The following is a 144,179-nucleotide window of genomic DNA, read 5'->3' on the forward strand; positions in this document are numbered from 1 at the left end:
TCATTGAACAGCCTTGTCCTCTTTGGCTGTCATCAGGCAGGATTAATGCTCCCTTTTGAGTGTCCTGTAATGTTTTCGTACTTCTGCGGCCCTTGGAGTTTCTCCTTCTGTGTGTCAGTGTCCCCACTTTGCCTTATTTTTGCCAGCAGGTAAGCACTGAGTTGCTGTTTAAAGCCACAGTGCATGATACAATGTTGGTACCAAAGAAAAAGATTAAAGGGTTATCATGGAATTTCAGAAGGCTATGCCACACCTCAAATTGTCTTACTGCTTGTAAGTCATCCTTTTTAGTGGATGTGCAGCTTATTCATCTGTTCTGTAATGGTTAAGTGAAACATTTAGTAATGTAACTACCTTTGGCAGAACCTGGGTGTGGCTGCTGGAAGATAGGGGGACAAGTAATATTTTGGAATAGGTTCCAAAATCAAGAAAAACAGCTGTTGTCACCTCCTGTGAATGAGTATTGTGTGCCAAACAGACACTTCTGGTTTGATGATCTTAGGTTAGATCTGACCACTGGAATTTAACTCTCAAATGGGCTTTAAGACATTTATTTGAAAGCATTTAAAGAGGCTTCACTGTAAGCTACTGCTGATTTATGCCCCCCAAATGGCTTTATTCTTGGGTTTTTTAAATGCACTTTATATGCCTTTATATGTCTTTATGTTGCTTAGTCACCAAATGTAAGAATTTTTGCATTAAGCTAGGTTGAATTCCAGCTGCTGTTATCCCCATCCAGCATGGCAAAACAGAAGAGCAGGGCTTCCTTCTTTCTGTGATTCTCCATGTGCACTAGTAACCTTTTTCTGTGTAGCCTTACCTAAGATTGCACTGCCAATTTTCAGCTGAAACCCTCTGAATTACCACCGTGCAAATTGCTGCTTGATTTTGTAAAGCATACTGTACAGAAAGAATAAAATACGTGTGTTGACTCCTAATACGTTTATATAATTCTCTAACTTCATGAAAAATACTGAAAATAAGAGTGGCCTTCAGCTGCAAACTCCTACCCAACTGTAGAAGAATTTGGAGGTGGCAGCAGATTCTATTCGTACAGCCAAAGTCTAAAGTTCAATTATGGCTCTAGATTTTTCAGGTTGCTGACTTTCACTCGAGGAAAGTTTGGTGATGTTAGAGAGTAGAACAAAAAGCTATGTTGGCCATTGCATTTAGTTTATAATGGAAGCTGGAGGGTGCTACACATTTAAACTTAATTGGAAATCTTCAAATAAGCAAAAAGAGTTCTCTGCTTTAAAATGCATCCAGTACAGTTAATAGAATAAAAAGGGACATCAAACTCAGTTGAACAAAATGAGGTATCTAAAGGAAGATAAAGAAGTAATAGAAAGTTAGTCAACAAAAAAAAACTTTGACTCTATTTTTTGTGTCTGTCCAATATCAGATGATAGAATCACTGGGGGGAGAGGGGGGTGGTTGGTAAAGAGTGGAATATTATCTGATTTACTATTACCTATCTGTGAAAATTTTAAGACAGATGGATCTATTAGACTTAATACATGAAAAAGAACAGGATGTCCCATATTTCTTTTGTGTGTGTGATATTATATCTGTACAGTGTGTTGCATAGACATGTTAGACTAGTTGTCCCAACTGCATATTATGCCTGATTTTACAACTGGACCTAAATTTTTATTTTTTTCCCCCTTAAAAAAAATACAGATATGGGGTGGAAGGTAACTTGCTTATTCCACAATTTAAATGTTCTTAATAGATTTTCAAAAATGGGAGACATCCTGTGCTTTTATTTCTTCATCAAGAGACCTTGTGAAGGTATTAGTGTTAGCTGAAATATAATAGGTTACATTATAGTTATTAGGCTAACCAACATTTTAGAAACTCATTGCAAGCATTCCAGTTTTAGGAGCTCTGAGCAGACCAGATGGTTAGAAAAATAAGGGGCAGGTCAGGGAGAGAAATAAAAAGTGAGCTACGTCTGTACCAGGTTACACCGTTAAAAGGTATGATTGAGAAACTTCTGTCATGTAAATTGATTCTTAGTATAGAGACAAGATAGATTGTAAGTTTTCATGGAAGATGAAACAAGCAGATTTTTGGAAATAAATTTTCTCTGTTAAAATCAAATGTCCTTGACCAGTGGAAAATAGAAATCAGAGATATTATTTTTTACATTAGCAAATGTGGATATAATTTGAGCTGATGAAGTAACAAAGGTCAATTCCAGCCAAATTGGGTAGGGTTACCTATTGGCAGGAAGGAATGCATCCCCAACTGATAGTCTCAGCAAGGTGATGTTACTTGATCTTAAAAAAAACAAAACTGCACTACCCTTTTGTGAGATGTTACCTAATAAAAGTGGATTGTGCTATTTTTCTTGTGCTTGATATGACAAACTTTGCTCTCTTTTTTTGCAGAATACCTCTGGTATTAAAGAAGAGCCAAGTACCTCCTTACTGCAGAATAATCATCCTGTGCTCTCGAATGGGGGACTGCTGGATTCTAAAATTTCAAACGTAATTTTTGATTTTGAAAAATACCAGTTGAGATTAGCCAGGTATTAAAATAGAAACAATGGTAGGTCCTCCAGATGGTTTATACTGATAATCCCTGAACGCTGATTTGGTAAACTGGAGCTTACACGGGCAGTATAATGTAAAGATCTGTAGGGCAATGCTGTTAATGGCAGTGTGATTTGCAGAACTGATGGACTAGGCTTTTACTAACATCAACATTAAAATCAGCTCAATATCCACCCGACTAGCTATTCTTAACAGACGATAAAAACTTGACAAGTATATGCAGGCTGTTTCTTGACATGAAGAAAAAGTGAATTAGAAAAGCTTCACTGACTTCCTTGTTTTATCATCACCAGCATGGCTGATTTTTAAAATGAGGACAATTTATTTTTCCATTATAATTCTTTGTTTTATTTCTGAGCTAATGTAAAGGAGAATTATGATACTGAGCGGCCCCCAGCAGTAGGTCAGTCAATTATCAAGTAGAATATTGAACAAGGTGGGGTGAAAGGTAGAAAAGCAAACAGTGTTTTTAAGGATATTTGTAAAATACTATCATATAATATTGTATCTCCTACTTCTTAATTATACTTGTAGCTTTTCCTTATTACATCTGGAAAGCACCCAGCATATGTTAAATTAGAAAATCAGCTTAAATGAAAACAAGCACTTTCCCCAAAACTACAGTAAATTAAGCAGTGATTTATAGAATTCAGAATGATGAAAGAAAAGGAAAAAATAACATATTGGCTTGCCCTAGCTATCTAGTTCCAAGACTTCTATGAATGAATGAAGTGTTAAGCAACAGCTTTTTACATTGTATTCTTTTATTGTCATTATCCACTTTTTCCCCTTTGGGGGAGGGCCAAAATCAGATTTTAAAAAATACATATTTTTCTAAATCAGCATGCCTAGTAATTATTACTATAACAATTCAGGCACATAGTGAACCGCCCAGAGTCTCCTGTATGAAGGAGATGGGCGGTGATAAAAATAGGATAAATAAATTAAATAAATAAATAATAGTGTTGTGCCGACAGAGAGCTTTTAGAGCTGCCATCACTTTGGTGCCCTGCAGATTCACCTGGTGGGCACATTTGGAATTTTGACTAAAGTATCAGTGCTCATGCAAAATACCTGCAAATACCTGTTGGCTCCCTTGCCCATTCACAAGAGAAATGTCGTGAGCACTGATGGTGAGCAGGAGGGGGCCCCTATCCAGGGGGGAAAACGCAGGCGTACTACTGAGGAGTTGAGCAGCCATTCAAAGAGACACAGATCAGACCCTCCTTAACCGTTGGGGTTTATCTGTCTGGGTTTTCCCCACGCTTCTTCAGTTTGTTAGGATTTTCTGTCTAATGTAGCAGTAATAAACACTAGAGACCTATTCCTTGTCTCAGCGTGGTTCCTGGCTGTTAGGACATAAGCTATGTTATCCAGCCAAATATGCCCACAATTAAATATTTCACTGTAGATGGGTTTTATCTATAGTTCACTTTCATCTAAAAACCGGGTAGCAGAACAAACAGTATAATAAACCTGCAGCTCTTCAACTATTCAGGATTAAGTCACTTAAGGCACAACTTCTTTATGGAGCCCAGTCTGGCCTCTTTTCCATCTCTGACTCTCTAGTTCAGTCTTCCAGGGACTCTGTTGTGCTCAAACAATAGATTAGAGATCGATATGAACGTGAAGGCCAGAGTATGGCTATCCATACTCAACTGGAGCAGCTTTTCCACAGAGGTATCCCTGAAAAGAAGGAAAAAAAGAACTGACGAGTATGGCCTAGATAGAAATGTCAAATAAAGCAATAAGGCCACCCAGTATTTTCAGTTGTCATCAGATGAAAAAATACTGTTCAACAGAATGAGATTGGACAAATTAGTAAACCAGAATCCTATGAACTCCCTAAAAATACTGGACTTGAAGGATTTGCTCTGAGTCTTCCACTTCCAAACAAATCAGCCAGGTAGGGAAATGAATGGTTTCTATGGTAGCTTACAGGTAATTGAAGGTAGATAGCTAAGTTGGTGTGATAAATAATAGAATGCTGTTGAGTTTTCTACTGCTGTCCATGTAGTACTAAACAATCATAATATGCAATTTTCATGATAATCCTCAAAACATTACCCATCTGGCCACTGATTAGACTGAAACTTGCTTAGCTTTAAGATGGCATCATAATGAGCTAAACTTGCTCACTGGTCTGCCGCCCTCCACTTTTATCTGTTAGTTTTATTGCCACTTTGCATGTATGTGCTACAAATACACAAAAAAAATCAGTATCCATCCTACCAAAGTAAAGAGCCAGTTTGGTGTAGTTAAGGCATCAGACTGTAAGCCAGGAGACCAGGAGTTCTAGTCCTGCCTTAGGCACAAAGCCAGCTGGGTGACCATGGGCCAGTCCCTCTCTCTCAGCCCTGGGAAGGAGGCAATGGCAAGCCAGTTCCAAAAAACCTTGCCAAGAAAACTGCAGGGACTTGTCCAGGCAGTCATCAGGAGTCAAAAACTGACTCAAAGGGACAAAAAAAAGTATAAATTTACCATATTTTTATACCATACTCCTCCCCCACAAAAATGCCTCTATATGCTATTTTAAAAACAAACTAAATTTACTGTGAATTAGAAAAGCATAACAGGGATTCTGCTGAACCTCTCACCTTTTGCTAGGGGACCCTGAGAGCTTGAATTTGGACACAAATCCATTGAGCAACGAAAGCAATTAAATTTTGTACTGTTCATTGATAAGAGATTGAAGTATTTTTGTAAGGAACATACCTTGCAAATGGAGTGGTTGGCACTCATTTCTCCAGGTGATCCTGAAGCAAGAACTGTAGAACTAGCCATGGCAGCCAAGAATGATCCATTGAGCAGAATTGTTATTTGTCTTTATTAATGCAGCAATTGAAAAAAAAAAAAGCTAAGTTTTGGAGAAGGATTTTTTTTTTTAAAAGTATTGCATGTCTGCTCTGTTGCAGAGATTTTCTGCAGTGCACAGCTCCTCATGCAGAGTGAACTAGAAGGGTTATTAGAACTCTACTGTTTCCCTCCAAAGTAAGAATGCACCCAGTGGTTGCACACTGCAGGAAAATACATGTTTTGACAGGCAAGCAAGATGCCATTCAGAAAACATTTTTGCCCACCCTGATTTTTTTCACTAAAGAACCCGTAATAAGCTGAAAACCCTCAAGCATTTTTAGGAATGAAAACACTTCTTACATAAGAGGAGTGTGTATTCTTTTCTAGCTCAGTAATTACTAATTGTCTGCTGGGTAACCCAGAGAACTCTAATGTAATAAAATAGAACTTGATTAACTCAACGTTCCCTCATACAGATCGAGAAAGTTTACTGTGTCTCTTCGTAATTTACTGTATTATGTACTTGAGGTAAATCACTGAGTCATGCAGAACCACAGGAAGTAGTTTCCTTTTTTCCTATCATTCTCTAAAACAGTATGGGAGAATGAATTTTAATTTTTAAAAGAAGAGTGTGTAACTTCAGAACACATCATAATATTTGGCGTAGGCCATTAAGGAATTCCACCTTGCAGCCAAATTGTTATCATGTAGATTGCTTTTTACAAAATTCTGGCAGGGCTATTTTAGTTTTACTTCTTTTTGACTTTTAATAGTACCCTGCTATATGAGAGCCATATTATCTTCAAAACACTGTATGTATCTTCCGTCTTCCACAACCTTTTTGAAAAAAATAAAGTTTGGGATTTTTACAAACTGCCATTTTTCATGCATTGTTGTTTATTCGTTTAGTCGCTTCCGACTCTTCGTGACTTCATGGACCAGCCCAGGCCAGAGCTTCCTGTCGGTCATCGACACCCCCAGCTCCCCCAGGGACAAGTCTGTCACATCTAGAATATCATCCATCCACCTTGCGCTTGGTCGGCCCCTCTTCCTTTTGCCTTCCACTCTCCCTAGCATCAGCATCTTCTCCAGGGTGTCCTGTCTTCTCATTATGTGGCCAAAGTATTTCAGTTTTGCCTTTAATATCATTCCCTCAAGTGAGCAGTCTGGCTTTATTTCCTGGAGGATGGACTGGTTGGATCTTCTTGCAGTCCAAGGCACTCTCAGAATTTTCCTCCAACACCACAGTTCAAAAGCATCGATCTTCCTTCGCTCAGCCTTCCTTATGGTCCAGCTCTCGCAGCCATATGTTACTACAGGGAACACCATTGCTTTAACTATGCGGACCTTTGTTGTCAGTGTGATGTCTCTGCTCTTAACTATTTTATCGAGATTTGTCATTGCTCTTCTCCCAAGGATTAAGCGTCTTCTGATTTCCTGACTGCAGTCAGCATCTGCAGTAATCTTTGCACCTAGGAATACAAAGTCTTTCACTGCTTCTACATTTTCTCCTTCTATTTGCCAGTTATCAATCAAGCTGGTTGCCATAATCTTGGTTTTTTTGAGGTTTAGCTGCAAGCCAGCTTTTGCACTTTCTTCTTTCACCTTCATCATAAGGCTCCTCAGTTCCTCTTCACTCTCAGCCATCAAAGTGGTATCATCTGCATATCTGAGATTGTTAATGTTTCTTTCAGCGATTTTAACTCCAGCCTTGGATTCCTCAAGCCCAGCTTGTCGCATGATGTGTTCTGCGTACAAGTTGAATAGCTGGGGTGAGAGTATACAGCCCTGCCGTACTCCTTTCCCAATCTTAAACCAGTCCGTTGTTCCGTGGTCTGTTCTGACTGTTGCTACTTGGTCGTTATACAGATTCTTCAGGAGGCATACAAGATGACTTGGTATCCCCATACCACTAAGAACTTGCCACAATTTGTTATGGTCCACACAGTCAAAGGCTTTAGAATAGTCAATAAAACAGCAATAGATGTTTTTCTGAAACTCCCTGGCTTTTTCCATTATCCAGCGGATATTGGCAATTTGGTCTCTAGTTCCTCTGCCTTTTCTAAACCCAGCTTGTACATCTGGCAATTCTCGCTCCATGAACTGCTGAAGTCTACCTTGTAGGATCTTGAGCATTACCTTACTGGCATGTGAAATGAGTGCCACTGTTCGATAGTTTGAACATTCTTTAGTGTTTCCCTTTTTTGGTATGGGGATATAAATTGATTTTTTCCAATCTGATGGCCATTCTTGTGTTTTCCAAATTTGCTGGCATATAGCATGCATTACCTTGACAGCATCATCTTGTAAGATTTTGAACAGTTCAGCTGGGATGCCATCATCTCCTGCTGCCTTGTTATTAGCAATGCTTCTTAAGGCCCACTGAACCTCACTCTTCAGGATGTCTGGCTCTAGCTCACTGACCACACCATCAAAGCTATCCCCGATATTGTTATCCTTCCTATACAGGTCTTCTGTATATTCTTGCCACCTTTTCTTGATCTCTTCTTCTTCTGTTAGGTCCTTGCCATCTTTGTTTTTGATCATACCCATTTTTGCCTGGAATTTACCTCCAATGTTTCTAATTTTCTGGAAGAGGTCTCTTGTCCTTCCTATTCTATTGTCTTCTTCCACTTCCGCGCATTGCTTGTTTAAAAATAATTCCTTATCTCTTCTGGCTAACCTCTGGAATTTTGCATTTAATTGGGCATATCTCCCCCTATCACTGTTGCCTTTTGCTTTCCTTCTTTCTTGGGCTACTTCTAGTGTCTCAGCAGACAGCCATTTTGCCTTCTTGGTTTTCTCTTTCTTTGGGATGTATTTTGTTGCCGCCTCCTGAACAATGCTGCGAACTTCTGTCCAGAGTTCTTCCGGGACCCTATCTACTAAGTCCAGTCCCTTAAATCGATTCTTCACCTCCACTGCATATTCCTTAGGAATATTAGTGAGCTCATATCTAGCTGATCTGTGGGTCTTCCCTAATCTCTTTAGTCTGATCCTAAATTGTGCAAGAAGAAGTTCGTGATCTGAACTACAGTCAGCTCCAGGTCTTGTTTTTACCGACTGTACAGATGTCCACCACCTTTGGCTGCAAAGGATGTAGTCAATCTGATTTCGGTGTTGTCCATCTGGTGAAGTCCATGTATAAAGCCGTCTCTTAGGTTGTTGGAAGAGAGTGTTTGTTATGCAGAGTGAGTTGTCTTGGCAAAATTCTATCAGCCTATGTCCTGCTTCGTTTTGTTCTCCCAGGCCATACTTACCTGTAATTCCAGGTGTCATTTGACTGCCCACCTTAGCATTCCAGTCTCCTGTGATGAAAATAACATCTCTTTTAGGTGTGTTGTCCAGTAGGTGCTGCAGATCCTCATAGAACTGCTCTACTTCAGCTTCTTCAGCATTTGTGGTTGGGGCGTATATTTGGATCACTGTGATGTTAGATGGCTTGCCCTGAATTCGAATTGAGATCATTCTGTCGTTTTTTGGATTGTATCCAAGCACTGCTTTAGCCACTTTACTATTAATTATGAAGGCTACTCCATTTCTTCTGTGGTCCTCTTGTCCACAGTAGTAGATCTGGTGGTCATCTGATGTGAAGTGGCCCATTCCAGTCCATTTCAGTTCACTGATGCCCAGAATGTCTATCTTTAATCTTGACATCTCACCAATAACCACATCCAATTTGCCCTGGCTCATAGATCTTACATTCCAGGTTCCAATGGTGTGTTGATCCTTAGAACATCGGATTCGCCGTTCACCACCAGCACCGTCGGCCGCTAGCCGTCCTTTCGGCTTTGAGCTAGCTGCGTCATCACGTCTGGGGCTAGTTGAACTCATCCTCTGTTCCTCCCCAGTAGCATTTTGACCATCTTCCGACCTGGGGGTCTCATCTTCCGATGGTATACCGACATATCTCTGGTTGTACTGATCCATTTAGTTTTCATGGCAAGAATACTGGGGTGGGTTGCCATTACCTTCCCCAGGGATCGCATTTAGTCTGACCTCTCTGTCATGACCTTCCCGTCTTGGGTAGCCCTTCACGGTTTAGCTCATGGCATCATTGAGGTGCTCAAGCTCCAGCACCACGACAAGGTAACGATCCTTTGCTGAAGTTTTTCATGCATAACCAGTTGAAAATATGCTTTGGGCTTCATACTTCCATTTTAAGGTTGCTGCTGCTGCTACTACTACTACTAGAATTGATTAAAAATGAAGAGATGAATACACATTTTAATCTTTAATTGAAAAAGGTTCTTTAAGCATTTTGTTCAAACTTCAGAACCGCTCAAATGGCTTCAGCGTTCATAACAATATTTGGGTGAGTGGAGAACGAGCCCAAGTGTTTTGACCACTGTTTTACAGTCACGTGTTTGGGCTGGCCCTCCAGAGTAGAAATGAAGTATGTTTTATTGTTTTCTGCCAGAGTGTACAGAACTGAAGACAATTTAGATAGTTGAAATACCGGATTAGATTTTTACATACAGGAGCTGAAGCTAATCCTAGGCCCCCAATCCTCTGATCTTGAGGGAGAATACCAACACAACCAATGAAGCGATTTCCCAAAGATGTGCTGGACAAAAACTGCACAGATGTACTTTGTATGTTATAATCAAGACGTCACACAGACTTTTCATCCTATCATTCTTTTGGGGATTTGTGCAATCTCAGTTGGAGTATTTCTTCCATTCTAGATGTTGAGGCACCAACATCTCACAAAAGACTGACAATAAGTTATAAATTATCAAGAATATCTCCTCCAGTAGTGCTATATCATAGCCAGACACCCCTCTATAACTTGCATTTCATGCACAATTACTTAAGCTTTATAGGGAACTTATATGTACAGGTAATGGCACTGACATAGTAATGTTCATAATTCACAAGATACCATTATGTTCATGATTGTAGAACATCAGTTCTATAACTCCTGTCACTGAAAATCTCTTTTGTACCTGGGATACATTGATGACATCCTTATGCCCAGTTGGACCTTGTACCTTGCACTCTCCCATCATTTGGAAGCTAGTTCAATACAAAGAACAAAATCACTTCCTTGATAAAACTGTGTTCTGTTTTCAGAACATAGACAAGAAAGCCCTGGTTTACATCAGTACAGACTGTTAATTAGGAGGTCACACTTCACTTGTTAGGATTATTTTTCCCCTACCTCTGAGGAATACAGTGAGGCATGGGGGTTGTGCTCTGATGTCACAAGGAGTGGGGCTTGAATATGCACCTGGTTTGGGGAGGAGAGTTCACTCAGAAAAAATAAAAAGCATTATACCTGCCAGAATTTAACTTACTTATTTGAGAATAAACAAATCACACAGACATGAAACCTTTACCACCAAAAACCAAAGATTGGCTGCTAAATGATAGTGACATGATCACTGTTTGTGTGCATGTGTTGATTTGCAAGCTGGAAAAATGCTGGGAGGTTGCTTGCACATCGCCACCCTTAATTTATCATACATCTACAATATGGCTGTTACATTTCAGAAACCTGTAACCTTAAGATTTATGTCTGGCAATATAATATAATATTATAACATCATATCATATCATATCATATCATATCATATCATATCATATCATATATCATTTAGAAGCAGAGTCCTACACAGAATGAACAGACAGCCTCTATACCAAAAATAGGTAACCTCTGCCTTTCCAGATGCTGTTGAACTAGAATTTCCAGCATCTCTCAGAATTGTCCAGGTCGGCTGGGGTTATCAGAATGTAAGTACTAGAAGGTTTCAGGTTGCCCAGCCTAGGTTTAACACACATGATTAAACGGGCATATTGCTAACTGGCACCATACATCTGGGAGAATGGTGAGAGGGCATAATGTTTTGGCTTATAGGTTAAAACTAACAACTAGATACTGCCATCTAACATGTGAAGCCAATCTGCATTCACAGTACTCCAGACCATCAGCTTCATGCCACACTGACTGCAGATATTCTGAATATGCATTCACTAATTTCAGACATGGAATCTACACCTTTATAAGGGATACTTGCATGCTCTGGATCACGTATAAAATCATATTAATTCTCTTTGCTTAATAGGAAATTGGAGCTTTTTTAAAATGACTAGCTGCTGGACGAAGGTGGGAAACAGAATTTAACATCTCCCCATAGTTTCAGAATTAATTCTTGGAAATTCCAGACAAAGGAGAAATCCAAGTAAAGGAGAAGCAGAAAAAACACCTGTGTCAAGAGTCTTGTATAGTTTTATGGAAATAGGCGGGAATCTGCACTTAGACCTTTGCTCTACTGTATTTCTGTCTGTGCGCTAGTTAGAACTCTGTAGTCCTGTCTCTATTTAAATTGGGGAATAGTATATAATTCCCAAAGTCATCATATATTTTGGGTTATGTTCATGAATTTAGCTTTACAGACTGGTAAGTCGTAATTTTTTTTCTTGAGAGGCTAGAATTCTATAAAATGTGGACTTAAACAGTAAAATGACCAATTGGTAGAAACAGCATGATAATCCTAGGTGAAGCACCCCCTTAAAAGGCAGGTGGTAGCATCAGTAACTACCAAGCTGCTACACCAAAACAGGAGGTGGAGCTAGGGTGGGTAGACTAGGTAGACTACATCCATAGCATTCTCTTGGTCCACTTAGGTAGCCACTTTGTTTGAAAAAAAAAAAGAAAAACTTAGTCTGGCATGACCTACTTTTAACAAACTCATGCTGGCTTCTAGTAATTACCTTGTTATCCCTATTGCATGTTATGGAGTTAAATTTTTCATCATCATCATCATCTCCATCTTGTGTTGTTTTTATGTTTTTTATTGTTCTGCTTTTAATGTTTTAAAAATTGTAAATTGCCCAGAGTCGCTGGGAGTCAGGCAGCATATAAATTTAAAACATTGTTTGTTTATTATTTTCACCATTATTATTTTGCCCAGTTTACGGGTTAGGTTGGTTAGACTGTGAGAACCCCATCTCTCCCAAAAGCCGTAGTTAAGGGGGAAGGGCCTGGTCAAGTAATTTCTTTTCTCCCGAACGGTAGGTGATAACAGTAGGAAGTATTGCATAACCCATGACCAGAAGCTATCCCATGTAAGTCTGAAGAGGCAAGGTCAAAGGCTTTAGGTGGGAGGGCTGAGACCTGCCCCTCCATGGCACACTCTGCATCAGCCATTCTCTACACAGTCATTATGGCTTCAAAAATTATGGTTTATGGCTTAGGATGGTACATTTGTGAAAATAGCTACTGGAAGAAGATTGAAACATATTTCTGTCACCAAACTGTTGCTGTGTGATGAATTTTATTGGCTGATCCCCAGATTCTAGTATTAGGTAAAATATATTTTATTTGCATGACTCATAAGATTTCTTCCTTGACGCTGAAGCATTGCCTTTCTTTCTCTTTTGGATCAGCTTTTGTTCTCTACACTGTGTTAATCAGACAGCCCTGCACAGCTTCTTGAATCCCTATAGGTTAAACTCAGAATGTTGTAGGAGGATAACCAGTCTTGTGGCTGAGTCACTCTCCAGATGTTCTTATTTTCTTACCAGAGCAGTGTAACATCTTAGCAAAAGGACAGTAATGGTGCTTTTGTCTGCATTAAATGGACAGAGAAACAACACTAAAGCAAGAAACATTATGCTTTGGGCATATGAGTACTTTTATAAGTGGAATATGAGTACTTTTATAAGTGCTACCACAAGCGTGTCTACCATCTGGCCAGGAAGAAAAAAGACATGGTTTACACATGTACATTTCATACTGTAGTAGAATACCCTATACACACGAAACTTAACTTTACAGCATGGAGAATTTTTTTTTTAATTTGCTTATGTCTCCAGACCATGCTGTTGTTAACAAGTGCAAAAGTAGAAGGTGGGGAAAGTTAGTTGCCCAAGTCCCAGATTTCAGTACAGGAATCAAGAATTAATCTCCTAGTGAACAACTGTATGCATGCCCATTGAAAAGCAAGCCTTAATGGAGCTTAGTTCCAGAATTAGGTTGCAGCCCTGGACTTCAACACTCACGATGCAATTGTTATAGGGGATACTCAAAACAGGACGAAGAGATGCAAATGAAAACAAATTTATTTTCTGATTAAAAGAAATAATTGTTCTATATAACAATTAAAATAATTTACCATTAAAATGGACTGGTCCATTGAGAATATTGTAATGAAAGCAGATGTTTCTAATTGCCCCCGTTTTGGGAAGTGGAATTCTTAAATTCAAGAGTCATTGAGAGTCAGGCAGCATACAAGTTTAATAAATTAGTAGTAGTAGTAAATAGTAAAAAAAATAATTTACTAACATTCACTTTTAGTAAATACATAAAAACACACATTCTGTGGATTAAAATCTGAAGTTTTTTATGGAAAAATATGTAAGGAAAAAAGACTCTGAAAGCATTGCTCATTTGTTGGCCTTAAGACTAATTGCTAGTACAACAGTGGAGTTCCAAGGCTGTGCAACCAATCTGGTTTAGAAAGAAGAATGAATTAAAAGGGGCAATAGCTGGGCGGGCTACAGACCACCAGCACTGATCGATGATTGAAACAAAAGAAATAGAAAAGCACAAAAACAAGTAAAGCAAATCCTATGGAGGGAAAGGTTATTGACATTATCGAAAGATTTTGGAGGCAAGTCAGAAGCTGTGTAATCTGGGAATGGACATTGGTCACCCTGCGGAGAGCACAGTCAGAGTTCTTAGGAAACAGTCTCTGCTTTAGCAGCTGTGAGACAGAGAATTTTTTGTGACTTGTGAAGAAATTAATCTGCTTTTTTTTATTGTATTGCATAGCAGTTCGATGTTCATGCTGCTTTTTCTTGCTGGGAAATCCTTGTGAGGTCCAGCAGCCAGATGTGTAGACTATTTAGCCATGACAAGTCACATTGCCCAGGGTGCACCATAAGGAGGCTAGTCTACATTGCACCAAGTTGGGCTGAGAGGAAGTGACTGGCCCAAGGTCACCCAGCCAGCTTTCATGCCTAAGGCAGGACTAGAACTGAAAGACTCCTGGTTTCTAGCCCAGAACCTTAACTACTAGACCAAACTGGCTCTCAATCTGCTGTACTAGACTAAGTGAAGTAAACACAAACTTTCTTGAGTCAGTCTGGTAGATATTGCAATAAATTGTTTACCGTTATCCTCTGGGATTTTAAAAAACTTCCCATTTTAGCCTACAGGCCTGGAATTCCCACTAGTCCCCTATCAAAGTACTTAACCAGGCCTCACCCTGCTCAGCTTCCAAGCCCAAACAACATTGGCCCAATGCTGTGACTTGCTGAGATGCTGTACTAGATGCCTGCTTGAATTTTACTTTTGCTGGCTTTCTGAATATATTCCAGAGTGCAAGGCAGAGTAGAAGAAAACAATTTGGCTCCTGTGCAGAAATTTCCTGGAAAAATCGACAGGGATTATAGGGATACACATACAATTTTGTAACGTTAAGCAAACATACACCAGCATCACCAGAACTTCTATACTTGGCGGTTTTGTTCCCAATAAAGTTCTCTTTCTGAATCTTTTAAATCTTTTATCTATCCTACCTATATTCCCACATGTAATACCATACTATTGAGGGTTAAAAATTTTAATTTTAATTGCTTTTCTCAAGAAAAGTTATGGCGGCTCAGCCTTAGTTTGAAAAAGGAAAATGGGAGTACCATTTGGGGGTAACCCAAAGCATGGAATCTTCCCTCCACAAAATTGGTTGATATTAAGGGCAGTGGGATCCATGTCACCCCTTACTTTCAAACCTGAAGATGGCCTACGTTTGATAATGGGCTGGATGAGGATGAACAAACTTGAAACCCAATCTAAGCAAGACAGACCTGTTATCGGTTAGAAGGGTTCAGTCTGTTCTGCATATGGTTGCAGTTCTCCTGGAGGGGTAAGTCTGAGTCTGGAAGTGCTCCTCAAGCCTCAGCTATCGATTTCTAGGTGCAGCAGGACTAGAAGAATGCTTGTACAATGACATCTAGAACACCAACTGCAACCATTTCAGATCTGGACACAGTTGTCTATGCCTTGATTAGATGATACCATGATTTGACTACTGCAATGTGCTTACACGTGTTTTTCCTTGAAGAGTGTTCAGAAATTTCAACTGATACAAAATGTTGCAACTAGGTGTTATCCAATGCACTTAACAGGATCACACTATGCCTATGTTGAAAATCTGCCCTGTTACCAGTTTTCCACAAATAGTTCAAAAGGTTGGTTCAAACTTTTTAAAGCCATAAATGGTTAAATTAATTGCAAATTGCAAATGAAAACGAATTTATATTTTATTTAAAAGTACCTGTTCTACATAACAGTTAAAATAATTTACCATTAAAATGGACTGATAGACTGAGAATATTGTAACGAAAGCAGATGTTTCTAATCATCAGATGCTAGCTACAATCACAGGACATAGTGAGGGGGCCTTCTACTGTATTGTTCCCGAGCACAAAACATGATCTTTGGGGGTTGCATTTGGCACTTCTGCAGCCAGATTCTTTGAATTGTTTGAATTATGTTTTCAATAATTATTTATTTTAACTATGTTTTGTTTCTTTTATTTCATTTCTCTTTCTGCCCTGTTTACCCTTTAGGGAAAGGAAACACAGATTAATTAAGCAGAGAAATTTCCATTCAAGATGGCTGGGAATTGTGATATTTGTGATCCAAACACCATACTGAGGAAGACTATTCTAGGTGACATAAACATCCCTACCCTCTGATTAGAGATACTGCTTTTCTTTTTGTAGGATAGCTGGAGATGTGCACTATTCAGATCTGAAGCAGGAAGGGCCTCTGAATCTGCAGTGAGTGTCCCTGCTGTACTTGTTGGCTCTTTAACTTAAACAACTATTTTTCTGGGACTGCACAGCTACAGTGAGAACAAAAAGGCCCAGCTTCTTTAGGGAGCCGCCAACAAATACAGTGAGTGCACCCACATTGGACCTGGACTACTGTTCCTATATTATCCAAATACTGCACACAATCTTTTACTAATCTTAAAAGGCTGTCTTCAGTACAGGTCACAGGTAATTGTGACCTGGCATCTACATCTACTGACATCACCCCACTGCACTCAAAGTGAAGTTTTCAAGCCAAGAGTACTCTAGACCTTTACCATCATCCTTAATTCCAGACAAGCTTGATCCAGCTCCAAATATGAGGATGCAGTTTACAGAAAAGAACCACAATAGTTTTATGATACAGGCCCTTAACAAACAAAGAAAGAACAAGGAATTTTGTGATGTGGCTCTCAGTGTGGACCAGACCGTCTTCTATGCCCACCTCAATGTCTTAGCAGCTATGTCTTCCCATATAAGGAGTCTGATATCCAGCAATGACATGAAAGCAGATGATGAACTCTTTATTATCATTGATGCAAAATTTCTGAGCTCTACCTTAATGGAGGAATTGCTTGATTACTTCTATACTGGGAAGATTGTGATTTCAGAGAAGAGTGTGGAAGAACTCCTGAAAGGAGCCAAGTACTTCGGTTCCCAAACTTTAAAAAGCCACTGCTCTGACTTCCTCATCCGGTCCCTCAAAAAGGAGAACTGCCTCCAGTACATTCTCCTAGCCACTACATATGACCTGAAGGAGGTAAGGAATGCTGCCTATGATGGGATACGAGACAACTTTCATTACTGGGTAGGGCCTCAGGGCATATCAGATTTTATGCACTGCCCTTACTACATCTTCAGCAGACTGCTTAAGGATGAGAATCTTCATGTGCAAAATGAAGACCAGATCTTTCTTGCTCTCCTTCAGTGGGTAAAATACAAAAAGAATGAAAGGGAGAAGCATTTTAAAAAGTGCTTTGCCTATATACGCTTAACGGCAGTTTCTACCAAGACGCTACTTGCAGGCTGTCGGGAAGTGTTGCTCTTTGCAGACCACACTGGACCTCTGTCCCGGATAGAGGGCGTGCTGAGTGAACGTAAACAAGGAAATCCTCAAAGTTTGATGCTTCAACAGAGGAAGGGGGCATTGATGGACTCAGTAGTAATCTTGGGGGGACAAAAAGAGCAGGGTAAATTCAACAATGGAGTTTTTGCATATATCATTGGAGAGAATATCTGGCTGAAACTCACAGAAATGCCTTACAGAGCAGCTGCACTCAGTGCAGCCTCGTTGGGGAAATACATTTATGTCTCTGGAGGAACTACTGAGCAGATCTCTGGGCTGAAGACTGCATGGAAGTATGATATGGATACCAATACATGGATCAAACTTCCAGATCTACCAATTGGTCTTGTTTTCCACACCATGGTGACTTGTGGAGGAGCAGTGTACTCTGTAGGGGGTAGTACAGCCCCAAGAAAGTATATTTCCAGTATCTACAAGTATGATGAAGGGAAAGAGAAGTGGACTCTTGCTGGGAAGATGAGTATACCTATGGATGCAACTGCGCTCATCACCAAGGGAGACAAGACTATTTACATTGTGACAGGGAGATGTCTGGTAAATGGGCGCTTTTCACGAGTAGGTGTGCTGGACTGCTTTGACACTGAGACCCGGAATGTGGTCCAGTACATCACTTTTCCCATTCAGTTCAACCATAAGCCCTTGCTGTCTTTTCCACAGGAGAACATTTTGAGTGTACAGAGCCACAGAGAGAGCATGGAAATAAATCTGCAGAAGATTAAAATTAGCAAATCCTCAAGCCTTGTGCCTCTGCTGCCAAATAACTATAGTCTGGATCTGTCACATGCAGTGTGTTCTATTGAGAATAACAAAGTGTTTGTATGCGGTGGACTCATTTGTCCAGGTGACAAACGTCCAGAGGAGTATTCTATCAATCGGCAAGCATATATGTTAGACCAAAACACTGGGGAATGGAGGACTTTAGCTGAGCCCCCAGAAGCTCTTGATTGTCCTGCTTGCTGCACAGCTAAGTTACCATGCAAGGTTCTCCAAAAAACTGTAGTCAATTAATTTGTGAAATCAAAATGAAACAGTTTGTAGCAATAAAGAATGACTGAAATGCAGTTCACAGGGAAATGGGTGGACACTTCCTTTTGTCCCTTTATCATGTATGTAACATAACTAGGATGAGAATATAGGAGCATTTATCCAGGGTTAGAAGCATAAAATAATCAGCTAGGGATCATATACAATACTAATAGTTAAAATGTTTCATTCTATGATGTTTTCTTTTATGTTAAAATACTTAAACCTGTATCAAAACAGAGGATAAAAACTAGATACCAGCTTGCTCAGAGAACAAGAGGCCAGGCAGAGGGCCATTACTGCACCTTCTCATTTGACCTACAGCTGCAGCCTAGCAAGCGAGGCAATGCACAGTTCATCTAAGACCATGACTATGTGAAATTAGCAGTAACCCAGGCACATTTTTGTGCCCTAGCTTTTGGGAAGAATCATTTATCTAAGCATTGAGACTTTGGAACTGTTGCACCGGCAATATCTAAAGCCCACAAATATTCTTAACTATTTTGTTACTGGTTCAAAGAGGGATAGCAGTAATAGTTACCTGCTAAAGGTGGTGTGATTCAGATTTACATGTTCTCAAGTATCAAGACATTCTATGCTCTGTATGGAAACAAAATATGACCATTGGCTCTTTTCTTGTCCTATTTAGAAAATATAGCATAATTTCTGGATATATTGGAAACACGGATTTAAAAGAATGTAGTATTATTTGCTCTTCTACCCAATTAGTAATTTGTTCACAAAAATCATAAAAATCAACAACAGTGGGAAGCCTTTAGCCATCCAGATGTTGTTGAACTATAGCTTCCAGCATCCCAGCCAGCACTGCCCATGGTTAAGAGGTACCGGGAGTTGAGTTCAGCAGCATTTAAAAAGTTATTTATTCTTCATCATGGGTTATGCCTTGCTTTCAATTCCATCTTTCTTACAAAATATACAGTTTTAAATACATGATAAAACCGGATGCCAGTTTTATTTATCTAGCAATCTCTTTTACTGCACACATTGCACACATTGCAACTAAAGAAAGGAAAACAATTGGTTAATAGTAATTCTCTTTCACAAACAGGATTTGGAGAACAGAGGAGCCAGGTTTTTAAGAAGAGGCACTTTGAGCTAAAGTTGTTGCTGCTGTTGTACTAAAATAATTGTTATTTGACAGTAACATTTAGTTTGGGCATCAAGTAATAGCAAAGTAGACAAAGAAGTTTGTAAATCTGTAGATATATGCAAAGAGGATAAATTGTCTAATCTTCACCAAATTCCTTGAGTAAAATTATATAAGACAAATTCTCTCTTTCTATTTCTTTCCATTCAAAAGCTGTCTCAGTGCAATTCTTTTTCCATCATTATTTTCTTACAGGTTTTCCCCTCTCAACCTCTTTTCTTGTACAAGAGGTATTAGGTAAAGGTAAAGGTTTCCCTTGACATTAAGTCCAGTCGTGTCCGACTCTAGGGGGCGGTGCTCATCTCCGTTTCAAAGCCGAAGAGCCGGCATTTGTCCGTAGACACTTCCGTGGTCATGTGGCTGGCGTGACTACATGGAATGCTGTTACCTGCCTGCCGAAGCGGTACCTATTAATCTACTCACATTTGCATGTTTTCGAACTGCTAGGTTGGCAGGAGCTGGGACTAGCAACGGGAGCTCACCCCATCACACAGATTCGAACCACCGACCTTCCGATCAGCAAGCTCAGCAGCTCAGCAGTTTAACCCGCAGCACCACCGCATCCCTCAGTACAAGAGGTATTATATACCCATATATTTTCTTGTGCTATGTTTTCTTTCTGGGAGTTCCTCACCTTGTTCTAGTTTCCTAACACTGGAAAATATCACTCCTTTGGAAGTATGCTTTCCAACTGGCTGCAACACTTAAGGATTAATCTGCCTTGGTTTTTGTCTTGACTGGGTCATTTCAAATTAATGCTTCACTTTTAGTCATCTCTTCAATTATTATGCCTTCCTCTCTCACAGTTCACATACATCCATTAAAGCAGAGTCTGGTCATAATGGTTGGGAGATTATGAGATCTGTAGTCCCATATCACGGTAAGAAAACTTGAGTTAAACTTTATTCTGCATAGCTTTAAAAATATTTTTTCTGATTCCTTGCAATCCTTGAATAGAATAAATGGAAAATTAAGGATTGTGAAAGATGTTGCAATATTTCAAAATTAAAGTCCCTAGCTAATTATTATTCTCAAATTCTTGAAGCATTTTATGTTACTAAATAGTGTACATAACAGAAATCCAGGACAGATCTTTCCGATGAATTTAAAATCTAAAATTTAAGCCAACTTTTTAACATCATTTAATTTATCCCATTATTTTAACTGGGCCTAAATCCAAAGACACTGGCTACAATTTTAAATGCTGAATCTAAAGAATGGTCTGGTTCACAAATTGCCTTAAACCGTATTTTCTTTAGTTTCTTGAATATATCATAATAGGTTGGGTTTATACAAATGAGTAAGCCACAAACTGGCATTTACAGTCACAATGGCTAAGGTCATAACACGCTAGGTTAAATCCAAATTAAGTTATAGCTAGGCATGATTTATGAATGCAGCCAGTAAATTGAACTGAATTTTTAAAAACTTGACTCAGCATAATGTGTTACAATCTATGGAATCAGTTTATGATTTAGTGTTATACAAAATTTGAAAAATTGTTAATTGCATAAGAAAGTAAGTTAACCAGTAATAAATGAGTTCGTTAAAGGAAACACTCAGAATTTAATTTAGCATTTATTTGAACAAACTCATAATGTTAGTGTCTAATTTAGTTTTTTGCAAACTCTGGCAACTGAGTTAATTCCCTAACTTCATTTAAATGTAAATAGGTATATTGTGCAAATATAGGGCTCTGTTATTCAGCAAGTATTCTCCTATGACCAAGAACCTTCTCCAATTTCCTGTTAAAAAATGTCCAATGCAACATTAATTAGGAGCTTTCTTTCTAACTACTTCTCAGTTTTCTTCCCTGCATTCTGGGGAGGGAATCTCCATAATGAATTTTTTTTTGGTGAAATGTGTGTTTGCTTGCCTGTCAAATTTATATACTAGCTTTTCAACAAATGGTGCACAAATATATAACAATACAAAGGCAATAAAATCTAATGGAATACAACAAAAAGTAAAACTGCAAAGAAAAAAACCTTCAATAGAAACAGAAAAAAAATCATACTTTTAAAAAACTCAGCTTAGTGTGAAAGAGCAAAGTGGAGAGAACTGCATTTTAGGGAAGGCCACAAGGAGGGTGAGTGATTATTTATTATTTATATCTGTAGCCTGCTAAGTCCGTTTTCACTATGGCTATGTTTAAATAACACTATTAATTGAATCATGGTTTATTCAACCTACTTTTCTTGGTTTACAACTCACACTGGACCATAAAACTAAACTGTTTGGCTAGTTTGTGGCTCAGTATGTTGAACAATTCAAGCCTCATGACCGTCCAAGAAATCTAGCTACTGACCTCTATGACCTTAAAAGAATAGCAAACCTCTGTAACTGATGATTGCTCAGTGATTTCTAGATAATATGTTGGAGAACTGAACTTTATTTTTTTGAAAAAAGAGGAACTGAAAATTTGTTACAAGAACTTAAGTTATTCTGAGCTCTGCTCTAAAAGGCTTTCTATTAGTCTTCTAGGACAACACTACACAAAGGATTGCCATTTTTAAATTGTTTCTGTGCTTTTAATAATTATTGGCTATGCAAAAATATAGGAAGTGACTGTTTTACAACAGATGTGGGATATATTATGACAACCTGGTAGCTGAGGGAAGATGCTAGGAAGATGACAGGAAGGGCTAGCTGGTGTGGTATTCTGTGTTGGCAGTGTTGGATAGAGTGGGGAGCAATACACATCAGCCTAGCTCAACTTGCCCATTACATTATTCCAGAATTTCTTTAGGTTTAGAAACAAAAATATTCCAGGTTTTGCTTCTGCCAAATTGCAGCCAATCTGGAATGTCTGAGACGAACATCTGAAACATGATGTGTTTGTTTCAGGTCCAAAATAAAACATTTTGTTTCATGCACACCCCCAGTGGATATTACAGTATTCACATCTTCAAATGGATATAGGTAGAGAAGGACGGTTCATGCCTTTCTGCTTTGTCTCTAATTTGAAGTAATATTAAAAGGTATAAAAACATTACAGAACAAAACTGGTAGCTCCCACCTATTAATGCATTTTTAATGGCAAGAATACAGAAGTGGCTTGCTATTGCCTTCTTCTGGGATGCTTTTAACTTTCCAGTCTAGCTTATAGCTCTAGAATTCCCTCATAGTTTCCCATCTAAGAACTAAACAGACCCAATCTTGTTTAGTTTCCAAGCCCAGACAAGGCCATCCACATGCTGTCACCTGCTTTGATACTCAACTTAAAAAGCAGATATACTTTCCTGTATATAATTTAAAATATTAATCTGCACTAAAAGGGAAGTTCTTCCCTCTCTAGGCAATTTTTGTTGATAGATTACAACTTTAAAAACCATACAAGTTCATTCCTACACTGTTACAACTGAATTCAGAACAAAGGGCTTTCTAAATCATGAGATCCAGACTAATAACCTTTCCCAAGCAATATAAAGCAAAACACCAATCGCATTCAGGCAATTTGAAAAGGCAATTTTATAATATTCTGACATTATCAAATTTTGAGCTGTATTCTGGAGAACTAGAAAAAAATTACCTCTCCATGGACCTTTTCACTAGGATAAGCCTTACAAGGAATATCTCTGCATTCTGCAGATTATGTAGTATTTGAAGTGCCAAAGTCCTGCTGCCAAAAAAGTTTTATCAGTGAAGTTTCTGCTTGTCATGAAAAACAGACCGGCCAGATAAACTGCCATTTATTACAGCGCATGTGACTAAGTTTTGTGTAGCAGCATGTAAGATCTGCCAGACCTTGATGGGCCAAGTTCTTAATACACATGTATTTTATGGAATTTTTGATTTTTTTGTGTGATTTTACATATTACCAGACTTTACATACATTTTAGATACCATCGTATTTTCGTAATTTTAGATGTTATCACATTTTATTTAATTTTAGATACTACCTTATCGCCTAGACATAGATTACTCCTTTTGGACTTCACTCACAGATTCTAGTCAGGTGGTTTTACAGATGCACTTTAATTTTGTCTTAAATTTTATTTACTCTCACTTAAGATAGATTTATAAGTACTCACAGAGCACTCAGGGACACATTGCTAGTACTGGTCTAAGACTATAACAAACTGACTGACTGGCCAGAGAGGATAAGAAACCTTCTCCTTGTAGTACTTGTCTTTCTGATGCATCTGGCAAAGTGGCCCCAAAGCCACAAGTGCTTAGTAACGTTAAATGCCAGTAAGTTGATGGGACTTGTTTTCAGAGAAGGGCGCGTGGACGAGCGCTCCCTTCCGAGCGAAATTTGGCGCTCGCCCCTTCAGTAAACGCACCACAGACCATTCACGTTATAAACCCCGCCTTTGCCCCAGTATCACCGGTGGGCTGACATGCCAAACGCGGGACCCACTCCGTGAGGCGAGAGACGGTAAAACGACCCTCCCGCTAGCCGCTGTCGCCGCCTCCTCAGAGCGCAAGGACGAATGGGGGGAGAGATCACGTGTGCGGAATGTCGTAGGAATCCCGCCTTCTGGACATACTGATTGGCTTACATCTTTCTCTCCTCTCAGTTGGTTGGTGGATTTGGGCCATCACTCTACGAGCTTTCCGGGGAAGGGGGGAGGGGGGAAAGGAGAAAAAGGGTGCTGACTGCTGGACGATTAGCTCCTGGAAGCCGGAAATAGTGCTTGCTATCCGTTAAACGGTTGCCTCGGGTGGTTTTTGTGCTGCTTACCCCTCGGAACCGTTGCTCCGGTTGGCTCCTCCCCTTCTTTTCGCTCATGGCCGAGTTCGATCTTTTCGGCGCCCCTCAGCCGGTGGCGGGAAACGGGGCACTGGGGGTTGGCGGCGAGGAAGACCCAGCCGCCGCCTTCCTGGCCCAGCAGGAAAATGAGATCGCGGGCATCGAGAACGACGAGGGCTACAACATCCTCGAAAACGGCGAGGTGCCCCTCGGGATGCAAGGCCAAGACGTGCTGTCCGAGGGTAGGAGGGCCGCTGAGGAGAGGGCGGGGGGGAAGCGGCACGTGCGGGTCCGTCACGTGACGGCCGCGGGGAGAGCGGCGCGGCCGAGCCCTCGCCCCCCCGCGGCCCGTCCGGGCGTTCGGTGGCGCTCTTCAAGGGGTGGCGTGGCCTAATGGTTAAAGCTCCTGCCTTCCCTCAGTGTTGCCGCGTTCTCGTTAGGCTGCCCCGAAGGGATTCGGTGCCGCAGAGCTCATATGAGGACCCTTGTAATACCGGGTAGCCCCAGACTTGGAAAGCGGTCCGGTGGGTTAATCTGAAATGTTTGGGAGGCTCTGAAAGATCGTACCTGTTTGAGAGACAGAAACCGAGCGCGCTTGTGTACGTCGGAGCCAATGCCGCCGTAGGCCGGCACGCTCCTTGCGTCTCCGGGCGCCTTATCTTTCCTCTTAATGATAGCCTTTATTTGAGACTCCTTTTTAAGTTTGCTGCCTGAGGCGGGTTGCCTCGCCCTGCCTAACAGTAGGGAGGATCCAGTGTCAATTGACAAATAAAATGAGCAAGGTTGAAAAAAACCGACAGTGAAACTAAACTCAAACTACCCCTTCCTTAGTCTTCTACTAATTCTTCTAGTCACGTAGCTACACCAAATCATTGTGCTTATTTTTCCTCCACCTCTTCCTGCCACATAACTCACGCTGGATGCTCCTCCTCCCAATAACTGGTTCATATCAATGCCCAATACTTGTATTTGTTTCCAGATAGCATTCAAGATGCTGGTCATTATTTATAATTCCTACTTAAGACCAAACTAGTGATGGGTCTGCCTCCTCCAGGGGCATCAACTCATCCTGTTTGATCAGTCCATGAAGGAATGCTCTGGATTCTTCCTCCTCAAGAGGAAATAGACCTGGCTCTTTAAGAGAGCATGTGGCAATTAAGATCAGCAGTGTGTAATTGTGTCTAATCCTCATATGCATGTCTAACGTTTGCTTATTTTTATATAATTATTGAGATATTTCTGTTATAATTCTCTCTTTTTGGTGCCTCTGTAAATAACATAATTAATCTGAAATTTCTGTTAAACGTCAAAGGGGCACCATCACAAAACCATTAACTTGGATGTTTTATCTTAGATTTGTTATAGACTATAGATTTTTGGATAAAAGAGGTACAAGATGGAGGCTTCTTAGGGTTTGAATAGGGCAAGTAGTCTGGTGCAGTGTATTTACCACATTATTTTTCTGAATATATTATATGAATATAACTACCAAGTTAGTTCCATGATAGTTCTTTGGCTTACAAAAATTGTCAGCTCCCAAAGTTTTGACCTTGTCCAGATTAGATTTATATATAAAACTAAGTCTTAACATGATGTGTGTAGTTTTGGCAATATCTTTTATACAAAACAAAGGTAAAAACATATGAAACAAAGTTAAAACATACCATCACTTAAAATGAATCTACCTTCAGAACTGTGTGCTTAGTTTCTACAGCTATTCTTCATGGCTTAGCCTTTAGTTTTACCTTGATTATATTTTTCTTTATGAATCACTCCAAAGCAATAGTTTAATTACTAGTTTCCATCTTTGGTCAAATGACGTAAGCTTGTTCACACAATCAAATTGTCATTGTAAGTATGCAACTGAGCAGGTGCAGGCTAAATTGTGCTTCAGGTGAAAGTGACCATGTGACTTCTCAGTGTGACAATCTTTGTTCTGTGCTCTTCTAAACTACTGTTCACAGCTTTGGAACTGTATGTTGAATTGTAAATTGATTATGTCAGACTAAATATTTTCATCTTTCAAAGCTTTTATCAAACCATTTATATATAACATTTCAACTCTTAAAAGATACATAAGTCAATCCAATAAGTAATTATAAAAATTATTCAGCTCCGGTGCTCATGCTGAGTTCTAGTTCTTCAGAGGAATAAATTGTGCAGGCAGGAGACAAGCTTGGGAAAAGATTTAGATGAACCAGGATAAGTCATATTCAGGAGTTTAAAAACGTATTATATTTATCATATGGTAGCAATAAATCATCCCTCTGATGTTTTACTGGGGCATCTGTACTGAGGAGATTTTTGCACATAAAATTGTGTGTGTTGGCTTCCATTGTGTGTTGGAGCCCAACTTCTGTGCTATGATTATTAGGCTGAGGTAGAAGCTATAACTGTGCCTTTGAATGCTTTAGTGTATATATCATCACTCTGCATGATAGTAACTGTTACAGGTAATGTTCCCGGTGTTGCTTATATATAACTAGTTTAGCATGGTTAAATAGGTTTCTCAGCTTTTGTTCTGCAAGAGTGATCCATTTCTGAGAAACTGAATCCCTTAAAAGAGGAAAGACAACCTACAGTCCTTGCCCAAATGTTACAAGCCATCAGCAAGCAATTAGTTTACATTTCTAATAACAGCAATCTCTCCCTTCTTTGAAACAGAAGGGGGATGAGAGATAGAGAGCTGTGACTGCAGCCGGAATTATCCTACCTACTGCTGATTTCGGCCATGCCTGCTTTCAGCACTTCAGCCTAACAGATTACTCTGGGGTAATGCGGGCAGCAAGTGGGGGGAAAAGTGTTTCCTGCCCCCTTCCTTTAAAAGGTTTAAGTCAAGATAAAGGCTATCTTGGATTGTTCGTTTCCTAGAAGTATAAACTGACAGTACTAGCCCAGTAATAACTATCTTTCTTCTGCATCCTTCCCCAAATGCTTTTACCTCAGCTAAGCACTTTTATATATAATTATATATAAAAATTATATATAATTATATATAATTTATATATATATAATATATCATTTTATTGAGAGTTTTTACATAATTAAAAGATAAACAAGAAAAATATAAAAGAAAGTAGAAAGAGTATGATTAAAAGAAAAAGTACTAGAAACAGTACAGATAAAGAAAGGGAAAAAGGAAAAAGAAAGTTAAAGAAGTGGCTTCTGATCTTCTTTACAGCAATTACAACCAAACTTTTACCATTACACCCCCTTTAGAATTACATTATAATTACATACATACATACATACATTTTTCCTATATTCAACCCTTTTTAATCAGTGAATCCAGAAATCACCAGTTCATTTTTGTCCATTTTCAGCAAGTTTCTAATCTTTTATAAAAGTACTTATTGTTTTGTCCCTAATCAAACAAGTCAATTTTGCCATTTCTGCAAACTCTGCTGTCTTCACAGTCCACTAGGTACACCTCAGCTAAGCACTTCTGATTCTGTAACTCAGAGAAAAGCAGATTCTTTCCCCTTTTTCTCCCTCTTAAACATGATTCTCATTCACCCTATTTTATAGTTGATTAGCGCAAAATGAACTATAGAAACAGATCTGTTCTGGATGTGTTTGATTCCAGCTTGAGAGTACAGACTGCAGTTTTGGCTATGGCCTGATCCCCTGTTGTATTTCATATCTCATTCCTACACTCTGGATAACCATTTGGTGGTTGTATTATCTTCTGCCAATGCAGAGAAGTGTTAAGTGTCTTTGGGACTGAAGTACATTCAGTGCTAGGAATTGAGAAGGAAAACGATGAAACAGCCAAATGAAACATCTGGTTTGGAAACTCATAGTTCCTTTTTATTTGAAAATGTCTGCATCATAAAACTAAGACAGATCTGGTGAAGTCTTTTAGACCTAATATCTGTAATCTTGTTGAAATTCCTTAGTGTGAAGTCACTAATGTCAATCTTCTCCAAAAGATGGCTTTGTTACCTTTGCAGTGGAAGATAGAATCTGTAACTACAAGAGACTTTTGATTATGTTAAGTTGTGCTGACCACTCTGTAAGCAAGAATGAGAACACAAAAGAATTAGCTAATGCCAGATTTGACCTGCCATCAGAAGGGGGTTGAGGAGCCATCTTGCCCTAAGGAATGGGAGAAAAAGCAGATACAACCCAGTAAGTGCTGCCTTACAACTCTTAAGGTTGGCTTTTATTCTCTCTGCTGCTCTCATGGATTGTCAGCTGTTTTGCCCATGAGCTAGAAACAGCAGATTAAACTTCACAAGAGACGTAAAGAGAAACAAGCCGACTTAGGCAGAAAATAGAAGAAATGCACCTTTAGCCCTCTTAACCACCTTATTTAAATTGCAGTTCTTAACATCTATACATTTTGCCAAGTTCTGCTTTGTTTGGAGTGCAGTAGAATATTCCAGTATTGTAGCATCCTAGATGTTCCCTTGATAAAAAATTCAGAGCAAATAAAATAATGGAATAACAAAGTAATAGAATAACAAAATTGGGAAACCATGTAGATGATGACTTCTGGCATTTTTCCAACCTTTAATCATATCTGTGCCCTGGGTCATGTGAGCAGGAGGAAGGAGAGCTCAGAATGGGGAGTTAGTAACATTCTAAGCCACTTCCCAAATGCTCCCCCCCCCCCCATAGGCATGCATTAGAGGACTTTTTCTAACTGGGCTCCTCATTTTTAAACTCAATCTTTCTTTTGCTGGATTCTTCTCCCTCACACCAAACTGATCCTGTTCTACTCAATTTTATGGAATGCTATCCCGCTTATGCAAGGGATGTGGTGGCGCTGCGGGTTAAACCGCTGAGCTGCTGAGCTTGCCAATCGGAAGGTCGGCGGTTTGAATCCGTGTGACGGGGTGAGCTCCTGTTGCTAGTCCCAGCTCCTGCCAACCTAGCAGTTCGAAAACATGCAAATGTGAGTAGATTAATAGGTACAGCTTCGGCGGGCAGGTAACGGCGTTCCGTGTAGTCATGCCGGCCACATGACCACGGAAGTGTCTACAGACAAACGCCGGCTCTTCGGCTTTGAAACGGAGATGAGCACTGCCCCCTAGAGTTGGACACGACTGGACTTAATGTCAAGGGAAACCTATCCCGCTTATAGTCAGTCTCAAACGCTTTCGTACAATTTCTTTCCAACATTCCATTGGTTTGGAAAGAACAGAAGAGCAATGTGAAAATGTTTGATGGAAGAGGTTGGAAAGATATCAACCCAGTTCATATTTTCTAAAACTTGAGTGTTCCAGCAGCCTAAACTCATAAATGTTATTACTATTTGCTAGAATGGCAGATGAGCATAGGCATTTTGGTTTTTAAAGACAATGATTGTATTTAGTAACATTGGTTAGACTTCTGTACCACTTGGAACTAACTAAGTTTCCCCCCAGGATGTGATTGTCCTTAAGAGATACTCATCCTTCATTTTCCCATGCACCTCAAGGGACAAGAGGGGGAAACTAAAAATAGAGTATATCAGGATTGCAGTCCTAAACACTATTAAAAAGTGAAAACTTTTTATTTTCTGCAAAAATGAAACACAATCTAAATTGTGCCAGATAAAGTTCTGTTGAGTGGAATTTATTTTATATAATGATATTTTAAATTATCCTTTCAGACAGTTGAGCTCAACTAAAGCATTCCCTTAAATAATTGCAATTAAATACATTCCCTTAACTGTACTTAACAGTTTCTGTTGACATTTAAATGTAAAATCTGTTTAGGTGTTGGGCACATGGAGATGTAAAAATGTGGTACAATTTCGATCTTTCACATCTTTGCTTAGTAAAGCAGATATATATGGAAACCTTTGTCTCTTATGTGTTGCTGATTTCAGCATACTACAGAACAATCCAGGATCTGAAACCATGGTTTTAAACTGGTTTCACGTCCTGATGTGCTCTGTTCCTGGTAACCACCATTTTCTGTTCAGACACAACAAGAGGAAGTGTGACCAGATATCTAATCTTCTGGCAAGGGGTGGAATATGCAAGAGCGAAGTTCCTGTTTCTAAAAAAAAATGCTAGTATATTGATTTTTTTTGTCCTTTTTTCTCATCCCTTTAAATATTTAGTCATTGGATTTATATGACTTCAATCTTCAAGGGTCCTCAAGTTATTAGTTAATTATTATCGATAAAGTTGAAGGAAGTTAAAAAAGAAACATACTAATAAAATTAATAAAATCTCAATAACACGGTAATTTGGATTCTGTGTGAATTTTAGAAGTAATATAGTGGAATTTAAAACCCTTTTGAGAAATTAAGTTGTGATCTGACAGTACATAATGAATCTAATTTTCCACTTGCCCTGGAAAAGTAATAATTAATGGAACTGTATAATATGTATGTATATCATTATAGAAAAAAGCCTCGTGTGGCACAGAGTGGTAGGCGGCAGTATTGCAACCGAAAACTCTCACCATGACCTGAGTTCAATCCCAGCAGAAGCTGGAGTCTCTATGGTAGCCAGCTCAGGTCCACTCAGCCTTCCATCCTTCTGAGGTCAGCAAAACGAGCACCCAGCTTGCTGGGGAAGGTGACGACTGGGGAAGGCAATGGCAAACCACCCCGCTAGAGTCTGTCAAGAAAACATCACGAAAGTGGCATCCCCCCAAAGGGTCAGACATGACTCAGTGCTTGCACAGGGGACCTTTCACCATGTCATTATAGAGAATACTATATAAAAGAAAATGACCTGTGGTTTCCATAAGGCATATCCTGCATGAACAGAGCTAGTCTTCATATTGGATTTTTGTACATTTCCCTTCCCGTATAGTTCTTGGGAACACATTAAAATGCACTAACGTCATAACTCTTCTATATTTCAGTATTTCAATTTGGCCTAACAATCTAGCAATGCTGAAGCTGATAGAGTGACTACCTAAGCAAATCCCTTTTTTGCAGATAAGATTGCACATCTTGCCCATTTTTATTTAGAATTCTGTGCCTTAGCAAAGGTTTCAAACACTTCTTAACAGAAATAGGTTTTGGATTTAGAGCTAAGTGTTCACAATTCTTGATTACTTGCATAGTTGCAAATTGATTTGCAGCTCTTTCCACGTAGTTTGTATCACATAAACAGTTACTCTTCTTGCCCTTTTATTTTCTTTGAGCTTGGTAAATTCTAACTCATTCAGCATCATGAGAGAATTTGATTACTGTATTTACCTGAAAGAAAGAATAGTGTATTTCCTCAAATAATTTAACATTAAAATGGGAGAAGCATCTTAGATCTGCAGAGAATATGGTAATGTGGGCATTTTTTCCCTGTCTAATCTTCTCTTTTGTGTTTGTGGATTATTTTAAATTCAGGGTTATTTTGTTTTTCAGTAAATAGAGTAATATTCAATGCATTTGGAAATAACAAGGGATAAATAGCTATAGTTTTGGCTAGGCTTGTACATTTGAGACCTCTGCACATCCTGAGCTAATGGATTACAAATTGTTTTATCTTCAGTTCCAGCCAGCAAAAACAAACCAGACTCAATGGCTTGTTACATTGAGGATGGACTGTGTTTGGTTTGTTGTCTGGGCATCATTTTGACTTTATTCTGGTAGCATTAACCATAAGAAGCAGATTCAATCAGGACAGAGCACACTTTAGATTTCTGGGATCTACCTTGGTTTTTTTTTTTCTCTAGGACCTCAAAAGATTCTTGTTTGGAACTGAGAGAGAGATAATCAGTCAACAGAATCACAGAATTGGTACTTCTGAACAACTGGCCCAGGCAGACCAATTTAGTCTGTTTGGAATTAAGATTCCACAAGAAACCATTTCTACTATGATCTGAGCTTACTTTATTTCAGCAGGCTGATCTTGGAGGAAGGGGAGTCTTTCATGATTTTTGAACCTTACAACTCTCCCAGAGATAAATCATTTATTAGTCTTCCACCTGTATGTAAACAAAAGTAACCATCAGAAGCAATAGTTTGTTTCTTCTGGCAACTCTGATTTTTGCTCTTAGAAGATGGAAATAGGTCTTCCAGTCAGATTATATTTAAGAACCTCCTTCCTGGAAATAAATGAAACATTTTTGAGATACTAGTGTCTCTTTTCTGTATCAACCAATGTAACTTAAAACTATAGCAGCTATTGTGACTCAGACTTCTAATACTAAATAATTTAGGCTATAAGCCTATGCCATTGAAATATATATGATGCTAGGCATTGTATGACTTGTACTTTGTTTTAGTTGTATAATTCAGAGTATAATATACACTTTTGTTTTGCCTAAACTATTTGAGATACGTTAATGAAACTAATGTTTTGAGATTGAGTTTTTAAGTAGCACTTTCATTCATTTATATTCACAGGCACACATGAGAGCCAGTGAGGTGTCATGTTAAGGTGTTAGACTAGCAGCGGGAAGACTAGGTTCCAGTCCTTGCTTATGCACAGAAACTAGCTGGGTGACTTTGGACTACTCACTTCCTCTCAGCCACATACTGAGAAGTAAAAGAATATCTATTTAGCAACCTTTACTGACCAGCATGGTAGATGAAGGTCCATAATCTTCAATGGAGCAGCCTTTATCCTGCAGTGGATTGATTCAGGCTGATTGTGTACACATTTATGCACACTTTATTTTATTTATTTTATCACATTTGTATAGCTGCCCATCTCATGTAGTGACTCTGGGCAGCATACATAATACAATACATAAAAACTATTAAAAATCCCAATTAAAAAGATAAAAAGACAAAAGACAAAATGGCAGAAAAGCATACAAAAGAGTACATTCAAATAAATATCACATAGCCATCCAGTAGGCTCAACTCTATTATGGGGTCCCCAAGCTAGTTGACAGAACCATGGTTTAAGGGCCTTCCAGAAGGCCAACAGGGTTGGCTCCCGCCTCACCTCAGGGGGAGAATGATGTTCCACAGGGCAGGGGCCAAGGCAGACTTTCCTCTTAGGTCCCACTCAATGAAACTCCCTTGCTGACGGAACCCACAACATGCCTCTCCTGTCAGACCTGATGGGACAGGTAGATGAAACTGGGGAGAGGCGGTCCCTCAGATAACCTTCCTTTCTGTCTCTTTAAATATAACCAGCCTTATTGCAAAATATCAATTCCTTGAGTCTCGTTGGGAAGCGTTAATTCATGGCATTGCGTCTTTAATCCATATGTATGTATGTACTGTATATTCATGATCTCTCACAAAGTGAATACTTACTATCCAATATAGCCCTTAATTTTCCTAATTTAATACAGTTCATGTTTTATTCTTGTTATAATCCAGTCTATTTAGTCAACTTTTAATCATTTAAATTATTTTTCCAGAGAATTGCTTTGTTTATTATAGAATGAATACTATAGCATTTCAGGTGCTTTGAAACTATTATAATAATGGCTTTAACAGTTTACCTTATTGGTATCTTGTAAATAATATATTACAAATAGAAGAAATAGACTGAAAAGCTATGGCTTCACCAAGTGAATAATTGAGGGAAACGAGCTTTGAAACATGGACCTTCTATACCCCTTACTGTTAGTTTATAATAATCTCTCAATTCCCTGTTGAGAGGGAGAAGCCAGTTTACATATAACTAAATAAAACCTCATTCTTTCCTTTCTTACATACTCTTAAATGCCTGCTTCTTCTAAAGAAAGATTCCATTGCCAAGAAAGCTAACATGAACCATTTCTTTTTCTTCAGATGCAATTGATGGAGTGACGAATGGTGATATCTACCAGGTAAATGAAGTTCTGCTATAAGAATGATCAATTACTGGACACAACTCATGACAGTGAGTTTTGTTTCCTCCTCTGGCACCTCAGTATTAAACACACACATGCTGGAGTTGGCAACTGATTTCTAAAATTGAAAAGGCCAGCCACAGAGTATTCGTAGACAAGCAGAATAGGTGCTCCCAGTTTTCCTTCCTCTGCATCTCAGCAACCCACTCCCTGTTTGCTTTGAATCTTGGCATATGTACAAGAATAGGAAGTAAAGTGAATGTAAGGAGAATTCCTGAAAGCTGCTGTTACTGTTTCCCTGGGATGCAAGGGGTTATGCTATGACTATGCTGATAAAAATAATAAAGATTAGGTTGGGGGGGAGTCAGCCAAGAAGCTGACGAGGCACCCTGGTTATCACATGTTCATATCCTTTTATTATTTGTCAGTTTGTAAATATACACCTACTCTGTTTTCAGGACCTGCAACAGATTTGTTAGCCCTGGCATACATTCTTGTGTATTTACAAACTTTTCTTGTGCTCTCTGGTATGTTTGTCTCATAACTAAGACCATCCCTTGGTAAGCTGGCTTCACAGCTTTCTGTGAGGAAAGCTGTGTGGATATAGGTCTACTGCTTTGCTGAGCATGTAAATGTAGCTGAAGTTTTTTTTTTAATTAATAGTAAGACACAATCTGCGATAGAAAATAAACTATTATATCAGATGTTTACTTTCTCTGTTAATATTAAAGGAGTGTTGTCTTGATACTGTCGGATATTTGTCTCGACATACTACATTTTATGAAACTGAATGTTGTAAAATGCTTGCTGTGACGTTTGTAGGGAGGATAAATACTAGTCTTGGTGGAAGCATCAGAAGCATCTCTGTGACTTTAAATGAAATGGGAACAAATCAAAGTTGTGCTGTTAAAGTATAATATAAAAAGTATTATATTAGTAATAAGTATAACTAAAACAGGATGAATAATTGTGATAGTATTCAGCACTAACCAAGTGTCTGTCATGTGGTGAATGTGGTTAGAAAGGAGGTCTGGATAATTCAAAGGGCCGTATGATGGTGCCTAATTCCTTGAATCTACCAATTAAATAATCTACTACACCGTCTTATTTAAATCTTATTCTTCATTACCATATATACCTCTCTTTATTATTCAAAAAGCGTATATGGTGGTATCACCTCTTTGAGGAACAGCATGATTTTAGGGAAGTACAGGAGATACTTAAGTTGCCAGTTTTCTAGCTGGACAGATACTTACCACTCTCTGTTTCCTAAAGAGGATTAGGATTCATCTGTATTTCCCTAGCAAAGTAGTATTATTACTGTCGCCCCTTCTCTGCTTGGCAAAAGATGCGAGAGAGATGCTTGTGTTTTCATAGTCTAAGCTGGCAGCCAAAGGGTGCCTTTTAAGAGACTACCCAGAAACCCTGCCCTTATCCTTTATTTAAGGCTTCACTTGCCACGAAGCATACACATGACCAGAATCTTCCCAAATAGCTTGTCTGGTGTTGTCTCAACTGCCTCTTCTTGCATTTCCCTAACAAAACGAACATTAGCTTAGAACTATAGAACTTTTATCCAGGAGTGATTATGCAACTGGCTGCCTCTTTGTCTGGATCAGGAGAGCAACGGTCCTACCGACTGCTACGCTGCTATCTCTCAAGCTGATCGTCTGCAGACAGAACCAGAGAGCATCCGCAAGTGGAGAGAAGAGCAGCGGGAGCGCCTAGAAGTGCTCGGTAAGAGTCTCCCCTTCAGCAGCACAGACTGGCTAATGGGAAGCTGTGTTTTGAACGGAGTGAGGACTGCTGGAGCAGCTGTGCTGGCTGTTCCCCTTGAATGGCCAGCCAGAGGCAAGGCATGCTTCAGCTGTCACTGGGGGCCATCTCCCTTGAATGCGCCTTGACTCCCTTGTGATTACGTCTTCCCATCCACTGGGTGGAGAGGGGGGAGTTGTTCAGGCACAAAAGATAGGGCAGGTCTCTTCTTAAAGCACGGAACACATGTAATAACTATTCTTGCCAAATAATCCCAAATTCTAGAAATGAAGCAATTTGTGTGATTTTTCCTAGTGTGTATAATTTATGTTTTTCTGCTGATTACATTGCATAGCATTCATTGTTTGATGTATTTAACCTGTGAAAGAATTAGCCATCAATATTTCAAAAACGGAACCAAGAAAAAATTAGAAGTTTTAGGAATCTGGGTTATGTGACCAACTATTTCTTTGTTCTTGTAAAGATACTCCAGATCATAAACTTAGTTGGTGTGGGTGGATGTAGTTTCATTTCTGCTACATTTGCGGGGTGAGAAAGAAACTGTAAACTTGTACTGCTAATGAATCTTGAAATTGGTATAAGGCTTTGTGCTAAATCCTGCTAATTGCCACTCACAAAATTAAGTGGTAAACTGTCTGGCTTCCATTGACTGTTTATCTCCTAGAAGCTCTATGCTATCCATAGCTTTAGTTAGTAATAGTTCAGAATCTTTAACCCCCAAGACTAGTTATTTGTGCATAAGCCACATGTCTGTGTCTATCCTTTCTTAAAGATGCAAATTCTCGAAAGCAAGAAGCAGAATGGAAAGAAAAAGCAATAAAGGAGTTGGAGGAATGGTATGCAAGACAAGATGAGCAGCTACAGAAAACAAAAGCAAACAACAGGTAAGAAATAGCAGACCGTTAATGACCAGCTCCTGGATTTTGGCATCCCTTATTGATTACTGTTCTCTTACTGACATGATACTGGCTCCATGCTAATCACAGCTGGCAAACCATCAAAGAGTGAGTGAAAGTGTGTGTGTGTGACAGTTACGGGTATATATATAGTATGTGTGTGCATGCATATATACACAAATACTGTACATGCATACCTAATTAGGTGTCTTGAAGTAGTTTGGGAAAAAACTGAAAAATAGTTAAGATTTTTTATGCAAATCAGTATTTGGCATTTCTGAATGAAGCAGTTGAAAAATGTTGCTGTGTTTTGACAGTTCACTTTATGGCCAATTCGAGAAATAGGTTTTCTTCTCTAGCAATTATTGTGCTTTTCAGTCAAGAAGTCACAGTTGCTTCCTAGCTTACTTCCACCACAGTTCCTGAGGCTTGTGATAAAAATGAACTGCTGACAAAGATGACAGGTGGAATGTTTTCCTGGGTTAAGAATGAGTTCTGTCCCCAAGGTCTGTCCTTAAGTCAAATTTGTATGTAAGCTGGAACAGTATTGTATAAGTATTGCGTAATTAACTCAGACCATTGTGTATTTAACTCAAATTTTGCTACAATAGGGTCTGTTCTAATCTATGGGTCGTCCTGAACCTGGGGCATTTTTAACCCAGGGATTACCTGTATGTGGTTCCAAGGTTTCCAAATCCTTGCTCTCTAGAGCAGATTTCCCCTTTCTTAACATAAGCCAAAGCACTTTCTAAAAAGCTATTGCAAATTAAGCTGCCTTTGTTAGCTGTTGTTTACAACCTAGTTTACCAGGGTACCCTTGGTTTGAAGTTTTATTGTGGAAAACAGTGCCTGAAGACCTACAGAGGACAAGCAGGATGTTTTTATAAGTTTGATTCTCAGTCTACAAGGGACTAACTTGATTTCATTGAGCCAAGTTGTTTCTTAACTGTGTGGTTTACTTCTTAACACATATTTCTTACATGTTTTTTTCCTTCACTTAAAATTTTTAAGTATTTCTAGGGTCAGATTAATCTGCATGTTAATCATTTTAAATTTAATTCTTCTTTGGCTATATTTCCTTTTGCTTATTCTTTTCTCTTTGTCTTCTGTCTGCTTGCCTCTTCTGTGGACTACTTGCCATCTAGGGTGGCAGATGAAGCTTTCTACAAACAACCCTTCGCTGACGTGATCGGTTATGTGTATGTTGCCTAACTACTGGTTATATTCTGATCCATTATCCACCTGTTTTTACTTAACATTTTTAATCTGTGAGGGTTATTATGATCAAAGTACCCCTAAGGAGAGACATATCCTGTAATGGAGCAAATAGGAAGAAAGCATCTGACTTTCTTGGACATGGGGGAGGGGGCAGGAATGGGCAATTTCTTCCCTAATATTACATGCAATAAAAATAAACAATACTAATGTTATCCAAGGATTGTCACCCATTGAATAATTTAGGTGCTTTTAATCAAAAGTTTGATGAGGTTTCAAATAATACTGTAAGGAGGAACAACTTTCAAAGGTCAAGGGAAGAGATTCCATAGTTTTGTTGTTGCTTCTTGTTGTGTTTTGAATATAGTACTGAAAGTCTTATTACTACATGGCAAATGCTGGAGATGTCAGATAACTCACAGATTGGTTTGAGTTATTCAGCAGAGTATATTTACATCTGGAATAATTCTAGAGAAACCATGACTTGTGAAAATATTAAAATTAATAGACAATGCTGTAATAGGCGAAATATAGTAATTGGATAGTAAATTGAACTTTTCCAAATCAGTGTTTGGTTTCATAAATTTTGTTATAAGCAAACCTGTCTAAAATTTCATGCTGTGTTGAAAATTAAACCGCTTAACATGTACAGCTGAATTTTGTTGAACTAAAGATCGGTGATATTTAGGAACTGAAAGCACTGAATAGTTTTCTCACGGCTGAGTACTGTTCTCCTGTATTGTAGATATTTGGGTGTGTAGAATCATGTTGCCCAAGCATATAAAATGGTAAAAGGGCTACATAAGCAGCTCCTTTGTAGCTACAGTAGGTTTAAAACTACTGTAGTGGTTGAGAAGAAATGGAAATGTAGGGGGAAAGGGGTTAGGCAGTCTTGTACAACTTCCATATATAAAATATACAATGGGAGGATTTATTCAGCATTATGAAATGTCACTGCTGGAGGATTTAGCTCATCCCAGGTATTGTATATGTAGGTAACATTTAGCTGCACCACTTTCCTGTTTCAGAAAGAGCAGGGTACCTTTTTCTGCTTTTCTGTTCATATCCCACTTCTGTAGTATAGAAGGTTTTGAATGTTGCTCAGGATCAAATGTCTTCTTTCCCCAGTGCGCATGCTAGAATTGTGATACTTACGTTGGCTGGTGCTAGTCCAGATGGACAAAACTGAGTACTGTAATAGAGGTGTTGACCCAAAAGAGAGCCAAGGGAAAGAGGCATGAGCAACTTGCAACATGCTTTTCCATGTTCCTGTTTGACAACACGACTAGTGGCAAGTTCAGGAGATGGGGAAGTTGCTTGCCCTTCTCTATGCAGAGCAAGCTGTAGTCAGATGGAGGCATGTCAGGAACCGAGAAGAAGCAACACTGATCAAACTGTGTTGGAGCTGGGGCCCTTTGTTCCTCACCATGATTCTGTTTCCTTAATTGCCTATTTTCAGGTTCATCATGCAACCTGGAAGAGTTGCATGGCAGTATCTGAGAAGGCAGATGGGTTTTTCAGGCCAATTTCGGGCCTGAGTTTAGTACTGAAACTTTTTCCAGCTGCTCTAGAAGTTTGGCAGATGACCTAGAAAAGCCCCAGACTTGTGAAATGCTGGACTTACAGGTGGTGCCTGCCTTGGCTTTTTGCAGTTGAAGTTCAGGCAGAAAGGCTCTTTCCTGTAACTGGCTGGGGGAGGGGAAAAGAGCTGGCAGTGCAGGTACTGTAAAATAAATTCCGGAGGCCTGTGTTCCTGAATGCTGATAGTGCTGCAAAGTGCATGTCTGGCCAGCTTTACTTGCCATCTGCATTATGCTCATTTTCATTTTCTATATGACTTAAACTCTTTTTGTTTCTCTTCACCTTTAAGCACAAACATAAACCATCCTTGCTACAGCCTAGAACAGTTAAGTAAACTCTTCACTGCCCCTTAAGTGTCTTCTTGTCCCATGAAATAGCAGTGTTGTAGTGACCCTTGTCATCAGTGGTGTTTGTAAAATACAACCATACTTGTGATCAGTGCTGAACTTCATAAGTTCATCTCATGGCTTCTTTTCCCCGTACTCTGTGGGAGTAGTTTCTTCCCTTCCCCCTCCCCACAATTAGGTCTGCTTATTGCATTTGCTTATGTTCCAGAGCTTACGGTCTGCTTTAATTAGTCCCAGAAAATAATTTTTCTGTTTGTGAGCAAGATAGCAGAATACTAGTATTGAAGGGACAATACTTGTGGAGATGTCACCATGCACAAAACGTGTGCATGAGTGCAGATGAAATGAAAAACCAGGTCTGTAGCATTTCCAAGCATGAGGGCTATGACTTTTCTTCCGTGCTAATTTCTGCTATCTCTTCACAGCATTGAAAATAGTGTTCGTTTCATGCTATAGTTTGTACAATTTGAAAATATGTCGAGAAGGCAACTGAATACCAATCTTTAGCATACCTACCATGCCAATCTGATTACTTCTATTTTGTCCATAGGATCATTGGAAGTGGCCTTATATAGGATCAGACAGTGATCCTTCTAACTTGGTATCGTCAAAACTGACTGGTAATAGCTCTCCAAAGTTTCAGATTGGAATCTTTTTCCTTGCCCTATATGGAGATGCTCGGGATTGCACCCGGGACCTTCTGCATGCATTACACATGTTCTGCCATTGTACTGTGGATTTATGCTGTATGCAGAACTCACTGTATGGGCAATGAGATTGTGTGCTGGTTGTCAAGTTTGCACATTGGTCTGTGTAGAATCCAACGTACAGAGATTCAAGTTATGTATCTGTACAGTTGATTCTGTGGTAAACTCACTCTTGTACACTATAGAAGGCTGAGATCACACTGCTGTTAAACCAAGCACTTGTATTCCAACATTTTACATAGCACTTCTCTGTTCATGTGGGCTTGATTATTGCCCCTTCTCCCTCTTGTATTCTGAAGGTCTAAAGACAGAGGAATGGAAAATTTACAATATTCTGGATGATGGTGATGGCGATGATGATGATTTTATTAATAATTAGGAAGCAGCTCATGGGAGAATGGGTGGGAAATCTATTTGGCTGAAATGAAACATGGTGTTGCATTGCTTCTAGGGCAGCTGAAGAAGTCTTTGTGAATGATGTTGATGACTCATCTCCTGGCACCGAGTGGGAACGTGTGGCTCGACTCTGTGACTTTAACCCCAAGTCGAGTAAGCAGGCGAAAGATGTGTCCCGCATGCGCTCAGTGCTCATTTCGCTCAAGCAGGCTCCGCTGGTTCGCTGAAGTGGAAGCACACCCTACACTACAAATGCAATATCTAACTTTACTCAGAGAAGCTGTGTTTGCAGTAATTGGATTAATTATGTTTAAATGTTTTTTTTTTTGTTCGTTTTTGGACCAAACCTCACAATGTATTTTAGAGTTTGATCATTGTTCTGTGATTGCATGTTCCTCCTCTGTGTCCTCCTGGTGTCCAAACTGGGAGAAAACTTCCAGAACTGTAGTCTCTGTGCTCTTACGCATTGAGATTTGACTTTCAACTGTACTGATATTAAAGGTCTGTTTAAATTGCGCTATTGTGTGGGAATATTAAAAAGATGAAGAAGCTTTATTTGTTTAAAAGGATTCTGTTGTGCTAGCTTATGGGTAGTTGGGAATATAATGGCCGAAAATGGTATTTTCAAAAACAGATGCATTCAAAATTACTCTTCTTTTCCCATTTATTGCTTGACACTACCTTTTACTACAGTACAGCATTTCCAAACCTGGTTTATTTACTTACAGGATTTATATGGCCACCTATCTCATACAATGACTCTAGGCAGCCCACAACAATCCATTTATTTATTTATGCATTCATCAAATTTATATGGCCACCCATCTCATGAAAAAGTGACTCTGGGCAGCGTACAATAAAAACTATAAAACAGTATTATATAAAAAACAATTATCATCCAGAAAAGTTTAAAAACTTGAAATTAAAGGCTAAGAAGGCAGCAGATATCAACAACAATGGAGGTACCTCAGTACCTTGCCACTCCCCTGGGGCCTCCAGGCCTGATGGCATAACCAGGTTTTGAGGGACTTCCAGAAAATCAACAGGGATAGAGTCAGCCTCACTTGGGGAGGGGAGTGTTCCTTAAGGCAGGTGCCACGGCAGAGAAGGCCCACCTCCTGGGTCCAGCCAGGTGTAGCTCCCTAGCAGATGGGAGCCGTAGCATACCTCTTCTGCAGGATCTGATGGGACGGACAGATACAATCAGGGAAAGGTGGTCCCTCAAATAACCCGGCCCCATGCCTTGAAGGGCATTAAAGGTCAAAACCAGCACCTTGAATTGGACCCACTAAAAAACATCATAAAGGCAAAAATACCTCCCCCCCCCAGGCCCCTGATCAATCATCCTCGCAGCTGAACCCTCATCCTAGCCCAATGCTTGGGGGAAGAGCCAGGTCTTCAGAGCCCTCTAAAAGGGTAAGGATCTCAAGTGGGAGGCTGTTCCAAAGGACTGGGGTGGCCACTGAGAAGGCACTCCTCCAGGGTCCCCTCAGATGGCAACATTTGAGGGAGGGGACCTGGAGCACACCCACCCTATCTAAGCTAGTAGGACAGGCAGATACCCTCAGGGAGAGGTTCGCACAAGTAACCTGGCCCTGTGCCACGCAGGGCTTTAAAGGTATCCTTCGTGTATGTTGACCAATTCTAGAATTCTTCAGCTAGCATGGCTAGTGCTGAGAATTACGGGAATTGAACTTTATGCATCTGAGAGTGCCCAGATTAGGGAGGGCTACTATGCCAGATGTAATTTGTATTCCTGGAGGTTTTTTAATTCCATCAAAGGTTGAAACTGGATGAAGGTTTGTCTTGAATACCAGCCACAATTTTTCACATTTCCCCCCCAAATTCTCTGTTTTTTCTAACTAGCTTGATGCGTTCTGAAGAATCAGAAAATCTGCAATTATTAAAAAATATCAGTTGGTACAAGGTTGAAATATTAATTATAAAATTTCATAGGCCCTTGCTGTATTTGTTATATTTAACAAATAAATATATAGATTTAAATGATATATACATATTTTAATTGGTCCCTCAAAAATGCATAGTAATAATTGTTCCTATACCAAAGCAAGCACTGTATCTTTTTCCTTGCTTCATTCGGTCTTGTTCTCCACACCTGTGCTTTTAATTTAAAACTGTAATGTCAGGTATTGAAGCCTGTTTTGGGGTTTGTATTATGCTCCCTGCCTAGCTTAACCTGGAGCTGTCATTTCTAATACTTTTTGCAGCTGGTGTCTTATGGGAGTAGAATTAACAGAACATGGGTCTAACAGAAGTGGCCTGTAAGAGATTGTTTTAGCAAAAGGGATTATTCCTGATAAGGGGTGGGCAAGCCTAGAATCTGATGACACTATCAGGTTTTAGACACTGAGGACGAGGGAGATACTCCTACCCTAGCTGCTTCTAAAACAACGCAACTAGAAGTGAATAGTTGAGGAAGCTACACTTTCTATACAGTTCTTAAGGATGCAAGGGAGAAATTCCTTTCTGGATAGTTGGTGATTGTTACTGGCCAAGTAGTTAACTTTATTCACAAAAAGGTGTGAACTCTTGTTTAATGGATAGTAATTTTGAAAAGGATTTCCCAAACCAATCCTGAGTTGGTTCTTTTGAAAGAAAAGACTCAAGAGCTGAGTTTGTTCTTTTGTTCCATTTGACAAACAAGCTTTCATCTCAGCACTAAAATCAATACGTCTTAATATACCCTGGTTGAAAGTGCACAATAGATAAATTTTGGTCCAAGGCTAAAACAAGGATTGAATTCCCTGATTTCAGGAGTCCTGTCCAGTTATTGGAATAGAATATGGCTGGTTAGAGAACTTCCCTAAGATAAAGTTGGGGCACCTTTGACCAATGAGTTTCATAGCACTACGAATGCCTGAAAACCTGTTAACTATGTACAGTTTTTTTAGATTCTATGATCAATTAAGCCATTTTCAAAGAGCTAGAAAGAACCTTGGTAGAATTAATCTTGATCTAAAAGTAACCCTACATCCCAAAACGTGCCCTCTGATTTGGCTTTAGCTTTAGGAATTTGATGATAGTGGGCCATGATAAAATTATGCAGATGTGAAGTTTCTAAAACCAATAGCTAAGTAAGATACTTAATAGAAACTTGATATATACATAATGTTTTTATTTGAATCTTTAATCTTTAGCTTAAAGTCACTTAGATCTGTCTTTCAACATTAAGACAAAGAACAGGATGTACAGAACTAATCACTGTTTTGTATGTAAAGGGCAACACAGAGGAAACAAGATTTTTCACATCAACAACAGAAAAGTGCTAAATTTCAACATTTGGCCTTATTTTTATACAGTTAAGATAGGCAGATGTGTAAGTGTCCTCCTTTCCACATTAGAGAAGTGATGACCCAGGAGCTATGCTGAACTAAGTAACAAATATTAAGATCAATATTCAGTTAAAGACAGTTTTGCTATTAAAATAATGCTATCGGGCTACTTGAGCATTTTATTTTTCAGTGAATTAATTACTGGTGCTTATCAAATTGAGCTAATACACACTTGAGCCAAAACTTTCTTTCAAATTGAATAAAGCAGTAAATGGCCTGTTAAAAATTCAGTACTAATGTGAATGAAAATGTTACTAACCACATAAATAAAATTAATGCTACTAACCACATAAATACACCTGCACCATAGTTAGTTTAGAACTGCAGCATTGCCCTTTGTTGGTGATCAGGTTTATCTCAGCTAGGTTAGCAATTAAAGACAATATGGTACCTTTCAAACAACTGACCATGCCTAGTATGCTGGGACATCCTGGGAATTATAGACAAGACAGTATGCTAACTTGGGATGGGTGCTTTAGGAATTTCTGTCCTCCCAAAGATGATTGGCAGATCACTGCTGAGAGCAGAAGCCCCAGTAAAAAACCTGCAAGTCTCACTAAACTAAAGCCATGGCAGCCCACCTACACAGCACATCATCATCATTTAATGCTGAACTTGGATGTTCCCTTCACAGCTTAGTAGCAAAATGAGCACAGCACCACATTCTCCCTATCTGTTCCATCTAATACCGAACTGACTATTTTACAACCAAAAAGCCACCCCCAAAATGACAGCTTCAGTATTTTGGGATGACTTGTAAGTATGCAGAACAATAAAGAACTTGGTCTTTCCAAAAGCACTGAATGTTCAAGGCAACGGAGCATTGTTTGGAGAGGAAATTGGCTCGATCAAGCTCCTACAAGTGTATTAGATGGATAAGGGACTAGGCTTCCAAGGAGGCATGTAAAGTCACATCTGTTTCTATAACCTGAATACTGAGCTTAACTGCACACACAACTTGCTCAGATGAGAAACAGACATAATCCCAAACGATAAAATTTTGATTGGTGGTGGCTTCAATGCAGGGCATTTGTATCAATTCAATTTTTCCTTTCTTAGTAACCATAACAACTGCGGGGGGGGGGCACGAACAGTATACCTCTTGCCCAACATCACTCTTCAGGGATACAGATTCAGTCTCAGCGAGCCTTAAATTTTAGCAATCTGTTCCAACCTGAAATGTGTATGTGAGGTGGGGATGGGATTTTCCAGTTACTCATTTTCCTTCAGCTGACTATTTTTGTCAATGTTTTCATCCCACTTGCCTAACTGAACAAATTTGACAACAAAAATGCAACTCTTTTAAGTTTTCCAATTTCATTCACTCAGAAAAACACAGGGTGAGATCTAGCATTCCTAAGAGAATTATTGAAAACCAAGTTAATCGTGTATTTTGCAAAGTGCTCCTTTGGACTCCCAAACTAAACCTAAAATCAAGATCTATTGAGACGCTCAAGCGCCTTTCAAAATAGTTGTTTCAGGATGAAAATGGACCCTCCTCATTTAAGTTTAATCCTCTACTATTTATATTAATTGCTCAACTCTCTCTGTAGGCTTGCACTCCCTGAAACCCACTCCCATACTTCAATAGAGCCAAGGTCTGAAAATTTGCCTGTTTTATAATCCCAGGCAGATAATGGAAACCAAAAGATTATTGAATGCTCAGAAGATTGCTTGGCTTGGTGGAGCATTTTAATCAGTATAAAATATACTGCATAATACTGTTTTTTCAAAATGGGGTAGATCAGGAAAGGTAAACATTCCTTCTGATTACAAGAATATTTATGGCTTTTGACATATTGGAGCCTAGCAGTAAGAACCAAAAGCACTTGTTGAATTTGGGGAAGGAGCTCAAACTTTCACACACAAATCCATACTACTTTGTTTCATATTGACAACTTTTCACAACCTATATTTTCAAAATGGTCATTATTTACAATAATTCATTATTACAAACTTCCAGGCAGTTGCTTCCTGTTTTCCTTACGTCATTTGACTGAGGAGTCATGAAATCCTAGCACAGATTCATTTGTCAAACAGATCTAATTTCTTTCCCCTTTTGTTGTGTCCAGCTGCGCCTGTCAGTTAAGGGACAGAATTCACCCGTGTGGCAGATTTTCTGCTGCACGCACTCCAAATTTGATCCAGAGGATTGAAGTTCCTTTAGAGCAGATTTGGGGAGGTGAAGCACAGGACCACAAGAGAACAAGGAGATAGCCTCTTGTATACACAGAAATCTACTTAGGTAACCCCCAGCATTTAAAGATGGATTGTTTTCCAACTTACATCTCACCCTCTAGTAAACAAGTTAGAAGCAGCAAATTTTCAGATATGAAATCTAATCCAATTTCTTTTACTTACTGACCTTTAGATCCAAAAGTGTTCAAATGTAAAGGTCAGATGCACTCTTTTATTAATACATACTACAAATGAAAGCAGTTACTCCTGTGGGTTTAGATTCCTGAAGCATCTCTGTTCCATTATTGCTACCCTATCATACTGTATTTCTTTCAACATGTCTTTGAAACAGGAAAAAGAGCCATTTAGAGCAAGAACCTCCAAATTCAAACATAATTTATTCCCAAGTACTACAAACACATCAGTTCTATGATAACCACATGAAGAACAGAAAGTTGCCTCAAACACACTATGAAGCTCAGCATTCATAGCTTCCAAAAGCTCCCACTATAAGATCTGAGCATTTCGGGGCTATCCACTTTCACTTCGTGGAAGTCTAGCAATCTGGATCAATGAATTAAAGCATGACTTGTGCAACTGACACGTTTATGTCTTAAACATGAAAAAACTGGCTGAAAACGAAAAGCAAAGAACATGAAATGCAAGAACAGTGGTAGGAATCACATCACAGAAGTTGTATATAAAAATACCACTAACAATGACCGAGACAAAGCATATACTTTGTTCTATTTTCTTCTTCATCCTAGCACATTGTATATATACATTCTCCAAACTTGTGCCTTTTAGGGTAATCTGGGTTATGGCTCCAATAACTGCTAGCCAATATAATTGATGGTTATGATGATGTGGAATTCTAAGAGTGTGTCTGAAGGGCATGAGTTGGGTAGAACTCTTTGAAACTAAACATTTATGTGTACCATATGTCACCATCCTAATAAGGATTTTAATATTAATCTAATTAATGAACATATAGTCAAGTCATACAGCTGGGTATTTTACCATGAGATGGTTCCAATTTCTCTTGTCATACAGAGATCATACCTGCCTATCTCTGCAGAGATGGAAATGGCTACATGTATCTGTCAGAGATGTTTCTTTACTTGCTTAACAAAGGTCTGGTTTACTGAAATTACTATTTACTGAGTAAAACAGTTTGAAAAATTAATTAGGAAGAAGAACATTCAGTTCTCTTTTCTACAACTTGTAGCTACCTGGGATAGAGGCTTCCCAGGAAGTGTTTAATTTCATTTAGTCTACAAGAGAGTCCTCTTCTGAGCCATGTTTCTAATGACATTCCAGCATATAAAAGCAGTAATTAAATAAAGGATGGGTGGATGGGAACAATTTTTAAGGTGAGATTTCCATAAAACCATCTGAAACAACTAAAAAACCAGCATCAGTAGGAAATATTTTGCCAAAGAACTGTTATAAACGTCATAATGGATTTCTACTTTTTTTCTCCAGAATTTTAGTATATCCTGCGTGTTGTATAATCTAGAACCATACTAGCAGCTCCAAGCAAGGCAGGATCTGTCAGGTCTGAGACAACCACATTCACTGTCTGCACAGAGAATAAAGCTCGCTGATGGATCACATCTTTGACAACATTGACATAATGGCTTGCCAAGACACCAGAAAGTATCACAAGGGAGGGACTAATGGTGTGCAGAACATTAACAATTCCAAGGCCCAGAGCTGTTCCTGCTGTGAGGAAAAAAGGAAACATGGGTCAGGGAGAACATAGGAATTAGTCAAGGAAGTAACTCTTTCCTTAGCATATACTAGCCTTTCCATCTGAGTGCTCGCCAGATGTTGGGACTACAACTCCCACCTTGCCTTTGCCGATGCTGACTAGGAATTCTTGGAAATATAATTCCAACATGTGCTGGTATATGGCTACACTTTTTTTCTCACCAGCCTCTCTAGTTGAACAGAATTTTCACAAATCTTATTTGTAGGAGACCCATAGATGAGCAACTGCCTCTTTCAGCTGTCCAAAATAAAGCAATTATCTACAACATTCTGAGACACATAACAGCTTATCTAACTGTGATAAAAACAATCTCTTCTATGCAATATAACACACTTACATAATTCTACTTCTACTGATGTTTTTTATTTTTAGAGAATGGCTAACAATTAAAAACACAATAAAATATATTATGTTCAGGTATGTTGTTGTTAGTTGCCATCAAGTCGTTTATGACTCATGGAGACCCTATGTATAACAGAAAGACATGCTATATAAAAATTTCTAAATGCGAAAGAAAAAAAACCTGGGGAAAAAGTCCTAAGTATGAGATTCAAAGAACCACTTTTGTGTTTCAAGGTAAATATGATTTCACTGATACAAATTCTTTTTATGACAGTCATGAATATGCCAGTACAATCCCAATTCTTTTTTTTTTCATTGTCTGTTAAACCTTCAAATATGGTCACTAGAGATAACAGGTGTATGTGTGGAGGTGTGACTGAGACTTTCAGGGAGGCCTGAAGGAAAGGAGGGGTATAAGTTTGAGTAATAACAACCAGAGTAATCATAACGGTATTGGGGGTGGGTTGGTGACTTCCAGTCAGTCTTGACTCCTGAGAAGTCCCTGCAATTTTCTTGGCAAATTTTCAGAAGTGGTTTGCCACTGCCTTCTTTCTAGGGCTGAGAGAGAGGGACTGGCCCAAATTTATCAGCCAGCTTTGTGTCTAAGACAGGACTAGAACTCATGGTCTCCTAGTTTCTATCCCAGTGCTCATTATACTAAACTGTTTCTCAATAATAATAATAATAATAATAATAATGCTCCAACAATTTTTTCAAAAAGTGTTTCTTGCTCATTCTTTGGATTAGATTATAGAAATGCTGTTTTAGGCACAAGTCCAAACTTCTTAAAATTGGATTGAGTCCATTTTCAGAGGATCCATCAAAAAGAGAAGCGATAAGTATCAAAACATGATCTCTATTATATTCAGATTACATAAAAAGATATCTGTAAAACCTCTTTTAAATTTTAAGAATTAGATTCTATGATAGCAAGTATGCCTCAGCAAAATTTAAATGAGGGCTTGTCCTCCAAAAGAGAAATTAAGACTGCTATCCTTTAATAAAAAGGCTCCCTTTCCTATTCTACTGATGGACACCTTCCATCAACAAGGGAACACTAGCTGAATACCTGCCAGGCAACTTGGTTTATGGTAATGAGATGCTCTGTGTTGTAGAGGCAATGTGATTCTCTTGCTCAAGCAAAAAGGCAACGTGTTTTGCCTCAGTGAAGCACTTGGTATCACCTCAAAGCCTTAACTGTCACTTCAAATAGCTGGAAGCAGCTCTGCTCACGTGCTGAACAATTGGAACTGCTAAAACAAGCTTCAGAGACAAGTGAAGCAAATCAAAGTAGCCATTTTAGTTTCAGAAGCAGAAGTGGGACCACGGCTACAAAGAACAACTTTGACGGGGTGATTCAACTGAACTACCATCAGAGTAAAAAAAACTATCAAAGCTTTGCACAATTGTATTGAAGATGATCCTCTGCACCTCTAACTACATTTTTTCACCTCTATCCTTATCTGTTATCTATCCTGCCTTGTCTGTTTTTTCCCTCCCTTTGTTTTCTCCTCCAAAGGAAATTTAAAATGTTATCTCATTGGCAGAAGGATAAGGTCTATTTTTGGTACTGTTTCATAACTGAAGCAAACAAGGATGATGCTACAGCAGCAGCAATAAATTAAAATCACATATTTACCATTAGCCAATATTCTAACAAAGATTTCTGTATTATGTTTGTACTTTTACCTGTTCTAACAATATTGTCAGCTTTTGGGTTTCCTAGTTTAGCTGCCTGAATAAGATGTGCAGCAGTTATTGTATCTTCTTTTTTCATAGACATATCTCCAATTAATAATGAATCCTCTGCTTGGAGAGAAAAATGGAATGGGAAGAAAGCAGAAGTAGTAGTAAAAACAGATAGGCTGATTATCACATTTTACCAATCATTAAAAAAACACCATATAAAGAATCTGATGTACCTATCTAATAGAATAAAATTAATTTTGGCATAGCTGTTTCCATAACTGAACTTTTCTCTCTCTTTTCCAGTGTGATATCCCACTGGCTTCCTACATATGTAAAATGATTCCACATACATATGTATCAGGAAACAGTGAAACAGACCTAGTCTGACTAAGCAATGCTAATGCAGATTTAACCCTCACTTTCCTGATGTTGGACTTCAAGTCACTCTTATCCAGGTCACTCTCTTGTTTGTTGTTTGTATTTCCCTTTTAAATTTTAAAACCACAGCCAGTTTCTTTTGTAAAGAAACACATCCTTTTCTAAATCATTCTCTTGACCTGTCAGTTGTAAATCCACTTTCAATACCATCTCTATCTTGTCAGATAACATTTGTTCTACATCTGACATTTCTTCAATGACATCTTTTGGACATATTCTACTGATAGAAGCAGATATCATTATTGACATTGTTGATATTGTGGCTACTATTTTCTGATTCCATCCTTCAAAAGTCCCCTTCAGTGTTTTTATTGTCAAAATGTTTTGCATCATCCTACCAGCCTGTGTATCTTTCCTCTTCCTAAAATCTTTAGTCTCCTCTAGTGTCCAGTTTTTGAAATCATGAAATTGCTTGTGTCTTATAAAATTATAAAAATTTCTTATAAAATTGTTGTGTCTTATAAAAACCAAAACAGGATCTCTTTCCCACAAGAAGCTGTTTGTACTTCATAATTAATTCCAAAATTTTATTGTAAAAGTTTCAATATTCCAATTTTATCTGGACCCTTAGCCCATTTATAACTTTTTAAGATCAAAATCTTTATTTAGCTTTTTGCTGTTTATTTCAGATTCTTTAAATTCTTATGATTAAATTTTTCTTTCATTCAGGATTGAAGGCAGGCTCACCCAGCATTTTCAAACTTGTCTTTCTAAAGCTTCAGCAAGTAGTTAATGGGCAATGTCCGAAAGTGATTAGAAAGTGAGATTTGCAAATTTAGTGTCCTTTAAAAGTCTATGCCACGGTTGAAAGATTGCTAATCCCTTTGTCTCCCAGCACTCAAACCCACGGAAAACCACTGTCCTGTGGTCTCCTTGTGAGAAGCAGTCTGGAGCACATGTGGACAATCTCTCCTCCTCTCCTTATCCGGACAGATTGCAAGGAACCGGTCTACTAACCGGTTAGGGTTAGGGTTAACCCTAGGGTTAGGGTTAACCCTAACCCTAACCCTAAGACTGGTTCCTTGGTCTTTACCACAGCTGTCAGCTCCACTTTCTCAGAGCCATCTTCAGTTTGCCATATCCCGCCCCCCAGAGGGAAAAAAAAAGGGAAGACTTTTCTACCCTGTATTCTGGATTAAACTACAGGTACTTAGATAGTATTCTGTCCTTGCTTTTACTGGTGAGATGCACTTCATATTCTTTTTCTGCTTCTTATCACTTAATTAGTTATCTTCTGACAACCAGAAATAAGAAAAGTAGCAACTCCTTATTTTGAAAATATGTTGAAATGTATTACAAGTCAGTTACATCTAACATTTGATTATGAGAGAGTAGCATCTTTACAAGGTGAAACTGACACAGTGCAAACGAAGGTATTTAAATATATATAAACAGGACATTGCCCTATGTTTAGTCAGACCATTGGTCCAATTTACAGTCGGCTATTGCCTCTTTAATAATTCAGACAGAGTTTTCTTAAACTGTAGTGCCTGGATTATTTTAGTTAACGGACGCCAGCTATTAAACCCATAACTATATACGCACATTATCCAAATAACCTTCCCTTAAAGGTGAATCCCAAGTAGACATGGGACATTTTAGAGAAAGAAACCTGTACTTAATAGAGGACCACAACTTGACAATCACAAATCCAGCAATACTTTATTTATTCTTGAGTCTACATGGTCATTTGAAGATGAAGCAGCAGCCAAAATAAATAAATAAAGCAAACCTGAATACTGGTTTTGCAGCATTATGAGGATAATAATTTGGCATTCTATAAGATATCCAACCATTTCACCAAAGCACAGATTTATAGCAAAAGATGAAAACTGAAATCAAACAATTAGTTTGAACTATAGAAAAGCAGACCCAGATTACAAGTCTGCAAATATATTTAAGTGGATTTACCCATTAGCACGTGATACATATATTGCAATAAAAAAGGCATTTTCCATGTTCCATCTATCAGCATTCTTCCCATGGGAGACTGAAAATTTTCAGATCAGTGCTATATACAAGCTGATAGAAGCATCTAATGTAGTCAGTGTGCATATGGGCATGCCAGTAGATTTGCCTTTCAAATAAGCTTCCATTAACTGCTTTGGCTTTGGGGAACAAAGTTAACACGTGTGAATAAAAGAAGTATGTATTCTGACACCTTAATTATTTTATTTATTTATACCCCGCCTTTATTATTTTTTATAAATAACTCAAGGTGGCGAGCATACCTAACATTCCTTCCTCCTCCTATTTTCCCCACAACAACAACCCTGTGAGGTGGGTTGGGCTGAGAGAGAGCAACTGGCCCAAGGTCACCCAGCAGGTTTTCATGCCTAAGGTGAGACTGGAACTCACAGTCTCCTGGTTTCTAGCCCAGCACCTTAACCACTAGACGTAGTTATTAAAAAACAAGCATGATGTATGTGAACTTTGTTTTAGGTTGCTTACATTTACACATGCACATCATATTAGTGAACATGGGAATAGATACAGCACCCTACTTACCGTCATGTAATTTCTTAGCTTCTCTCTGCAAGGCTATTCCAGAAGCATATGCTTCTATGCAGCCATAGTTCCCACACAGGCACTCTGGTCCATCTAGTGCTACCACAATGTGCCCAAGCTCAGCAGCACAAAAAGAACTACCATGAATTAATTCATTTTGATGAATGATTCCACCACCAATACCTGAAAGAAAAACATCAGGACATCTTCACTGAAATCTGAAGTCAAGAAAATATATAGCATTCCAGTGCATTAATTTATCATATCCAAATGTGCAATCACATTTCATTGCCCAGACTTTTTTTGAGTGGTTCTGTGTTTGATGGTGCTCTCTCTTGTGAATAACCAGCAAAATTATTTTTTTCAATTTTCACCCTCATTCCCATTCTCTTTTGGTCCATTCTTGTTTGATATTCCTTTAGTTTGTTTGTTTATCCAATGTTCCATTTATCCAGTTTTTCATCCTTTCCCCTCATCTTTTCATAACATTATACTCTAATATTTTGTTTAAAAACAGTAATTTTTCAATTGTACTTTTTTAAAACTTTGTCTCCAGTTGTCTCCTCCTGCAAATCATTGAGGTTTTTTTTTCTATGTAACAGTAAATGATGAAGGTCTCTGTCCATCTATTTCCTGGTTTTTGTCTTTAAAGGTAGTATCTATGCATGCATCATACTGACAGAGGTGTATGTGTCAACATTAGCCAATATCATTGGAGAGATGAAAAATGGGGGTTGGGGGTAGTGGAACTTAAATAAATTGGGCTAGCAAAGAATTACTGGAAACTTGAACAGTTTTGTAAAAGTGTTATGAGGCAAGCAGTTGCTACTGTCAAACCAATTTAACTTGAAAATGCCACCTATTTCTACATCTGAAATGTTTAATTTCCTTGATAATAGTTTAATTTTCCTGCAAGTATAATTATATGCATTTGTTAAGCTTTTAATTTCTGCATGCTACATAATGAGAAAGCGGAACTCCATTTTTTCTGATTTACACTCTGCAATTGGGAATGAGACTATCCTCTGGACTGACACAAGGCAGAGTGGGGGACTATTTCCAAAGCCAAGGATTTAGCAGTGAAGTAGGTCAGGTGGTCCTTGCACGGCCTTAGTTTAAATTTAATCAAATATCAGAAAACACAAGAGAACTTTCCTATTATTTGAACTAATTTCAATTTCCTGTCCAAATCCTACATTTCCTGTAGTTTAAGGGAACTTAATCGCATACCTAACAGCTGGATACAGATTATAGCCATCTGTATATGATCTGTTACAGTAACTATAACTTTATTTGAATAAGTACAAGATGGAATTATTACTTGTTTCCAAAACAAGACTGAAAGCTGTTTAAGAAGGTGGCCTAGCTTTATGCTGGATTCTGGCTTGAGGAAATAGATACCTGTCCCAGTGATAACAGTTACAAAGTCTTCCACTCCTTTCCCATGTCCAAATTTTCTTTCTGCCAAAGCTGCACAGTTGCCATCATTATCCACCCACACTGGCAAATGCAGAGCATCTGATATCGGTGTCCGTAAATCAACAGCATTCCACTCCTGAATAAGCTTTGTGGAATGAAGAACAACGCCTTCTCGGGGATTTACTCTTCCACCTGTAGAAATGCCTGAACCACAGAGCACATTTCAAGACAAATGAAAAACCGGATAGAACTCTATTAATTCTAGCATTTAAAATAAAATAAAATAAAGTGTTAGCTTCCTATTCAGAAACAAAACTTCCTTCCTTAAACAACTAAATTTAGTAGTTATTTTTATATTACTTTCAACTGTAAGAATACTTCTTCAATGAACCCCACAAAAAGTAAAGAACTGTTATCATATGGTAACTCATTCCAGAATTTACTCTTTAAATCTGCATTATCTAATAAGATGCAGGCACACCATTGTCTGAATTCATGTTTTATCCTGTTCATTGTACCTCCTTCATAAACAGCATCGCACCAAAAATACAAGAGAAGACAAAGTCTGCAACAAATGTAGAGGTTAACCGGAGCTGTCCTGCCCATTTCAATCTAACCCTTGATGCTCAATCAGTGCCATTTCTGCCCATTATAATTTTAAGGGGAAAAGTATAATTGAAGACCACAAGTACAAATTCTAATAGCCTTCCCAGAACTACAACTTATTATGAAATATATATGGCACGGAACTTGAGAACTTTATGTATTTATTTGGTGCCTTCAGGTCAGTTTTTGACTCCTGGAGACTGCCTGGAGAAGTCCCTGCAGTTTTCTTGGCAATTATTTTCAGAAGTGGTTTGCCCTTGCCTGCTTCCCAGGGCTGAGAGAGAGTGACTGGTCCAAGGTCTCCCAGCTGGCTTTCATGCCTAAGGTGGGACTAGAACTCACAGTCTCCCGGTTTCTAGCCTGATGCCTTAACCACCACACCAAACTGGCTCTCTGAAAACTGTGTATCGCCTTTACTATATTAATACATTTTGCAGTCTACAAACACTAATGTACCCCTTTGTAAAATTTAGCACTTAACAAACACTTCCTTTTATCATATTTAAAATGCATAACAATATCAGGGGCACAATGCTAATTATTGTCTTCATTTCATAAAGCAGAAAAATAAGATGCTTGTTAAACTTACCTACACCCAGAATTCTGCAATTCAGGTCTACTGCTTCAGAGGCAGCTTCTATGCACATCTTAAGGATCAATTCTATTCTATCCTCATAAGTTTTAGGGTTCAGTTGTGTGTATTTCTTAACTATTTCACCCTAAGTGAAAAGAAAAGCCCATCAAACTCTTATGTTTTTCTAAGTACTTTCTGCTGTCGTAAAAGTGGTTTCCATAGGATATCAAATACAGGATTGACTGATGAATTATGTGCCATCAAATCATTGTTGATGCTTAGTGACCAGTCAAAATCAAAACTGAAGAGATGACACATGTGCTACAAACAGCAAGCAAGTCTTCGTATGTGTGGCCACACAAACCACATGCCCAAACTCAATCTTAGCTTATTTGCTTGCCTGCAGAAATGGTGGAATTAATAAATTCTGCAACGGGAGAAGAACAATGTAGGACAATCCCTGGTCTAAGACTTCTTTTAAAAATTAATTTAATTAAATCAATCCTATCAGTTGCAAAGGTAGCTAACAAGAGTTTTAAGGGGAAAAACATATCCCATTCTTAGGTGGCCTAAACATTACAGAAGGTGCTATTCTTAAAGAGCATCCCTCCATAACAGCAAAGGGAGAAACAGCTCTGTTAAACAATGCTTGTCAACTGCAATTTTTACAATTCTTATCTTCAAAATAATATTTGAAAAAGTTCAATTACGAAGGGTTTTTAAATGGCTTAATATTTGCAGTCCCAAGGCAGTGTTTGCTGTGGCATGGGAGTCCAAAACCACATTGTGTGTATTGGTGCAGAGCAGAATTCATATTCAGTGACTATCCTTTTAATTCCTCATACGTAGCCCACACTGTGTTTGTTTGTTTGCTTGTTTTCTACCCCGCCCTTACCATTTTTATAAATAACTCAAGGCGGTGAACGTACCAAACACTCCTTCCTCCTCCTGAATCAGGATGTACCTGCGTGTGATAGATCTTCATTTTGTTTTAGGTCTGTGTTTCACTTAAACCGATTCATCCAATGCTTAAATTATACTATAGTGTAGTGGATTATTTGAAAATTGGAATTATTTAGTTGCATTTATATTCCACCTATTATCCAGGACATCATGAAATAGCGTCTAACCTCATTATACCACAACAACCCTGTGAGGTAGGTTAGGTTGAAAGATAGTGAATGGGCCATAATCACTTAGTGTATGGAACACTGAAATATTTGTTTTATGTGTCTACTATATCAGTTTTATTTTATAGAGAATTGAGACTGTGAACCAATCAGTATTTACTGGAGCGGTCCATGTGTTATATTCTAATTGTTTTCTTCCTCCATAACAGGTCTTCCAGTATCAGAGTTTTTTTTTCTCTGAGTATCTAATTTATTACCAACATGCCAACCTCCTACAAGAGGTTGCCATGTTTTAGTAAGATGGCATACAAAGACATAGTGCATTTTTAAATTCTATATGAAAGGTGAATTTATTATACTACTTAAAATTATCCGTGTTACATGTGTATTCTTACCAAGACATTCCCACCCCCTGTGGAAATACGAACTATTATAGTTTACCTTCATGCTGACGATTGCTACTCGGAGGTTTGTTCCACCCAGATCCACTGCCAGTGCACTCTGGGTTTCTAAGATATGATCAATATCTTGGGAGATGCTTTCTTTTACAGTGGGGAAGCAGAATTTCTTTTGAAGGGGTTCCTGGAGGTCAATAGATTTAAGGAACTTCAGAATTCTAGGAACAGCATTTCCATCTCCATATATTTTTGAACTGTAACATCAAATGGAAGCAATTATAACATTTCAAAAAAGAAAGAACCCATCTTACAAGCCAAACTTGTACATTTAGATTATGAGTAGGAAAAAGCAAATATACTATTATATCAGATATAGGCCAAGCTTATTAGCTGGCAAAAAGGTACATATATTATCGCTACTACCATGGTTCTATTAACATTATAAATAAAAAATAGGATGGCAGTTCTACGCACACTTACTTGGAAGTTGATCCTTCTGAATATAGTGAAACAGACTTTTTAGTAACATGCACCAGATCTGGCTGCTTAAAACAGATACAAGAAGCCTACTTTCAAGGCCTAAGTTAAATGAATATGAAGAAAAGGAGTGGTGGAAAACAGTAAAAGTGTGAGATCAGTTAATGAAATAATGTGAAGAGGTGGTTTTTAAATAAAAAAAATTAAACAAATTAATGTTAATACTTTTAAAATTATGCCTAAAAGTTCCATGTGCTTGAGAAAGTAATCCAAATTACAGGTAGTCCTTGGACAGCAACCATTTAGAGACTGCCTCGGACAGCGACCATTCACAATTATGACAGTGATGAAAAAGTAATTTTGTGACCAATGTGCACATTTATGACCTTCACAGCATCTCTCTGAGTTACATATTTGCCATTAGAATCAGCTAGTACTGTATCGCATTGTCCTGTGCTTGACCAGTTTTTTTCTCCCCACCTCCTCACAGGGCAAAGAGAATGCTTAAACAAGCTATCTTTTCCTGAGCTGCTTTTCTCCTTAAAAAGTGCTAACCGCAAGTTAACAAGATCAGCTCTGTGACCTCCATTATTTGATTAGAACCCTCCCAGCAGCTCACAGCTGCTGCCTGAAACTGACAAGACTCTTATCAGTTTCACACTAAAGACTTTCTTTTGCTTCCTAAGTGGCTCAGGGACACCGCCTGGGCAAACACCCAGCGCTACTGCATTCCTTTCAATGTGTATTCCCCATTGTGTGCCTGCTTACTCTCTTGTAATACCTTCCTCTCCAATTAATGTAAATATAAACATTAATTTCCTTCTTGCTAATTATCCCAATGCCAGGGTGAGCATTCCTACCCTAACGTAAGTATATTCAGGGAGAATTTCTTAATAAACCTTTCTCAAGATTTATTGCCGTCCTAGCACCTCCCTTAGTGTTCTCATTCTTCCGTATCCATCCTGAAAATTCTAAATTAAACACTGATGCACACATTAATGGCAACAAGTGTATAACGTGCTGTTATTTTCACTTGCTTATTTATCCCATACTAAGATGCCCTCAAAAAGAAAGAACGCCAGTTCAGCTGAAGGAAGTAGCAAGAAGCAAAAGAAAGCTGAAGTAAATCGTAAGCACAGTTGCAGTCACGTGATTTCACTTAGCGACTGCTTAGCTTAACGACCTAGTTACCAGAACCAATTGCAATCACTAAATGAAGACTAGCTGTAATTGTGAGCCTAAATAGAAAAAATTATCTAGGATTCCAAGTGCATGATATAAACTAGGTCAACACCCTGAAAATCCCACACATTTTATCAATCCTATTGTCAGATAGCAGTCAGAAGTTCCTGCAGCTGCCTATAACCAAGGGAGATTAAATAGAGAGGTTCTGAACCATAGATCATTTATTACTGTGCAACATAAGCTTCTAAATTTCTATTGCAACCTTTTTATTTGTTATATTAATTACATTGAACTTTATTTTTATTACAAATAAAACAATAATTAGTATCTGACTGTAAGGCAACTGTTAGCTTGACAATACCAGATCATATCCATCCACAAATCAAGATATTTTCTTGATTTGAACTATCTTTGAGTCAGTATGTCATAAACCTACTTTAGAGTATCCATGAGAATAAATATACCACCACATATATTTGCAGTAAAGTACAAAGCCAGCAAAAATGGTGGGCAATCCGCAAAATAACTGCTGGGGGAAAATTTGCCTATTTGTAAAATGCTGCAGTGACAGACATAACCAGTTGCAAAGCACAAATTTACCAAATGCTATTTGCTATCCCTATAAGCTTCCCCTTCTGAACAATGTTGCCTATTACACCCCTGCTTACTTTTGCCCTTTTTCTGGACAGGAAGATTCATTTCCAAACAAAATGTAGCTATACATCATTTTTATTTTCTAAGGAGGCTTACGGAACCCATCTGGATTATACGGGTTTTCTCGGAAATCGAGATGATGCTAGAAATCAGTGCTATGAAGCATGCCAGCTTAATTATATATTTTAATGTAAAAAATATCTAGATGGGCAGGGAGCCTGGGATTTGCCAAGGGAGGTATTTATGGACACAGCCATCTCTATGCCCTATATCTTTCATGAAAAACAGGCAAGCATTTTTCAAAGTATGGTAGTAGTAAAGCTGAAGCAAACAAATATAAGCCAGAGAAATGAATTTTGCAAACTGTCATTTATCTTGGACAGCATTTTTTTTACAAATATACTATTTAGTTTATCACACAGATACTTTTCCAATACTATATATCAGCCCATTTGTACTAAACTAATGCTCTGAAAACTCTGCAACATATCGTAATATTTTTCTGTTGATGCCTTAATATTTCCTCTAGTCACTTATATGGCTTTACTCACCAAGGGTATTGTTTCCCAAATTGTATATGCAAAGCTCGAAGTATCTTGTCTTGGGAGTCAGCATCTCGCACGTGAAGGACATTTTCTCCTCAAAAAAAAAGAAAAAAATTCAAAACAGCAAATGATTTATTAGAAGAAACTGAATCTGAAATGAAGAGTATTTGCTTACTACAGAAAGGACTGAATGCTGCACCAAAACATAGTTTAAAAAGCTGACTTTGTCGTTACTCTGCATTGTAGCAAATGTGTTAATATAATTATTTAGATAATTAAATATCCTAAACTTGAGCTTCTTTCTTTGTATTTTAATTGTTAGATGCCTTGAGTTCTTGACTGAATAAATAAATAATAAAACAAACCACAGCCATGTTCTGATTTTCATATATGTTAACATGCATATCTTAAAATATCATCTGCAGAGCTGAATTAATAAAAGGGTACACATTTCATAAAAAGCACAGAAGTATACTTTGCTTTTACTTTGGTGTGATGGACAGATATGGCATTTGGCTTCATTGTGTACAGATCTTTCCAACCTATTCAGCCTTAACAGGAATTAAAATATAAATATGCTCACTTGGTCCCTTAACTGCACAGAACAGTTACCCACTGCAGTGCACTCTGTTATGGAAATCATACAAATAAGTAGGTTCCTATGACAACTATTTCACAGGAAGAAAAAAATAAGCATAGAAAAGGCATTTCCTCTAATTTTATCTTGCTTTTCTAGGCTTCCCTTCTCAATTATAAATCACAATTTTAATCATCCCTGTTCAAGTCAGAAAATGCTTTGCTTCCATAGGGCACTGTGGAAATAATTGCCCAACCCTGCCCCCCAATGCCCATCAACCAGTTGAGCAAGGTGTTCTTCATTCCAAGCTTCAAATTCTCTCTCCCCACTTCCCTTGCAGCTTTAGTAGTTCAGGAAGAGGGGAGGAGGAGAGCTGAATTCAGGAGATAAATTCTACTGGAGGCCTTCATTTAGGCCTTGTGTACTATGCAAACCAGCAATTATTCTCTAGCCACCTGGCAACTGAGGCTTACTCTTCTGTGCTATTCCCTGCTGCCAAAGTTGCAGGGTCCCTGGGTAGTTACAGGGCATAACCATAAATCCTCCAACATGGAACCATGTACATCTGCACCATCATGCATTTACTTGACAAACATGGAAATACCAAGTTCCAAAAGAGATGGATTCAGTGCAGTGGTAGACTTACACTGTGGAAATTAGCCTGAACAGCAACAAAGTTTGGCTTGCAGCTGAGAACTTCATTTTGCCATATACAGGAAGAAAGCCTCTTTTCCTCACTGCCTAGGAATGTAAACTACTAATTCTACATTAACAACAGTATGTTGAGCCTCCAGTTTGTCAGGTAGTTCCCTCTGTTGACAGGTTTCAGACTCCAGTTAAGAGAATGGCTTCATAGTAATCTAAAAGCATGAAGAATGTGTGTTCCTCCTTAGTTTTAATAAAGGATTTGACATGGCTACAGAAAGCTTTCAATTAAAACGAACAAACAAACAAACACAATGCTATGCCATTTTTGCCTTTTTTAAATATAATACCTGTTTCTCTCCCTATCTGACGTGTTCCAAGATTTATGACAGGAGTTCCAAAGGCCCCAACTTCTCGTACACCACAGCTACTGTTCCCAATCATGCAGCCTGCATGAGCCAATAACTGAATAAACTGGTCAAATGGGACATTTTTTACTGCACGGAAATTTGGGTGATGCTCAATACCTTTCTTCCTCATTACCCGAACCATTTCTTTGCTCCCTGTGATAAAAACATGATAAAATCTTTTGAATAAGCATAAGATAACTATGAAGGTATACAGAGATTATTACAAGCAGCTTTGCATACTGAAATCACAAGATAATCTTAGCATTGGTCGATGAGTGTAATTTTTTTTTCAAGATAATCTTTATTTCCAACATCCTGCATATTTGTGCAAGAAAGGTCTGACTATATGGGCAGAGAAAAAATGATTTTACTGAATTCAGATGAGAATATTTTTAGCTTTCAAAAATGCATTTAAGTTTCTAAAAATCTCCAGAGTTAAAGTGAAGCAACCCAACAGATAAAGAACTAGGGTCTGCAATATAGTCTTATTCCTGGATCAGTCGCTAATCATATATTCATCATTGACATAGAAATTAAAGATAATATAATTTAGATGGAGAATTAAGCCCATCTTTTACAAGCAAAACAAATATCCACTTAAATGTGATTTAGATTTTAGATGTAGAACATGACACTTTATTTTATATCAGAGTGTAGGAATCTGTAGAAGTTCTGTGATGGTTCAGAGGAGAGAAAGGAAGCTGAATGGCCTTGAATATTCATTACAGGTGGTTCTCGCTTAACAACCACTGGTTCAGTGACTGTTCAAACTTATGATGGCACTGAACAAGCAGTACTTAGGAATAGTCCTTGAAGTTCCAGCCCTTGCAGTATCCCCGCGGTCATGTCATCACAATCCGGGCACTCGGTGACCAGCTCACAGTTACGGTATTGCAGCGTCCCACAGTCATGTGATCACCATTTGTGACCTTCATTGCCAGCTTCTGACAAGCAAAGTCAATGGGGAAGCTGGCAGGACTTAACAACGGTGCAGGATTCACTTAACAGCAGCAACCAGAAGTGCTGGAACTGCTGTTGCCAAGCAGCATAATCACACTACATCACACTTTACAACCGCATCACTTAGCAATGGAAATTCCAGTCGCAATTACAGTTGTTAATCGAGGACTACCTGTATTTGTGTCAAATAAGTGAAAGGATAAGAATCATAGCACGGCTGCTGAAATTTTCGATTTCACGAATAACATTCATCTCACTCACCTGCATCAATATTTGGGAATAAAATCAATGTCCTCTTGTTAAAAGAGATGAGGGCATCCAAAGTCAGTTCAAACATCTTTACAGAATGTTTAATGTCTGTGGTCACAGGGTGCTGTAAAGCGATTATGTAGTCTTTTGGTTTCACATCCTCACCTGTGAAAACAATGTAAATGTATGAAGACATACTTAAAAAGCAAAAGCAAAATAATTCTTGAGTTACCAAAAAAACTCCAAATACATAGAAAATAAGATTTTCAAGATTTATTCTACTGTAAACATTTTGTCCGAAGGTTATTAATTACTTGGAATGTATTTGGATTAACCAGCAGATAGGGAACATATGATCAAGAATTAATAATATGTTTAATAGAGCTATTGATGATTTATTCAATAATTCACGTAACTATTTAGATTTCTAACAGTCCTAAAGGAAGTAAAGTGTCAACAATATTTTGTTATTGTACAGTGGAAACAAATAAAAGCAAAGATTTGCTTTTATTTATTTTGGAAAAAAAATTAAGAAACCATTTGCTCCACAAATACAAGAACTAAAGAACATCTTATGAAAAACAGCAAACACACAGTTGTGAAATATTTGCTACTTCATTTTTATTATACAGGCCACTAAGTATTGTTTTTCATTTGTTAGTATTCAATTGTACTTCTCTATGAATGGCTAGAACAGATTTTCCTTCATCCTCTGGAACTAATTTTGGATCCAGATGGGGATACAGGAGTCTGTTGAGTAAGATCCCTATTGCATAACTTTGGATGTAGCCCATTACATTGAATACAGAATCTTTTGGCAGTCCCTAATGCCCCAGCACGTATGCAGAGATTAATAGATTCCTTTTTCACATTCTAATGTGAAAAGTACACAGATAAGATTAATCTAGAGTTCTGTTCCATGGTGCAGCTGTGGAATTTATGTATTAAAAATTCTAATAAATAAACTAAAGACAAATATTTTTTGGTGCACCAAGCCAATTGCAATACCAACTATGATGGCAAGACTCAACAGGAGCCAGATAAATCTTTTTTTGCTATGTGTCTGAGATTATAGGGTGGCACATGTAACACCTTTGCTGCACGAGCTGCACTGGGTGCCAGTTTGCTTCCGGGTCCAATTCAAGGTGTTGGTTATGAGCTTTAAAGCCCAACATGGCATGGGGCCAGGCTACTCTCATCCCCATCACATCAACCCGTCCCACCCGGGCATACAGAGAGGGCATGCTGTGAACTCCACCTGTTAAGAGAATTCTATCTGGCAGGGTCACAGAAGTGTGCCTTCTCTGCAGCAGCACCTGCCCTTTGGAACTTTCTTCCCCCAGAGGTGAGACAGGCCCCTTCGCTCCTGGACTTCTGCAAGCAATTGAAAACCTGGTTTTGCCATCTTGCCTGGGGCAGGAAGGAGAGCGACCACTCTTGGGGATGGCTAGCTACCTAGAAGGACCCTGTTTTACTTGTGGATTCATTGAGAACTTTTAGCCATCTGGTTTTTATCTTACTTGTAAACCACCCAGAGTCCCTCCTCAGGGGGAGATGGGCGGTCATAAATTTGATAAATAAAAATAAATAAACAAACTATACAACAAGATTATTAAGCAATATAAATTTGATGGGCCGTACTTTGCTTCATGAGATTGTACAGTCTCACATATACACATACAACTCACTTACCTAACCACATCCGGATAACACTCATGTAATCCTTATTTTTTGCAGACAGCAACTTATCATATGAAGGGCATCCTGCGAGGAGGATGCGGTCATGGTCTTCACACATAGAGATCAAATGTTGTTCTGCACTCCTTGTGCAACACACGTGGTAATGAGCCAGCTTGGTAATGGCATGCCTGATGGAATCATCTATGGTCCCGCTGACTTCTCCACCTTCAATGTGAAGAATTCGAATGTTCATTAAGGCTGCAGATGTAGCTAGTGCTAAAGCATCAAACCTGTCTCCATGGACTATCATGATGTCAGGTTTCAGGCGATTGAGCACATCGGGTAACTTGACTAAGGCAAGACCAACAGATTCCACCATAGCTGCTTCATCTTCTCCTCTTACTATTGTGTGTAATCTCGTGTGGACATCAAAGTCATCCTGTTCGATAATACGGTAAGTGTTACTGGAAAGAGGGAAGAGGAAAACTGTTTAGACAGCAGTGCCATATACTTTAACATCAAAATGCTAGGTTCAGTATGTCTAATGGTATGCGAGAAAGACCTTGAGAAATGGGGCGAAGAGATGCTGCCTGGGGAATGGTCAGATAAGAGAGGGCCTAGCCCCTAGCTGCGTAATGGGTGGAGAAAGAGGCTCAGAAGGGACCCTCTCTAACTTCTCAGGCTGTAAAGAGATGGCAGGAGATTAGTACTTTCAGACTTGCAAGATTCGGTTAATGTAGCCTTACAATAAAGTAGAATTAGCTCAACTGGTCATGTTTCCTATCTGGTCTACCTGGGAAGACTGACATCAATCTTGCAAGTCTGAAAGTACAAATCTCCCGCTATGAATAATAATAATAATAATAATAATAATAATAATAATAATATTTCTAAAATTATTGTGAATATATTCAAATAAATTCAAGTACTTATTAGTAGTTTGAGATTTTCTCTCCAATTTATGTAAGATTTACTCATTTGAGAACATTTCTTTTCATCATTACCGCAATATGCTTTTTTTAATAACAGGGATTGGATAAAAGAAAGAAGAAAATATAATATTTTAGCTAAGCTAAAAATACGGACCTCAAAAAGGAATGCCCTTGAAATAGTCAAACAACCTATCTAGTATCATATGCAGGACATGAGACAACTGCCTTTAAAAAGATGCAGGTGACATATCAAAAGTGACACTGACAATAGATAAACAACTACTACTTGATAATCAAATCCTTCAATATGTTTTTCTATATCCTAACTTTAAAATGGGTACATTTTTTGAAGGAAAAACAAACCCTTCTATGTGACCTGATATATGAAAAACTAAACTGAAGATGGATTCAAATGATCAGCCTTCAGCTATAACTGAAAGAAGAGTTGCTATAATTCTAGTAATTAACACAGTTGAACATCTCTGGTTTTCAGTAGGGCTCACAATATAGAAATGGAACTGGATGATGCTGAAATAAGAACAGGTTAAACTGCAAGAAAAAAAAAGATTGGAGGCCTCCCCGCTTCAACTTGTTTTTAATTGACAGTTTTAGAATAATATTGATACATGAAAGAAAGGGAAAGCTGCAGTGAAAAAGCAATGACATGTCACTTTGACATTCTAGCATTGGTATCAAATACAAATCTATCTGCAACATTAAAATGAGATAAAGATCAAGAAGTTTAAGAAAGGGAAAAGAAAACTTATTCGCTCTACAGATGTAAACATGAACTGACACGCTTCCCTCCTGTATCCATTATGTTGGAATACCTGGGCTTTTCAATCTATGGTTCTGAGGACTGAATGCTAGCAAGGTGTCCCATGTTTTATTTTTTTCTCTCTTAGAACAGCCTTGTCCAATTTAGTGCTAACAGCAATTAGATTTCTATCGGTGGAGCAAGATTTGGGCCAGGAAAACCATTAGCTCTCTTAACTTTTTTTTTTTTTTAGTTCACAGGTGCCAATCTCATATCCTTTCCTGTAAAACAAAATAGAACTGTTCTCTAAAGGTTGTATCTGTGGTGTCCCTCCAAGATAGGTATAGCAAGTATCTGTTAGATCTCTGGGCACCCGTTCCCAAACCCTAAGATATGCTGATTTTGGAAATTTTTGAGAAATTTATACATTTCAGCCAATGCAGAAGCATCTCTTCAAAGACATCTGCTCTAAAAATAAAGAACGAGAGAAGATTATCTGACCAGGGTTTCTGTTGCTATTCTCTGACCAGGGTTTCTGTTGCTATTCTCATAATCATCAAAATCATACTGTTGTTGAACCTAAACAGATAGGGATCTGAAGCATGGATGGGATCCTACTCGGTGCTCTATGTAAGCCAGCTTGATATTATTATAAGGGGGAAATGATTCCAATATATTACTTAGTTCTGATCTGCCTTGGTGACTGCATGAAAAATTTGAATGACTAGCATTTATTCTAAATCAATAAATGTAGAATAAAGAAAACAGTCTTACGAAAATCCATCCCCACCATTCCCAGTTAAGCATGTTTGAAGAAATTAATTATGCCTCTTACCCATAGTCATCAATCAGGTGAGAGCCCAGAACCACAACATCCAGTTCAAAGAACTGTTGTTCTGCTTTAAGGCCAAACATGATTGGGGCCAATTTTGAATAATCTGCCCTGTTACACGTGGCAACACAAACCCGAAGTTTCCGGTTGCTTCCATTCTTCTCCATTACTTCCTTTGGTTTCTGCTTAGCAAGGGTCTTGAAATAAAGCTCCTGAAATATAATTGTGAAAGCATGAGAATACTTGGAACCTGTAGATTGTATTGAATAAAGTAATGGATTTATCTCATGAAGAACTGAATTTTTCCTTCCTGTCTAATTCCTTTACACAAGAAATTCGCTGGGAGATTTTGGGCCAGAGATACACTCTATATCCAACCTACCTCAAAGGAATGTGATGACATTGCAGTGTAGATTCCTCCCTGATAGTCCAAGTTCCTTACAAAAAAAGTGAGAAGCAACTGGGACAGTTACACTTTGGAAAGACTGCAACCCAGAGGGCCATACATTGAGGATAATAGCTCTGTGCTTCTCCATACATAGATATGCAAAGAAAAATGCATGCCATAATGCATACAGAGGTATAATCAGTTAAGTGGAACTTCATGTTTATTCACAACATATTCTTTGTTATACAATTAGATGTGATTTTCTTGCACCAGTGCTGAAGAAATACTTGCTCCATAGGGGCTTTTTTTTAAAGCTATGAGCCAGTTATAGATACATTTTATGAAATATCCACACAATATAAAGGAGGTTCTGCATGCTGAAAACAGGATTCAAAAGGTATTTTGCAAAATAGAGTCTTCATTTTATTTCACACATGCTTACAGGGAGAAAGTTCATTTGTCTTTCCATCAAAGGTCTGAGTAGAAACCATATGTATATAATTAGACCAACTGCAGCTAAATTATACAGGATGTAGACTTAGAATTCTTCAGCAAAGGATCGTTACCTTGTCGTGGTGCTGGAGCTTGAGCACCTCAATGATGCCATGAGCTAAACCGTGAAGGGCCAACCAAGACGGGAAGGTCATGACAGAGAGGTCAGACTAAATGCGATCCCTGGGGAAGGTAATGGCAACCCACCCCAGTATTCTTGCCGTGAAAACTAAATGCATCAGTACAACCAGAGATATGTCGGTATACCATCGGAAGATGAGACCCCCAGGTCGGAAGATGGTCAAAATGCTACTGGGGAGGAGGGGAGGAGGAGTTCAACTAGCCCCAGACATGATGACGCAGCTAGCTCAAAGCCGAAAGGACGGCTAGCGGCCGACGGTGCTGGTGGTGAACGGCGAATCCGATGTTCTAAGGATCAACACACCAACGGAACCTGGAATGTAAGATCTATGAGCCAGGGCAAATTGGATGTGGTTATTGGTGAGATGTCAAGATTAAAGATAGACATTTTGGGCGTCAGTGAACTGAAATGGACTGGAATGGGCCACTTCACATCAAATGACCACCAGATCTACTACTGCGGACAAGAGGACCACAGAAGAAATGGAGTAGCCTTCATAATTAATAGTAAAGTGGCTAAAGCAGTGCTTGGATACAACCCAAAAAACGACAGAATGATCTCAATTCGAATTCAGGGCAAGCCATCTAACATCACAGTGATCCAAATATACGCCCCAACCACAAATGCTGAAGAAGCTGAAGTAGAGCAGTTCTATGAGGATCTGCAGCACCTACTGGACAACACGCCTAAAAGAGATGTTATTTTCATCACAGGAGACTGGAATGCTAAGGTGGGCAGTCAAATGACACCTCGAATTACAGGTAAGTATGGCCTGGGAGAACAAAACGAAGCAGGACACAGGCTGATAGAATTTTGCCAAGACAATTCACTCTGCATAACAAACACTCTCTTCCAACAACCTAAGAGACGGCTTTATACATGGACTTCACCAGATGGACAACACCGAAATCAGATTGATTACATCCTTTGCAGCCAAAGGTGGCGGACATCTGTACAGTCGGTAAAAACAAGGCCTGGAGCTGACTGTAGTTCAGATCACGAACTTCTTCTTGCACAATTTGGGATCAGACTAAAGAGATTAGGGAAGACCCACAGATCAGCTAGATATGAGCTCACTAATATTCCTAAGGAATATGCAGTGGAGGTGAAGAATAGATTTAAGGGACTGGACTTAGTAGATAGGGTCCCGGAAGAACTCTGGACAGAAGTTGGCAGCATTGTTCAGGAGGCGGCAACAAAATACATCCCAAAGAAAGAGAAAACCAAGAAGGCAAAATGGCTGTCTGCTGAGACACTAGAAGTAGCCCAAGAAAGAAGGAAAGCAAAAGGCAACAGTGATAGGGGGAGATATGCCCAATTAAATGCAAAATTCCAGAGGTTAGCCAGAAGAGATAAGGAATTATTTTTAAACAAGCAATTCGCGGAAGTGGAAGAAGACAATAGAATAGGAAGGACAAGAGACCTCTTCCAGAAAATTAGAAACATTGGAGGTAAATTCCAGGCAAAAATGGGTATGATCAAAAACAAAGATGGCAAGGACCTAACAGAAGAAGAAGAGATCAAGAAAAGGTGGCAAGAATATACAGAAAACCTGTATAGGAAGGATAACAATATCGGGGATAGCTTTGACAGTGTGGTCGGTGAGCTAGAGCCAGACATCCTGAAGAGTGAGGTTGAGTGGGCCTTAAGAAGCATTGCTAATAACAAGGCAACAGGAGACGACGGCATCCCAGCTGAACTGTTCAAAATCTTGCAAGATGATGCTGTCAAGGTAATGCATGCTATGTGCCAGCAAATTTGGAAAACACAAGAATGGCCATCAGACTGGAAAAAATCAACTTATATCCCCATACCAAAAAAGGGAAACACTAAAGAATGTTCAAACTATCGAACAGTGGCACTCATTTCACATGCCAGTAAGGTAATGCTCAAGATCCTGCAAGGTAGACTTCAGCAGTTCATGGAGCAAGAATTGCCAGATGTACAAGCTGGGTTTAGAAAAGGCAGAGGAACTAGGGACCAAATTGCCAATATCCGCTGGATAATGGAAAAAGCCAGGGAGTTTCAGAAAAACATCTATTTCTGTTTTATTGACTATTCTAAAGCCTTTGACTGTGTGGACCATAACAAATTGTGGCAAGTTCTTAGTGGTATGGGGATACCAAGTCATCTTGTCTGCCTCCTGAAGAATCTGTATAACGACCAAGTAGCAACAGTAAGAATAGACCACGGAACAACAGACTGGTTTAAGATTGGGAAAGGAGTACGGCAGGGCTGTATACTCTCACCCTACCTATTCAACTTGTATGCAGAACACATCATGCGACAAGCTGGCCTTGAGGAATCCAAGGCTGGAGTTAAAATTGCTGGAAGAAACATTAACAATCTCAGATATGCAGATGATACCACTTTGATGGGTGAAAGTGAAGAGGAACTGAGGAGCCTTATGATGAAGGTGAAAGAAGAAAGTGCAAAAGCTGGTTTGCAGCTAAACCTCAAAAAAACCAAGATTATGGCAACCAGCTTGATTGATAACTGGCAAATAGAGGGAGAAAATGTAGAAGCAGTGAAAGACTTTGTATTCCTAGGCGCAAAGATTACTGCAGATGCTGACTGCAGTCAGGAAATCAGAAGACGCTTAATCCTTGGAAGAAGAGCAATGACAAATCTCGATAAAATAGTTAAGAGCAGAGACATCACACTGACAACAAAGGCCCGCATAGTTAAAGCAATGGTGTTCCCTGTAGTAACATATGGCTGCGAGAGCTGGACCATAAGGAAGGCTGAGCGAAGGAAGATCGATGCTTTTGAACTGTGGTGTTGGAGGAAAATTCTGAGAGTGCCTTGGACTGCAAGAAGATCCAACCAGTCCATCCTCCAGGAAATAAAGCCAGACTGCTCACTTGAGGGAATGATATTAAAGGCAAAACTGAAATACTTTGGCCACATAATGAGAAGACAGGACACCCTGGAGAAGATGCTGATGCTAGGGAGAGTGGAAGGCAAAAGGAAGAGGGGCCGACCAAGGGCAAGGTGGAGGGATGATATTCTAGAGGTGACGGACTCGTCCCTGGGGGAGCTGGGGGTGTTGACGACCGACAGGAAGCTCTGGCGTGGGCTGGTCCATGAAGTCACGAAGAGTCGGAAGCGACTAAACGAATAAACAAAGACTTAGAATTACCACTTTCAGTAACAGTAATGAAGGAATCATAATAAGCTGAGGTCAAATTCACTTCAAAAACTCTACCCAACAAAATTTTAGAGTACTGCCTACAATATTTTTAAAGGTTTCCAAGTATTTCAAGTAAATGGTTCCAAGTAATGAATTGGGATTTCTTAGTAGTCAGTATATTATAAACACTTAGTCTATCAATAACAGTACAGAAAAATTTCTTACAAAATAATATAAAACCAGTTGAAAAAAGCAATTTTGGAGCAAAGGTTAAATTACTCTAATTGATTGATAGGATTATGACATCAAGTCTCAATTTCTTTCAGCTACAGCTATGAAAAATTGTATTTATTTTGTAAGGTATTCACTCTGTTTTCTACTTTTTAAAAAATACATCTGTAGTTATTCATCTGCCACTATTTCTCATGGAAAGTTTTCCTGAAATGAAAAGAAACAACAATGTAGAACATCCCATTTTTTTCCTAGCTGACAGAAGGAAAAAGATTTTCTCTTGGCAGTTCCTTACAGAAAAGAAAATACAGAATAATTCCCAGATCAATCCTATGCATCATCATATTCCAGCCATTTAAATCAGCTATACTTTTCTTTGGTATACCACAATTACTTAAGATCTTTCTAGAATACTAGTTTTCTTCTGAATTGATTTCTTTAATTTTGGGGGGCCTTCCTGTAACCACAGTTCACATTTCTTTTTGTGCCAATATACAGAAATATCATTTATGCTTTACTATGTACAAAAGAACTAAAAATCTGTAGTAACCAAACAACTTCCTTCTATAGTCTTTTAAAAAACAACTTGGCATTTCTTTCAGTGAAGCAAAATAGTTAACATGCCAGATCTCCTATTTCTTGCTGCCTATGTACAAGCCAAGACAGTAGGGATTTTTCCCTTTGACTCCTACACATATCACTAATATTATTCATTTTACTGTATTTGTTAAGTCCACCCAACTCCAAAAAGACTCTGGGTGACTTGACCCTGAAAGAAAGGGAACCTTGTATAGTTGAATAAACATGTTTCAAATTCTGAAATGTCAGATGTTAACTGACCAGCATTTATGATATAAAGTGCTTACAGCAGGGATTATGTAACTGAGAGGCAAGTGTTATTTTCTCTTAAAAGGAAATGAAAATAATTATACAGCAATCTATGGAAATCAAAGATAATTTTCCTTCCAATTCATACAACCCCCCCCCCAAAGGTTACCATAATTATATAGCTAAATCATTGAGGTTTTATTCAAATAAAGTACATAAAAATCAGAAAATTAATATTTTTCAAGCTAGTTCTGAACAGTTTTGTTCATAATTTTATAATATATAAATGTGGTAACAGGCTACAAGAACTGATTATACATTGTAAATTCAAGTAGCGTCCTTCCTCAGAACAGTAATTTAAAATAGAGAAAAGTTCCTTTTTAGTAACACCCAATAGCACATCTTTCTATTAACACTTCAGGCAGTCGCATTTGTTTCAATCATTTATTTCACTTTAATGCAAAGTAATCTTACTTCTGCTTTGTTGTGCAGGTAAAGATTAAATATTAGCTTTCAATGATATCTGCCTCAGATTTAGTCTATCTCAGTACCCAATGAGCAATTATTAACTCACAAATTACCATTCTAGTATTATATAGTTTTCTAATTAGATGCATGCCAAATAATTAAATTAATCCCTTGAAACAAAAAGTATGATGAAGAGTTTGGTCAATTTAAATGCTAAATCAGCAAAGGAATGCAAAATAGAACTACAATAGCTTAGTATGAAATTAGTCCTCTATAAAATAGAGAATCAATGATAATAAAATAGGTTAACTTTCTGAACCTACTTTTCACCATTCAATTTATTTGGTTTTCTTAAGTGTCAGACATAATGTCTCTGCAGAGGAAAATAAGGAGCACAGGATAGATTAAACACATGCATCACTTATCTACTACTGAGTGGAACCATCACGGATCATTTTTTTTCTGATTTAAACAGCTGTTGACTTTTGTTATATATCTTGTCTATCATGTTTAGTTGCAATATTCCTTCCTTTGAGATAGGAGAGACTTTAGAAACTATTTAGAAACTGCAGCTGGTGCACATTTTTCAGACTATAGAATTTTACATTAGTCTTAAATCAATTACACTGACTTCCAACTTATTTAAAGGCTAATTCAACAAGGGTGATGTGTGTACTTATATCTTAGGGCCGCTGATATTTGAAAGACCATCTCCTCCTGCCTGCATCTGAAGTAAGGTTTTAAGTTTTGTTTTGTCGTTTAGTCGCTTCCGACTCTTCGTGACTTCATGGACCAGCCCACACCAGAGCTTCTTGTCGGTCGTCAACACCCCCAGCTCCCCCAGGGACGAGTCCGTCACCTCTAGAATATCATCCATCCACCTTGCCCTTGGTCGGCCCCTCTTCCTTTTGCCCTCCACTCTCCCTAGCATCAGCATCTTCTCCAGGCTGTCCTGTCTTCTCATTATGTGGCCAAAGTATTTCAGTTTTGCCTTTAATATCATTCCCTCAAGTGAGCAGTCTGGCTCTTTCCTGGAGGATGGACTGGTTTGATCTTCTTGCAGTCCAAGGAACTCTCAGAATTTTCCTCCAACACCACAGTTCAAAAGCATCGATCTGCCTTCCCTCAGCCTTCCTTATGGTCCAGCTCTCGCAGCCATATGTTACTACAGGGAACACCATTGCTGTAACTATGCGGACCTTTGTTGTCAGTGTGATGTCTCTGCTCTTAACTATTTTATCAAGATTTGTCATTGCTCTTCTCCCAAGGATTAAGCGTCTTCTGATTTCCTGACTGCAGTCAGCATCTGCAGTTATCTTTGCACCTAGGAATACAAAGTCTTTCACTGCTTCTACATTTTCTCCCTCTATTTGCCAGTTATCAATCAAGCTGGTTGCCATAATCTTGGCTTTTTTGAGGTTTGGCTGCAAGCCAGCTTTTGCACTTTCTTCTTTCACCTTCATCATAAGGCTCCTCAGTTCCTCTTCGCTTTCAGCCATCAAAGTGGTATCATCTGCATATCTGAGATTGTTAATGTTTCCTCCAGCGATTTTAACTCCAGCCTTGGATTCCTCAAGCCCAGCATGTCGCATGATGTGTTCTGCATACAAGTTGAATAGGTAGGGTGAGAGTATACAGCCCTGCCGTACTCCTTTCCCAATCTTAAACCAGTCCGTTGTTCCGTGGTCTGTTCTGACTGTTGCTACTTGGTCGTTATACAGATTCTTCAGGAGGCAGACAAGACGACTTGGTATCCCCATACCACTAAGAACTTGCCACAATTTGTTATGGTCCACACAGTCAAAGGCTTTAGAATAGTAATAAAACAGAAATAGATGTTTTTCTGAAACTCCCTGGCTTTTTCCATTATCCAGCGGATATTGGCAATTTGGTCCCTAGTTCCTCTGCCTTTTCCAAACCCAGCTTGTACATCTGGCTTAAGTTTCACTACCATAAAAAAATGTAAAAAGTTCTGGTTGATGGCAACATCAGAGAAGCTGTTTTCTGTGGCAGCACCCCCAGTTATGTATATAGGGTTGCATTCCAGTACACCCTAATCATAATCTAAGCTCTAAATAGTTCACAATAAAAATCCATAAAACCAACCCAACAACTTCGTCCCAAAACTCAGAAGAAAGCTTATACTGTAATTTAACCCTTAAAAAACTATATGACCAACAGTAGAATCCAGCCTAGCCCACCATAATACAAAATGGCACAATGATGTCCATTCTCAAAATGAGCAGCAGCAGACTATTTTAACCACCTCCCTGAAGTGGGGGTCACCTGATCCTTGCTGGTAGTGGGGAGGAAGAGAGTTCTACAGAAATGGGGCAGCCACTGAGAAGTCCCAACCCTTGGAGAAAAGATACCAACAGCATCTCCTGCTAAAAGGAGTGAGCACAGCTGGGCTCAAAACCATATTAGGATTTTACAGATTAAAACCAGCACCAGTAACTGAGCTTGGAAACCTACTGGTAGCTGATATCCACACACAATATCTGAGTTACTTTGCTCTCAGTTGCAAGCAGATGGCTGCTGTGCTGTAGACTATTTGCCATTTTCAGGTACTTTCCAAAGGCAGTGGTGGAATTCTTTCAGCAACGTGGGTAGTGAAAACAAGCAGGTATCTCTGGCCTGTGAACTGAGAGCAAAAGTAACTGGCTGGTTTTATTGCTCTCATTTTAGTCCATTATTGTTTACACTGCTTTTTACATTTTTGCTTTACAGTCTACTTGGAAGGTATCATAGGGATATCTGTATAATGAAATAATTTCCCTCTATGAGACATAGATTCTACCCACCAGAAATGGATGGCTTAAGATTTTAAAACACGTTTTTTAAAAATAGGATTAACTTGATCAAGCTCGTAAGTGCTTAAACTTTCCTGGTAAGGGTAAATGTGGGTCAAGATGAAGATATTTCTGTGAGTTGCAAGCTCAGGACAGTTAATATATGTACTCCCCAGAAATTTTTTTTTTTGCTGAAATAGTCACTGAATGGAGGACAGTGCTTTTAAATAGGCCTGGAAGAGAAGGAAGGGGGGAATTGGGTTCGGCAAACAAAGTATTTCCCAGTCTGAATCATAAGATTTCGGGCAGCCTGAATCATAAGACCTTTGCTTGCAGATCAAAACCTTCACTTATATTTAAACACTGAATATAATTTGTTCTTTATACACATATTTTAATGTTCCCTTTATTTTATCCTAAGACAGTCATAATTTTCTGGCCCTTATCTCTGAGAAATTACCCTACTTTACCTTTTATTGTTGACATCTGATGGAACACTATTACCACATATTTAGAATATACAGTATAGGGTGCAGTTATTTGGGCTGATTCCTCCATCCTGAGCCTCCGAAAATTAAACACTTCAGTAAGAGCATCTTGCACTTAGCCCACCACTTTGCTCCTACGTGGCCTTTGGGAACAATCCACGTTGCTAAAAAGGTCGACCTTGCATCTGTTTTAGGGGCGGAGGTACAATTCATTGCACAGTTAAAGAGTGAAATGTCTCTAGACCAAGACCGTTGCTTCACGTAACATTCGGCTCCAGATCAGGTCAGGCTTTTGCATGAATAAGCACGGAGCAAGCGAAGGGCCTCCACCCTCCGAGGGATGCTGAAGCGACAATCCCCGGTGCGGGATGCCGCGTGTGCCTCTATTTTCCCCTGACACGGCAGACCGGCTACCTCTCTTTGGCTAACCACAGGTTCGAGGTGCAGCCGAACCGGCAGGCAACAGTGTTTACGGCGTTGCGAAGGAGAGCAAAAGGCGCCCGGTTGGCTGCTGCGGGGTCCGCAAGGCTCGGGGGTGGGGGTAGAAAGGCGGGCGCTGCCCTTGCTCCCCAAAGGTTCAGCAAGGCCTCGCTGACACGCCACGTCCGCCCGGGGATGCCTATCTTCCCGTCCCCAGGACTGCGCTAGCAGCGGGTCATTCCCGCCCCGCCGCGCGAGCGTCACAAAGAGCAAATTAAAAGCGACCCGCCTCTCTCCCCCCTCCCCTTACCTCTGTTTAGGCGCCCCGCTCCTTACCCAGCTTGGGGGACAGCCGCTCCGTCCTACGCGGCCTGTGGAGAAAAAAGCTTCCGCACCGCAAGCGCCTGGAGGCGGAAGCCGCGGCTACGAAAACGGCTCGCGCGCCGGCCTCGTAAGCCTTGAGGGAGGCGTGCGCGTGTGTGGCGGCGCTGTGCAGAGTGCTGGCGAGGGAGCCCGGGCGACGAGGCCGGCTGCAAAGCGAGCGGCCCCTCTCCTTCCTCCTCCTCTGTCAGCAGAGGTCGGAGAGAAAAAGGCAGTGGCTCCGCCGGACGCTTCTCCGTGTTTCCATCCCAAGTGAGCCTCCGTCTCCCGTCCGCTGTTCAGAAGACGACGCGTGTTGCGTCACTAGATTAGCCGCTTCGGGGCTCTGGGTTAGCAAACGGTTGGCTTCGGGAAAACTAAAGAGCCCATTTAACCCATTCTTAGGGAAAAAAAGATTTTGCTGTGTGTATTAAATATACACTTCCTCCAATGCTGAAAGGTGGGGGGGAGGTTAGAGAAATAATGAAAGATTTGAAAGCCAGCGCCTTTGATTTTATCAAAAGCTTTTTCTGCTAATCTGATTTACATTCGTCTCTTCTAAACCAGGCTTAACTGTGTTCTCTTGGACTGCTTCCTCCCCGAGTATCAGACTGCAACCTAAACCAGGATGTCTGCAGCAGCCCTTTTTTAAACAGACTCTTTAATAAATGGGACAGCCTTCCTCAATCTGCTGCCCTCCGAATGAATTCAACTTCAATTTCATATAGGGATATAACAATACAGTACAATACAATACAATACAAAATAAATCTATCCTTGCTTCAAAATGACCCGGTTGAACTCACACAATGCTTAAGGCCACCTTTCACTTTTAGCTGAATGTGCTCTAGTAAGTGGATCCCAGATTGCTACTACTGTATAGGAAAACATGCTCCAGAATGAGCCTACATAATATCTGGCTGTCAGCAATTGTGGATTTTTCTCCTACGGTCCAGACATCTTAAAGTTGCTAAGGTTGAGAAACACTGCCTTAAATGTTTCCTAATAAATTTTACTAATCATTACTCAGGGACTGACAGCCTTGCGAGGTATTCCAGACATAGGCTGACCATACGTCCTGTTTTGAACCGGACAGTCCTGTTTTTTTTAACATTTCCCGACCGTCCGGTCATTATAATATAAATGTCAATTTTGTCCCGTTTTTTAAAAACATTGGAGCCGTTATTGGGAAAAGCGGGAAAAAATTGAAATTGAAATTGAAAAGGAGGCTGACTTGGCAGTAGTTCTCAATCCAGCGGGAAACCTAGAGCAGAACCTAGGAACAGCTGATTGGCAGTGAGCAAGAGGAAGAGTTGCTGCCGCCAATCAGTGCAGTGGAAGATGGTCGGAAAAGTGTGCCCAGCAGAAAAGAAGCTGATTGGTTCTCAGGCCAAAATGGCGGGAAGAAAAAAAATAAAAGGGCGCGCCAGACAGGAACAGTTTTGTTTCTCCAGCCTCCTAACGCCTTGTTCCTCTTCTCCCGTCCAGCTCAGGGCTGCTCTCAGCCCTCCCCCTCTCCAGCCTCCTGCTGCCTCATTCCTCTCCTCCCCAGCCCTCTACTGCCCTCAGCCCTCCTGCACTTCTCCAGCCTCCTCCAGCCTCGTTCCTCTCCTCCGTCCCAGCTCGCAGCCCTCCTGCAACGTCTCCGCCCAACGCCACCCCTGCACCAGCCTCTCCGGACCCAACCATTACTGCACCCCCCACTCCTGCACCTTCCCAGCTTACTGTCGATAACTTTTTTTATCGTCTTTTTCGTGAATACGGAATATTACATAATCCCGTCCCGTTTTGCCATCCCAATGTCCCGTTTTTGTCTCAAGGAAATATAGTCAGCCCATCCAGACAAGAAGCACACCCAGTAGCACTAGCTCTTCTTTATTGTAAGGTTACATTAACAGAATCTTGCAAATCTGACAATACATGTTTCCCCTGTCACCTTTAGAGCCGAAGAAACTAGGGAGGGTCCCTTCTGAGACATTTGCATGCCCACATTCCTTCTGCAAGCTAAGCTGCCTCTTATCTGACTGTTGCCCTGGCTGCGGCTCTTCCCCCTGTCTCCCAAGGTCATTCTCATACCATTACAGAGGGACTTGTTCCTTGGTTGTTTCCTGTCCTGCTTCCTTCTACAAAGTTCTGACAATAGGATGCGGTCAAACTTCAATCCAAGCCACAGTGACTCAAGCCGTATACAGGTAGTCCTCTCTTACTGACTGTTCGTTCAGCAACCAAAGTTACAATGGTGTTGAAAAAGGAGATTTACAACCAGTCATTGACCATGTTCTTGATGAAGACGGCTTGTATAGGTTATGAATAGGGATGCTAAGACTTGTTGTTCTACTGTGGAATTTATCCTTTTCTAAAAATTTGACTTCATTATCATAATCTCTGTTAGGCCTCCAATCTCTCTGATTTTCTATCTCTCTTTTACTTACTCATTTTAATGTCTTAATTATCGGAGATAAGCAATAGTCCTCATCAAGGACATGGTAACTCCAGTACAAGACAACAGAAATCTGTGGTATTTTGCCTTCCTTTCAAAAATGATGACGACAGAATCTGTGTTTTTTTCTTTTTTGGTGCCTTCAAGTCAGTTTTTGACGCCTGGCGACTGCCTGGACTAGTCCCTGCAGTTTTTGTGGCAAGGGTTTTTGGAAGTGGCTTGCCCTTGCTTCCTTCTCAGGACTGAGAGAGAGGGACTGGCCCAGGGTTACCCAGCTGGCTTCATGCCTAAGGCAGGAGTAGAACTCTCAGTCTCCCTGTTTCTAGCCTGGTGCCTTACCCCACTATATCACACTGGCCCTTTTGTCACCTATAAATAAACACATACATACATACATACATACTTACAAGGGAAAATTATATATTCATAGGTAGCCATGCACTGTAAGCACAGTGATTCAGTTGTTCTGAATATAGCATGAAATAGAATCTAATGAGTCAATGCTGATTTGCCATCTGCCATGGCATCTAGAGTGCTGTCTGGGCACATGTACTTTAATTCACTGGCTGACCTTCTGACTAAGTATACATTGCATCATTAATCAAATAGTGTTTGTGCACACATGCCTTGAGTTAATATTTACCAGAAACTTTCTCTTTCAAGAATCTGGAAAGTCAATAAGGCTGTACCGGTAACTCATCAATAGGACTTTCCTCTCTCTTGAAATATGCCTTTCTTTATTATGCCATGTTTTTCCTTGGTAAAACTTGTGTATGTGCCCTCAAATCGGTTTTTTACCTCTGGTGACTACCTGGACTATTACTAATATACAGTAGGGCTGTTTTTCAATGTCTGATTGGGGATAAAAATATTTTTGTTATATATACAATCAATGTGCTGACAGATAATACATTTTCCTTTCTTCTCTACCTCCCCCCAGATTATATTAATATTCTTTAATTTATGTAATGTGTTTGTAAAAACAATTTAAGAGAACTAGATAGAATTTATTTTGTTCTAGTTTTAGAAAAAAATTGGCATGAGAAGTATGTAATCCATAGACCAGTGTTTCTCAATCTTAGTGTCATGACCCCGTTGCAAGGCACAAAGAGCCTCACAACGTGGATCATGATCATTAAGAAAGGAAGGAAGCAGATAATCAAATCAACGCTTAAACCAAGCACCCAAAGCACCCATACCCATGGACTCATATACAGATGAATAGAAGGACTTCAGATAAGCAGCGATAACCCACAACTCGTGCCCTGGAGGACACACCTGAACCAAGAGGACAAGGACAGCAATCGGGGAAACACCCACACAGCCATCAAGAAACCCATCAAGGGGAATGGGGACAATGGAGGGTGGAGAAGCATGGGACCCCGCAAGAGGGGTATAAACAGGACACCTCACCACTGTACCCCCGTTCCCGTTTTTCTCTCTGTCAGTACCGTTTCAATAAACCGGAAATCCTTAATCCCTATTAAGTGAGTCCGTGTCTTATTCGGAGCGAGGCTGACCCCGACAAAAAAACGGGAACCCACAAAAAATTTTTACCTAGCACCAATCCAACCAGCTTGTGAGGGACCCAACTAGGTATGAAGAACCACGGAGCACGGCAACGCAACCACTCGGCACCCGGCAGAGAAGCTCCCCTCCCCTTGGGAGGGATGTGCCTGAGGTCCCGGCGACGCGACACCCAGGTAAGTATGGGATCCAGCTTGGAGGAAGAGGAGTGGGGGGGGGGACTCCCAGGCGTCCCGTGGCCAGCGGGCTGTGGCGCGCGAGATGGGGGGATCCCCTCTAGGTTCACCTGAGACCCCGGCGGGGGCGAAGGATGGACCGTCATCCACAATGACCGGAGGCGAGAGCGAGTGGAGAGCCGAGCACACTGGCGGGAGTCTGCAGACGGCGGCGAGGCTGGACGCGCTGGAGGAGGGGGTGCAAGCGATACGGCTGCTGCTCCAGCAGCTGACGGCGGCGCAGGAACCCCGCGGCAGCAGCATCGTGGAGGCGCACCCGGACGAGAGATGGCGAGACAACCTTGCGGACAGCAGCGGCTACGGTGGAGCCCGGTCCCAGGAACCCACCTGACAACTGGAGGTGCATCCGGACGAGAGACGGGGCGACGACCCAGCGGATGGCGGCGGCTACGGCGGAGCCCAGTTCCAAGAGGCCACCAGATGGGCAACATCCCACCCTCCCACCCTGTCGATGAGACAACCTACTTGCGAGGAGACCCAGCGAGAGACGACACTGACACCGCCAGACGCCTGGAGCCGATTTGACCCGCACCAGCCCCCACGCAGCACGCTGCACAGCCCAGATGTGACCTGGAGCCAGGCCAGGATGGCAGCCAAGGACTTTGGCATAAAGTTTGACGGGGACCCCTCGAAACTCTCCTTTTTCTTGACAAATGCGAGATACTACCTCGAAGAATGGGGTCCCTGTTTCAGGACTGAAAGGGGCAAAGTCAATGCCCTGGCCATAAAACTGAAAGGATGGGCCGCTGATTGGTACGTCCAGCTGTGCCCCGCAAGAGGGGTACAAACAGGACACCTCACCACCGCAGCCCCGTTCCCGTTTTTCTCTCTGTCAGTACCGTTTCAATAAACCGGAAATCCTTAATCCCTATTAAGTGAGTCCGTGTCTTATTCGGAGCGAGGCTGACCCTGACACTTAGCAACTTGCTGACTGGGGAATTCTGAGAGTTGAAGTCCATGTTGCAAAGGTTGAGAAACACTGCCATGGACTATTATTGAATGTATTGTACTCTTGCTAAGTAATGTGAATGATAGTCTTAAATGTGCATTCTGCAAAATGAGGTTCATCATTGTATATGATAACAGCAGCAAGACCGCACTCATAAAAGACCACAACATGAGGGGATTTGTTTCTACTTAGAAACCGCTTCTGGACTATTTGCGTCTAACTGAAAAAAAAATCAAGTATTGATTTGGCTTTTGATGATGAATTGGTTTGTTTTTATAGAAATAATGTTGATTAAGGTTTAATTAAGAGTAAGAGATTAAGATATTTTAGTAAGTATTTATGTCTGTGTTGGAGAAGGTCAGAAGTCACATTTTTCTTAATTTTTCTGCTATTCTTGCACTTTTTATGTTTTCTTGTCATTTTTCTTTAACTCTGTAATTTAGCTTTTCTGTATTTTGTATTTTAACTTCTTCTAAAACTTTAATAAAATTCTTATTTTAAAAAATGAGGTTCATCATATAGAAAGAGGAAAGGCACCTGGCACCTTGAAACTTTGACTGGTAATACTATTTCCTAAAATAAATGTAACATGAGTATACATTTGAATAACAGCTCAAATTCAGGAAGCATATTATGGTTTTCTCTATGATACAAGAATAATTTGTTTTTCTGTAGGTGCAAAGAATGCACAGGTGGACTTTATACACTGAATAAGCCATAATGTGAACTCATTTATAATGTTGCTCAATATTTTTAAACTGGTAAAGAAATGAGGAGCAAATGATAGGCTTATAGGTAATTTCTCTCCCCCTTTTCCCCACAAAAGTGTTTTTTTTTAAATCAATCATGATGTAATGCCTCATGAGATACAAAGCACTTCTATTCCTAAGGTTTTCTGTAACTCTGGAATTTGTGCTTTATTTAATTCCCTTTTTGTATATTGTTGTTGTTGTTGTTTATTCGTTTAGTCGCTTCCGACTCTTCGTGACTTCATGGACCAGCCCACGCCAGAGCTTCCTGTCGGTCGTCAACACCCCCAGCTCCCCCAGGGACGAGTCCGTCACCTCTAGAATATCACCCATCCACCTTGCCCTTGGTCGGCCCCTCTTCCTTTTGCCCTCCACTCTCCCTAGCATCAGCATCTTCTCCAGGCTGTCCTGTCTTCTCATTATGTGGCCAAAGTATTTCAGTTTTGCCTTTAATATCATTCCCTCAAGTGAGCAGTCTGGCTTTATTTCCTGGAGGATGGACTGGTTTGATCTTCTTGCAGTCCAAGGCACTCTCAGAATTTTCCTCCAACACCACAGTTCCAAAGCATCGATCTTCCTTCTCTCAGCCTTCCTTATGGTCCAGCTCTCGCAGCCATATGTTACTACTGGGAGTACCATTGCTTTAACTATGTGGACCTTTGTTGTCAGTGTGATGTCTCTGCTCTTAACTATTTTATCGAGATTGGTCATTGCTCTTCTCCCAAGGATTAAGCGTCTTCTGATTTCCTGACTGCAGTCAGCATCTGCAGTAATCTTTGCACCTAGGAATACAAAGTCTTTCACTGCGTCTATATTTTCTCCCTCTATTTGCCAGTTATCAATCAAGCTGGTTGCCATAATCTTGGTTTTTTTGAGGTTTAGCTGCAAGCCAGCTTTTGCACTTTCTTCTTTCACCTTCATCATAAAGCTCCTCAGTTCCTCTTCGCTTTCAGCCATCAAAGTGGTATCATCTGCATATCTGAGATTGTTAATGTTTCTTCCAGAGATTTTAACTGCAGCTTTGTATATTGTGCGTTTATGAATTATATCAGTGCTATCTTCTTTATAAAAGGGAAAAAAGGTTGCTTTGCATCTTTGGTTAATGCAAAGCTGTTCTACATCAGTGTCTCAGTACTGCAACTTTGATGATGCTTCCTCTTGTTCATCATACACTTTATATATCAAGGGCAAAACAAGTCTGGGGTCAGATTTCTAGATTTCACTCTCCAAGTGTCATGATAGTCAATCTCCAAACAGTGAATCCTGATTTTCTATGACCCCACTCTACACACATTCCCAGTCCATCTTCCTTTCTATTCAAAAAGCTGAAAAAGAGTGTTAATACAAATTAAGATGCAGAAACAACAACAACAAAAGATGGGGGGACATCTTTTAGATTCAAATAAAAAGTGTTAATATGTGGTTCCTTTCAGCTTTGGATGGAAACCCAAGAGTAATAAAACTTTGTAGTCATTCTTCCAGGTTGTCAGGATCCTTCTTTTGTCTCTTAAGGCTTGTTAAGGCCTACTTAATCACAGCACAACTGGGCTGCACCAACAGAAATATTCCCCCTCATTTCCATGATAGTTACCCTTATCTCATCCCCAGCCCATTGTAATGGTATGTGGGAAAGACCTTGGGAGACTGGGCAAAGAGATGCTACCAAGGGAACTTCAGATAAGAGACAGTGTAGCCCACAACTGGATAGTGGGTGGGGCAAGAAGCTCAAAAGGGACCATCCATAGTTTCTTCGGCTGTAAAGGAGATGTGTGTGGGGGGGATTGTATTTTTAGACTTGCAAGATTCTGTCAATGTAGCTTTACAAGAAAGTACAATTAGCTCATCTAGTTGTGATTCCTATCTGGTTTACCCCACAAGGCCGACACCCATGGAGTTTTGTACTGCATTTCCTCCTCTTTTCTGACACCATCCAAGAACAGTAAAATCTGTTACACTTTACTTCTCATTACCTAGGAGGCAGCAGCATCTGAAGGGGATGACAGGGATGGGGAGCAAATGACAAAAGCAGTGTCACAATGACATAAGCTATATCCCTATTCTACCTGCATTGGGATGTTGCACCACTATTCTACATGCACATATGTATGAAAGGGGTAGAGCCTGGGTTGCAACGGTGCAACACTGCTTCCATCATTTTGATGGAAGCAGTGGATTTTTGCACATAATCTGCTAGGAGGTGATGTCAGGTGACTAGTAGGTATAATTGGAGGTATGTTTTGGGAGTCTTGGGTGGTACAGGACAGCCACCTCTACTCTGATCATTAGCCAACCTCCACTTCAGCTATTTCTCTCCACTCTTAGTTTTCTCCATTAGCAGTTTGCTTCCTGAGCAACTTTCAAACTGGTCATCCTCTCACCCTTTCCTTTTTTGGTTCCAACTCTCCAGGTTTACAACAAGGCTGAGAAATGAAACCCCCACTATTTAATTTGGGAAAGAAGAGTAGTTGTGATTAATTTTATTTGTTACCTTCTCTGTATATTTCAGCTATAATCATTTCTAGCACTACCTTCATTCATGAAGGTTGCCAGAAGATGTTCAGTTTCAATTATCTTGTTCTACAGGGCCTGTTTACAGTATGGCTGATTCTCCCTCTTCCTTCTCTGGAGCTATTTCTGTCTTCCCACATTATTTCACTTCTTTTTAAACTTGGAAAATTCCCAAGTGGGGTGTTTGATAGGTGTTTTCCCCACTGGCTGGCCATATGCTGAAGGGGAATAGCAGAAAAGCTACAGGAGAAAACCAATTACTTGGCTGCAATAAGTGGCACAGTCATAAGGCAGTGATTTGGGAGGGACATATGGGCATTTGCAGAGGAGGCAATAACAAGAGGTGTATGATAACATCACAAAAATGCCACAACTAGCATAAGATGTGAAACAAATAGATGATTGCAATTCTGTGATGCTGTCACAGCTGTTTGTGATGGTCGCCACTGGACATACTCCAAAAAAGCAGGATAGGGTTGATGATGAACACAGCAAATGTTATGCCATTGGTGGATAGCATGTCAATAGTGGGGCCTCAGTCTTTCCTTATTAGCCTGCTGTAATGGTATGTGAGAAAGACCTTGGGAGACTGGGGGAAGAGATGCTACCAAGGGAATGGTCAGATAAGAGACAGTGTAGCCCGCAGCTAGATAATGGTGGGGCAAGAGGCTCAGAAGCGACGCTCCCTAGTTTCTAGGGCTGTAAAGGATGGGGTTGGGGGAAGAATTGTGCTTTGATACTTGCAAGATTGATGTTGACCTCATGGGGTAAGCCAGATAGGAACCACAACCAGATGAGCTATTTCTACTTTATTGTAAAGCTACATTGACAGAATCTTGCAAGTATGGAACTACAAACTACCTCTTGCTCCGCCCACTATCTAGCTGCAGGCCATACTGTCTCTTATCTGACCATTCCCTTGGTAGCATCTCTTCCCCCAGTCTCCCAAGGTCTTTCTCACATACCATTACACCTGCCATGTCTGAGTATAAAAAATGTACACAACATTCTTTCACAGGGTTGTTCCTAATAACCTACTGCAACAAATATTCCACAACATAGCCTCTCCTATAGTTAGGGAGGGAGTTATACAACCATGTCCCTATATAACTAACTTCATCAGCTTTTTATGACACCATCTCTTAGTGTTTAATCAATGCTGTTTATTACTCTCTTCCAAGGAAGAGGAGAGAAAAAAACATCAGCTTTATGTCTCAGAAGGATCACTTAATAATTGATGGGGAAACCTGGCTTCTACACATTCTTCCCCTAAACTTGATGAGGGTAAGAAAGTTGTTTCTGTATTTAAAATGACAAAGGACGCTTCCACTGAAATGATACTAATATATATGCAATATAACACCCCAAAGAGTATATCTGATTTTTAACTATTTATTTATTTATTTATTAATCAAATTTATCATTGCCCATCTCTCAAAACGGACCCTGGGTGGTTTACAATAAAACATAAATAAAAATATAAAACTGTAAAACACTATAATACACAATAAAATAAATATGATAAAAATCCAGATGGCTGGAAGTTCTGTATGATTTGCAAGCAGAGCAGGGTCCTTCTAAGAAACTAACCATCCCCAAGAATGGCTACTCTCTCCCCGCCCCAGGCATAATTACAGAACCAGGTCTTTAGCTGTTTCCTAAAGTCCAGGAGGGAGGGAGCCAATCTCACTTCCAGGGGAAGGATATTCCAAAGGGCAGGGGCTGTTGCAGAGAAGGTCTGCCTCCTGGACCCCGCCAGATGGAGTTCTCTTGCAGACGGGGTCTGTAGCATGCCCTCTCTGCACGACCGAGTGAGACGGGTTGATGTGATGGGGAGGAGATGGTCCCTTAGGTAACCTGGACCCGTGCCATGTAGGGCTTTAAAGGTGATAACCAACACCTTGAATTGGACCTGGAAGCATACTGGCAACCAATGCAGCTCGTGGAGCAAAAGGGTGACATGTGCTGATCTTGGGAAACCCAAGATAGCCCGCACGGCTGAATTTCGCACCAGCTGTAGCTTCCAGATACTCTTCAAGGGTAGCCCCATGTAGACCGCATTGCAGTAGTCTATATGGGAGATAACCAGGGCATGAGTGACTGTTCAAAGGGCCTCTCGCTCCAGGAAGGGGTGTAACTGGCGCACAACATGAAGTTGCACAAAGGCCCTCCTAGCCACAGCTGCCACCTGCTCTTTGAGCAGGAGCCGTGAGTTCAGGAGGACCCACAAGTTACACACCAGGTCTGTCTGGGGCAGTGCAACCCCATCCAGAGCTAAAGATGACAATTTCCCAGAGATCGAGGAGCCATTAATCCACAGCCACTCCGTCTTCCCCGGGTTCTGCTGCAACCTGTTGTCCCCTATCCAGGCCCCCACAGCCCCCAGGCACTCGGAAAGGGTGGCCACAGCATCACTTACTTCACCCGGGATAAAAGGTAAAGGTAAAGGTTTCCCTTGACGTAAAGTCCAGTCGTGTCTGACTCTAGGGGGCGGTGCTCATCTCCGTTTCTAAGCCTTGGACCCAGCGTTGTCATAGACACTTCCGGGTCATGTGGCCAGCATGACGACTCGGAACGCCGTTACCTTCCCGCCAAAGCGGTACCAATTAATCTACTCACATTTGCATGTTTTCAAACTGCTTGGTGTGCAGGAGCTGGGACTAGCAACGGGAGCTCACCCTGCCGCGCGGTTTCGAACCGCCGACCTTCTGATCGACAGCTCAGCGGTTTAACCCGCAGCGCCACCGCGTCCCTCTGTCACCCGGGATGGAGATGTATAATTGGGTATCATCTGCATACTGATGATACCTCACCCCGTAGTGACGGATGATCTCACCCAGTGGTTTCAAGTAGATGTTAAAAAGGAGCGGAGAGAGTACTGAACCCTGCAGCACCCCACAAAGTAGGGGCTGTGGGCCAGAACTCTCGCTCCCTATCAACACCAACTGGGACCGACCCTGGATGAAGGAGATGAACCAGCGCAATTAGAGGACAGAAGCCACCAGTATGCCTGTACCATCCCATTACAAATAGTGTTAAATAATCAAAACAACAGTTTGTAGGATAAAACATTTTGCTTGCACTGTCACACGTGATATAGTTCTCATACAACAGGTATTGGCAATTTTCATTATAACTTTGCCTTTAGTCTATATCTGTGTTAAAATACTGGAAGAAGAATTTGATACCTAGAGCTGAAAGACAGCTGTTGTTAGAGCTTAATTTGGTCTCATTAGGGCCAGAATGAACCACATTAATTAAAGAAAAAATCTTTCTCCATGTGTGCAGAATGCTTTGCATTCACAAGTGAGGAACTAAAGAAAACTTCTATGTACTGGGATTTTGGAAGATGTTTATATTACAGAGAGAATAAGTTGGTAGGATGGTTTTCCTCTATCTCCCTTCTCAAAAGTTATTAAAATTGTCAGATTCTTCAAAACCTTAATCCTTAAAATCTTTGTACAGAAATCTTTATTTATTGAGCCTGGGTTCATACAACAGACCAAGCCATCATTTGTTGAATGAATCACAAATCACAGTGGCTGGTTTCAGATTAAACCCCAAGCAAAGTCAACACATTTTGGCTTAGCATGATATCAGTGCCTCCAAGATGTATGTACAATTATAACATTGGCATTTCTACCACTCACTCTTCTAGCTGGCAAGCATTTACCAAACACTCGCACTTTTTAACCAATGTGTTTTCAACAAATATCAATCATGACTGCCTAAACAACCTAAAGACTAGTGGTAGAAGCACAGACTATACAGTACTATGTTGATCTTAAAATGTTGCATCTGACTATCAGAAAAACATTGGATCATAGTGCAGCCGTTAAAGGAACCCTGACTAGTGTATACATTTTATACTACTGATTTGTGCATTTGCAGGCCATCTTTATGTGTACATCTAAACACCTGATGTGCTTAGTGGCCTGCAAGCAATCCAGCATGACAGCTTCAAGTAGTTAAATGGTCCTACAAGATGAAAAGAAAGATTTGCCAGTCAAAGCAAGGGGAACTGGGGTTGAAGAGAAAAGGTATTCTGACTTTTGTGCAAAAGTTTGACTGGCTATGATGTAGGGATGATTAGTGTGGTTGCTGGGCTGAAATTTAATTCCAGTAATGACTGTCCATCAGTGTTATTGGTGAAGGACTCCAGGGAAGAGGCAAGGATAGGAAACAATACATTTGGGCGGTTGCTGTGTCTCATCCTTTCCTCCTCTGTCTCCAAGGAGAAGCTATTCAGAAATGAATCCCAAAGTTTGGTTGCATTTAGAATTGCACTGTAAGAGCTATAAAGCATGCTAATGATTATTCAATTATTTTTCAAGAGAGACATGACCATCCTATATCTTCCACTTAGCAAATTCTCAAAGCAATCCATATTTTTTTCTGTTTGCAGACTTCAAGTCTTGAGCATGAAATTAGTTTTCCTCATGGCCAACTTAATTCCCTGATCCAAAACAAATCCATGGAGCTTCCCATAATTTATCTGCAAGACTGAAATGTAAGAGCCACAGGATATTCTCCTGAATGCATGTTAATATGCCCACATTATACAACTCATTTGTCCTTGACCTCTACATCGGCCACATTCTCATCAATCCTCACTAGATTGATTGTTCCAACTATACTTGGTAATTTGTTTTAAACTTCCTCCATACCAAGGAAGTACAGGTAGTCCTCACTTAAATACCACAATCGGGACTGGAATTTCAGTTGCTAAGTGAAGTGGTCATTAAGCAAATCCAACGTGATTTTACAACCTTTATTGTGGTGGTCATTAAGCAAATCAATGCTGGCATTAAACAAACCACGTGGTTGTTAAATGAATCATGTGGTTCCCCATTGACTTTGCTTGCCAGAAGCTGGCCAGGAAGGTCGAAAATGGTGATCATGTGACCGCGGGATGCTGCAATGGTCATAAATGCGAACCAGTTTGCACTTTCTTCTTTCACCTTCATCATAAGGCTCCTCAGTTCCTCTTCGCTTTCAGCCATCAAAGTGGTATCATCTGCATATCTGAGATTGTTAATGTTTCTTCCAGCAATTTTAACTCCAGCCTTGGATTCCTCAAGCCCAGCATGTCGCATGATGTGTTCTGCATACAAGTTGAATAGGTAGGGTGAGAGTATACAGCCCTGCCGTACTCCTTTCCCAATCTTAAACCAGTCTGTTGTTCTGTGCTCTGTTCTTACTGTTGCTATTTGGTCGTTATACAGATTCCTCAGGAGGCAGACAAGATGACTTGGTACCCATACCACTAAGAACTTGCCACAATTTGCTATGGTCCACGCAGTCAAAGGCTTTAGAATAGTCAATAAAACAGAAATAGATGTTTTTCTGAAACTCCCTGGCTTTTTCCATTATCCAGCGGATATTGGCAATTTGGTCCCTAGTTCCTCTGCCTTTTCTAAACCCAGCTTGTGCATCTGGCAATTCTCGCTCCATAAATTGCTGAAGTCTATCTTGCAGGATCTTGAGCGTTACCTTACTGGCATGTGAAATGAGTGCCACTGTTTGATAGTTTGAACATTCTTTAGTGTTTCCTTTTTTTGGTATGGGGATATAAGTTGATTTTTTCCAATCTGATGACCATTCTTGTGTTTTCCAAATTTGCTGGCATACAGCATTCATTACCTTGACAGCATTATCTCGCAAGATTTTGAACAGTTCAGATGGGATGCCGTCGTCTCCTGCTGCCTTGTTATTAGCAATGCTTCTTAAGGCCCACTCAACCTCACTCTTCAGGATGTCTGGCTCTAGCTCACTGACCACACTGTCAAAGCTATCCCCGATATTGTTATCCTTCCTATACAGGTCTTCCGTATATTCTTGCCACCTTTTCTTGATCTCTTCTTCTTCTGTTAGGTCCTTGCCATCTTTGTTTTTGATCATACCCATTTTGGCCTGGAATTTACCTCCGATGTTTCTAATTTTCTGGAAGAGGTCTCTTGTCCTTCCTATTCTATTGTCTTCTTCCACTTCCGCGCATTGCTTGTTTAAAAATAATTCCTTATCTCTTCTGGCTAACCTCCGGAATTTTGCATGTAATTGGGCATATCTCCCCCTATCACTGTTGCCTTTTGCTTTCCTTCTTTCTTGGGCTACTTCTAGTGTCTCAGCAGACAGCCATTTTGCCTTCTTGGTTTTCTCTTTCTTTGGGATGTATTTTGTTGCCGCCTCCTGAACAATGTTGCAAACTTCTGTCCAGAGTTCTTCCGGGACCCTATCTACTAAGTCCAGTCCCTTAAATCGATTCTTCACCTCCACTGCATATTCCTTAGGAATATTAGTGAGCTCATATCTAGCTGATGTGTGGGTCTTCCCTAATCTCTTTAGTCTGATCCTAAATTGTGCAAGAAGAAGTTCATGATCTGAACTACAGTCAGCTCCAGGTCTTGTTTTTACCGACTGTACAGATGTCCGCCACCTTTGGCTGCAAAGGATGTAGTCAATCTGATTTCGGTGTTGTCCATCTGGTGAAGTCCATGTATAAAGCCGTCTCTTAGGTTGTTTATTTAGGAATGAATGTCCAGCTCACTTACTGTGCATGCAAAAACTGCATCTGTGTTTGCTGATTAGAAGATTGGTGCTTAACTTATACAAAACACAAGATAGCAAGAGTTAATGCAAACATTATGCATGGCAGGAGTGTCCACAGAGTCAAGTTGGAAGACTTAGTCACATGGTCATGGCCATCATATTGACTTTCTGATTCCTCCCTGAAGATGCATCTAATGGAGGGATTAGTTGTTAAGTATTCCTGGAAAGTTTAGCAGCATTTTGATTGAAAGTATACAAGAGGTAACAATGAGCAAAATTTGGAAAGTGCCGTGTGGCTTTATGCTGGGTGGAAGGTATGCAGACCAGATTTTTGCTCCTCAGCATATCATTGAGAAATGTGTTAATCTGATAAAGAAAATGTATTGCACAGTTGTTGATTTTTAGAATGGGCATATGATAAACCGAATAGCTTCAATTAGAGAATGTTTTATGTGACTGTAGTTGAAAGTTGCTTCTTGTTTAATACTGTAAGTGTCCTATATCATGAAAATAAACCTTGGAAGAATACGTTGAATGATAAGCAAACGATTCAGTGCAGCAGGGAGTAAGAACAGGATGTGTGATTCCCTTTGGTTCTTTAATAAATTTCTGTAAGGGATGCTTTTGGTAATGTCAGAGATATGTTCACTGGGGATGTGAATGTACCTATACTTTTGTATGAGATGATGCCATGCTGTTGGTTCAGAACCTGAATGATTCACAGGTTCACATAGATTGTACAATACAATGAAGAGTATGGATTTGGAAATAAATGCATCAAAGACTAAGGCAGTTTTATTTGAGAAGACAAATGGAATGAATGATTACATGGCATATTCATAAGTGAAAAAAATATAGAGCAAGGAAACGAATGTGTGTTCCTTGGAAACATCTTTATTAATGATGGGAAAATGGATGGATACATTTTTTGCATGTGTAAATGCTGGTGGAGATTCCATCTTGTGGACTTGGCCCATTAAGTAAGCAAGCCCGATTCATAGGGATGCAATGGGACGTACATTGAATTCCCTACGGTCCTTGCAAGAGGCAAGCTCTCTCTACATCCACATCACAATGGTGGGAATGTTGCTTATTTTAAATCAACAATATTTATTAAGGTATTTATTTTTCACTTTTCTAGACGCCCCAGTATTATAGTTCCTGTTGATGATTGGGCTGCTGTACAACATAGTTGCTGTTCTAGGCTTCAGGTGAGTACCTGGGGGCGGGGAGCAGGAGGGGAACAAATGGAGAATTCTGCTCCATCAGACCTACTGCAGCTCTCTGGATTCTGCTGAAGTGCAATTCCCAGAGGCCCAAACAGCATGGCCACTGGTGCTTGGAGCTGTATTTCAGCAACATCTGGCAGGCTGGGTTTCCCCTTCCCTCTGCTAAAAGCTCTAGAACTATGCAGATTTTGGGAGGGGGGCTTCTTCCAAGTCAGTTCAATAGGACTGAGTAAGTAGAGATAAATGCTATTAAATACATGCATTATTCTTGAGCAGAGGTAAAATATATACACAAGAGGCATAATGTAATAATTTAACAAGTTCTTCCCCCATCCCACTCCGCAAAACATTCCCCTTTCCAAGTCTGAAAATACAAATAAATATAATCAAACTCCAATAATTTGGGGGGGGGGGTGTTAATGATTTCTACCCTCCCTCTCTCCCTCCCTCCCTTCCATTAAGAAGCACTGTAACCCTTCCCAGCTCAGTCCTAGTTTTGACAAGAGAGAGATGGACGGGTGGAGGGGCTTGGCTGGGGTCACAAAGGAAAGATCTGAGCGATAGCGATGCCCAAGTAAAGCACGTGGGGACAGCGCCTGGAAGGAAGTCGCGGGGATCCCGTGATAAGCACCGTTGAACTTTTCTCAGGGAATTGCCAGGGCTCCGCTTTCCCTACGTTCAGACCTGGCTGCCCCCACCCCCCCTTTCATCGCCCGCCCCAAAGATGAAAGGGCTGCTGAACAGATCCAGAAAGCATTTCTCTTTTCCGGGAAAACCCGGCAGAGGAGCCGCCTCGCCTAAGGAAGGGACGAGCTTCCTCCTTCCAGCTGGAACGTCTCCAGACCAGACCCGGCTAGGAGCGGCGCTGCTCCATCGCTCTCGGGCATCTCGTTGCTCCCTTGTTGACCGGAGGGGGAACCGACCTGTCTTTTTGCTTGCACCGCCGGAGAGCAGGCAATTCGGAACCAAAGGGAGAGCTCTCCATATTCATTAACTGGCTCGGGGTGGGGGGCAGTTAGGGACAAGTGGCTCTCAACCCCAAACCCCCCCACCCATTTGGCCAGCCAGCCGCCCTATTTGGGGCAGCCCTAGTAGCGGAGGGAGTAGAGACACGCCTGCCTTCTCCCGCTTGCCTTCGGAAGGCTCTCATTCAGCCAGCCCTCTCCCCCCCCCCCACCCCGCAGTTTCAGAAACAAAAGGCTCTCCCGAGATCTGGCTTACGTGGGGACCGCAAGGGCTTTGCGGCGTCCAGCGTCGCTGCTCCATGCTCCCCATCGCGCGGGGCTGAGCTTTCCCGTGCTCTCCCGGCTGTTGGAGCGGAGCAACTCTTGCCGCCTCCTGGCGAGGCTCCGCCGACCACCTGAATTCCATGCCCCACGTTAAGCCCGGCCCCCTCGGAAAGTCACCGAGAGAAAGCGATCTGACTCGTTTGCCGGTCCTTCGGCAGCAACAGGATGTCAGCTGAGGCTATATTCCAGATGGAAAGACAGAGCTGGGTTTCCTCTGAAAAGCACGTCTTGGGATTGACTCTGACGCCTGCCATTACATTTTCCTCCAACTCAGGTCTTCAGGCTTGGCATAGCAAAAGACCCTTTCCAGCCCCCTGGTGCCTTCCATAAGGCCCCTTGTCCCTGGCCTGGGGCCAGGTAAATAAAAATGTCTGATCCTGACATCAAAAAGACTGCAAAGCACTTCTGAGAAGGAACAGGCGGGCCCTAACTGGGCCATGTTAAGGCTGCTGAGATGGTACCGGTAGTGTGTTTTGGGCAGTGCCCTTATTTCAATTTTCAGTGGACGTTGTTGTTGCTGTTTATTCGCTTAGTTGCTTCCGACTCTTCGTGACTTCATGGACCTTGCTAAGAAAACTGCAGGGACTTGTCCAGGCAGTTGCCAGGAGTCAAGACTGGCTTGAAGGCCAAAATAAAAATAAAGAAAATGGAGATGAACAAAACTTCCCCTCTCTCGAGAATTCAAGGGCCCTACTCCCCCCTGCCAATTTATTTCAGCATGGCCTGACATGAGAGCAATCTGGTCAGCTGAGGCTGAAAGAAATATTGCCAGTGATTCACTTAACGACCGCCCAAAAAAGGTCATAAAATCTGGTTGGATTCACTTAATGACCACTTCACTTAGCAACCAAACTTCTGGTCCCAGTTGTGATCATTAAGCAAGGACTACCTGTAGATGTACAGAAGGTGTACATAAGTGCCAAAGGAATGCTATTTTTCCTCAAAATAACAGGAAGACAGTATTTTTCAGATCTTAGTAGTAAGGGAGTCCTGGAGAAAACTGAGAGGTATAGATCTTAGAGGAGAAAGGATCTTGAAAATGAGAATCCATGCTTTTAACAGCCTTTCGGGGCCACTGAATGTGCAGTCTCTACTCTTGCTTGTAATTATGCTTAGCAGCAGCACAATCATCAAAGCAGGTGGTGGGGCTAGATTAGCTCCAAGGCCAAGCTGCTTATTTACAAGGCTACCCCTCCCTTATATTGTTTGATCAGTTGCACAATTAATATGTCATTAGTTGCCTGCAAACTGCTCTATATAGATTCAGGCTGATGATCTTCAAATGAAGTTTCATGTACAAATTTATTCTGGCTCCTCCTCTGGGAGAGTGTAATTGTTATGAAGAAGGACCTCTACAACTATCAGTTTCCAGAACAATGCTACAAGGCAAAAAAAAAATGTATATAATTACTAAATATTTTCCTACCCTGACTTGCAGTAGTCAGGCCATTTGTCATTTGAAGATCATAAAGTTCACTTAAACTGTTCTATTGCTCTAATGAGATGTCTTCTGCAAGAGTTTCCGGCAAATAATTCTTGATGGAAATTCATTTATCTGCCATTATTGCTTAATTAATTTTGCTTTCTAGGACTAATGCTATGGACAGGCAGAAAAGCTGCACAATGTAATGTGGAACACAAGCCACACAATCTTTTCTTTATAAACAACAGCCAACATACTAGCCATTGTGGTGTGAAAACATTCCCGAAAGGTCTGCTGAATGTTCAGAAGCTAGTAAAGTTGCTGGGTGAGTGGGGAGCATTTCAGTGGCTTGTGTACATTCTCCATGCCCACAGTTAAAATAATAACAGGGCTGAAAAACAGACTAATAAATACAGATATCTGCTTATAAAACAGACAATATACAAACCATTTGTTGTTGTTTATTCGTTCAGTCGCTTCCGACTCTTCGTGACTTCATGGACCAGTCCACGCCAGAGCTTCCTGTCAGTCGTCAACACCCCCAGCTCCCCCAGGGACGAGTCCGTCACCTCTAGAATATCATCCATCCACCTTGCCCTTGGTCGGCCCCTCTTCCTTTTGCCTTCCACTCTCCCTAGCATCAGCATCTTCTCCAGGCTGTCCTGTCTTCTCATTATGTGGCCAAAGTATTTCAGTTTGGCCTTTAATAATGTTCCCTCAAGTGAGCAGTCTGGCTTTATTTCCTGGAAGATGGACTGGTTTGATCTTCTTGCAGTCCAAGGAACTCTCAGAATTTTCCTCCAACACCACAGTTCCAAAGCATCGATCTTCCTTCTCTCAGCCTCCCTTATGGTCCAGCTCTCGCAGCCATATGTTACTACGGGGAACACCATTGCTTTAACTATGCGGACCTTTGTTGTCAGTGTGATGTCTCTGCTCTTAACTATTTTATCGAGATTTATCATTGCTCTTCTCCCAAGGATTAAGCGTCTTCTGATTTCCTGACTGCAGTCAGCATCTGCAGTAATCTTTGCACCTAGAAATACAAGGTCTTTCACTGCTTCTACATTTTCTCCCTCTATTTGCCAGTTATCAATCAAGCTGGTTGCCATAATCTTGGCTTTTTTGAGGTTTGGCTGCAAGGCAGCTTTTGCACTTTCTTCTTTCACCTTCATCATAAGGCTCCTCAGTTCCTCTTCGCTTTCAGCCATCAAAGTGGTATCATCTGCATATCTGAGATTGTTAATGTTTCTTCCAGCAATTTTAACTCCAGCCTTGGATTCCTCAAGCCCAGCATGTCGCATGATGTGTTCTGCATACAAGTTGAATAGGTAGGGTGAGAGTATACAGCCCTGCCGTACTCCTTTCCCAATCTTAAACCAGTCTGTTGTTCCGTAGTCTGTTCTGACTGTTGCTACTTGGTCGTTATACAGATTCTTCAGGAGGCAGACAAGATGACTTGGTATCCCCATACTACTAAGAACTTGCCACAATTTGTTGTGGTCCACACAGTCAAAGGCATTAGAATAGTCAATAAAACAGAAATAGATGTTTTTCTGAAACTCCCTGGCTTTTTCCATTATCCAGCGGATATTGGCAATTTGGTCCCTAGTTCCTCTGCCTTTTCTAAACCCAGCTTGTGCATCTGGCAATTCTCGCTCCATGAATTGCTGAAGTCTACCTTGCAGGATCTTGAGCGTTACCTTACTGGCATGTGAAATGAGTGCCACTGTTTGATAGTTTGAACATTCTTTAGTGTTTCCCTTTTTTGGTATGGGGATATAAGTTGATTTTTTCCAATCTGATGGCCATTCTTGTGTTTTCCAAATGTGCTGGCATATAGCATGCATTACCTTGACAGCATCATCTCGCAAGATTTTGAACAGTTCAGCTGGGATGCCGTCATCTCCTGTTGCCTTATTAGCAATGCTTCTTAAGGCCCACTCAACCTCACTCTTCAGGATGTCTGGCTCTAGCTCACTGACCACACTGTCAAAGCTATCCCCGATATTGTTATCCTTCCTATACAGGTCTTCCGTATATTCTTGCCACCTTTTCTTGATCTCTTCTTCTTCTGTTAGGTCCTTGCCATCTTTGTTTTTGATCATACCCATTTTGGCCTGGAATTTACCTCCAATGTTTCTAATTTTCTGGAAGAGGTCTCTTGTCCTTCCTATTCTATTGTCTTCTTCCACTTCCGCGCATTGCTTGTTTACAAATAATTCCTTATCTCTTCTGGCTAACCTCCAGAATTTTGCATGTAATTGGGCATATCTCCCTCTATCACTGTTGCCTTTTGCTTTCCTTCTTTCTTGGGCTACTTCTAGTGTCTCAGCAGACAGCCATTTTGCCTTCTTGGTTTTCTCTTTCTTTGGGATGTATTTTGTTGCCGCCTCCTGAACAATGTTGCAAACTTCTGTCCAGAGTTCTTCCGGGACCCTATCTACTAAGTCCAGTCCCTTAAATCTATTCTTCACCTCCACTGCATATTCCTTAGGAATATTAGTGAGCTCATATCTAGCTGATCTGTGGGTCTTCCCTAATCTCTTTAGTCTGATCCTAAATTGTGCAAGAAGAAGTTCATGATCTGAACTAGAGTCAGCTCCAGGTCTTGTTTTTACCGACTGTATAGATGTCCGCCACCTTTGGCTGCAAAGGATGTAGTCAATCTGATTTCGGTGTTGTCCATCTGGTGAAGTCCATGTATAAAGCCGTCTCTTAGGTTGTTGGAAGAGAGTGTTTGTTATGCAGAGTGAGTTGTCTTGGCAAAATTCTATCAGCCTATGTCCTGCTTCACTTTGTTCTCCCAGGCCATGCTTACCTGTAATTCCAGGTCTCATTTGACTGCCCACCTTAGCATTCCAGTCTCCTGTGATGAAAATAACATCTCTTTTAGGCGTGTTGTCCAGTAGGTGCTGCAGATCCTCATAGAACTGCTCTACTTCAGCTTCTTCAGCATCTGTGGTTGGGGCGTATATTTGGATCACTGTGATGCTAGATGGCTTGCCCTGAATTCGAATTGAGATCATTCTATCGTTTTTTGGATTGTATCCAAGCACTGCTTTAGCCACTTTACTATTAATTATGAAGGCTACTCCATTTCTTCTGTGGTCCTCTTGTCCGCAGTAGTAGATCTGGTGGTCATTTGATGTGAAGTGGCCCATTCCAGTCCATTTCAGTTCACTGATGCCCAAAAGGTCTATTTTTAATCTTGACATCTCACCAATAACCACATCCAATTTGCCCTGACTCATAGATCTTACATTCCAGGTTCCAATGGTGTGTTGATCCTTAGAACATCGGATTCGCCGTTCACCACCAGCACTGTCGGCCGCTAGCCGTCCTTTTGGCTTTGAGCTAGCTGCGTCATCATGTCTGGGGCTAGTTGAACTCCTCCTCCCCTCCTCCCCAGTAGCATTTTGACCATCTTCCGACCTGGGGGTCTCATCTTCCGATGGTATACCGACATATCTCTGGTTGTACTGATCCATTTAGTTTTCACGGCAAGAATACTGGGGTGGGTTGCCATTACCTTCCCCAGGGATCGCATTTAGTCTGACCTCTCTGTCATGACCTTCCCATCTTGGGTGGCCCTTCACGGTTTAGCTCATGGCATCATTGAGGTGCTCAAGCTCCAGCACCACAACAAGGTAACAATCCTTTGCTGAAGATACAAACCATACTTAGCATAAATAATAGACTTCAGCTTTTCTTATTGGGCTTCCTTAGTACACAATCTTGATCTGTTTTTTTAAAATATGTAGATTAAACTCAGTCATGTTGGTGATCAAGCAAACAACAGAAAAAGCTTATTAGTGAGTATCTTAACCTGTTGCAGTCCTGTAGAAACAATTCATATGCAAGCTCCTAGTATTGCCACCTGAATGGCTTAAAACCAACCAGAGGAAATGTCATCTGGTAGCATGTTTAGTTCAGCATCCATACTGATCCACAATATATTCTACAGTACTGTAAATATATAAATGCTAACTTACTTTTAGCAAGCCCACCAGAATGCACCTTAAAAAGAGGTGAGGCATCACTTGTGCTCTCATGGTCACCATCTTGACTTTTTTGACCTCCCTTACAGACACCCCTAGTTTTCAGTTTAAAAGGTCCTTGAATTTTTACTGCTAATTCAGAGAGAATCCTGATAACTTTCCATCATCTAGGCCAATGGTCTTACTACTTAATGACATTTGCTAATATGGACTGATTACAAGCAGGTGCATGTACTCTGAGTTCATAATTCCTAAAAGCAACAGACAGAGCCAAAACCCAGAAGCAAAATTCCTCCCTTACAAAAGCAGCTGCTCTATTCAAGGGGAATCTCTACCCCATCCTCCCGCAAACTGCCTGGAGGTTATGGGAGTTGAAATTTAACATATCCAGAGAACACCACCCTCTGGGGGTGGCAAAATGCTTTGGCTGTCACCTGCTCAGAGGAGAGGATTTTACCCCGACTGTAGCATCCTCCAAGCTCAAAACCGCTGGGCCCGGGAGGAAAGGACCAAAAAGAGAGAAAGTCCTTCCTGTTCAACCCCCTCCCCCGCCCCCCATGTGATAGTCTTGTGATCCCCGGCAGGAGATAAGGAAAGATTTATAGGCGAGGCGATTGAAGTTCTTTCCGCGAGGCCGAAGGTGAAACCGCGACTTTTGGAAACTTCTTCCTCGCTGGGAATCTCTGGGATCTCTTGGCCGGGGGCGGGGGGTTAGCGGGGGAGAGAAAGCGGCCGCTGGGCTAACGAGCTTAGAAGCACGTCAAGGGAGTCCTGGGCGGGTTGCTCAGGGCCAAACTGGGTGGGCCAGTTTTTCTAGGGTTTTTTTTTTTTTTTGCTTTGCCTGCCAGTTCTTGGACGGCGTCCGCCCATTTTAACCCGTTGAAGCCTCAGAGCCGCTAGCGGGGCATAGCTCGAGGTCACGTTGGGCGGGAGGGAGGCGAAGGGGTGATTGGGCGAGGCAGCAAAACCGGGCTGCGCAGGGGCGGCTGCGGGTGGGAGAGAGGCCCGGAGCTGATGGCAAATCGGACTGCGGTCACGCCGGGCTTTCATTGCCTGTGACTTTCTTTTCACTGTTCCTCAGATCGACCCTCTTCTCTTGGGTTCTGAAGGAGATAAACACCTGCCCGACATCTACGGCACATCTCTACCCCTATGTGTATATGTGCCTTCAAGTCAGTGTTGACTCTTGGCGACTGCCTGGATTAGTCCCTGCAGTTTCCTTGGCAAGGTTTTTTAGAAGTGGTTTGCCATTGCCTCTTCCTAGGGCTGAGAGAGAGTGACTGGCCCAAGGTCACCCAGCTGGCTTGGTGCCTAAGGCAGGACTAGAACTCGCGGTTTCTAGCTAGATGTCTTAACCACACCACCACACTGGCTCTCACCCACAGGGCTGCAACTAGGGTCTGTGTCACCTGGGGCAAATATGGATTCCGCACCCATTTTGGCACCCCCCAGCACTCATTTTGGCGCCACCCACAGCACTCATTTTGGTGCCCCCCCAGCGCAGCGCCTGGGGCACATGCCCTGGTTGCCCCCCCCGCCCCAATTGCGGCCCTGCACACCCAGTGTGGTTGTGGTCTTATTCGGGAAGCTTGCTCCATGTCAATAGACCCCAGTGGTATCATTTCTTGTGCCCGCCCCTATTACGGGAGCTAATTCTCTTTAGCTTTGCCAGGAATGTGTCTGCTTGCTCTCATATTATGCCGCTGATCCATGCTGGCCTGTATATATTTCCTTCTAGATATAGCAGGACAATGTAAAAAGGGCACAGATCTGTCCTTAGAAAGCACACTGTTCAAAAACTAATTGGGGAAAACATTTGAATTGTCCTAGTTCACTCTTGTTCCTGACCTCAACGTGGTCATTGTTATTTATTATTGATTTTTTAAAAATCAATACCAGTACAGCCCTTCTCACGCGGATAAGGGAGTGGGGAGAACAGATTAATAACAAGGATTCCAGTATGAGAGAAAGTTTTAAGTAATTTAGATGTTCAGTGGTATTGTGTGATGTTTAATGGAGACAAGGGATCAATATGTTATGTGTTACTTGCTCACCAGTGGAGTGATGTCTGGGATATACTCACCTAAAGTTTTGTGAGTGGCCATTGGCAAGATATTTGCCTGTGCATTGGCTGTGTTTCACTTACCTTTGATTTAACTGTCACAATCCCAACTCTGCCCTGACTTAGGTCCCCCTCCTTGTATTACTATCTGAGGAACTCCATATGCATCTGATGTCCCCTCAAAAGTTCATGCTATATTAAATATTTAACGGTGCTGTAAGACCCCTGCATATGATAAACAACCATGTGCTAAACATTTTTCTGAAGCATTAAAAAAAGTACCGCCTCTTCCATGTTATATGAAGATTTGCAGATTGTCAGTACCATTTAATCAACCATGTCTTTTCTTTGTATTTATGACATGGGTAATTCACATCAAAATACCTGCCCCTCTAAGACATATTATTTGAATTTATATTCATGCTGCCTTCTCTTTCTGGCCAAAAGAGCAGTTCAGGATTATTTTTCAGTTTCAAAGGCTGTATTTGAGAAGGAAAGAAAAACACATAAATACTCAAACATCATAAAAGCATTTATCTGAGCTACACCCAGAGATAAGTAATTCTTTATCTGGCTATGCACTGGGACATGCTATCATAACATTTTACCTGCTAATTATTTTTTCCCCATGGCAAATTATGAATCCTCTTAGCATTTTTAATGTGGGGCTGAAGAAAAAAATCATTGTTATTTGTAGTCATTAGTGATGAATGAAACTCCAATTTTATTTGTACATTAAATGCTAGATTAGGAAATGCTCTTTCAACATTTTACTTAAGGCTCATTTGTAGTAGCTTATTATGTGCATGTCTCCCATATTATGCATCTGTTTATTAGAGTATGTGGGGCTAATTCAGGGTACAAACCATGTATCACCAACAAGAGAGCTGATAATATCTGCTCAATTATTTTGAAAAACCCTTAGGCAATTGTTTTATACTTGAAGGTACTGAGCACAATGGGATTCTAAGATGGTTCAGAGCCAGAAGGATTTCTACAGTGATTTAACTCACCTATAGCTAGAATTCAAGACAGACAACAAACAGAGTTAACAAAGTTCCCAACATAAGAACAAGCGGCTGGGGCTAGAAAGAATTGATCTATAAAGAACCAAATGTCTCAAGCCAGTTATTTTTAGACTGCTATTGGCTTGGTAGATTAGATAATCAGTTTCAAGTCTTGATTTGGCATGTGTTGCCTGCAACTTGTCCCACCAAGCAGTCTAGGGGAAGAGTATCTATATCTAAATCGTAAGGCCTATTGAATCTGTCTAATGAGGCCTTAATGAGCAGCTTGACCACCTAGATGTGAGTGGTCTCCAGAACTTCACTGACTTCTGCATCAGCAGCATGTGAGGAAAACACATGATTTTGGTAAATTCACTGTAACAGAGAACAAAGAAGTAAACCCTGGATGTAATTCTTCTATACTGAAGAGGTGCAATTTTGAGGAAAAACTCAAACATTGTATAAACACCTGTTCCTCTTCTCCCCTACCATGCAACCTTTTGCCCCTGCAAATCTTCTCTGACTCCAAACCCCTAGAATAGGGGGGATGCAGGGCTTGCAGGAAGGAGGAGGAAGAGGAGAAATTGTCACTTGTTGAAATGGCTCAATAAAACTGGCCACCCGAGTTGGGAGGTGGCCTGTCGCTTGAAGCAGGAAGAGGATCTGCAGTTGCTGCTGCTCCCTCCCACTCCCCACTTGTAGACGGCATAGGCAATGGCCTTGAAGGACAGTGAGAAGATCCGTTACCAAGGCAACAATCAGACAAGTGTGGCCTAAGTCCATTCCAAGAAACAAACTTGAGAAAACACTTCAAACAGGCCCCTCCCTATTGCAGATGAAGATAAAGTGAGGGAGGAAGGAAACACATTCAGACTTGCAAGGTTCTGTTACTATAGCTGTTCTAATAAAAGTAATTTTAGACCTTTATGCCATTGATTTCTTAGTCTGGTCTACCCTATGGGGCTGACAGCTCTCCTGCTCACTCTCTGGCCAGCCACTAACTAACTTCCTTAATGTTCTGAGGGAATCCTGGTTATGGCAGCTGACTGGGCATTCGCTCCCAGCCTGCAGCGTGGCTAATAGAGCAACAAATTGCTCTGGGGAGCAACATACTTTAGGCACAATGAAGTGATTGTTTTGAATGGCAGAATAGGAGGGCAGTGGATGGTGTGGGAGAGGGCATGGTTTGTTTCAATTCATTGCCAACCCAGTCCAATACCTAAACCAGCTGCTTCATTTTACACATTAAAATGAAGCAGGGATTGTAGGTTGTTCTTCCTGCTTCCGGTGATGCTCAGTGGGAAATGAAATGAAGCCAGGGAGATCCGCCAATCACTTTCCTATAGGGACAGCACCACTCACTGGCCTTGTTAGTGAGGCAGAATAGGCAGCAAATCTTATGTTGGTGTGTTCTTTTCTGCTGGCTCCAGGACTGATGGATTGCACTTGAATGTGGCATCTGGTTGTGCCCTTGTACTATGGAATTCCTGGCACACAGAATATACCGACAGCTGCTACACTATACAAATTTTCTTGAGGATGATTGGATGTAGCTAAATACCTTCCTTGCAGATATCTAGATGGGTTATGTATGCCAGTAATTTCAGCCAATCCTCATTCTGTTTCCCAACAGGAAAATCCACCTGGAAAGCAAATGAAAATGTATTTCAGTATTTCTGGCAAACAGACAGTTTGGCCTAGTGGGTAAGGCAATGGGCTAGAAACCTGGAGACTGTGAATTCTAGTCCTGGCTAATTTTAGGCATGAAAGCTGGCTGGGTGAAGTTGGGCCAGTCACTCTCTCTAAGCCCAACCCACCTCACAGGGTTGTTGTGGGGAAAATAGGAGGAGGAAGGAGTATTAGGTCTGTTCGCCACCTTGAGTTATTTGTAAAAATAATAAAGGGATAAAAAAAGTAAATAAAAATAAATAAATAGGCTATGGAAAATATCCAAGAAACAATGTAAGAATGAAAAGGTCGATCAACGTACCTTTGTGGGCTGAAGAAATAATTCTTGAATAACCTTAAATGTTACAATGGATAACAGTAGTGTTTGTGTGATTTCTCTATTATATCTACATCTGTAATGGGCAGACTATATCTTACTTTCCTTGAACGAACTCAAAGAATATATAAAATCTTATACGTGTTACCCTTACAGCGATCTTTCAACTTATTGGTTAGGCTAAGACACAATGTATTTCATAACTGAATAGGGGTTTGAATATGGATCAGTCCATTACTAGTCTAACAATATAACCACTGCTTTAACTTCACATGCTGGAATCAGGCCCATCACCACCTTCTTCAATAGAGTGCTGAGTGCATTTTGCATCAAAACTATTTCAGTGAACCGTTTTAACCATGGTTTAATCTCTCTCTCTCTCTCTCTCTCTCTCTTTTGTAAAACCAAGAGGTTGCTGGACTTCATAGAAGCTGAATCAAATTCCTACACCATTGACTTTTTAGACTTTGAAGGCACAAGCCTTCTTGGGTTCCTGAAACAGCCTTGCTGAATTGGGTTTCATAGCTTGGAAGAACCAGCGGGCTTTACCTGAACACCTGGAGCCAGAGTCACAGAAGGGAACAATATATCAAAACCCATCCCTTGTACTGACCTGAGGTCCCAGCTCCAAGAGAACCTTGGTTTCAGGTAGTCAAGGAGCATCCTGAGCACACCTAGCCAAAGAGCACTGGCAAAGCCATTATTGATAGGGACTCCCTATTTCCTCCTACTTTCCAGCTCTTTGAGGATCTACAGTATTTCACACTGACATCTGAGGACCAAGGGACAAGCTGCAAAGGAAATGTGATTCTTTCCCTCGCCCTTTCCCTCTCCATTTATTCTCCATTTCCATGTGAAGTGGTACCTGTGCAAAAGGTGCTCCCTTTTAGCACATGTGTATGCGAATGCTACATTTTGTAAATTTCTCTCCCTCTTTACAATGCCAAGAAGCCTCCAAAAAATCTGCCTTTTTGTGTTGCAACAAGAATATCTACGTTCTTGTTTTCTCCTCTAGCCAAAGACTGGATAAAGTGAACCATTTCTTTAAACTACCCCTCCTGCCACCCTCCTGTGGAAAGCCAGTTTGTAATGCCATAGTTAAACAAACCATAGCTTACTGTGGTATGTGAGCCTTGTCTCAATTGGTGTACCCATTCATGGTTCTGGACCCTGGCAACTGATCACCTCTTCAGTAGCTGGTGCTGGCCATTTAATTGGTTTTCTTTTCTTTTGGGAATACAGTGGTAATGGAGCTAAGGTTGAAAATGCATCTTAGTCTAGAATACCAGGAGAAAGAGAAACAAATGCAAGACAGAAGGACCCAAGGAGCAAAGAGTATCACATTGTTCTTGCTTTGTTTCCCTTCCTTTGTTTAATGTTAGCCTCCCCCACTCGCACATCCACTATTTAATTCAATATAGAGAGTTTGGGTTTCCATAACAACCATAATCACAGCACAGGCTGTTTCATTGTATTTTTTGTTTGACTCCAAAGAACAAACTTGTTAAATCTCAGTGTTGTTTAGAAAACTGCTTACATGGCTGACAGTCAGAATAAGGGGAGAACACACTCCAAGTGAATTTGTGACTTAGTGGCGCCGTCATATTTCTTCTGTGATACCCGATGGGCTGTAATCTTGGTGGAAGAAGGTCAGTTGGTTGGAAGGCAGCAGTAAAAAGGATGTTGAAACAGTAACTGCTTCAAAAGCTGAAAATAGCAGCAAAAACCAAGTGAAAGTCAAAAGCTGAAGGAGGGAAATGTTTTATGCTGCCTTAAATCCCCTTGTTGCCTTGTTTTTGAACAGTGATGAAACATATGAATATGAGTACTATAAAGGAGGACGAGGAACCTGTCATCTTCTAGATATTGTCACCATCCTTGATAATTGTCCATCCTGATTGTGGCAGGTGGGAATTTGAGCCCAGCATCTGGCTGTAAGAGATTCTTGGAAGAGGTATCGTTCCGCCAGTTCCCTCTCTAGCTGGCAAAGAGCACAAAGTCATAATTTAAGCTGACACATTTTCTTCTCAAAAATACTGCTCCTTTGGATGGAGGTAGGTCAAAACTTGACAGCTCAGGTCCTAGGAAAATCTGTCAGGTCAAAGACATTACCTTGTAAGCAGAGAAAAGGGAAAGAAAGCAGTGGGTTAGAAGTTAAGGCCAGCTTGGGAAATTCATATTTATTTGGCTTTCAGCTGTTGGTAGGTTTTACTGGTTGGATTAGTCAAGTTCAGCCTTTGCTGATGTCAGGGATGTTATTTCCATGGCAAAGCAGTCTGGGAAATGTAAGAATGCGAGGCAGAGAAAAAGTGCTGTCTAATGGTCTGATGCAATGTCCAGCACAAGACAGTCACAAGACAATGACAGAGCAGGCTAATGCAAGGTGACATTTGATTGGCTAGCAGCCACATAAATATGGAAGCAAAGCATAGGCACTCTCTTTCTCATTTGTGAAAAGTCTTCCTGTTACTCTGCTGGTTTGTTTGACAATTTAACTGCTGTATTTGGATATTGGATTTACTGTACACTGGACTATGTTTATTAGATTAGGGACGTTGGTTTCTCTATGGAACTTGTATCCTTTATATACCAACAACTTCTAGAGTGCTATGCGTAAGTGTTATTGTTCTTTGCACATTTTTCTGTAAATAAATGGGTAAATAGTGCACCACAAGGACTGATATTTTTTAACCCCAAGGACATGACGCTTAGTGGAATTCTCTTTCCAACAGCTGAATTGGTGGCCTCCAGAGGTTTAGACTATGGGTCTTGGAAGTGGCTAGACTTTCTGAGAATTCTGGGAATTGTAGCCCTGAAGCAGTGTTTCTCAACCCTGGCCACTTTAAGATGTATGGAGTTCAACTCCCAGAATTCCCCAGCCAGCATATGTTCTGGGAGTTGAAGTCCACACATCTTAAAGTTGCCAAGGTTGAGAAACACTGTCCTAGAGATTTGGAGATCAACAGATTGGAAAAGGCTGGATCATGATGGTTACACTAGCAAAACATACTGTAATTAGCTGACCCCTAAGTTATGCAAACCCAGTGTGATTAGTTCATGGTTCAGTATGTTGTGCAAACCCACTGCCACTGTACACTAAGACTGGCAGCTTGGAAGATTGTTGGCTGCCACCTCCCCCCACCCCTTCTGACTTCCAATCACCTCTATCTACACAACTCCCAAATGCTCTTCTGGAGTCAACCGTTCAGGTGACCCTGCAGCTTTAATAATGTTCATCCTTGAACAGTAACTGTGGGAACAGTTTGGAAATCCCATACTGTCTATCTAAAAGTTGAATGAGTATACAGTATATCTCAGATCAGCAATTAGTTTTGCTGGAAGGTGACCCTGAAAACGGTGGGGATTGGTGGGCAAAAGTGTTGCCTTTATTTCTCCAAAGGCTCTGCTGCCAAATCCTATTGCAGAAGATAGAGTAAAGCAGTTAGATAATTTTACATTCAAGGTGCAAAGACCTTACAGCCTCTACCCTCTTGGTAGCAGTTTGTATTCACTTATCTCAGAATGAGGCAAGATGGTTTTGCTGTGTTGGAAGTACAGTACATCTAAGCACCTGCCTTAATAGTCAATTCCCCTTTATACTGTAAACTTAGCAATAAAAGGGAGTACAAATAGCTCATTCCAGAGGGGTTGATTTAGACCCAGGGTTCCAGCTTCTGATTCTTCATTCACAACTTTGCTTTCTCTTGACGTTGTGTAATTATGTGGGTATGGACACACATTGGTGTTTATATCACCACAGCAGCAGAAAGAACCCTGGGTTACAATATTTTGTAGGGCTGTCCTTACAATAAGGCAAACTACAGCTACCTCAGATGAAGGGAATCTGTTATGGACATTGCTGATGAAGGAGAGGGTCCCCCCTGGAGAGGGCCCCCCTCTCCTTCATCAGCAATGTCCATAACATCATCACTAGGATCTGGAGTGTAGAAAGTTGTCTCTTGTGCTGCTGCATATATAGTCTTTCTGCTCTAGAAGTACATAGATGGTAGAGTGCTATGCTGGAGGAAGGATGACAAAAGAGATGCATCAGCAGGCAGGAGAGGAGGTGAGAATGACTAACAGCAAGAGTGAGGGGCAGAGGGGAGGAGGAGCATCTTATGTACTACTTATGTAGCACCCCTGATAAACAATAGCTTTTTAAGAGCTTTCCATTTTCTGTGGCTTCCCTGAACCCACTTGAGGAAAACAGGTTGCTCAGAGACAGAGAAAGAGCTACTAGTAATTACCAGTAGGCCTTTATCTAAAACTCTTGAATTACTATTACCATTGAAATATATTTCCGATTGATATAACTCTACAGTATTTTCAAAGGGCACTGTTAAGGTGGATATCAGTTATTTGCAAAAACGCTGGACTCAAGAGTTGGAATATCTCATACTGAGTAACCAGGAGGGTTTAAAATAATATTAAGTATGTTTATTATGAACTTAAGACAAGAATGATTCAACAAAATATTTATTTATTTATTTATTGTGCGCCTCAGAAAAGGTTTAGGAGCCACTGGCTGATAACATACTGTAATTATACTGGAAGTATAAAATGCTGGAGGGAACACTTATGCATAAGAAAAACTTCCCCAGCTGGTGGGAAGATACCCACCAGTCACTCTTCTTAACCTGTGATTGGGAAAGGATCAGGATAAGGCAAGCTTTGATAGATGATTAAACTGGAAGATTCAGCCATCTGTCAAAACTTACTCTGGTTTTGTACAAGTGTTTTGGGCTGGTGTGTTTAGACATGGGTTAACTGCTCTTCTGGAATACTGCTATTTTGGAAGACTCCTATTCTGGAAGAGGACAAAACCTGTGTTTAAATGTACAGTAGCTTTCACTACACCAAGCAACCCCCCTTCCCCAATGCCTCGGAGTCATTTTTCAGACTGGCTGACAGGAACTGGGGGGGGGGGGTTAATCCCCTCACTTCTTCTGCCACCCACAGCCCACCAATGACAGCAGGCTGCCAGGACTGGTGGACGGCAGGAAAAGTGGGGAGAGAGAGAAGAGCCAGGTCTTTCCTTACCCCTGGTCACATGCATGCACGCGTACAAGGACTGAAGCTCTATGAAGAAGGTAGTGGTTCTGCTTTTCAAACACAGACCTACCATGTTTTCAAAAGTGCAGTAAACCTGGGCCTAAAGAGAACCCATCTAATACCTCAAAAGATATTCAGAATGCACCAGAATATAACCTGGAGGCCAAGGGTCTGTTTAATCCTTTAGTCAAGGCAAAAATGGCCATGGAAGGAAGACACCAGTGTTGGAAGTGAGGTATCATGCTCACAGGATCCTAAAATAGCTAATGGGAGCATGTCCCTGATCACCTCATTGACCTGTATTGTTTATGAAGCATCATAGGTCACGCCCAAGGCAAGATTTGTATTGGGAGAAGAAAGAAAACACTAGATTTAAACTGGCACAGCTAGAGACAAATTGAAGCTGCCTCTATGGTATGCTGGGGTTGAGATGAAGCCAACATTGGCAGGGTATTTCATGCCATGATCAGGTGAATATAAGGACAAACCCTTTGAATAATATGCCAAACACCTGGAATATAAATAAATGAAAAACTATGGATTTGCTGAGCATGAAATATAGTACAAAAATTCATTAGAATGGAAATATAGTGCCATCACAGATCTACAACCTTGGAATGGTGATATATGTTCTCTTCCTATGAACTGGCTCTTTATTGACCTAATGGAAAGACTGATCATTATTATTTGGTGTTGTTAAGGTTTAATCCTTGGTTTAAAAACTGAGCTGTTGTTTTATAAAGTTATGTTGTTATTTTAGTCTCTGCTCTATATACTTTTTTTCCTCTTGTTTGTTTATTCTTATTTTTTGTATTTGGATTTTTTGTTTCTGTATATTAAAGCAATAAAAATAAAACCATTGAGGAGAAGACTGCATCAGAGTCAGTTCCTGTACTGACAAAACATTCTGAATAGTCTCATTGCTATTGTGAGAATGTTGTTACCCCGCTACCTAGCACTGTGACCCTTCAGGTCAGCTGTAGGTGCCAGAAAATGGAAATTGTGGAGCTAATAGCTGAGTATGATGCTGTGCTCCAGGGGGATTTAAGAATCACCTCTCAAGAAACCTGCAGATATCACTGCCTTGAAAAAAAAATCAGAATGAGATCAGCAACATGTCAAACAGAAGATTGTTGAAGATCTGAAGTTACCAAGCAACTACCCATATAGAGTCCTCAGCCTTGGAAGCTTGGACTGGTGCCTGAAAAATTCATTGACATAAGCACAATCAATGTATCTGTAAAAGACTCATCCAATGAATTTCTGTTTCTGATGTAACTATTAAAAACTTGGAAAGCCATGGCAGAAAAATAAGTGGCAACATATACTGGATAGAAATCATTTTAATGAGGCCATTAGAATTATTCGTTTATTGATATTTTTAATAGGAGGATTAATTTGGAGAAGAGAACAAAAAAGTTGTCTGATGATAATTATGAATACTTTTTAATCATAATCCCTTGACCAAATGAATCACTGTATGATGTTCAGAGTTACAAATGGCACTGAGAAGGCTCTGCTTCAAGAGCTTGTTAAATTTATTTATTTTGCAAAGATTGAATTGACATGACGGATTGAGTTAGACAAGATGCATCTCTTATTATATGCGTGTCATAGCCCACTTGAAAAACCCATTCTTAGAAGATGAAGAGAGATGGGAGGCTTTGGAAGTCATTGACTTCAGTTACCCAGGGCCCAGCATGACAAACAAGGAAAACATGGCTGCCATCAGCATGGAAACTCAGTCCCAGAATCTGACCTGAATTCTTCAGAATGGTCCCTCGGCCTCCAGGAGCATCAACATCAAAGTACCGTCAAAGGGCTGAGAGATGCAGAAGCATGAGATTGCAAAGAAATGTTTCTTGTGGGTAGATTGGAACAGCAGGGTCTCAGCTAATATATTTTTATGGGGTATTATTTAGGAATAGTTTTATAAAATCATAAACGCTTTTGTAATTACTAACTTCATAATTATTGCAGATAATGTGGTCACTTTCACAGGATAGCATAGCTTCATGAAATTTGACATGATCTACAATTAGTTTCTCTACAGTTACTCAGAGAAGGAGCTTTTGCAAATAAATGAAGAATAATATTTATTTGTAAGGAAGTAGCTATATAGTTCTTCTTTTTTCCTGAGGTTTTTGTATCTCTGCAGTGTTATCAAGTCATGAATGTGCTTAGCTTGCAATGTTCCATGTATACTCAATTCATCTGCTGAAATATATATACAGTTGGCTTAATAATGTTCTTTTCTGAATATGGAATGTTCTAACTTTAACTTTCAGTTTCAGTGATATTCCTTTTTAAGAAAATTCACTCCAGGAATTTTCCTTCAGATAACCCAGCCTAAACATCAGGCTATTTTCTTCTTCTTTTATCCAAGGTTACATAGAATGTTTTCTCTCCATGTTTTTTCCAACTAGAAATTCCTTTTACTCTGGAATATTCTCCCCACCCCCACTCTGAGATCTGACTAGGTCCCACTTTAGCTACATTTCAAACAGTGGTTAAAATGTGGCTTTTGAGACTACCACCTGAGCTTTGCTTCGTATCTAATCAGCAGTGGTTATTTTGAATTTTACTGTTGCTTTATGAGAGTGATTATGGAGTTTCTCTTTTTTTGTTTTTATGAGTTTATTTTGTATTGCCTAGAGATGTGTAATTGTAGCAGTAAAATACTGGAAAATAAATAAAATATAAATAAAATTGCAGCTTCTCCTTTCCAGCCTTCCTCTTACTGACCATTTTCTTCCCAGTACCCACCTATCAACTTCCTGTGGGAGAGCTACAGAGAACTGTAGAATATTGCTTCTTGAAAAATGACATTTCATCCCAGAGTAATGGCTTGCATAGAATTCACTGTTGTTCCTATGGAGCCTGTGGTGTGAGTGAGTTAAATGCAACACTTTTCCAAAATTGTAAACAGAGGTCCACCTCCTCATTGTCTAATGGAAATGCAAATGTCATGAATTGAATCTGAGACTTTCTGCAGGCAAACTATATTTTCTGTCGCAGAGCTACAGCCTTTTCCATTGTGATCATGGTTAGTGATATGGACTTCTGAATGTGCAGCAGTAGTGTGTATGTATGTATGTATGAATAATCTCTTGATAGTGCAGTGAGTAGTTACAGATAAGTGAAGCATACGAGCCAACTATTTTTATTTATTTATTAGATTTTTATAACCCTGCAATAGTTCTAACTCTGAACTGCATTTTCTGACCTCTTGACAGATGTTGATATGGCATAGCTTTGTTCACCCAGTGAAGTCCTGGGAATTCTTTGTTAGAACTTCTTCAGCCCTTCCAAGAATTATTTCTGTTGCATAAGTCTTGGACTGGTTCATATCTTTATTGTGTCCCTGAGCTGCTTTGTCTGCTTTTTCCAACACATATTTAAAATTGTTGGCAGAGTGCTAGAAAGCATTTGGCCCAGGAGAGATAAGAAAAGTCACACACCAGGCATTCCTATGAAAATAATTTTATTTACAGAAAACAAACATATTTAAAGGCTGTTTGCTGAGAGGAGAGATTTCTCTCAGCTGCATACTCTCTGCAAGCCTACACAGAAGGGAAACTGAAACTAAAACAAGTCCAGGCAAGTTCCTCCCCTTAAGCAATGCAACCATTAACACCTGAAAAGGGGACAATTAAATTCAACCTCTTCACCTGGCCAAAATAATTAGTTACCATAGTAACCTTGATGTGTAGTAGAAAACATATTAACAAAAATGACTGGGGAAGGCAATGGCAAACCACCCTGCTCTATAGTCTGCCATGATAACATTGCAAAAGCGACATCCCCCCCAAAGGGTCAGACATGACTTGGTGCTTGCACAGGGGACCTTTCACTTTTTTTTTTTCATTTACAATGAAGCATGACTTTTTAAATATGCTTCTTTAAAAAAAGGTAGGGGGAAATTGCATGAATTCATTTTATACTCACCAAAAACCACTTCACAGCCCTAACCCATTACATTACTGTAGGGGCCAGAGTGGGTATGGTGTGGATAATGTCATTATTCAATTTAGTTTTTGTGGGGTGCTGGTCTGAGTCATATCTGAGTGGAGTTCGGAGTTCCTGAGTTCTGTCCTAGTTTGGGTGAGTCAATACCATCCTTATCTAATTCACTGATTGGTATATCCTCTATGTTTGTCATGGTAGTCTAAGATGACATTTCCACCATGAAAAGGAGATTGCAAGTTCAACAAGTGCATGAATCATGCGTCAATTTCTGCTCCTGTTTCTGTTTGGCAAATGTTGCTTGTGATTGGTCATACTGAGTGCCACCAATAGTTGGCTGAACCTGTTTGGTAAGAAACAAACTCTCCCAGGCTCTGCATATTTGTGTGCTGAAGTGTAAGATGGCCACCAGGCCATGAATGCCTTTATGAAAACAGCAGTCTATGTACTGTGTTCAGAGCTGAATTCAAGCATGTGACACGCCTCTTGCATAAGGCAATACCATCTCAATAACATGTATGGGGGACAATATGTATATATACCAGGATCGATACTCCTTATACTGGAAGATAAACATATCAAGGTACTGATATGTTCTCCCCACATACTCTGAAAAATATGCTAAATATGCTGTCATTTAATGATCAACATTTTGAAGAGGACCAGTCTTATGAGAAGGCTATACTATGTCTGAATCCATGAGCTGGAACTGCTTTTTTGTTTACATAGTGCCAGCAGTGGTTTTATACAGTAGATAGCCAGCATCTGAGAGTCAACATTTTTGTGTCAATATTTGTTCAGGGAATAAGCTAACAGTTTCATTTTAGTGTCTTGGCATATGAATATCTTGTAAACTATGAAATGAACAAACATGCAGTTACAGAAGACAGCATCTCTAAAGGCATTTAAAAAAGCTCTTCTCTATATGTGGCAAGTAAGAATAATTTCTAAACAACCAGGCATTGTAAAATTTATTTATTTCTTGGCCACCATTGACTGAAATAAGCAGGTAGGCTATTAAACAGTGGATGTGATATTTGTGAATGTATATGATTGGCTTGGTGGGTTTGCAGAAGTATGAAGCTGAAACAGGGTAATAAACCAATCCCAGACTTTTTGAACTATTTGGTTATTATCTTGTTACAGTCTGAATGGATAACTCACCATTCCCTCCAGAAGCACTGAAATACAGTTTTCATCATCTTAGTTTACATAAGGTCAAGGAAAATGGGAGCTATAGTTCAATAGATCTGGAAAGTATTAGGTTATCTGTTCCCAGAGCACATGTATGCATTTCCAGCTTGATCAGGATATTGACATCCCATCATCACTTCCAAGAATCATCAAGTCAGTAATCAAAGGAAAGGAAGACCTAGAAGCTGGGTAGCTGGTGTGGGGTTATGGCAGCCCTGATTAAGCTAGGTTAAGCCTCCTGTAAGGCAATCAAGTCCAAACTCTAAAATTACTCTATTCCACTGCTCTGGAGATACTACATGTTGCAAAAGACCATGCTAGGTACATGCCAGGAGATTCCTTGAGTCTTTAAGTGTAAATTACGAGATTATGATAATACATTTTACATCTCAAATATGGGTACACCGTTTGCAACTTCTGGGAGAGGTGGCATCTTTGATTTCCTGTGATAAGTAGTTGTGTTGCCTTACAGCTTTGACTGACCCTTGTAAAAGCCAGAAAAGCTTTGATGGATGTGCCAATAGAAGCAGCTGAAGTTGTAACAAAACCATGCAGCTGCACCACTCTTAGAAAATGACAGCATTGGGAGGGCAGGTGGAATATTGCGAATTGAAGTTTACATCCCCTTGTTGAAAGATCTTACTGTGCGTATCCTTCTGAGGGGGTTATTCTTACACAGTGCATAAGGAGCCAAATGCAGTTGGAGAGTACACGCTGAAGTCCCTAAGTTCAGTCCCTTGTTTTAAAAGTTTGTTTTTTTTTAATCATGGCTTGAAGAGCTAAATATGTGCATTCAGCCTTGCTGGGGCTTAGCATGTCCATTTAGTAAAACTCCAAATATTTCACTTTGGAAAATTGGTTTTGCTGCTGAATTTTGGCAAGATATCTGATGGTGCTCTGTTCTTCAAATTGAGGGTTAGGGGTGATATGCAGTCTGTGATCTGCAGGTTGTCTCCCCACCTTAGAACAATCCCCTAAATGCATTTAAAAAAAAACACCACTATATAGAGTTTACCAGGTAAATGAAAAACGGAGTACGATTGCCATTTTTTATGCTGGTCATATTCCTACTCTGAATAGTTAACCTGATGTACAAAATAAAAACAGGTGAAGCGTGTACTGGAGATAACTATTGGGAAAAACATCCCTTGCAGTTTCTTTATTAGGCTGCTACTGAAGGATGATGATTTAGTAGTATCAAGTTGGTGTAAACTCCTAATGATAGATTTTTCTCCAGCGTGATCTGTCCAACTTGGCCTTTCAGGTCTTTTAATGGTGCACCCATCACCATTATAATCTACCCATCCACCTTGCTGCTGGCCATCTGCTTCTCTTTCTTAGCACCTTTCCCAGCATTATAGACTTCTCAAGGGAGCTGATCTTTGCATAATGTATCCAAAATATGATAATTTGGACCTGCTCATTTGTGTCTCAGATGAGAACTGTGGATAGGTTTATTCTTCAATCCATTTGTCTATTTTCTTGGCATTTATGGTAAGTCCAACTTTCACTTCCATAGAATGTCACAGGAAAGTCATTGTCTGCATGATTCTGATCTTTGTAGGAGGACATGATCTTAGGAAGGAGGGCAGTAAAAAAATGCAGTTCCAATTTCGTGAGCAAATGATTCAAAGAACTTCCTGTTCAAAGAACCTAACATTCAGTGTTAGGTTCTTATGGAGAAAATCTGTGTGGTCACTACAGTTCAAAAATGACTTGATGGCACATAATCATCAATCAACGTTCAAAGGCCAGGGTATTGACGATACAACTGCCAAGCCACTGAATGTCATATGGTGACGAATAGTTTCAAGGAGCATGGTTTGGCCTTTTCTCAGTGATTGTGCAGAATCTTTAGCTTCATTAGTCTGGATCATAAACAATGGGCTAATACAGGATTCAGGGCTTAATTCGAGCCTTGGCATCTTATTTCTGTGTCTTGGAATGTATTGTTGTAAGGCTGGGGTTTAGACAGGATGGAATTAATGGTCTAGAATGACTGCTGAAAGCCTGTCAAACCTGCTGGCCCGGTCTTGTCAGGCACTTCTTTTTAAAGGTCAGCTATAGGTGACATGTGGCACTAGGAAGAAGAAAGTTGGATTTCTAAGTTCTACACCAGTTCAGGCTTTACCTGGAAGAGGAAGAGGAAAGTCTTTCCAAGAGGAAAGTCTGTGCACCAGTTTCGCCTTTGGTATTTCCAGGTGCCCCCTTGCATTTAGTCCAAAGGAACTGGAGAGGAGGGAAGGAACCAGGGGGCCTTCAATCACTTATATAGAAAGGCCTGCAGGGACTCTCTAAGAACTTTAGATTAAATATCTGTAGCAAGCCTTCCTGTGATCAGGAACTGGTCTTATCAGGGTCCCAGATCATGAAGGACTTTGTAAACTCATCTAGTTGAACACATTTGCAAAAAGCCCTGCAGGGTATTGGGCTCCTCTGTGAAGAAAGATCTATAATGTATGGGGATGGTGGAGGTACAGCCATGCATGCCCACATTCCCACCATATTTTTAAATCTCTGATAGGCAGCGTTCTTGATACAGGATGTTCCAAATATGAAAACCAGTGCTGGGCAGTTTTGCTTCAGACCCAGGGAAAGAGATTCTGAAAACTGATTAAATGTAACAGGGTTTGGGCTTAGCGTGCTGATGATGGAACAGTGAACTTTGGCTGCCTCCTACAATGCGTAAATTGTGAGTCTCCATGCTTGTCCAACCTGTAGATGAAATAAACTCAAATATTACACAAGGGTAGTAAGGTTCCAATGACCTTTTGTTCAAATCTGGGTCTGGAAAGCCTCCCTGAAATGTCTTGCCAGTCAGAGCAACGTGATGACTGGCTCTGATAACAATAATGCTGGGTATATTTTCTTCTATCCGTTTGATGTCTAGGAGTGGAAGAATCAAGCTAGCCATAAAATCAAACACATAGATCAACCATCATATCTCCTTTCAATTTTTTCTGAGACCATATATTTCCAGACCAGTGGCCCTGCTAGGACTTTTCATGTGGCCCCCGCATAAAGCATATTCTTTTTGGCTTTTACAGATTCTGCTCTCAACTGCTTATTCTTCCTCAGGTAGGATGGCTTCTGTATCAACTGGAATTAAGGAGAAAAAGTGCTAGTGAAATACCTCCAGGACACCAACGGTTTTCACTCTTCATCAGTCTGCACCTGGATCATCCACACAGCAGGTTCACTTTCTGGACCCGGCTGAAAGTGCAAAAACCCCAGACATAAACACACCATCTTACTGAAGAAACTGACAGCCTGCTACATGTACTCAGAAACTGTTGGAAGTGTTAGCAAAGCAGCATGCCTCAATTAGCTTGTAAATTGAGTTTGTTCCCAGGATGCAACTCTCCATGCTTGTTAGAGGAAGCTGTTTGTTGCCACGCCAGCTTCCTCTCTCTCTCTCTTCCTCCTTCACCATTGGAGAAGATGCATGTTTTGCTTCTGTCTCCGTCTTGGGCCTAAAGCCATGTGCTTGCCCCTTTCTTCCATGCAGCTCTAAGCAGCTATAGGGCTAAGAAATCACTAAGTATAGGGAAAGAACAGAAAAAACAAGGAACATCATTTTTCCACCAGAGATGGATGTAACAGAACCAAGAATAAAAGTCAGTAAGACTCCTTTTACTTTACTTTTAAACCTGCTATGTCTAAGCATGTAATTATGCTTGGGAGGGCTGAATGTGTAAGATCAATGACCTGTGTTTCTCTGATGTGCTCATTAAAGCTATCTAAGATAATATTCTTTTTCTGTGCACAGCTCCTCCACTGTGTTAAACTCTGCTCCATTCTGTGGTCCTAGCCGTCCACTAATGGCTTCAGAAATCAGCACTACAATACTTACTCACAGCATGAAAACAGAGCAAAACAAACAAATAAAACAACCCTCCCCAAACAACACAGAACAATCAGACCAAATCGATACCTCCTACAGGACAGACCCAGAGAAGGAAACAACAGACTATCCTATGCCATCTACAGCTTTCCAAGAGGAAGCCATTCGGATGTATTACCAGCAATGTACAGCTCATCTGAACAATCTGAAGTGCCAATTGTCACAAGACACCATGCAATAAAAGGGGGGGGGCAGGTGAGAGTTCAAATCTGATCAGAGAACCTGCTCCCCCTCTCTTGATGAGATGGCTCTGCAGCTGATGGCTTGTAAAAGTGATCCTTTGCTATGTTTTTTGTCATTCCAGGAATAGCCATAACATAATGGCTTTTGTTATGATATGCCTGCTTTGTTGGTTCCACTCAGAGACTTGGCCAACAGGAGGCTGAACAACCTGCTTAAAATTAAACAGCCAAACAAATAAAACCCGAAATAGCAATATTCTGAAATATTGAGGGGAAATACTTGAAACCTCCTCGATTGCCACTTGCTAACCTTAGTCGCCAAAGAAGGTCAAGGACAAGAAGTCGAGAAGTTCTTGTGCTTGAACAGAGGCAAAATGTATTAATTAACACATGTGTAAAAAATGGGTGTCACTTAAAGTCTATCTGGTGAATGGTCACTATCAAGAAGGTCATGATCACTGTCTGGGCCTCCATTTCCTTGAAGCATCAGTGTCCACAACCCCATTGGCCCCTGCCCTTCAAAATCAGGGATAGATCCCAGGTGTGATGGGTTTGCATTCTTTGGATCTGAACAAATGGATGCATCCGCAAAATCCTATGCTACAATCCTTGCGTTAACCTACACAGAGGCCCATGAGAAGAACTTGCCCTCAGTTCAACGGAAAGGAGGCCATGCTGGTTATTTCTGTATGCATTAGTATGCTGGACCTGCCTTCTCTGAGGACAGATAATTTCTGCAGTGTCTCTGTGCTAGGAATGATTGGGTGATGTAATCCCATTGAGGGAGATGAGGTGGCAGAAACAGATTGGAAGAGACAGGCTTGGAGCACTGACTGATTACAGACATAAAGTAGGAACCTCTCAGCCGGTTCCATGGGCTGTCAGCATGCTTGAATTATTTCATTTATTCCTCTCCTAATGCATCCCACTTCAGGAAAGATGGGTCTGGAGTGTCTTGGCATTTTAGTACATGCTGTATGCTGTCCCTTCCCTTCCCTTCCCTTCCCTCCCCCCCTTCTCCTCCTCATTTCTGACATGTGTTACTTGGATTGCACACTTTTGAGGCAGGGATTTTTCATCGGTTCTTCAGTGAAACTCTTAGGACATACTGCTCCTGTACCAATTAATCCTAACCTTAATGAAAGGCATCGCTAACTTCACCCCTTTCCACCCCAGTTCCAAAACTTCACTCACGACAGCAGCGGTAGCTTGCAGATGGTTAGATGTAACTGTTTTTCTCCAGAATTGCTTGCAACCAAGAAGAGGATCTGAAAACGCTGCTGAAGTCAGGAATAGGGAATTGAATTAAGCACATTCTTATCTTTCACTAATGGGACTTGGGCCAAGAATCCGGCTCTTGTTAGCCACCTTTGGGGGAGAAAAAGTGTGTGAATCTGCACAAACTGAATAAGAGGATCCAGGAAAAGGTTAAATGTTTATTCTGTGTTCTCGCAAAGCAAGATTGACAGACAGCTGCAAAAGGTTCTCAGCTAAACCACATCCTGCCCCACCTGAAAACTGAGTTACTTATAAACAGGGAAAGAGTTCGAAAACAATCAAGCCTTGAACAAGGGGAAGGCTCTTTAAAATGTTCCCAACTTTTAAAACGAAGAAATACAGGAAGTGCCTGATAACGATTTTTGACATGTTTGACCTGGGAGGGTTAAGATTTCCATGAGCACAGCCTGAATAGGACTTTTATTATCCTATAGCAATAGCCCCAGGAGGAATGAGTCAATGAGTACGTGGCACATAAGGTCAGATGGGAAGCAGGCCTCAGGTTCCCAGATCTGGCCTTTAAAAACCAGATGACCAGTTGATGGCGCCACACGTTGAGTTTTCTGTGTCTTTTTGCTGCCATCTAGTGGGTGACGTGGTGGCGCTGCGGGTTAAACCGCTGAGCTGCCGATCGGAAGGTCGGCGGTTCGAAACCGCGCGGCGGGGTGAGCTCCCGTTGCTCGTCCCAGCTCCTGCTCACCTAGCAGTTCGAAAACATGCAAATGTGAGTAGATCAATAGGCACCGCTTCGGCGGGAAGGTAACGGCGTTCCGAGTCGTCATGCTGGCCACATGACCCGGAAGTGTCCTATGGACAACGCCGGCTCCAAGGCTTAGAAACGGAGATGAGCACCGCCCCCTAGAGTCGGACTCGACTGGACTTTACGTCAAGGGAAACCTTTACCTTTTAGTGGGTGACTGGATTATGCTGCCCAGACACAATAGCCCTAAAGGGGGAATTCCACTGGCCTATTTGATATACCAACTTTGGCAGCTTCTATCACTCCTTGAATTATATATTTCATTTTCCATCCCGGTTTCTTTCCTCCTTTTCTGTCTTCTCTTAAGCTGGGAGGCAGAGGTGGTCAATTTTTTTCATTCACTCAGTGTATCTTTCATTCACTCAGGCTGTTCTGAGAAGTTTCGGGCTATATATATGGATAGAAATGCTTCAGATAAATAAATTAAAGAAGAAACCATCAGCCCAATAGGAAAGGGGATCAGTTTCTAGCCCAAAGTTGTCTAACCATCTTACTATTTTTTTAAAAAATTTAATGTTACCGGCAGGTGGGGTGGCGTGGGAGGGATCAGCAATATAATCATATAGGGAGTAATAATTTCCCTGCTACGCTTATGAATCCATGTAGGTATAAACCCATCACAGAGGAAGACCAGCAGCAAGGTGGATGGACTCAGTTACAGTGGCGATGCGGGTGTCATTGGAAGTGCTGAAGGACCAGGTTAGGGACAAATCGTCATGGAGAAAATCTATGTGTTCGCTAAGAGTCAACAATGACTTGATGGCACGTAATCAATCAATCAATCATGCTTACGACAAAGATGAGCCCCCTACCATGACACATTTTAGCTGTGGAAATAAAGCCCATGTAACACCTTAAATCAACTCAAACACCTCCTTTGACTAATTAATCACATCCCATTTGTCATGCCACCTCCTGACTAAATCTTGGTAAAAGCTGAAGTTGATAACTGCTGATAAAACATCTTATAGTATCCCGCAGCTGTAGAACAAAATCTGTTTTAGATTTTATTTAAGCCCTGCAACAGAAGTAAAGAAAAATGAAACACCGAATAGGCAATTTCAGTCTAGACCAGTGTTTCTCAACCTTTCCAAGTTTAAGATGGGTGGACTTTAACTCCCAGAAGCTGGCTGGGGAATTCAGGGAGTTGAAGTCCACGCACCTTAAACTTGGAAAGGTTGAGAAACACTAAACTAGATCTTAATTCCATATAAATGCAACTCTTGGATAAATTGCCCATTGCTTTGGTTGATGATTGCATACAATTTGTGCACCACTTCAGAGCAATAATAATTTTTAAATTGCATTTTATTTAGAAAAGTGCTGCCTTTCCTTGGGCTTGTCAAAGCCAGTCCTGTTCAGACATGCCATTAAAAACGAAAAAGAAAACAACTTGACTGCTACAGGCTTCAGAAAGCCTTACCTGCAGAAAACAGGAGTTTTTTCAACAGTTGAGACTTTTGCACTGAAAACCTGCATTTATATTTCCTGAGTCAGGCATCTGGGCTTTGCACAGAAAATCTTGGAGCATTCGTTTCCTTTCTTTGCCTTTCCTTGGCTGGTGAATGATCCTCACCATGCAAGATCTTTCTAAACCTTCTGAACTCAACATCTCAGAACCTTCAAGAAGCACCCTGAGCACAGTATGTCCCAATTTTGCCGACTTCCAGAATTCCCCAACCTGTATGACCAGCATTGAGAATTGCTGCTGGGAGTTAAGCCCTCTCTTCTGGAAGTTGCCCTGGTTAGGCTGCTCTGCCCAAGACCTTTCCAGATAGGTCATTATGTAGGCCTGGACCCACATCAAACAAAGAAAACCTGTGTGCAAAAGATTCACAGATGCAAACCTGGAATATGTACGCATTTGCATTGCTCAGGGCTTCGCAGTGCATTATTTCTTCAGGAGCCATTACCTACATGCAGCTCATAATGCATAACAAGAATTGGATCAAAGCCTTGCTGTTTAGGGTATCCCAGTATTCTCCAGTGACTTTCCTATAACCATTTGTTTACCTGTCACATTTCTAAAGCTGCCTGACTCTAATGACTTCGGGAGGTTTTTTTTTTTTTTTAAAGTCCGTTCAATTGTGTCCAATTCTCGGCAACTGCCTGGACAAGTCCCTGCAGTTTTCTTGGCAAAAGTGGTTTGCCCATGCCTCCTTCCTAGGGCTGAGAGAGAGTGACTGGCCAAGGTCACCCAGCCAGCTTTCATGCCTAAGACAGGACTAGAACTCCCGGTCTCCTGGTTTCTAGCCTGGTGCCTTACCCACCACACCAAACTGGTTCTCTTGGGAGGCATACAATATTAAAAGCAATAGAAAAAACTCTCTCACTCTCTCTCAACCCAGCTCACCTCACAGGGTTGTTGTTGTGGGGAAAAGAGAAGGAGGAAGGAGTATTAGGTATGTTCCCTGCCTTGAGTTATTTATTAAAAAATAATAATAAAGGTGGGATAAAAATCTAAAAAAAAACCCATCATGGCCAACAAAAAATGGTAGACATCCAGAGACAGCAATAAAAAAACCCTATAACTTTCAACCTCCATATTTCCAAAAAAGGCCTGCCACTGCCCTAACGTAAGGCCTAGGGGATAAGGCTTTACGTTACACTTTCTCTCAGCCCAACTCATCTTACAGGGTTGTGGTGAAAATAGGAGGAGGAAGGAGTATGAAGTATGTTCGCCACCTTATTTATAAAAAAAGAATAAAGGCAAGATAATAAATAAATAAACAAATAAATAAATAAACAAGCCAGCAAGCAAGCCAGGTCTTCAAAGCCTCCTTAAACAAGGTCAGCGTAGGGGCCACTCAGATCTCAGGGGTGCTGTTCAAGATGGTAGGCACTGCAGCAGAGAAGACTATTTATTTCAGTAAATAGGTAGTTTATTGTAGTAAGGGCATTCTTTAGCTCATAACTATTTCAGGCAGAAAGAAACAGGTGTTAGTCTCATTCCCCTCCCCCCACTTTCCTTATTCTTCCCCACCCCCCCACCACCTTTTAGTAAATTTCTGTATTTGCAGTATCAGATCCATTATAACAATGGCTAGTTATGAAGAGTGGTGCTGACACCAAGTGGCGAATAGGATCTCTTGCAATGAGCCATTGTTCCAGGCATCCTGCAGAAGAAATCTCCAGCTGGACCATTCTTGGGGATTAGTTTGATTCTGATTCTGGGAATTCCAGAGGAACATTTCAGAGAAAGTTTCCCAGGAAGCAGAGATGAAATGGTTCTCTCCCAGCTAAAATTGGCAAACAAGGAACAAATTAAATGTGATATTCAATGTGCTACTTGAGATGCCATTGCTGATTTTTTGAAAATGATACAAGTCACCACATAGATGGGAAATCTATGTAGGGAGGGGAGAAATCACAGTGAACAAGGAAAAGAGGTTCTAAAACTCTGGGAAGCTGCTGTTAGTGAGTGTCAATGGATGGATCAATGAGCTGGTTATACTGCAGTTTCCTGTGTCCTTTTCAATATTCCTATATACACATTGTTGAGTTTCAGTGATGAAGTTGCCAAGATCAAGGGTGATATTTCTTGTCATTTAGTGTTAAGGAACACACAAAAACCATGCTAATAAAAAATGTTCAGAGGTTGCTTTTAAAATTTTAACATTTTCACTGCTAAGAAACTATTGGACTGTATATGTGCTGATGTTATTTATTTATTGAAATGTTTGTGCTGGTGTGTGTATGTGTTTAATAAAACAGGAACACACCCACACACATGCCCATCACACATTGCAGTTTCCTGTGTTCTTTCTATATTCTTAGATATACATATTGAGAAGATAGTCAACAATCAAAGGTTTAGATAAGCACTCTGGATCTTTCAAAGTAACTCCAAACTTGCAGTAAACTTTCCAGCCTTCAGGAGCTTTCAAAATTATTTCTGAGAATCAGACACTACTAAGCTATCAAGTACCAGCTAGGCGTGTATCTATTGTGTGACTAAATTCGGGCTGTATAAATTGCCATTCACACACAACTTCACTTGATCAGCTGTGTATGACAGATTCCAGGATACTGTATCTTGGTATAGACGCTCACCCTCTGACAGCCCTTTGAAATAGACCAGACTGGGAAATAAACTCAAGTTTGTTTGTTTATCTGTTTATTTATCATATTTGTATAAGTTTGATGGAACTATATTTATTAATATGGCCTATAGTTACAGAATCTTCAAAGCCTGACTGTGTTTTCTCTTGCCTCCCCCTTATACTGACTGAGTTAGAGCCAAACTGAACTTCTTTCTAATGTTTTCTATATTTCCCAGGCTTAAATCATGTTTTTATTTTTACAACCATTTTTGCATAGTTTCTCCGAGGTCATCTCCATGGTTGCATGGCTCTCTACATCATCCAAGAATTTCTGTTGTACAGATTCTTGTTTGTCATCAAGTATCAAACTAAATGTCCAAATTATCAACTAGTAAGTTTTGTAACTGTATCAACTGGCACAGCTAATTAATTAATTGTTCTGGCTTTAGGATGAGGAACATTTTTTAAAAAAAATTGCTTGCATTTTCTTCTTGTTGCATTTTATGAATTCATTAATCAAGATTAAGTACAAGAGAGTGAACATTATTGTAATTAATCAAATATAATGTAAACACTGATTATGCTGTTAGATCATGCTCTAGCATTTTCCTGCACAATGTAGATGCACTGAAATTTATATACTACTACAACTCTCATGTCTGTTTGATACTTTGTAACCTTTAACTGGGTGAAACGGTGCATTGTATGGCAACCATTTTTGAACAAAAATACCTCAGATGGGCTAACTTACAGAGTGCATCCAACATCTGGGACCTATGACTCCTGTGGAATAGAAATTTGGCAAATTTTGTAAAACATTTTATGACATAATACAAAATGTCATTAAACATTTCCTATGGCCAGCACCTGATGTTTGACTGTGCTATATAGTTCAACATTGGCTACTTTCAAGGAAGATACATTTCTCCCAGAATTTTTAAGAACTTTTCCAGTACATTAGAAGCTCTGCCATTGTTGAAGGTGTTGAGGAATCTGGTAAGGACATATCTCTGAAACCATGACCCAATGGGTCACAGGTTGTCTAGTGTTTGAATACTACTCTAAGTGTTACCTGTTTCTTTTCCACTTCTTTTTTAACCTAATCTTTTGGATGCAGTCCTGGCATGGTATGGATGGATACGGTAGATGGCTTTTTTTTGCTGCTTACAATTTTTAATATTAATATTATCAAATAGAGTATGGTGTAACATGGAATATTACACCATATATACCACACATGGATTGGGATCTCCTGCTAAGGACAGACAAGTCTTAGCTAATTTTTTTAATAAGGCTTTTTTTCCCAGGAGTCTTATATTATTCTAAAGACAGTTTTTACAGAAAACCCAGTTGGGAGAGATTTATGTAAGTGGTAATTTTAAACATGCAAGGAATGTTGTAATTTTAACAATAGATTTTCAAAGCAGATAATGGATGAAGAAATATCAGAGAAAGTTGTTAATTGATTTTTTTCTATCAACACATCCATTCACCCAAATTCTATTCTAGGCAAGGACGTTGAACAAGATTTTCATCAAGTAAGTTATAATTAACTGATGACAAAGATGGATTTAACTTTCCACATTTTCATCTTTATCAGCGGGCATTTATTGTAGCCATCATTATTCACCTGAATAAGGAGTTCCTCTGACGGCTCACCTCGGACAGAGATTACCTATTCCCAATGAAATCCTGACTTTGAACTTACTGGGATGATTCTCTGTGTGTGCTGCAAAGAGGTTTCCCCAGAAATAGAAGTCTGTATATAATAGATTAAGCAGTGTTTTTAAAAGTACAGTATGTCACTAAGCCTCCCCAAGTCCTGCTGTGCTGCCTCATCATGGTAGTGGGGTTTTCCTGGGAGAACATTGGGAGTGTATGCCAAGAGTCTGTAATTCCAGCAGGGTCACCTAAGGCATGAAGGTCAGCAGTGATATAGGAAGATGCTGAAAGCAAATGATCACTTTAGTGACAATGGCAAAGGCATCATTTCATACTGTGCAGGAGAAGGCAATGGTAAACCACTCCTGTATTTTTACCAAGAAAACCACATGGATAGAAAATATAAAATGATTGACGATATGGTGCTGGATGATGGGCCCCTCAGGTCAAATGGCACTCATGCTACTGAGGAAGAGCTGAAGATCTTTCGGAGTACTAATGGTGATTATAATGTAGCTAGATTAAAGCCTTTGGGATTCTAGTTGCTGATGTTGCCATACAGGAAAAGAAAATCTGAAGCTGCAAAAATAGAATTACAGTAGGAACATGGAACATAAAAAGCATGAACACGAGAAAGCTCAACACAGTGAAAAATGAAATGAAACAACTACAAATTGATGTCTTAGGCATCAGCAAATTGAGATGGATTGGGTTTGGACACTTTCAGTCAGAAGATCACACAGTTTATTCTCAGAACATGAAAAACAAAGAAGGAATGGTGTTGCTTTCCATTCATCAAATGACATTATTTGATCATTGATTGCACTGTAGCCAAGTACACTTCTTGCTATAATCTTAAGGATATAGCAAGAACAGTACTTGGCTACAATGCAATCAATGATCAAATAATATCAATTAGACTTTATGGACAACCTTTTAATATGATGATCATCCAAGTTTATGTTCCAACCGCTGATGCAAAAGAAAGGAGGTTGATTATTTTTATGATCAAGTTCAATTTGAAATCGACAGAACATGTAAACAAGATGGGCTGCTTGTGATTGGAAACAAGAATGTCAAAGTTGGAAACATTAAACAGGAGAATGTAGTTGGGCTGTATGGCTTAGGAAACCAAAGGGAAGCAGGAGAACAACTTGAACAACTTATCAATTTCTGCCACTCCAATGATTTATTCATAGCTATCACTGTCTTCAAACAACCAAAACAATGCCTGTATGCATGGACATCATGAGATGGAATGCATAGAAATCAAATTGACTATATTATTGCTAAAAAAAGAGGAGGAGGAACTCAATTATAGCATCAAGGACATGGCCAGGTTCTGACTGAGGAACAGATCATGAACTGCTCATGTGCAGGTTCCAAGTTAAGGTAAACAGGAAGAAAGCCAACCAGTTTCCATGATATGATCTTGAACATATATCCAAAATTTTCCAGGAGAACATGAGGAATCACTTTGAAGTCCTATACATGAAGTCTTCTTTCTGGACTGTTACAATGTACTCTGCATGAGACTGCCCTTGAAGACCACAAAGAAGTTGCAACTGGTTCAGAAAGCAGTGGCATAGGCAGTTATGGGCATGCCACGGTATGCCCACATAATACCTCTGCTTCATGAGCTGCATTGGTTACCAATAGGCTTTTGAACACAATTCAGGATGCTAACTATCTGAGGGACTGTCTGTATTTAGTTATTGCTACCAATCTGGTATCAGCATGCAGTTCTGGTCTGTGACTGTAATAAAAGATTGATTGATTGATTGATTGATTGGCATCAGCATGCAGTATCAGAATCAGCATGCTCTGATCCCATCAATTAAACTGGGTCACCTGATGCAGGAAGCAGACTTCTCTGTCTTAGCACCTGCCCTCTGAAAAAATATACCCCCAGAAATTCATACAGTGCCCCCTCCCCTGCTTTATTTAAATAAGTCTTTAAAAACTGGCTTTTCACCTAGGCCTTGGGCTACAGTGGGTGAGGGGCTCTTTGCATGATGAGCGGTCTGTTAGAAATTGTGTCATTTTTCTCCACAGATCTGGGTTTTTAAATGTTATTTTGTACTATATTGTTTTAAACTGTTTGATACTGTACACTGCCCAGAGTTGTGATGGGCATGGATTGCCTATAAATCAAACAAACAACCAAGTAACAGAGAATCTGTGCCTTTAGTACAGGAGGTAGGCAATCCACCACCCCAAGTGCCATAAGGTACCCAAACACTTTTATCGGAGGTTCCTGAAGCGTCTGCTGACCATACTGCCATATTCAGCAACAGAATTGCCCAAAATTAGCTGTTTGGTTTCCTGACATTTTGAGATGGGAGGATATGGGAATTGTATTGCAAGCCTTATGCCAGTAGGCTTATTACAGCAAATAAAGAAATCAACAGACTTTGGAAAATCAGATTTCTGTACGTACTTTGTGGAAAGGCCAGTCTGAAACCTGGTAGGAGAGTTCCGAGTAACATGAAATGCTTGATGTCAGAGTTTTAAAGTCTGCCTGGATCAAGACTGGGCAACGTGCGACCCTTTAAATGTTGCTAAACCCCCAGCAACGCTTGCCTTTAGCTTTAAGGATTAGGCTGTTGAAAGCTTTGGCTGAGAAATATCTGGAGGGCCACTAAGTGGCAACTGTATCATCTTGATGGGCCAATGGAGTGCTCATCTAAGTCTTTATAGATTTTATACCTTGGATACCAGTGATAGCAACTGCAGTCTTCTAACTCATTTACGATAATCCAAAAATACAGTTTGTGCATCTGAATTTTAGTTTATCTTTCTTTATTTGAACCTATCATGCTTGCCATTCTCATTAAAAAAAACAAAAAACCTACCCTGTGGTCTTTGCTGAGTTCCTAATTCAGGTTTCTTGTGCAACAGTTATAGCAAATGAGTTAATAATGCATGAATTTTGTACTATGCTATTTGCAACAAAAGGGCGCTCTGTTATTTATAAAGCTATGAAGAAATTTGAACAGCGTGGGCTGTGGTGGCAATCAACCCCAGAGAAGTTTACTGCCTTTAATTACAGCTATATCACACAAGTGAAGGAAGCTCCAACTTACTGCAGAGTTTACTTTCTTAGAAAGGTCAGCGAGTCTCTGCTTGCATGAAAAGAATAGATCGCTCCCTTTGGCTGCTTAATCCTAAATTCCGCTGTACTTCCTCTCCTAAGACCATTTCCATCTATCAGTACTGGGACGGACCTTGGAAATTTTAGGCTTGGATGCTACTCTTCTAGCACAGGGTGGCAATGGATTCATAAACTTGGCAAGTCAGAGAAATCCTCATGCCCTTTTCCTACCAGTCTGTCTTCAATTTAATGAAAGAGAATTTTCTTTAGAAATTCTTAGAAAGGTGAAGAGAACTGTGGAGAAATTCCATGGGTCCTTGTTTTTACGAATGACAGGAGCTCCACGCAGATATTCTTTGGCCTGTGTGGACCATCCGCCATTCCTCGTATCATCGTTTCTCACTCTTCAGTTCAATTCCAACAGAAGACCCCAAGAGGGAACACCTCCATTTTCCCCCACAGTAGCATTGTTACTGCCACTGCTAAAAGAAAGAACCTGGTGGAGGATTTGGAAAAGCCATTCATTCAATTTCTTTGTTCATACATTTTGTGGAGAATTTCAAAAGGCCACTTAGGCCCAGCTTTGACCCTGAAAATCTTGTGAGAGAGGAAGTCAGGCTCAGAAGGGAGCTTAAGAAACTTAAAGGATGGCTACTTCCTGACTTACATGGAACGTTGCAGGGTGTAAGAAGATATATGCTAGCAAGCTCACTTAGTTAGCTCATCATACTGCTTCTAACTGTGTCCAGCCAGATGCTTCTAGGACACCTATAACCAGGAGATGTGGATAGTTGCTAGAACATACAGTAACTTCTCTGCAAAAAGGTGGATATGTGCATGAGTGTGTATAATGTGTTACTCAGTTTTATTTAAATATACAGAATATCAAAACAAAATAGGAAAACAACAACTAGAATCCCTGCCCCTGTGCCCACCCCCCACCCCACCCCACCCCATCCCATCCCATCCCCCACATTCCAAGTAGAAACTCACAAACTTCTGTAGTTTGAGAAGATATAATAAGCATATTTATAAGTTCAATACTGAATGCTTATTGTGCTGTTAATGCAGCTAAACATGGAGACCGTATGTGATAAAGTAATATTTAGAAGATTTTTCAAAACTCTGCTGATGTCTTATTATTTCAGCCAAAGAAATTTCTCACATTTTAAAATATCATTAGTTTTCAAATGTTTTGCTGGAAGATAGTAAATTTGGCAGTTTAGAAGAAAAATGAATTAATTTCTTCCTCTGTTATACCATTTTATAGGTCTTGAGAAAATAGACAATAAAGTTTACTTATCTTTACTTATAAAGTTACTTATAACTTTCCCAGTTTCTTCAAAAACTTTTAACAAACCTGAGTAACTGAATGCCATTTGTCATAAGAAGTGACAACATGTACCAACTGGATTACAACTGCTCCAGACCAATTTAGAAATACTTTAATTAATATACTGAAGATGTATGAAAGTGTAATACATCTATGAATTATTTTTATAACTGATAACTGGCTGAAGAAAGATTTAAAAGGAATTGTATATGACAAAGAAATCCAAGCTGACTTAGCACGTTGAGATCCCAAGTCTTCTTCCTGTACTACTTAAAGACTTTCAAGAGTTTTGTAGAAAATTGAAGAAGTTCCATTGATTTTGAATGATGTGGATATATAGCGTTCTTCAAACTCTGTTGATGTTCTTGATGGGAACGATGTCCTGAACTTAAGAAGAAAACATTATATCTATTTCATTTGATATGAATTTGGAACATCAGCAATTCTTCAGTAGGATCCCTTCAGCAGAAAATAGGTTTCTCATTAATAATCATGTCTCTAACGTTATAAAGTTCTGTATCTTCCCATTGCTTGATATTTATCTCTGGATTTAAATCTTGGGTGATTAAGGAACGGGAGAAGTCCAGAACAAATTTCCATTTTTTCCATAAGTTTCAAAGTAAGTTTTAAGATAAGTTTTGTGATACTAATATTAATTTCTTAATATTAAGGATGAATGGTACTGCCTGAGTCTACTGGTAATTCAGTTTTATCTACCGAACATCTCTGAGTCCTGAATAATGGGACTTAATTGTTTTAATTGAAAAAACATGAACAATGTTTTAGGTTTGACCTATCTAAACCTCTACCATACTTTTGTTTATATTGAATGGCTTGCCTAATGCTAGATTTTTAATAATGACATATGAATAAATAATTATTCTTTAGCCAGATACAAAACCCATTCAGAGATGACAGAAGTAGAAGGTATGAAACAGGAATATCATTTTAGGAAGAACAGTCATTTTAACTGGACCTATTCTGCCAAGTTCCTCAGCAGGTGGGAGCACCTGGTCAGTCTTGTTTGAGCTTGGAAACTAAGCAGAGTTAGACCTAGTGAAGACCTGGATGAACTTGATCTCTTCCCATCTACCAACACTGACTGGAACTGGACCCAGAGAGAGGAGGAGAATCACCACAACACCCTGCCTTCAGCTCCCAATCCCCTGAGTCAGTCTATGCCTTATCACCAGTTCTTCAGACAGCAAGTATAAGAAAACCTCAAAGATGACCTCTATAAAGATCTCATGCAACAGATGAAATTGGCAAAACAGCTGCTGCTCCCTGTGGTCAATGGAGTCTGATGTAAATTCAGATGACATGCTGGACTGGGATTAAAGTCTGATGGCAGTTTCAGGATGCAGGCTGATCCTCCCTCCCTCTCTCTGTCTCTCAACCACCAGCCTGCTTCTGCTTGTATTGACATTCTAAACATCAATATTCATCCAGAAGTACTGTGGAAAATTAGAGCTCATCCAGTCTATAGGCACCGTTTTCCCTGTTGTGGGAAAGCAGGATTGGCTCTGCAGACTGCATTTCTGTACTGTAAGTACTGGCTTATAAAACTGTATTCATACACACATGTATACACACACATAAGCAGCAATATGCAAAGTGCAAAGTGCAGAAAAAGAGCAAGACAGAACAAGGAGCAGAAGTTACAAGCAGCAGATAAGAAAAACAAAAAGGAAAGGAAATCAAATTAAATCTAGTTTACTGCAACACCATATACACCTCTCCCTATCTTTCTATCCTTGCAGATCCTTACTTCTGTCATTTCCATACACCAATTCATACACTGTCTTTTGTTCTTTAATCTTTCTCCTTCTCCTTCTTCTTTTCAGGATCTCATCAGCACCAACTAACAATGACTTTGTAAGTCTTCCCCTTCCTCTTGACCCATACATGCTTCCTTCATATACTTCTTTTGCACTTTGATCCTCATCATTCAATATGTGATCAAACATTCTCAACATATTTCTCTTGTATGTATTGTATTTCTTGTATTTCTCAATCACTTTGTATTTATACTAAATTCTACATTCACTATTCATTCCATCTCTTATTTACCAAACACACTTCTTAAGTACTCCATTCCTGTTGCATTCAGCTTTTATGTTTTGGCTGACGTACTCAGTTCTCACTTCCATATAACAAAGTAAGTAGCAGCATGTAATTATGCAAAGCTACATTCTCTTCTTTTTAACCCCCCCCCTTCTCCAAAATAATAAGACGCTCCAATCAGACCAACTCACAGCAACAAACAATTCCCCAAATCTGTAGCTTGGGTTAAAAACAAAGAAAGATGAATTCAACTTCATCAACAACATAATGCCCATATACAGCATGGTATATGGGCACTAGTGCTTCTCTGGGAACATATCTGGAGTGGGCTGTGGAATCCATTCTCTGAAATATGGGCAAAGCAGTATGAAGTCATTCTACTTTCTGCCCAAACTCTTCTTGTATGGAATGAAGGACTTCCTATGAAAGTTGAAACTACCACATGCGAACTAGCCAAACTATAGATATTAGAAGAGTGAAAATATTCTTGGAGGTTCAGAAGTAAACTTGGATATCATCACATCATCAACTGATGGTTGCTATCTTCACCATTCTTTCTCTTTTTGCCTGTCCGGGTTTGTGACAAAAGTGGCCCCAGGAGATGGAGTTCATCTGTAGCCATAAAGCTGTCCACACAGCTTGAGGCTTATCTTTCATAATGACACACTATCTACCCTGTTAAGACTTCCATGATAAAGCTGTTGTCTGCCCCATGCTATCATTAATCAAGATGACATAAAAGACCAATACAAGGATTTAAAATGTGAAGTTGCTGGTTTTTGTGGTAGAGCCTGTCATTTTCAATTAATCTGATAACTTTGGTCTCTATTCCTAAAGGGGAGGGGAGAAAAAAGATATCATTTTTTGAAAGAAGCAAATATTAGAGACAGCGTGCCCATCAAGGAGAAAAGCCAGCTGGAGGAATTGAATAGATGGCTGTTGGCTTGCTAGTCTTCAGTCTTCAAAAGCATCAGGGTACACAAACTAAAAATAAACCATAATAATCACATATAAAATTGCTATAAGAATAAAATCAAGGTAGAATCTTTATTACACATGCTAAAGGTTACTAATCTTAGTTGAGTGTTTACCAAAAATGGCAACATAGAAGGGGAAATGTTGGGAGAAAGATAGTGGAAGGTATGTAGTTTGCTCTGAGGAATGACTGGAGTAGCTCAAGTTGTTATGTGCATGCCTCAGAGTATTCATACAAAACATCTACAATAAGAACAGCATGGGTTATATAGGAATGCCTATGGAGTTTCATACTTCTTCCTGTGCAATGAAAAGGATAATTCTTCTTTTTGGTAGTTAGAGTGCTCAGCAGATAAAATCTGCCAGATGGATTGCAGGGAGGGAATTTTCTTGTTTAGAGACAGTGGTATCAGTGGTCTTTGAAACTGTTGTGATGAATTTGATATGACAATGATATGTGAAATGATATGATATATGATATGATATGAAATGATACTGTATATGATAGCCACCTAAAGTCATTGAGAGTTGGGCAGCATACAAGTTTAAAAAAAAAATTATTTCCATCAAAATCTGAGGTGTGTTTGTCAGTTTAGAAAGGTACTAACATGGCTTGGTTCCCCCTATGCCTCGCACACATGTCCTCTCAAGGTATTTAATTTTTACTGCAATCAGTTCTCCCAAGATTTGCAAATTTCAGGCCTGATGAAAATTGGCTTGTGACAACCATCGTAACTCCATTGTACATTTAGATATAAAACTACCATGAAAACAGTCAACTTTATTTTATTAAATGCTGACTAGAACTTTCTGACACTCTCAGAGTCTGTGGTGTCAGCTATCCACTTAACATTATCCTTTTAACTCATTGTCAAAATGCAATTAGGCTCTTGCTGATGAAAACAAAGCTAAATGCTTGGCTGCACATCTGATGGCAATTCGACTGAATGGTTAATTCAGACTGGGTTTCCAATAATTAGAACTGAAAGCCTCCAAATTGATTAAATTATTTAGAAGGGTTTTGATGCCTTTCTTTTTTCAAGTTGATTCAAAGATCTGTATCAAATCAACTTAGTTTTTCAAATCAGATTACTAGTTCGACTGAACTTGATCCAGGGTCGACTGCCAATTGAAATGAAGCTGATCCATAGAACTCTACTGAACACTATACCACTGACAATTTGCTGGTATATTGCTTTGATTCATACCACCTACTGAAGTAGACCGGGTAACATGAAGCTTTCCCATTTTTACTTCCTTTACATATTTTGCAGGATATTTTCACAAATGGTTGTATGCATTCAGAAACTATAAACACCAGAACACAGCCTATTTGGATGGGTTAGAGCAGGTGTGGAAAAAGAATACATCATGATGCCTAATTTCTGGTAGCCCACTTACAGATGCTGGTAGATCTTGACTGGATCCCACGGGACCCTTCAGTTTCACACAAGAAGCTAAGCCATAATGTGATTGCTTGTTTGAGATTTAATATGCTGTATGACTCCATATGGTTTGCAAATTATGGATTCTGGCTTACCGTGCTTTGAGTACTTAGCCAATTGTGGCTGATTCAGTAAAGGGTGCTTTATAAAGTGAAGATTCTACAGATCTAGGGAAAATAATGGGCTTTCCCTCTTTAGTTGTTAGATGACCAAATTGCATTGTGGCAGTGTATCAGTCAAAATGTTGCCTGAACCTCCAGTTTTAAATGATTTGCATCTTGATTGTTTAGGTGAATGTTCCATACCATTTTGCTCATCTGAAGCATTGGATTACAATGCCTTTCATGACTGTGTTTGCTGAGAATTATGGGAGTTGGAGTCCCACCCTTCTGGAGGGCAACACAGTAGGAAGTCTGCAATGCAGGATGCAAAAAATATAGTCATCACCAACCATGTATAAATAATCAACAGAATGCAGCCAAATCATCTAGGTTTCAATCCCATCTGAAATGGAATTGCTAACAAAGCTTTTGTGGGGTTGAAGCAACTAGATGTCATCCAAGCAAGTGAAAAGTTGCTTTTTTATCCCAAAACTAAAGAATATGCACCAATAAGTCCTAATGCTTCAGTTATCCAGAAATATAGGTGGGGATGGTTCCATCAATTGAACAAATAGGCCACCATTGTTATGCTAATATTGGTTGGCGGAAGGGAGAGTCATCCACAATATCCCTTCAGAAGAGTAACTCAATCCTTTGCTGCATTTTGTGTTTCTTCTTTTAAGGACATGGAACTGGCTGGCTGTGAAGGTAAGGGCTCCCAGCAACCAGAAGGAATGAAGGGAACATGAGGATTTAGGCTGCTGTTGTATTTGCATTGATTTGAGATTTGCTAAATACAACTAACTTTCGGGCATACCTTTGTGAAGTAAAGCTGCAGGCAACATGCACAATCAGGGAAGAAATCTTCATTTAGCTCAGCCATGCTGATTTCTAATTAGACTTGTGTGAGGCTGATATCTTTGCACTGATGATTGTGCTGAAATGGAAGATTGAGATTGGGGCAAATGGGAAGGAGACAGATTGAAAGCCTCTGGGAGCTGGACTGATATCTTTGGGCTGCTGGCTGCCCATTGCTTATATAACAGCCACAAGGAGTAAGACAGGCTATCATGATGCTGGGCACCAAGAAAATTTTCAAAGAAAAGAATTGGATTCCTTAACTGACCCCTGCTCTTTAAGAAATGCCCTAAAGATAGCATCAGAATGAGAAAAGATTCATTTTCAATACACAGCGAGGGAAATGAGGGTAGTTCATATAACTCTTAGTGCTTAGCCTGGGGACTCAAAACATATTCAGGAAGCTCACTGGAGCATAAGATGAAAGATCAGAAAGTTTGTCTATCTGCATCTCATTTGTGGATATAAGATCTTCAGAACCATGGAGAAATAGCTCTGAGCTGAAGCCCTGGCCAGAAATGTTGATAATAATATGGTAGCTCCCTGATCACAAAGTCAGCTATCTAGAACAGCTGCTGCTGCATGGCCAACATTTATCTTCTTATAGCTGTACAAATATATCATATCTTAGATACAAGGTGGCCCAAAAGTCTTAGTGCAGCACTTACAATGCTATGAGAAAACACACACACACACACTTGAAATTAACTGACTTGAATGATTCACTCAGTCAAAGGTATAGAAAAGATAAGAATGCTTTCTGAGAACAAAATGAAAACAGGAGGTGTTATAACCATTTCTCTTGTAACAGTTGGAAGGAGACATACCTGTACTGATATTCTCTGTCCTGGAATGTACACTCAAATGTCCTGAAAGTTTTCTTCTCCAGGAAAAAAACCCACATCTGTTTTCTGGCTCAATACCTAAATGCTTTTGGTAGGAGTTTGAGCTTACATGATGGTTGCAAGGTGTGGAGGATTTCTGTGTGTGTGTGTGTTTTGCACCTACTTGACTGCTTCTGCTTCCTTGTCTGAAAAGTCTCCATGGATGGAGTTTCTTTCTGATGTCTTTGCTCTTGGGGGTTAATTGAAGTGTGAGACAGTAGGAAGATTGCTAGAGAGAGAATTGTACGGTGAAAGACAAAACATTTGCACACACGAGTAGAGTAATTCCATATCCCATTCATGCAGATTGCATCAAAATGTTCTATTCCTTTGAAAAGAAAATATAACAATATTTCTCAAAAACAGAATTTTTTTTTTTTTTGAGATTGTACTGGTCTGCACTGCTTACTGTTCAGCAGGAGAGAAGTTATGAATCTCTTCCCACTTGCATGTAATCACATCCCCAACACCCTCTCTCTTTTTGCTGTATCTTCATCATGTTGCCTTCACCTTGTCTCAATCTGTACCTGAAGCAGCTTAAATTAGTCCTTACTGCTTAAGGGGGAACTATTTTCCCCCTTAAGCAGCCACCAATCTGTGGCACTTTCACTGTGGATACAGTCTGGAATGCTTCACTGATCATTCTGTTCAAGTGACACCAGGCGTCCCCTCAGCATTTATTGGCTACCTGAGTCTGATGTGGCAATTTCCCTCCCCTCCAATCCCTGGCCATTGACCTCCAGGAACATCCTGCAGTGAGTAATGGGAGTCTGGTTCATTCAGACCAGATTCTCCTCCTACACCTGTCAGGTCCTCAAGCTGATTCCTGGCTTGGAGAACCGGGTGCGCCTGAACAGCAGCTTGCCGACAGTGGCTGTGGGGGAGGGATGTGTGGTGAAGTGGGAGAGAGAAAGGTGTCCCTCTCTGCTACTTCATAGCATAAGCCCTGTGCCTGTTGGCTCTTGTTTTGCCTGCTTTTGGATATGGGTTTAATGCTTCTCTAGAAGAGTACAAAATCTGTGCTCGAAAGGAGCCTGATCCCAGGAGACAAACCTAGGAAGAGGAGTTGGGTCAGCCAGCTGTTTCACCCACTTAGTGCACATCTCACCTCCCTGAGCTGCTAGACTATTTTTAAACATGATATTTGATACTGAAAAATGGCACAGTTGATAGCTGATAGGTGCTTTGAAGGAGGACTGTGTGATGAAGCAGGGGGGAACTCTTCCTCATCACATGGCAGCCCATCAAGCTGGCTCACCCCCTCCCCTGCCCCCCCCCCAGTGTAAGGATCAGCTACTGGTCTGAGAGAAGTGAAGGTTAAAGGGGGAACCAGCTCTTTCAGAGCCCCCAGTTCTCTCATTCTGTGGAGCAGCTCCTCTGAGGTATCAGAGACCTGGTGGGTAAAGTGTCCTCCCCAACCATTGCAGATGATCCCCAGGCTGGGGGAGAGGACAGAGGAAGAGGACCCATTCTAACAAATGGCTAAATCCATGCTTTTCCAGACAGAGGATGAGTGCAAGTTTAAACACGCCCCGCTTTGCCTGCACAGCATCGCTGTGATTGATCAATGATTTTCTCTACCTAACTGTGACGAGAAGCAGGGAGAGGTCAGGCAGGAACCTGGGAAATGGAAACACTGTCCTCCAGTTACAAGTCTGAACAGAGGCAAGAGGGACTGGCAGTGGGGAACAGCAAAATCCCCACAGGTTTGCTTTTCTGCTGACTCACAGACGGATAAAGAGCATGCTGGCTGGGGAATTCTGGGAGCTGAAGTCCACACATCTTAAAGTTGCCAACTTTGAAAACGCTGCTTTAAATGAATGGTGGGGAAGGGCTCTGTGCAGTCTCCAGCAGTGAGCCTTAAAGGTGAGCACAAAGGTGCTTTCCAAATTCTCCACTGAATCTGTAGGGAACCCCAGGGAAAATTCTCCAGTGATTTCTAAAAAAACAGGGCTTTCCCTTCATGGTGATGTCGCTGGCTCCAGAACACGCCCAGTCACTGTCACTTTCAGTGACTATTCTGAAAGGAAAGTGATGACAGGACAACACAGTTGAGACTCAGAGTGGCTTGACATCCCTGCCCCCCGCCCCCGATTGTCATGAGCTCAAGATGGCTGTGTGACGCAGGATGTCAAATCTGCAGTCCAATTAAGCTTTCGGTCTTCATTAAGCTTTCTGACTGCTCTTATGGATTCACACACCCCTTCTCTGCTGGTTAGCAATGACATTTTATTAGCAGATCATTCCCTTGAATCCTTCTGTTCTAGACCAAAGGATTCCTGGAATTGCCACCTTAGCTATCCCACTGCTGGGTAAAGAAAGACCAATGGATTGCAAGTGCAAATTCTCTGAGGACCACTGAGTATTTCTGCACAATATAACCACTAGAGGGGGGAAGAATCATTGTACTGATTGGTGTTGCATCTGAAACACACATATATTACACCTCCGTCATATACTGATAGCTAGCAAGCAGCATCTCTGAGAAATCTAATTGTTCAGTATTCTGTGAGGTGGTACATAGCTCCAGGGCAATCAGTGAAAATTCTTAAGTTTTAACATTTCAGGACAGGAAGTCTTTATTACACACTTCTCAGAAGCTTGTTATGCAAATATTTATTTACTTGTCCATGTGTTCTTCCCAATTATTTCCCTGACGTGCTACTAGAGAAAGACCTCACTTACCAACGGCCTTGTTTGGTGAATGTTCAAAGTCATGATGGTGTAAGAAAAATAGCTTTTGTGACCAATCCTTGCATTTACAACTGCCAGAGTCCTACGGTCACGTGATCGCCATTTGTGCGCTTTGCAACTGGCTCACAACAAGCACGGTTAATGGAGAACGCAGAAGTAAAATTGTAAGTCGCGGTCACATGATGTTTGTCTTAATGACCACGGTGATCCACTTAAAGACTGAAGTGGAAATGAGGTTGTAAGTCTGTCGTGGTCACATGATTTTCTGCTTAGTGACTGTGTCACTTAGTGATGGAGCTGTCAGTCCTAATTGTAGTCATTAATTGAGGACTACCTGTACTTTTGAAGTATTTTGCCATTGCAGTTGTTTCTTTCTCCTGGTTAGCTATACAGGCAGTCCTGACCAATCACGGATTACATAGTGAACAAGAAGCCTGGTGATGCTCCTAACGGTTTCTAAGGACCATCTGTGCTTTTAGACAGGAAGAAGCTGTTGGCCCCTCTGGAGATTTTAACAACACTGTTCTCCCAAACTTATTTAGTTCTGAGGAAATAATTTGGGTATTTTTCAGGCAGATCTTCCACAAGAAAAAGGAACTATGTTCCAAATATACCAATGCAATGCACTTTCTTGAAGCAAAGATTACAACTAACTCTTCTGCAGCAGAATTCTCTCATGGCAGCTTTTAGATTTTCATCTGGTATGCAGCTGAAGAACTCCTGAGGCATATTTGCAAACTCTGTATGACTTCTTCCCCTAAGTGGCCATTTAAAGGCTGACACAAATGTGAAGAAAATTCACTTTGCACCTTGTGTTCATTTCAAAGAGCTCCCTCATCCATCAAGTAGAACAACGGGTGCAGAGATGCAGAGATAGTCTTGCTAGATGATGCAGCCTGTGACCTTCAAAAGTGGAGAAGAAAACAAGAGATCAGCACCTCAAAATTCCTTAAATGTGAGGGTCTCAATCTTCAATACAATGACCTCCTAAAATGATACCTGAATTTGTGTGGCCCCTCCCATGAATAGTAGTAAAGATTTCACTGGGTTGAGTTGGGCAAGAAATAAATATACCAGTTACATTTATTAATTAAATATGTGTATGTGTGATGAAACTTCATAAAGTAAAACAGTTTCATTGGAAAAACTAATCATATTTAAATCCATATTTTTAATGAGAAGGTTGAACTTGTTTACTTTTGCCTTGCAGCCAGAAGAAAAAATAATGCTTCTGCAGATACTGTATAGAGTTACCATATTTTTAAATTGGAAACAAAAATGACCATACTATTGTGCTGATGGCAGTGATCATTATGAGTAGTTTTGAAGAGGGAAAAAACGAAGACAAGCAATAACTTCAAGGTGGAGTTTTGAATGGATTGGGGATGGGAAAATCTGACTGATTGCGTTATTGACCTCCTCCATTCTTTATTGTGCAATTATTTTCACCTACCAAAGTCAGGACAAAATAGAAAAAGATGCTTCCTTTGCCTTGGCTGCTACAGGTTCTGGACAGATTGCATCATAGCTCCTTGCTTCAGATAATCTTTTCTTAAACTGCTCTTAAAATGCTGCAGGTTGCAAGGCACAAGCATACTCTCCCAGCACAGCCACATGGAGATCTTCCTCTCTTCCACCCTGGTGCTTGGAGCTGGTGAATCCGTCCCCCATTCTGGTAATTCTCTTCCCACTGAAGCTTCACAGCTTCTTCTCCCTTTCCCTTCATCATGATGCCCCCTGCAGATGGAGTATCACATCAGAGGGTCAAAGATTTGTGCATGACCTTTGTGCCATCCAGGCAGGATTATTCCTCTTCTGAACACAAACACAATGTCTTAAAAACAAAAAGAATATTCAGGTTTCCTAGAGGGCTCTGGAAATGTCAGTTTGCTTTGCATTCAGCATACTTTTCAGGAAATGGTTAGCTTTGACTGAGAGGACTTGCAAGAAAAATACTCTCTCCTATTCCCTATGAGGGAGGGGGTTTCAACTGGTATTTTGAGAAACATTGCCAAGTCTTGAAGGAATAATATCCAGAATCATACTGAGATACAGAGAAATCATTAGTAATTCACAGTACACAAAATTTGGACTCTAAAGACTTTGAGGGGCTCAGCACAGTTTGTATGCACCTGGTGAGTCATCATGCTGAGTGTATACTGATCTCTTGCACAACTTTATGCCCACCTAGTGTAACGGTTGCCTATTCTAAAACACCATCAGACTCATGAGTGTGAATTCAAAGATATCTGATTTATTAAAGAATAGTAGGCAGGATCACAGAGAAAGCTGTGAATGATGAAAGCGCGCCAAATTCAAACTAAAAACCCTCGGTGCAAATGAGATCCCTCCCCCCGTAGAATCTTCTCAAGTTCACAATCCCAGGTGCTCCTAACGGTTTCTGATGGTCTGCGGGAAAAGTCCTTGAGCAGAGAAAATAACCCAAACACATTCCATTGTACTGATTTCACATACAGAGCTTGGTACAAGGTCTCACAGCAGCTCCCTCCCAAACAGAAACGTGCGTCAGCGCCATGGCATGTGAAACGTTACGAAGTATAAACTACATTGAAACAGTGAACATGACACCTAGTTGTTGAGATACCTAGTTGCCTGGAAGTGCCAAATTCCTTGCAACCAACCACACTGTAGTCCTTGAGCTAAAGTCTGCAGCAATCAATAATACTCAATAGCAACTTTCCCCAACCTAAAGCCATTTGGAGATGTGAAGCTACAACTCCCAGTGTCAGTGCTGGCTGGAAATGATGGGAGCTGTAGGGCAGGTTGAATGATACCCATATAGCAGCTTGTCCTAAAGTAGGAATCTGATTGCCCCGGCTTTGCTGCTAATATGGATGCTCTGGACATCATTTTTCTTAAGACAGTCATTACTGGGTGAAGCAAAGTTTCAGTCTGTTCTCTAAAGCCTCCAAACTTTTGGGTTGATCCCTTAGGGGTTGTGATAGCCTGTTGAATTTAGAGGATTCATCCCCTGTACTTGCATGTTGGCATGTTCGCTTGTCTGGTCAGTGCCCACCTGGCTTCATCTTTTTCCATGATGACATCTCTTCTTGTGTCTGAGCTGCCAGACTTGACACAGAAATGTCTCTTTCTTCAGGTGCCAAATCCTTTCTCACAAGCCATAGCATCCTGGAACTTCCCCCATGTGTCCTGTGATAGGGAAAAAAAATCCAAATATTTTTTATGAAAAAAAAACTTTTCTATTCAATTTCTGCTCCGGCCAACAAACCCATGGTTCGGGGGACGAGTGTGTTGTGAGAGCACCGGGATGCTTGTGTGCTGGCTGAGGTAGTTTTTCATATTAGCTGGATCTAGTTTAACAGGAAAGGTTTTTCAAATCCATTTTGGGATGGAGTGTGTATGTGTGAGAAATCAATATCTATTTCCAGTCACAAAATAATAGTCTTCAAAGCAGAGTAGCAAGATAATGACTTAATCTCTCTTGTTGCAGTAATGCACATTAAATTGCTGGCTAAACCCATGGTGGCTTTTATATCAAAATGTCAGGTTGCAAAATTTTCCTTTTGCTCCTCCCTACAGAAGTGAAATGATTGTAGAGGTACAACTGTGAATCACAGGGTTTTACTTCTGTTTAAAACCAGATGACAAAAAGCTGTGCTGCTTATGTGAGGTTACACATGGTAATGCCCTGAGGAACAGGGAGCAGATTTGCTCCAGATAGGCAGGGACAGGTCATGGGCATTCAGAGAGATGAATCCAACAGAAGTCTAGCATGAATTCTGCTGGAGGTACATTTGGGCTTCCTGATTCTTCCAGATTTCATTGTAAGGCAAATACTACTGTTGTGCAAACTCTGCCAGCATCAGCATCCACAAGGGGTCAAAAAAGGCAAGATCGTGGGTATGACTGGGCAATTGAAGCCCTGC

The 144,179-nt window shown here is 40.4% G+C and overlaps 3 protein-coding genes across 9 annotated transcripts; 2 read left to right on the plus strand and 1 right to left on the minus strand.

Moving 5' to 3' along the window:
• The first annotated feature begins 16,497 nt into the window (after nucleotides 1-16,497).
• On the plus strand, nucleotides 16,498-18,273 carry CCIN (calicin). The gene has a single exon (XM_063294866.1). The coding sequence runs from the start codon at nucleotides 16,498-16,500 to the stop codon at nucleotides 18,271-18,273; it is 1,776 nt and encodes a 591-aa protein (XP_063150936.1).
• A 5,872-nt stretch (nucleotides 18,274-24,145) lies between these two features.
• Nucleotides 24,146-41,309, plus strand: CLTA (clathrin light chain A). 3 transcript variants are annotated; one of them, XM_063294872.1, is made up of 6 exons: nucleotides 24,146-24,394; nucleotides 33,796-33,833; nucleotides 35,456-35,573; nucleotides 36,385-36,496; nucleotides 37,654-37,707; nucleotides 39,594-39,786. In XM_063294872.1, exons 1-6 carry the CDS (start codon nucleotides 24,190-24,192, stop codon nucleotides 39,655-39,657), a joined length of 591 nt encoding a protein of 196 aa, XP_063150942.1. In that variant the 5' UTR covers nucleotides 24,146-24,189; the 3' UTR covers nucleotides 39,658-39,786. The 3 variants fall into 3 exon arrangements, with proteins under 3 accessions (XP_063150942.1, XP_063150940.1, XP_063150941.1); XM_063294870.1 differs by lacking the exon at nucleotides 39,594-39,786 and adding an exon at nucleotides 40,810-41,309 and having other exon boundaries at nucleotides 24,155-24,394; XM_063294871.1 differs by lacking the exons at nucleotides 37,654-37,707; nucleotides 39,594-39,786 and adding an exon at nucleotides 40,810-41,309 and having other exon boundaries at nucleotides 24,156-24,394.
• A 2,566-nt stretch (nucleotides 41,310-43,875) lies between these two features.
• GNE (glucosamine (UDP-N-acetyl)-2-epimerase/N-acetylmannosamine kinase) lies at nucleotides 43,876-94,353 on the minus strand. Of its 5 annotated transcripts, none has more exons than XM_063294862.1 (12): nucleotides 94,217-94,353; nucleotides 67,070-67,278; nucleotides 64,558-65,009; nucleotides 62,878-63,030; nucleotides 61,597-61,809; nucleotides 60,031-60,115; nucleotides 57,207-57,417; nucleotides 55,651-55,780; nucleotides 54,438-54,659; nucleotides 53,037-53,219; nucleotides 50,091-50,210; nucleotides 43,876-48,010 (listed from the first exon to the last, which is right to left on the minus strand). In XM_063294862.1, the coding sequence occupies exons 1-12, from the start codon at nucleotides 94,268-94,270 to the stop codon at nucleotides 47,775-47,777; spliced, it is 2,268 nt and encodes a 755-aa protein (XP_063150932.1). In that variant the 5' UTR covers nucleotides 94,271-94,353; the 3' UTR covers nucleotides 43,876-47,774. The 5 variants fall into 5 exon arrangements, with proteins under 5 accessions (XP_063150932.1, XP_063150930.1, XP_063150931.1 ...); XM_063294860.1 differs by having other exon boundaries at nucleotides 60,031-60,118; nucleotides 94,217-94,352; XM_063294861.1 differs by having other exon boundaries at nucleotides 50,091-50,207; nucleotides 60,031-60,118; nucleotides 94,217-94,350.
• Between the last annotated feature and the right edge of the window lie 49,826 nt (nucleotides 94,354-144,179).

This window comes from Candoia aspera, chromosome 2 (genome assembly GCF_035149785.1).
Source record: "Candoia aspera isolate rCanAsp1 chromosome 2, rCanAsp1.hap2, whole genome shotgun sequence".
NCBI classification, from domain to species: domain Eukaryota; kingdom Metazoa; phylum Chordata; class Lepidosauria; order Squamata; family Boidae; genus Candoia; species Candoia aspera.

Excerpts from the sequence above, each read along its gene's own strand:
- CCIN (XM_063294866.1), top strand. The coding sequence starts at position 16,498 with ATGAGGATGCAGTTTACAGAAAAGAACCACAATAGTTTTATGATACAG.
- CLTA (XM_063294870.1), top strand. The coding sequence starts at position 24,190 with ATGGCCGAGTTCGATCTTTTCGGCGCCCCTCAGCCGGTGGCGGGAAAC. Across the intron at positions 33,834-35,455 it reads CGAATGGTGATATCTACCAG|GAGAGCAACGGTCCTACCGA; the intron begins GTAAATGAAGTT and ends TGTCTGGATCAG. Across the intron at positions 37,708-40,809 it reads GCTGACGTGATCGGTTATGT|GGCAGCTGAAGAAGTCTTTG; the intron begins GTATGTTGCCTA and ends CATTGCTTCTAG.
- GNE (XM_063294860.1), bottom strand. The coding sequence starts at position 94,270 with ATGGGGAGCATGGAGCAGCGACGCTGGACGCCGCAAAGCCCTTGCGGT. Across the intron at positions 67,279-94,216 it reads AAAGCCCTTGCGGTCCCCAC|GAGCTTTATTTCAAGACCCT; the intron begins GTAAGCCAGATC and ends ATTATATTTCAG. Across the intron at positions 50,211-53,036 it reads AGCTAAGAAATTACATGACG|CAGAGGATTCATTATTAATT; the intron begins GTAAGTAGGGTG and ends TTTCTCTCCAAG.